Source organism: Neltuma alba, unplaced genomic scaffold, assembly GCF_004799145.2.
Source record: "Neltuma alba isolate B1F8T4 unplaced genomic scaffold, ASM479914v2 tig00003186_pilon, whole genome shotgun sequence".
Taxonomy (NCBI): Eukaryota; Viridiplantae; Streptophyta; class Magnoliopsida; order Fabales; family Fabaceae; genus Neltuma; species Neltuma alba.
Genome location: NW_021633177.1, coordinates 877,753 through 992,934, shown reverse-complemented (window position 1 = coordinate 992,934; position 115,182 = coordinate 877,753). Strand labels below are relative to the sequence as shown.

General features: G+C 35.6%; 11 protein-coding genes, 1 non-coding gene and 1 pseudogene across 18 annotated transcripts; 10 read left to right on the top strand and 3 right to left on the bottom strand.

Moving 5' to 3' along the window:
- The first annotated feature begins 4,792 nt into the window (after positions 1 to 4,792).
- On the top strand, positions 4,793 to 6,394 carry LOC114740598 (mitogen-activated protein kinase kinase kinase 18-like). Its single transcript, XM_028928768.1, has one exon. It carries the CDS (start codon positions 4,844 to 4,846, stop codon positions 6,392 to 6,394), a length of 1,551 nt encoding a protein of 516 aa, XP_028784601.1. The 5' UTR covers positions 4,793 to 4,843.
- Positions 6,395 to 11,579: 5,185 nt separating this feature from the next.
- Positions 11,580 to 23,493, top strand: LOC114740656 (clathrin heavy chain 1). The gene is made up of 30 exons (XM_028928846.1): positions 11,580 to 11,770; positions 12,046 to 12,250; positions 12,568 to 12,656; positions 12,763 to 12,841; positions 12,999 to 13,126; positions 13,804 to 13,902; positions 14,009 to 14,117; positions 14,633 to 14,712; positions 14,787 to 15,014; positions 15,102 to 15,167; positions 15,745 to 15,861; positions 16,000 to 16,197; positions 16,926 to 17,042; positions 17,187 to 17,246; positions 17,530 to 17,616; positions 18,099 to 18,182; positions 18,268 to 18,402; positions 18,486 to 18,548; positions 18,622 to 18,726; positions 18,823 to 18,935; positions 19,030 to 19,282; positions 19,407 to 19,543; positions 19,625 to 19,903; positions 19,993 to 20,995; positions 21,136 to 21,621; positions 21,776 to 21,946; positions 22,057 to 22,242; positions 22,481 to 22,603; positions 22,715 to 22,825; positions 22,918 to 23,493. The coding sequence occupies exons 1-30, from the start codon at positions 11,729 to 11,731 to the stop codon at positions 23,065 to 23,067; spliced, it is 5,103 nt and encodes a 1,700-aa protein (XP_028784679.1). The 5' UTR covers positions 11,580 to 11,728; the 3' UTR covers positions 23,068 to 23,493.
- Positions 23,494 to 28,268: 4,775 nt separating this feature from the next.
- LOC114740573 (potassium transporter 1) lies at positions 28,269 to 32,916 on the top strand. 4 transcript variants are annotated; one of them, XM_028928738.1, is made up of 10 exons: positions 28,269 to 28,409; positions 29,071 to 29,314; positions 29,902 to 30,147; positions 30,474 to 30,524; positions 30,605 to 30,865; positions 31,006 to 31,058; positions 31,149 to 31,263; positions 31,364 to 31,425; positions 31,525 to 31,618; positions 31,700 to 32,916. In XM_028928738.1, the coding sequence occupies exons 1-10, from the start codon at positions 28,365 to 28,367 to the stop codon at positions 32,662 to 32,664; spliced, it is 2,136 nt and encodes a 711-aa protein (XP_028784571.1). In that variant the 5' UTR covers positions 28,269 to 28,364; the 3' UTR covers positions 32,665 to 32,916. The 4 variants fall into 4 exon arrangements, with proteins under 4 accessions (XP_028784571.1, XP_028784570.1, XP_028784569.1 ...); XM_028928737.1 differs by having other exon boundaries at positions 31,364 to 31,449; XM_028928736.1 differs by having other exon boundaries at positions 31,364 to 31,618.
- Positions 32,917 to 33,602: 686 nt separating this feature from the next.
- On the top strand, positions 33,603 to 37,083 carry LOC114740697 (pyruvate decarboxylase 1-like). The gene is made up of 6 exons (XM_028928907.1): positions 33,603 to 34,223; positions 34,988 to 35,151; positions 35,260 to 35,910; positions 35,999 to 36,116; positions 36,347 to 36,535; positions 36,637 to 37,083. Exons 1-6 carry the CDS (start codon positions 33,708 to 33,710, stop codon positions 36,805 to 36,807), a joined length of 1,809 nt encoding a protein of 602 aa, XP_028784740.1. The 5' UTR covers positions 33,603 to 33,707; the 3' UTR covers positions 36,808 to 37,083.
- Positions 37,084 to 40,094: 3,011 nt separating this feature from the next.
- LOC114740671 (protein CHUP1, chloroplastic) lies at positions 40,095 to 43,357 on the top strand. The gene is made up of 5 exons (XM_028928873.1): positions 40,095 to 40,746; positions 40,909 to 41,225; positions 41,329 to 41,440; positions 42,721 to 42,852; positions 43,067 to 43,357. The coding sequence occupies exons 1-5, from the start codon at positions 40,159 to 40,161 to the stop codon at positions 43,151 to 43,153; spliced, it is 1,236 nt and encodes a 411-aa protein (XP_028784706.1). The 5' UTR covers positions 40,095 to 40,158; the 3' UTR covers positions 43,154 to 43,357.
- A 2,873-nt stretch (positions 43,358 to 46,230) lies between these two features.
- LOC114740696 (6-phosphofructo-2-kinase/fructose-2,6-bisphosphatase) lies at positions 46,231 to 54,973 on the top strand. The gene is made up of 23 exons (XM_028928906.1): positions 46,231 to 46,449; positions 46,585 to 46,648; positions 47,050 to 47,354; positions 47,870 to 48,064; positions 48,584 to 48,793; positions 48,922 to 49,017; positions 49,241 to 49,339; positions 49,447 to 49,476; positions 49,930 to 49,983; positions 50,800 to 50,853; positions 50,936 to 51,013; positions 51,096 to 51,187; positions 51,264 to 51,321; positions 51,400 to 51,474; positions 51,729 to 51,776; positions 52,712 to 52,809; positions 53,123 to 53,198; positions 53,430 to 53,492; positions 53,594 to 53,685; positions 53,875 to 53,943; positions 54,034 to 54,097; positions 54,197 to 54,262; positions 54,711 to 54,973. Exons 1-23 carry the CDS (start codon positions 46,258 to 46,260, stop codon positions 54,786 to 54,788), a joined length of 2,256 nt encoding a protein of 751 aa, XP_028784739.1. The 5' UTR covers positions 46,231 to 46,257; the 3' UTR covers positions 54,789 to 54,973.
- A 2,021-nt stretch (positions 54,974 to 56,994) lies between these two features.
- On the top strand, positions 56,995 to 58,208 carry LOC114740712 (RING-H2 finger protein ATL63). The gene has a single exon (XM_028928923.1). It carries the CDS (start codon positions 57,187 to 57,189, stop codon positions 57,994 to 57,996), a length of 810 nt encoding a protein of 269 aa, XP_028784756.1. The 5' UTR covers positions 56,995 to 57,186; the 3' UTR covers positions 57,997 to 58,208.
- Positions 58,209 to 62,537: 4,329 nt separating this feature from the next.
- On the bottom strand, positions 62,538 to 65,647 carry LOC114740596 (probable N-acetyltransferase HLS1). The gene is made up of 3 exons (XM_028928767.1): positions 65,562 to 65,647; positions 63,640 to 63,877; positions 62,538 to 63,524 (listed from the first exon to the last, which is right to left on the bottom strand). Exons 1-3 carry the CDS (start codon positions 65,645 to 65,647, stop codon positions 62,538 to 62,540), a joined length of 1,311 nt encoding a protein of 436 aa, XP_028784600.1.
- A 3,354-nt stretch (positions 65,648 to 69,001) lies between these two features.
- TRNAE-CUC (transfer RNA glutamic acid (anticodon CUC)) lies at positions 69,002 to 69,074 on the top strand. The gene has a single exon. It is a non-coding gene; the product is annotated as a tRNA-Glu (tRNA).
- A 403-nt stretch (positions 69,075 to 69,477) lies between these two features.
- Positions 69,478 to 72,916, bottom strand: LOC114740647 (ataxin-7-like protein 3). Of its 4 annotated transcripts, XM_028928838.1 has the most exons (5): positions 72,767 to 72,916; positions 71,773 to 71,859; positions 70,256 to 70,567; positions 69,994 to 70,054; positions 69,478 to 69,912 (listed from the first exon to the last, which is right to left on the bottom strand). In XM_028928838.1, exons 2-5 carry the CDS (start codon positions 71,809 to 71,811, stop codon positions 69,878 to 69,880), a joined length of 447 nt encoding a protein of 148 aa, XP_028784671.1. In that variant the 5' UTR covers positions 71,812 to 71,859; positions 72,767 to 72,916; the 3' UTR covers positions 69,478 to 69,877. The 4 variants fall into 4 exon arrangements, with proteins under 4 accessions (XP_028784671.1, XP_028784667.1, XP_028784668.1 ...); XM_028928834.1 differs by having other exon boundaries at positions 69,478 to 70,054; positions 72,767 to 72,910; XM_028928835.1 differs by lacking the exon at positions 72,767 to 72,916 and adding an exon at positions 72,553 to 72,717 and having other exon boundaries at positions 69,478 to 70,054.
- Positions 72,917 to 77,833: 4,917 nt separating this feature from the next.
- Positions 77,834 to 80,557, bottom strand: LOC114740646 (probable phytol kinase 3, chloroplastic). Its single transcript, XM_028928833.1, has 6 exons — positions 80,176 to 80,557; positions 79,325 to 79,392; positions 79,112 to 79,243; positions 78,649 to 78,764; positions 78,321 to 78,435; positions 77,834 to 78,226 (listed from the first exon to the last, which is right to left on the bottom strand). Exons 1-6 carry the CDS (start codon positions 80,491 to 80,493, stop codon positions 78,049 to 78,051), a joined length of 927 nt encoding a protein of 308 aa, XP_028784666.1. The 5' UTR covers positions 80,494 to 80,557; the 3' UTR covers positions 77,834 to 78,048.
- Positions 80,558 to 93,107: 12,550 nt separating this feature from the next.
- LOC114740595 (auxin-induced protein 6B-like) lies at positions 93,108 to 93,735 on the top strand. The gene has a single exon (XM_028928766.1). It carries the CDS (start codon positions 93,289 to 93,291, stop codon positions 93,733 to 93,735), a length of 447 nt encoding a protein of 148 aa, XP_028784599.1. The 5' UTR covers positions 93,108 to 93,288.
- A 13,837-nt stretch (positions 93,736 to 107,572) lies between these two features.
- On the top strand, positions 107,573 to 113,472 carry LOC114740640 (filament-like plant protein 4; annotated as a pseudogene).
- The last annotated feature ends 1,710 nt before the right edge of the window (positions 113,473 to 115,182 follow it).

Here is a 115,182-nt window from a genome sequence, read left to right as displayed (position 1 = left end):
TCGATTCCTTTCTTCAATTTGTTTTTTCAATTCTTTGGCCAATGAGTTTGCAGGTATGTGATTTCCAGATGCTCCTCGCGTGATTCATGCTTCTTGGCATCTTTGTGCCATATTTTGAATATCTCCATTTGTCCAGTTTTTTATGTACATTATTATAATATCCACGTGCGAGTTGTTCACTTGTTCTTCTGATTTTACCTTTGTGCATATTGATTGATATTCGAATATATATATATATATATATATATATTATATTCGTAGCACAATTGTGTTGTGAACGCTGGCGAGTGCCATTAAAAAATTTAAGACATCAAGATCCATCAATCTAGATATTGGCTTCATTTTTCACTCAAGTCTTCTTTGTTTATTTTTTAATTCCTTTCTTCTTAGCTAAACAAATTAAGTTTCATTAAAATAGGAAGACTAAGCTCTTTGTTGACGGTCATCTACTGCCAGTGATTATATTAATTAATTTGACACATGATCAATGAGCCAACTCATGATCCTCGTGTCTAACTTAACCCATTTTCCGTCTCAATGTATAATAGCAGCATATATATCTTATGCATCATATGTATGATTTTTGTTGTGCAGATTACAAAACATGACATGTGATTAATATTTGTCGAATTAGGATTTTAATACAACCAAATATATATATATGTGTGTGTTCTCGCGTACAGGATTTAGATTTAGAATGAGTTGTAGAATCATGCAACTTTTTATCAATGTTACATTTTATATTGACAGTATATATATTGATGCTTACGTATATCATCAAGGATTCTTTTTTGAAAAAACAGCCAACCCTTTATAATTATAAATTATCACCAAGTTAGGCACCCTTCGGGACATAATTGAGTGGATGATTATTATAAACTAAATGTAATCATTAAGAACATGTTTGAAAGCACACTCAGAATGCATTTGGTGAAGTGGTACATGTGTTTTCAGACATGTCCCGAGTTTGTAACGATGAACTTATGAGTACTGAGTAGAATTTAAGAAATCAAACTTTCTGTGCAACCTTGCCCTTTCATTTCATTTCATTTATTTTTTCCTTTTAATTTTATCCAAGTGTATATGTGGTGTCATAATTGGAGATGATCCGACTTTGATTGAATTAGGGTGCTATTAATTATGTAGCCAGGGGCATTTACGGCATGGAGTGATCAGCTACTGAAATCATAGATATTTCAAAATTGAAACCTTTAAATTATTTAGAATCCGATATTAAAATTTTTTTTTAACAAACTATTTTTTCTTTCAAAATTACATTGGACTCCGACTAAAATAGTCATGTTAAGGCCTGAATGAAAAATTAATTCCTTCAAAAACGTGTTTTACATTTACACAAACTCAAACCAAAGGATAAGAGGGATAACTGAAAAAACAAAAACAGAGAGAAAAAGAGAGGGCGCACAAGAAAGTAAGAAGATGATTATAAGGGATGGGTAACATGTGCTTATTGCTGTGATAAGATGTTTAAAATTTGATTTGAATTTAAAATTCTTAATACATAATTTTTTAATGATAATTTTTTTTAAAAAAAAGAATGTCAGTTATAAAATTATGCAATGAGGGCGAGGAATGCATGAAAGGAAACAAAGGGGAGGATGTTGGGCAAAAATGGTGGAATGCTGTGGTCGCATTCGCCTGGCTTTTGCTTCTTTCCCTCTTTTGTCTCCTTCTTCCGCCACAATCCTCCGCAACATTCACGCCACTTACCTGCTTTCCCGCCCTTTCTTTTTCACTACCACATGTATCTCTGTTATTTACATCTTCTTTATTTTTATTTTTTAAAAAATTTGTATAGTTAATAAGAATTACTATTATTAATAGTTCTTATAGTATGGTTAATTTTATTTTAATCTCTACAGTTTCAAATCATGATTTTTTTACATTCCTATAATTTCATAAAAACGTGGTATTAGTTGAAATCATAAGAATTGAAATGAATATTTCAGATATTTATCACTGAAACAACTCAGATTTTACATCTTTCTTTTTTTTTTCTCTCTCCTTTTTAAATCCACTCATTTGTTTTATTATTCATTATCATAATTCCTCTTTTTTTTCCAGATAATTCACCAGTCTTCTCATTTCTTTTAAATATTCATCTTCACTTGTATGCTTGCTTTTCTCAATTCCCTGATCCTTCCTTTTGTAATCTCACTGCTCATTTGGCTAAGCACTGATTCTACTGTTGCAGAACTAATCCTAATGATGATGTAATCACGGTTAGTTGTAATCATTCGGCAATTGAACATCTCCCACATAGGAAAATATATATATTTTATACGTGTCGGTCACCACGTTAAAAATCACTCATGGCAGACTCAATATTAAAAATATGACACAACTTTTCATATATATTAATATTTCTTATTATTTTTTTCCTCATGAGAAGTATCAAACATGACCTTAGTCTCAAAAATATGCGCCATGTCATTTGTGTGTTTATTTATTTATTTTGCGTTCACACAAAACTCTTCCTTAACTCGGAGTACAAAGAAAACTGGGGAAAGTTAAAAAATACTCCTCCAGTCCTTAATATAAGACCCTTTTAACTAATTTGATTAGATTAGGGAAGTTAGGTAAGTTAGTTAACTATAAGAAACGTGACACATTTTTTCCAAAATACCATAATCATTTTTCTCAATACCCTTCTCCCTTTTCTACTTGATTATGGTTGAGGGAGTATGCATAGGGGTAATTTAGAGAAAATTGGTAAATATAAAAAATGAGTCTTATATTTAGGATCAAAATCAACTCAACAATTGAGTCCTATATTAAGGACGGGAGGAGTATTCCAAATCATGGTGCCAGGTATAGAGTATTAGATGTGCATGAACCTTGTAGAAAACATTTCCATGTGAACACAAAATAAAGGACGCGTCAAACATTAAATAAAGATACATGGAATGGGGTAAAAGTCAGAGAGCACAACGTGGGCTTTCACCTTCATATCCACGATTGGACATCCAAGCAAGAACCAGAGCCAGCCATGGCTCCACCAATGAGTAATTAGCACCTTTCATATTGTAAGTTTTGAAACAAACACGGTACAAACACATCATTAGAGAAGGGACAACCAACGTGTTCTGGAAATGTTGTTCGTGTTGCTTCGTGGGGAAGAACAATCCAAAACCCAAGTTGTTTCCCCTAAGAAACCCACTCCTCGTTTGGTTACGCGTGGCCCTCAGAATCCGCCACCTGTCTGTTTCTCGGCAAAGTGCGGGAAACTTAATTTGCTGCGTCTCTTCCCAGTTCCTTGCCTTTTTGAATTCGTAAGTAAATTCGGATCCCCTGTTTTTTTCCCATGCTCAAGTAGTGGCCAATCCCCCCCTTCATTTCCCTTTCCCTACCCGTAATGCTCTCTCCACACAAATCTAGTTTTTTATTCCCGACCCAATTCTCCTCACAAACCAACACGTGTCTCCGCCACAACACTTCTCCGTCCCACTAAGCCTCGGTTTCCCTACACGTCACTAATTAAATTTAATTAATCAATTTTAGGAGCAAATGTTTGTATTTATCCGTCCCCAGTTACATAATCTAATTCTCCCACATGATTTGTACCCGACAAAATTTAAGAAAACGTCAGATACTGTGGTTATCGCCTTTTCGGTGAATTGTGCCATGGATTACAACTTGGGTTCGGTGATTAATTAGTGACATATGAGTAATTAATTTTAGGGTGGGAATTAGGCAAATCCAAACTGGGGTAAGTCTTATCCGGATTAGAAGCCAAATATGCAAGATGCTTAATGAGGAAGTGAAGAAGCGCGTGTGAAATTGTACCAATAATATCACCGCCCTAACACAATTGCAAAAGGAAGATCCCACAAGGCTGTCCTTCGTCGTCTTAAAAGATACGACCCGATCGTGTGTCCAAATTTTCCCGAGACTTACCAAAAAGAACTCGATTTTTTTTAAAAAATATTTTTTCGATTTTATATTCTTTTATAATAATATTATACTCCTCCGGTCCTTATTATAAGACCAATTTGACTTTTTATTTAGTCCTAATTATAAGACCCAATCCATTTTGTCTCTTATATTTATACATTTTCCAAGATAATCCTTTTAATAATGATAGTTTTAGCCAATATACTTATTAGTAGGATTTTAGGAATGACAATACTTATTTATATAAATAACTAACTTACTTTCCTTAATCTCCTCAAATAAATCAATTGGGTCTTATAATTAGGACCGGAGGAGTAGTATCTTATGGAGGCTGGTGGTGCACGTCAATAGACTTCCACTCGAACTAAACTCCGTGACGCTAAAGCCACACACTGGCATCGTGGCATCCAGACAACTTCGCATCTTCTTTATTAGCCTTTATTTCTACCCCTTCCTCCCTCCTACGTGGACCAACAGTTTCCAGCCACGTTGCCACTCCCAATTTACTACCATCTCTTGGCCAGCAATTACACCCAACCCTCTCCAACCAAAGAGACCAGCGTTACGCCCTGGCGCCACATGTTAAAATTAAATTATCATTCTCTACAACACGACAAGAAAATACCAAAACTCTTGGTTGTACGGTTGTGATTCCACCCTATTTTAAATCTTATGGATAAGGATTAACATTAAAAACAAAAGAGAGAAAGAAAACCCACTGCCCATCGTCCTCCGTTTACGTCAGGAAACATTACCCCTCGGGACACTTCCTAGCCTCATGTCTCCCTGCCTCAACTCCCTCACCCCTTTTCTTTTCCTTTTATTATTATCGTTATTATCCGTATTTCAAATTCCACGCTGGATTCGGAAAGAATTTAAAAAAAAGCACAAGTCTAACACCGAGTGTACGACCCAACACGCTCTTGTGTTTATGTGTATATATACACCTTGTTTGCCAGTTGGTCCCTCAAGAAAACATAGCACACACCAATTTGAGTACGCGAAGTTGAGCTCAGTTTCTGCGATGACTTCTTGGGTGAGAGGGAATTGTATCGGTAAGGGAGCGTTTGGCACCGTCAGTGTTGGGATTGACAGATGGGACGGTCGGGTCTTTGCGGTGAAATCGGTCGATCTCAACATGGCTCTTTCGGCTCAGGCGAAGGCTTTGGAGAATGAGATTCGGATTCTCCGGCGGGTTTCGCCGTCGCCTTACGTGGTGGAGTTTCTCGGGGATGACTTCACGACATCGTGTCGGAATTTGCACATGGAGTATATGCCGGGTGGCACCCTCGCTGACCTGGCGTCTCGGAATGCTGACGTGGATGAGGAGTTGGTGAGGTACTATACATGGTGCCTGGTGAACGCGCTGAGGAACGTCCACTCCAAGGGCGTCGTGCACTGCGACGTCAAGGGGAGGAACGTTCTGTTGGGGCCTAAAGGCTGCGTCGCGAAGCTCGCCGATTTCGGTTCAGCGGTCGAGTTTTCAGGTGAAGTGTGCTCGTCTGCGGTTCTACCACGGGGAAGCCCGCTTTGGATGGCTCCGGAGGTGATCCGACGGGAGTATCAGGGGCCAGAATCCGACGTGTGGTCCTTGGGATGCACGGTGATCGAAATGGTCAACGGGAAGCCGGGGTGGGAAGATCACGGCGGCGACACCCTTAGTCGAATCGGATACTCCGATGACTTGCCCGAATTGCCGGGTCAATTGTCAGAGCTCGGGCGGGATTTCCTCAAGAAGTGCCTGAGGAGGGAACCTAAACAGCGGTGGAGCTGCGATCAGCTGCTGCAGCACCCATTTTTGTCATCTGCGTCCCCCAATAAGCCAGTCGAGTCGTCTCCTCGGTGCATTCTTGACTGGAACAACTTAGAATTCACCGAAGAAGATGAAGAAGAGGAAATAATATTCGATCACAATGCTGAAGCTTCAGCTAAGGAAAGAATCCGCAAATTAGCCACAACAGTGAGGGCAGATTGGGAAACAGAAGATTGGGTGGCGGTGAGAGGATCGACATCAGACGCAGAATATACAGCAGTGGAAACAGGGGATGGCGGAAGTGGGGGTGGGGACGAGGAAGGGACAAATTCGGAATATCGGCATGGGACTGGGGCAGAAGAGGAAATGAAGGTAGGGACAAGTCGGGAATATTTGGATGATGTGGGAAGGGCAAATCCGGGAAAATGGGAATCGGACGGCAAGTGGTGGTTGTTGGGGTGGCGGTGTGATCACAGGGAAGGGAAAGAAAGAAGCAATTTAGCTGGTCGGAGCTGTCCTCATGAATATATATCAGAAAATGTAGATCTACATTTAGTGCTGACGGATAAAAGTAATGATAAGCATTGTTCACAGCTTGCGTTGTGTACTACTCAAATCGTGTTACTTCAATTCCTTACCCTTAATAAATTCAACTCTGTTATTTTCTCCACATATTTATCTTCTACCCGTTTTTTTTTTCTTGAACACGTGCCAAGAAAATGCGGGTAATTATGTTTCGTCAGGGGGGGGGGGAGGTTGTTGCGGCCCATATATAAAGCTAAAGCTAAAATTGAAGCAAAAATGATAACAATGCCAAAAGAAAGGGCGGATAACTGGGAAGTCCATATGACATCATACAACCATTTAACCAATTATAAATTAACTTCTCTGATTTCAATTCTTTTTGTCAAGAGGATCAAATACTGATGGATAACTTTTAGATGGGATTGAACTCGCAGTCTATTACCTGTACGAAAATTTTTACACTACTAAGTTATTAATCTTTACTGTGGAATAAAAGTTTGACCTGAGTTTGATGTGTGTGCCAGCGATCCAGTACTTTTAAGAGGAACAAGACACGTTATCCCCCCCCCCCAAAAAAAAAGAAAAAGAAGAACAAGAATAAGATTAATATCAAAAGAGATAAGAGGAGTAGACCATTGAGAAGAGGCGGATTTGGGAGGAGCAACCGGCCATCACAGAAACAAAAAGGCCAAAAACACGTGAAGGGGCAAACGTCCCATCCGGATCCGGTGCAACAGTCGGGTGTTGTTGGTGTGCGGTATTAGCTAAGCAAACTGAAGGGTGATGGCGTGTTCACTGATGCTGTCTCTGCTTGGAATAATTTTTGTGGTGTTTCTGTAGTAGTAGGTAAAGATAAAGAATCAAATGATTAGGCGTTGACAAACAGTGATAATAATAATATTCTTATTAATAGATATGAGATTAAACAAGTTTAATAATAATACTATTATTATTATGTTTAAGAAAAAGATATGTGACAAGTCGTGTAACATAACATATGAAGATGTGGGGATTGTGCATGGAACGCGGCACTTGGCACTGGAAAAGGAACAACATAACGGATGAATCGTGTAGGACAAGAGGCGTGCCTCCTGCTTTCTGTTCTTCTTTTGTGTCACTGCAGATCCAATGACCGTTTATAAGTGAGTTCTGGTTTTCAAGAGTTCAGCGAGGCCAGTGCATTGTTATGAACTTAAGTTTTTGCAGAAGTCTTTATGAATTATGGATTCTCGATCAGCTCTACAACTCTACAATAATACTCTTCTGATATTATTATAAGACTTAAATAACTAATTTGAATAGATTAAAAATATTAATTAAACCAGTATGATATGTCTTTTTTAAAAACACTATAATTAGTTTTTTTAATTTTCTCTCTCCTTTTCCTATTTAATTATTATTGAGAAAATTAATTACTATCGATAAGGTTAATTTAAAATGAAATTAATGAATATGTGAAATATTAAATATGTCTCATATATAAGACTAGTATTAATTCTCAATGTTTATTTCTATAGTATGAACAAAATTCTTATTAATTACTCCTCCGGTCTTAAATATAAAATCCTTGTACAGTAAATATAAGACTCTTATACATACTGTACAATAGTCTTATATTTAGAACCGGAAGAGTACTTAGATTGATATTTGTTGGCTGGAATTTTTTGTATCAGACAATTATGTGGTTATAATGGCTTATGTATTGCTCCGATTATTTTCATGGCGTATGACTTGTTTGGAATATTGAAGTTTTCAAAAGTTGTAAGTAACAGTTTTATCTCAACTTATATAAAAATATTTATATCAAACAACTCCAAATAATTATATGAAATAATAATTTTATAGGGCCATTAAAAATATGGAAGGGCAGAATATTGGACAGGTGTGTGGTTGGCACAATTGGGGGGAGAAAATTCCCTTTAATCGCGAAGATAAATGTGTTGTTTTCAAGCAAGTTAGAAATATGTAATTGGTCGGTTAATCGGGTTGTTTCTAGAACATCATAGCTGATGATGCCGGTATAGTTTTACTTTTTATTAAGTGCTGAATATCTGGAGGCCCGCGCAGGTTCTCTAGAAACAAAAGGAACTCACTTGAAGCTACCCGATTAAGACTCGAACCGGTCGTTCTTTTAACAAATCAACGAATTTTCGGACCGTATCCATGAGGGGGGCGGACGGGAAATAGGAATACTCATTCAAATATGGCCACGTGACTAATTATCTCGTAAATTCCATTCATACATAAAAGAGTAACATCGGTATTTTACTAGCTTTTACGACCTCTGGTGCTAATTATTATATCTTATTTATAATTTATAAATAAGATCTTATAATTAGCATCAGAAATAAATAATATAAGATCTAGTATGGACTAAATCTTATATTTAGAATAAAAATAATATTTACTAAATTAAATTAAAAAGAAAATTAGGGATGAATTTTTCGTTATAAATTTAATTAGCAAATGTTTCTTAAGATGACTGATTACATAAAGGAAGATTGGTTACACACAAAAGAAAATAAGTTGCACAAAAGAAAGATGATTGGCATAAAACCATTTGGATACAGGAGATTGATTTGTATATAAGAGAGATGACTTGCACATGAGAGAATTTTATTTGTATAGAGGGAAGTTAAGCTGCACATCACATAATGAAAGATTATTACACATAAGAAAAGAGAAATTGCACACAAAAAAAAAAGTTAAACTGCACATAATAAAAATTAAGTTACACAAAGTCTTTAAGCCTTATTTATTAATTAAATGTTTAACGAGAAATTTATTCTAATTTTTTTTTAAATTAAATTATATAGCAAGACAAGAGAAGGATCTGGCATGCATGGCAATACAATGATATCGTGATCATTATTTACCTCGAACCGAGGGCTTGGCTACTTGCCCCGGAATAATCGTACAGGACACATGACAAAGCTTATTTGATATCTACGGTTTTTTTTTTTTCCCCTTTCCAAAATGATGTTTCTTTTTACCTTTTATTTTCTCGATCCACTTTCAGTCACATGATCAAACGCGTACAAAGTAGAATTACGAGTAACTACATATGGTATCATGCTATGGCAAAAAAAAAAAAAAAAATCAGCACAATGCACGTAATTTGATGCGTGAGTCAAAATGTTGATGACTCCTCAGTGCAAATTTTACATTGTGCAGGCAATTTTTTATTTTTATTTTTTATGTTGTGTAATGTCTCCTGATATGGGTGAAGATTTTATAAAAAGAAAATTATAATGAAGTCTAAAAAAAGGAAAAAAATAAAATAAAATAGGTCTCAAATATTGTAATTCTCTACTATGAAACTTGTCAATATCATTATAGGCTACTTAGGTTATTATAAGAATTTTTGAGTAATTATTTTTTAATTGGGATTTAATTGTGATTCTCGCTTTTATAAATTAGCTGGCCCCCGGTCAAAGGAAAAAAACTTTTAGTTTTTAATATAAGACTTAGTTAACTAATTTAAAAAAATTAGTTAAGTTAATTACTTATAATAGATAAGTATTGTATTCAATAAAATACCATTTTCTAATCATATATATTAGCTAGAATTGCCATTTGAGAGAACCTTTAACATATACAACCACTATAAGAACTACTATGGAAGAAAAAAAAAGAAAGACAAAGTGGATTGAAGTTTTATATTTATAATAAAATTGAATATCAAACAAGCTGTTATATCAAGAATAGAAGGTACTACCTCCGGTCCTAATTATAAGAGCCAATTGACTAATTTGAAAAGATTAAGGAAGTAAGTTGAGTTAGTTATTTGTCCTAAATAGGTGTTGTCTTTCCTAAAATATCCTTGCTAATCAAGTGTATTGACTAAAACTATCATTATTAGAAGGGTTACTTTAAAAAAAATATATAAATATGAGAGATAAAGTGGATTGAGATCTTATATTTAGAACCAAAATAAAAACTAAATGGGGTCTTATATTAAAGACCGGAGGTAGTAATACCTTAGGTGGCATATGGAATTACCGTCATACCTTTGGACAGGTTATTGGTTACAGGTACAGACCCTGGGTAGCCCAATCAGCCTGATTGGCTTTCTTTTAACGTGAAGGCCCAGCCCAGTAGTTTAAAAACTTTGGGCTTATTTTATCCTGTAATCCAATACAATTATGCTTTAAAAAAAAGGAAAAAAGACAAAAAAAAGGATAGTTAAATAATAAAATCCCAAATGGTCACTTAAATAAGCAAAATTCCAATTTGGGAGTAGGTGACAAAATTGAAATTTGTAAATTTGTTAAAATGATCACATCGTCCTTTATTTGGAAAAAAAAAAAAACCAAACACCCTCATCGACTGGCTAGTAGAGTCAGATAGACCGCTAGTCACCAGAGTTTTGAAAACCAGTCACTGGAGTTTTGATGATAAGAAACTTTTTTTTTTTGAGATTTTTTCAAATCCAGTAATACGATTGATGAGTTCTTAATGTTATTAACATTTTTTTTATAGCAATTAACAACAGGTTTTTCAGAAATTCAAAAAGTAACATTTTTCCAACTTTAGTAATTTGGTTAACAAGTTATATAACGACATTAACAACTCTCATAATGTTAAAAAAGTTATTACTATCACTATATGACTTGTTATTAGAGTCGTTAATAGTACTATGAGAATTGTTAATGTTATTACATGACTTGTTAATCGTGTTACTCAAATTGTAAAAATATTATTTTTTGAATTTTCTAAAAAACTTGTTATTAATTGCTATATCGAATTTGTTAATAGTATTACGAAATTTGTTAAATGCGTTACTAAAATTATAAAAATGTCACATTTTGAATTTTCTGAATTTGTTGTTAACTACTATACCGAACTTGTTAATAGTATTAAAGAATATGTTATTTGTATTACTAAATTTGAAAAAAAATCTATAAAAAAAAAAAAAGATGTCAGCTGCCAGAGCTTCAACAACCAGTTGTCGGTCACCCACTAGAGCTCTGATAATGACGGCCTACCTGAACTTTGACAACATTTATCAACACTGGAGTTCCAGTGATCGGCTGGCGGGGGAGTGTGTATGACTTTTTTTTTTCAAAATAAAGAACAATAATCATTTTAATAAATTTACAAATCTAAATTTGGCCACTTATATCTAAGCTGAAATTTTACTGATTAAAATAACTATTTGAGAATTTTGAAATTATTTTTTTATCATTTTTCTTAAAAAATAATGTCCCCAGAAAAATATAATAGAAAGGGATTCTGACTGGTGTCAAAAAAAAAAAAAACAGAGAGAAACGAATTCTGACAACGAGCATATTTTATTGCGGGAAAAAACCCAAAAAAACTAAAACGCTCCAAGGGGTATTCCGCTTTCCCATGCTGCCACGAGTTTCTGTTGTCGACTTGTCGTCCTTTCACTCCCCTTCCTTCTCCCTCTCCCTTTCTCCGTTCTGGACTTCGCTGCTTCAGATCTCGCAGCGTAAACGAAGGTCTTCGTTCCTTTACGATATTTCCCTCTCATTCTATTCCCTCTACCTGGAGCTCTGATTTGATCCTAACACCATGGCAGCAAATGCTCCCATCGCCATGAAAGAGGCCTTAACGGTTTGTTTTCTTTTCCATCTCTGCTCCTATTGGCAATGCCATTGCCACAATTGGATTATTTTTTCATCGAACTTTTATGTGATTTTGTTTCTCCCTCAATATGCTTTTTCCCTGTCTTCAGATCCTAATGCCACTTATCATTTCTGGTTTTTGTTTAGAAATTGCCGATTGTAGCGTTTCATTCTTTTCAGTCTTGTCTTTGTTTATTGGTTATACGACGAGGGGTTGTTCAGTATGCTGTTATTTGATTTATGTTGTGCTCTTTTAATTTGCAGTTGCCAAGCATTGGAATAAATTCGCAATTCATTACGTTTAATCACGTGACAATGGAATCGGATAAATACATATGTGTGAGGGAAACATCACCTCAGAACAGTATTGTTATAATCGATATGAATATGCCCATGCAGCCTTTGCGACGGCCCATTACTGCTGATTCTGCTTTGATGAACCCTAATACTAGGATTCTTGCCCTCAAAGGTAAGTGTAGAGGTCTTGGTTTGTGTTATCACTTCCTAATTTTATCCTATCTATTGTTTGTTCTCATCGTTCACGCCAGAGGAAAAGGGTAGCAACAGCCCAATCCACTAGTCATGCATCTCTTGATAGTGACATGGTCAACATTGTTTTTTCATGTCATTTTTGATAGCGACAGCCCAATTTACAAGTCGTTCATCTCTTGATAGTGACGGCGTCAACATTGTGGTTCATTTCATGTTGAAATAATCTCGTCTTTAACTTTAGCATGTATACACATAGCTTTCATTTACCTCTTGAGCGCGACATTTTATCTGCAGCTCTAGTTCCGGGGACCACTCAGGATCATTTGCAAGTGTTTAACATAGAAATGAAGGCAAAGATAAAATCACATCAGATGACTGAGCAGGTGCGTTTTTGCATATGATTCTTATGTGCCCTTGCAAGAATGCTTTTTGGGATTATGTGTGGGTCAATAGTTGTGATTGTTAATTATCACGCACTATTCTCTTCAGGTTGTCTTTTGGAAGTGGATATCCCCAAAGGTGCTAGGTTTAGTTACTCATACCTCTGTTTATCATTGGTCTATTGAAGGTAATATGCTTTAATTTCTCATGAGTAAACCGTTTGTTCTATTGCCTCTTGTTTATTGTAACTTTGGCTGATGTTGATGGTTTCACTTATATTCATGCTTTGTGTTGCGTTTTCCTTTTGAATTCTGAACACGAGTTTTACCATTATTCATATCTAGGTGATAGTCAGCCAATGAAGATGTTTGACCGAACAGCTACACTGGCCAATAATCAAATTATCAATTATCGTGCTGATCCTAGTCAAAAGTGGCTAGTTTTGATTGGAATTGCTCCAGGATCACCTGAGGTATTTTATTTCTTTCCTTTAGCTTCTAAGGTATGGGCAATTTTTAGCATATTAGTGACATTTTTTAATCTACATGAAATGATAAATAAAAAGAAACATAAGGAGCAGCTTATACTTCAGGAAATAAATTTTTAATTCACCCAAAGATATATCCCATTTTGATGCTTCTGTTACTATTTTATCATCTTATGAATCAACTTGAACATTAATGTCAGGATGCACATATATACACATATTGGCTTGTACATTTTTAAGATATTCACTCTTCAAACTTGTTTTCGACATAAAATAAATTTACAAGATCTTTCTTTATTGAGAAACGATAGCTTCTTAGGCCTCCTGCTTGTATTTACCTGAGCCTTTCCTATTTGTATTTCTGAACTCAACTCTTTATCTAGTTTGTACTTCAATTTTTTTTTTTAAGATGGTTTTTCATTGTTTCTATTTTTTTGGTACTTCTGGACTGCAGCTATTGGTTTTAGAGGGATTCTTTACTATTTGTACAAAGGGTTACCGTTATTTTCCTATTTATGTGTTATGGCTGAAAATGGTTCTCTTTTATTAATTGCTATTAGCTACAAGCTCCTGAAATTTTGTTACCTTATGAGAGCCTGAGGGTCAAACTTTATGTACTTATTAATTGTTTTAATAATGATATTTCATTTTGTGGGCTGTAGAGACCACAGCTAGTAAAAGGAAACATGCAACTGTTCTCTGTGGAACAGCAACGTAGTCAGGCCCTTGAAGCACATGCTGCATCTTTTGCCACGTTTAGGGTAATGCTTCCTTCTTTCTGATTCATTTATATGGATTTTGAATGTTGTGCTTAATAGTTTTGCCGTCAATTTAGTCCTATGATATATTACTTGATGCAACATCCAGGTGCCAGGGAATGATAAGGACTCAACTCTTATTACTTTCGCATCAAAGACTATCAATGCAGGACAGGTCACATCAAAGATGCATGTTATCGAACTTGGTGCTCAGCCAGGTGTGTGTGGTATTGGTATAGACTTGTTATACTAGCCATAGATACATGCCCATTATATTTGCATTAACCACAAAATAAGATGTAGTAACCTATCATGTATTTTAAGGATATAACCTTCTATGTGTACTGGCTTTTTAAATTGTCAATGTTATTAATAAAATGAAAGATTGCACCATGGTGGGGGTGTGGGGCATTGGCATATAAAGTGGTGGAAATTTAGAAACATCTTCAACATCATCAAGTTAAAATGCAAAATAGAGAGACAGATGTTATTGTTGGAAAACAGGGATCTGAATGATGTCTTTATCAGTAATGTCATTATTTATATTTTCTACAGGCATGCTAGGCTTTTGTCTTTTATATTTATGATTGATTGATTGTTGGTTTGCGCCTTTTGATGCTATAAGCATATGAATCTACTTAGAACTCCTCTGAACTATTCTAAGTTAATGCTTTTCTGAAGAACTTGTGCTTTTGCTGATGCCCTTTTGGTATTTTGTGGCAATTGTAATCAGGCAAACCATCCTTCACTAAGAAACAAGCGGATCTGTTCTTCCCTCCAGACTTTGCTGATGACTTTCCTGTGTCAATGCAGGTTGTAACCCTCAATTGATATTTTGAATTCCGATGGGCACTATGTTAAGCATTTGATTCATTTTTATTGCACAGATTTCAAATAAATATGGATTGATATATGCCATCACAAAGCTTGGACTTCTATTTGTCTATGATTTGGAGACCGCTACGGCAGTTTATAGAAACCGGATCAGTCCTGATCCTATATTTTTGACTACAGAAGCATCATTATCAGGGGGCTTTTATGCCATCAATAGACGTGGTCAGGTGTTGCTTGCCACTGTAAATGAAGCAACCATTATACCGTTTGTTAGTGGCCAGGTATTTTATGAGCCATGTTTTGATTTTAGCAAGGGAGGAATTAATTTTTGGAACCTGTTACTGAATGTCTATGCGAAACTTTTGCAGTTGAACAATTTGGAACTTGCTGTTAATCTTGCAAAAAGAGGAAACCTTCCTGGTGCAGAAGACCTGGTAACTTTGTAGTTTTATTTGGTTAATGTTGTTCCGTTATACACTCACTTATCTCTAATTTGACTAACTCTACAGTTTTATATGTGACGAGTATTTTGGTCATTTAATTTTTATTTTATTTGTTTGCATCCTATGTGTCTTATTAGATTGCAATGGTCCAAGACGCAATTTCAGGGTGTTAGAAAAAAAATTAATCAGTAATATCAACCATAAAATTGCAAGAGATTTATTAACATTTGTATGATACGTTTGGTCGGGGAGATGGTTTTACTTTGACAAAAAGACCATAATTTACACCATGCAGATTGCGGGCTTAATGTTACTTTTGGGAAAACCTTGGTTAAAGCGTATGTAAAGTAGCGTAATATTGGTGAACATCGTATTAGAACCTGATTTTTATGCTTTTCTATTTTAAAGTTTGAACCAGCAGAAAATTCTCATTGTTTATATCTCGTGCAATTTACCTTGGCTACCCATTCTTCCCCAGTCCATTTCATCCGCAGGAATTATGCCCTTTTCATTTATTTCAGGAACATATCCTTCACTGGGTGATGATGAAGCTTTTGTCTTTTCTCAGGTTGTTCAGCGCTTTCAGGAATTATTTGCTCAAACCAAGTATAAGGAAGCTGCAGAGCTTGCTGCAGAATCTCCACAAGGAATACTTCGTACTCCTGAAACTGTTGCTAAATTTCAGGTAAGCTTTTGATTTACACTTGGTGACCAAGCAGTACATCTACGTATAGATCAGAGTGTCCTTCTTCAAATTGTGATAGGGTGCTTAATTTGCTGTTCCATTGATTCCTTGATTGCTTAAGTTGATAACTTGTTGCAGAGTGTGCCCGTGCAAGCTGGCCAAACACCACCATTATTACAGTACTTTGGAACTCTTTTAACGAGGGGAACGCTCAATGTTTTTGAATCCTTGGAGCTGTCAAGGCTTGTGGTAAACCAGAACAAAAAAAATCTTCTGGAAAATTGGTTAGCAGAGGACAAACTTGAATGCAGCGAGGAACTTGGTGACCTTGTGAAGGTCTGTAGAAATTTGAATTAGTTCTCTCCTTATCATATGTACTCGCTAATTTGATTCTGTTGATGGTTTGAGAAGGAAAATGCAGCCCCTATGGGTACCATATTCTGATGGTGAATTTACTTTGAAGGATTTTAATGTCTGCATTACTTTATCAGGAGAACCCCGGTTTGAGTTCTGTTTTGTTCATTTTATTTTGTAAAAAATATTAAATTACGCATGCCCTGCATATATTTTGACTTTGCTTAATTGCAATCTTCTGTTTCATTTTTTAGTAATGCCTCGTGCTATCTACTTTAATTTATAATAACTCCTGTGAAATAAAAAGCAGTGATTATTTTATTTTTAGATTTACATTTCTGTATATCAATATCAAAGAGAGAATTTGCTTGCACTCTGAGGCAGGCCTAGTTGGAGAGTCAAGGCCCAATAAGGGCAACATTATTTTTAACATGGACAATTCTGAAATCAGATAACTGGCTGTGTGCCTTTTAGAGGCTTCTGAAACTGGGTTCAAAAACTAGTTTATTCTTCATCTGTCCTTTTGTTTTGTATATTTGGAAGTCAAAATTTGTTTTCTTCCCATGTATGCGAGTACAGATGTATTTATGTACTTATTATTTCACTACTATTATTAATTCCCTTTGGGGCAACACTTCGTTCATTATTTTATTGTTTGCACTTCTTTTCACTTGTATTCCTGATCTTGTGAGACATGCATTATGATGCAGACTGTGGACAATGATCTTGCATTGAAAATATATATTAAAGCCAGAGCCACACCAAAAGTTGTTGCTGCTTTTGCTGAGAGGAAAGAATTTGACAAGATTCTGATATATTCAAAGCAGGTGATAGAATATTTTGTAACGTAGGTTTTACATTAATTATAAATATAATGGCGCTGCTTATAATTTTATCTGGAGTTTTACATAGCTTAGTAATATGTTTTGTTACAAGCGACTGATGCATTCTTCTCTTTTGATTTGCTGAAGGTTGGATATACACCTGATTACTTGTTCCTTCTTCAAACAATTTTACGGGCAGATCCCCAGGTAAGCAGTTTCTTTAAATGCAAATATTTGAAGCTATTATGTAGCATGTTCTGTGAGATATGTTACTTTTGTGGTGCACTTAATTTCTGTTACAGTGAAACCTGCTTAATACCAATCATGAAGGACAGTTAATGCTACAAATTGAAATTGGACGTTCTTGTTTATGATGTTTGCCTTTCCGTATTTTTTTTTTAATTTTGCTTGCCTCCTCTAAAAAGCTTTTGCCTTTTAGAAATTGTTGAATTTTTTCATGTAGAATGATTCAAATCTTGCTTGCTGGCAGGGTGCTGTTAATTTCGCTTTGATGATGTCTCAAATGGACGGAGGTTGTCCAGTTGACTACAACACAATAACAGATCTCTTTCTTCAGGTTCACTTAGAATTCACCTTTATTGTTTTAATGGGGTTGCTATTATACAATTCGTATTTTTTTTTTTTAAATGTCAATGTCGTATACAACATTTTCTTGGTCCCTTTTCTGAAATCATGTTCTTTTTATTTATCTATTTATTTTTCAAAAGAGCTGCTGGTACTTGAGCCATTTTTGCATTGAAAATCATACACAAGGAATTTAGGAAAAGATGATCTGTTGACAATTAAATAACTGTATTTCCCATTTAATTAAAATTCAATAAATTTGAAAGACTTATAAAATACTTTAACACATGGTTAGATATTGATTTTTGATTATTTTCTTGGCTGGGCTTAGATATTTTCTATCTACTCTAAATTTGAGAACTATGTCTATTGGTAAAGGCAAGAATCAATGAAGCTTTTTTGTTTCCATTGTACCTTTGTTCGAGAAACTTTGACCCAACTTCATCAATGATATGTTCTTCTATTTCTTTTCAGAGAAATTTAATTCGTGAGGCAACTGCATTTCTGTTGGATGTGCTGAAGCCTAATCTACCTGAACATGGTCATCTTCAAACAAAGGTCCTTAAATTTTAGACATCCGTTTCTCTTTCCTGAAATCTATGATGCTATATGGTTTCTTTATCATTTTGTCCATTCTGTTTAGGTGCTGGAAATTAATCTTGTGACATTTCCAAATGTTGCTGATGCCATCTTGGCCAATGGCATGTTCAGTCATTATGATCGCCCACGTATCGCACAGTTATGTGAAAAGGCGGGCCTTTTTATACGTGCTCTTCAGGTTATTGTCTTCTTTGCTTCTGGCTCTTACAGTGATTTGTTTGTCTGCATCATTCTCGAAAACTTATAGTATGTCTTGTGCAGCATTATACGGAGTTACCTGACATCAAACGTGTAATTGTCAATACTCATGCCATTGAGCCACAGGTCTGGATTCTAATTGCTGAAATGGCTCAGGTTGTCCTATTTTTTCCCCTTCTAACCATGCAGTACTTTTCAGGCTCTAGTTGAGTTCTTTGGGACCCTTTCTAGAGAATGGGCGCTTGAGTGCATGAAAGATCTGCTGCTGGTGAATCTGAGGGCTAATCTTCAAATAATTGTGCAGGTACTGTCTTAGGGCATCACATAATATTACGACATGGCTTTTTTAATAGATGAAATTATTGTAGGCTGACTTGTTATGCGAATGTGCAATTTGCAGACTGCTAAGGAATATTCTGAGCAGCTGGGAATGGATGCATGTATTAGACTCTTTGAGCAATTCAAGTCTTACGAAGGACTCTACTTTTTCTTGGGTTCATATTTGAGCTCCAGGTAAACAAACATGACTTCGGTTCACTGGCTTTGTATTTCCTTTATACCCCCCTTTTTGGTGTAAAATTTGGTTTGTAATTCTGACATTGTGCAGTGAAGATCCCGATATTCACTTCAAGTACATTGAAGCAGCTGCAAAAACTGGACAACTTAAGGAGGTAGAGCGTGTTACTCGAGAATCAAACTTTTATGATCCTGAGAAGACCATGAACTTCTTAATGGAAGCCAAGCTTCCAGATGCACGACCGTTGATTAATGTGTGTGATCGTTTTGGCTTTGTTCCGAGTCTCACCCACTATCTCTATACCAACAACATGCTTCGCTATATTGAAGGCTATGTGCAAAAGGTAGTTGTGATGGTTGCATATATATTTTTTTGTGGTGTTTCTGGAATTGATGTTGTTTTAAATGCTTTTTTTCTAAGAATGGTAAGGGATTGTGAAACTCAAGTATTATGCTTCTCACTTATAGGTCAATCCTGGAAATGCTCCTCTAGTTGTTGGACAGTTGTTAGATGATGAATGCCCTGAAGATTTTATTAAAGGTCTTATACTCTCAGTACGCTCACTTTTGCCAGTTGAGCCTTTAGTTGAAGAATGTGAGAAGAGGTTTGTTAATTTTCTATCTACCACATGCCTTTCCATTTTTATTGCCTCATTTGCTTTTCTCATTTCACTTTATATGCATAGGAATCGTCTCCGCTTACTTACTCAGTTCTTGGAGCATCTCGTGAGCGAGGGAAGCCAGGATGTACATGTGCATAATGCTCTTGGTAAAATAATTATTGACAGCAACAACAATCCAGAGCATTTTCTCACTACCAACCCATATTATGATTCTCGTGTTGTTGGTAAATATTGTGAGAAGCGGGATCCCACCCTTGCTGTTGTTGCTTACCGAAGAGGGCAATGTGATGATGAGCTTGTCAATGTTACAAACAAGAATTCCTTGTTTAAACTCCAAGCCAGGTGTTTATGTTGTCTATAATTAAATTGTTGTTGTATTTTGTAATTTTAATCTGGGATACTCATGTTATATCCTTGTGATCTTGGATTAGATATGTTGTGGAAAGAATGGATGCTGACCTCTGGGAGAAAGTTTTGAATCCTGAGAATGAGTATAGGAGGCAGTTGATTGATCAAGTGGTCTCCACTGCTTTGCCTGAAAGCAAGAGTCCTGATCAAGTTTCAGCTGCAGTTAAAGCTTTTATGACTGCAGATCTTCCCCATGAGTTGATTGAGCTTCTTGAGAAGATTGTGCTGCAAAATTCTGCCTTTAGTGGAAACTTTAACCTGCAAAATCTGCTCATCCTTACTGCCATCAAGGCAGATCCATCAAGAGTTATGGATTACATTAACAGGCTGGACAACTTTGATGGACCTGCAGTAGGAGAATTGGCAGTTGAAGCACAACTATACGAAGAGGCATTTGCCATCTTCAAGAAATTTAATTTGAATGTTCAGGCTGTTAATGTTCTGCTAGATAATCTTCGAACAATTGATCGAGCTGTAGAGTTTGCTTTCCGGGTTGAAGAAGATGCTGTATGGAGCCAGGTTGCCAAGGCACAACTAAGAGAAGGTTTTGTGAGTGATGCAATTGAGTCGTTTATCCGTGCAGATGATGTCACTTGCTTCTTGGAGGTTATAAAGGCTGCTGAAGATGCAAATGTGTACCATGACCTGGTAAGGTACCTTCTTATGGTTAGGCAGAAGACAAAAGAGCCCAAAGTGGATGGTGAGCTCATTTATGCATATGCAAAAACTGATCGGCTTGGAGAAATCGAGGAGTTTATATTGATGCCAAATGTTGCTAATCTTCCAAATGTTGGAGACCGCTTGTACGATGAGGCCCTGTATGAGGCAGCAAAGATCATTTTTGCATTTATTTCTAATTGGGCTAAGCTGGCTGTCACATTGGTGAAGCTTCAACAATTCCAGGGTGCTGTGGATGCAGCCAGGAAAGCAAACAGTTCAAAGACATGGAAGGAAGTTTGCTTTGCTTGTGTTGATGCTGAAGAATTCCGCTTGGCTCAGATTTGTGGTCTCAATATCATCATTCAGGTGGCACTCTTTTTTTAACTTGTCATTGAATTTATTCTCTTGGAAATTTATTTTTCCTCTCCCTCACCTTAAGGCCAAAAGATTTTTATCTGATCGTTTGCTATTCATTTCTGTGCATTTTATTCTTTTATGTTATGAAGGTCGATGATTTGGAAGAGGTTAGTGAGTATTATCAGAACAGAGGATGCTTTAATGAACTCATATCACTAATGGAAAGTGGTCTAGGATTGGAACGTGCACATATGGGCATCTTTACTGAGTTGGGAGTTCTATATGCAAGATATCGTCATGAGAAGCTTATGGAGCACATCAAGTTGTTCTCTACTCGCCTTAATATTCCCAAGCTTATTCGGGCCTGTGATGAACAGCAGCACTGGAAGGAACTTACATATCTGTATATCCAATATGATGAGTTTGATAATGCTGCAACCACTGTGATGAATCACTCTCCAGAAGCATGGGATCATATGCAATTTAAAGATGTCATAGTTAAAGTTGCAAGTGTGGAGCTCTACTACAAGGCCGTTCACTTTTACTTGCAAGAACATCCTGATCTCCTGAACGATGTTCTTAATGTGCTTGCCCTTCGTGTTGACCATACTCGTGTAGTGGATATAATGCGGAAGGTGTGCATATCTCTTGGTGCTATTTCTATCACCTATCTCTACTGTTTCAATCATATTTCTGATGGTCAGGTCAAAAAGAAAAAAAATCGTATTTCTGATGGTAATGTTATTGAATTTATGTGGTACTAATTTGTTGGTTGCTTTGCTGGTTTAGGCTGGCCACCTCCGATTAGTGAAGCCATACATGGTTGCAGTTCAAAGCAACAATGTGGCTGCTGTTAACGAAGCTTTGAATGAAATTTATGTTGAGGAGGAGGACTATGACAGACTTCGGGAATCAATAGATTTGCATGACAACTTTGATCAGATAGGTCTTGCACAGAAGGTATGGTCATCTCTTTTTCTTTTCTGATGACCCTTAGCAAAAATTGAGATCTGAACTATTTGGGGAACTTAGAAGTTCAAAGATTATTCACTTTAATTTATTGTTATCAGATTGAGAAGCATGAGCTTCTTGAGATGAGGCGTGTTGCAGCTTATATTTATAAGAAGGCGGGAAGATGGAAGCAGTCCATTGCTTTGTCAAAGAAAGACAATCATTACAAGGACTGTATGGAAACATGCTCTCAGTCTGGTGACCGTGAACTTTCAGAGGAGCTGCTAGTCTACTTTATTGAGCAGGTCTGTATTTTCTTATTCTTGTAACATCAAACTGTGGATTTCATATATTTTGACACTCACCAGGTTAAGCCCTTTTGATGATGTGGGGTTTGAGCAATGCTTCACTTTGAAAATGATTTTGATTATTATTTTTTTTCTTTCTACAAACTACTTTCTTCTTAACAGCTTGGACCTTTCTTTTACCGTAGGTTATGAAAAAGGAAATGATATTTATACACTTCTTTTGGTATATGTGCAGGGGAAGAAAGAGTGCTTTGCTTCTTGCCTCTTTGTTTGTTACGATGTAATACGGCCAGATGTTGCACTTGAGCTGGCATGGATGAATAATATGATCGATTTTGCTTTCCCATATCTCTTGCAGGTTCCCCCCCTTTTCGTCACATGCATTATTGGACAATAAATTCCATTCTTTTGTGGGAATTTATTCCTTTTTTTCATTTACAATATATTTTTGTTATTTTAATTTTTGAAGTTTATTCGAGAGTATGCAAGTAAGGTAGATGAGCTTATCAAGCACAAAATTGAGGCACAAAATGAGGAGAAGGCTAAGGAGAAGGAGGAGAAAGAAACAATTGCTCAGCAGGTTCTCTTGCCTGCGAATTTCCTTTCATAAGAAATCCTTTGTTTCTATCTTTTTTACCTCTTAAACTAACTAATGTTCTCAATGATCTCCAGAATATGTATGCTCAGTTGCTGCCACTTGCTTTGCCTGCACCACCAATGCCAGGAATGGGTGGAGGCTTTACTCCCCCACCCCCACCTGCTATGGGTGGAATGGGGATGCCACCAATGCCTCCTTTTGGCATGCCACCAATGGGCTACTGATGATACTGATGATCTCTCGATCAGAGGCAGGACTGAAATTTTGTCACAAATTACACTGAAGAAGCTAGGTTGTTTGAAATCTCTCATGCATTGAAGCAGAGTTCCTTATGATCGTGATAAATGAATTTTGATGGGGGCACCAAGCATCTTCCTCGGCGATACAAGCTTTGAATGTTGGTGGCTTTCTGCTTCGAAAAATTTTGGGTTTTTATTTCTTAATTCTTTTGTTTTGATCATCTTCCCTTTTGTCAAAGGTTATTCAGTTTGGTTATTTTTTGGTTCTGCAGCCTTGGCCTGGACCTGGCTATGGCATGTATAGTTGATGTCCTTTAATTATTGATTTCCTAGTTATCAAGTCACTGCAACTACGATTCATTAACATTCTACAAAATTTGTAGTTTGGTATATAAAACTTCATCTTATATTCAAAATAGTTATGCTGCCGCTGGCCAGTTAGTTTCTCTCCACTTTCATTCTTATATTTCTTATTGGTACTAAATTGTTCCTATTCTGAATTGTCTATTTTACTTTATCAAGATTACCGGCTGTCATCTTGATTTCTTCATGAGTCACTTGTTTCTGAACCTGTGCAGTAATATGAGAGAATTCGAATTTGAACACACGCAAGTGCATACATTTGAATGTGGATTTGAGCTATATAGTCGAGGTTGTAATTATTCATATAACATGAATACAAGAGTTACTCATATTTTGATTTTGCCTCAGGACAATAGTTGACGCACGAAAACATGTACTCAAGGCCTGGTAATGCACTAACGTGAGACTAAAGGGCATAGTATAAAACTAAGGTTTCTAGATGAGCTTGATGTGCTTGGATAAGATTCCTTCCATTTATACAATCTCATTTACGGTGTCTAAAAGCAGGAAAAAAGTTGATGCAAGGGTTGGCAATTATTGAAGGAGACCAACTAGTATTTTATCCGTTAGGATGGGAGATTGAATTATTGAATGGCGACAGTAGTGATACAAGTGAAGGTTGGAGTAGTCAACATTGTGAGCCGCTTTCAACCACTATTTTAAATGTCATGGTCATCTCAAGCTGTATACATGCATGGTCCCCCTTATTGGGACTCCCTTAAATCTCTCGAGATATATGGAAAAGGAGATGCCAATTAAGTACTAGTTGACGAAATCCATGTCTGCGTTGTATGGTAAAAGGATCTGCTCCCAAGAATGCATGTACGTTTGTTGTGGCACAAAAGTTTACTGTGCCGATGTCAGAATGCAAAAACCTTGCCTTAAGTGAAGGCTTCTCAATGTCATAATTATTATCATTCACTATTCACTATTTGATTTATCATTGGTTTGTTGTTGTTCTCGTTGAACTGTTATTATTAACGCACATCAAGAAAACTTTATGACTATTATCTCTGTTTTAACAGTTCTTTTGTTTCAGCTGTTGGTTTTATTTCATGGACTGCCATAGAACTTCTACTTTCATCAGATAAGAAGCAAGAAGCAACATGTTGTAAACTAACAGAGTGCATCATGGGCTATTAGACTAATCAGACAGCAGAAAGTGAAAGGGCATCAACATGGCTATATACAAATTTGCTTCCTCACTTGATACTCGTGCAGTAATATCAGAGGATTTGAATATTTGTAGATATACACGCATAGGAAAAAAAACTTTTTAGATCTTTTTTTGACCTCACCTCAAATGTAGATTTGATCTATGTACTTGAGGTTGTATTTATTCATATAACATGGACACAAGAGTTATTCGTGAGAGCAGAGCAAATATCTAATAATTTCGTCTCCCCATGAAAGCAACTAGAGAGGATAAGGTTCTGTGAACTTCATAGCTGCGATCTTCCACACGAGAGGGTATAATTCAGTGTGAGAAGGCAATTGAATGAAAGTGGGGACGAGTCGTCAATATCTGACATAGAAAGCAGACCAAACAGAACCCGGATCTTACGCTTAAATTATTTTCCAAATCTTCTGCTTTGAAGGTTGGACTTCTCTTTTATCTCTCTCTCCAGTCTCTACATCCAATGTACAAGCCATTATAGTTCATGTACGATTGGACCCCATTATTAGCGTTAATAGAAACAAAGAATGATTTGGTTGTTGTCAAAGTTCAGATAACCTTAAGAATATAGATAATTTGGTTCAGAAGCTCTGCCCATAACACTTGTGTGATGCTCAAGTCCAATGATTGTAGGGGCAGAGCCAAAGCGGGATTTCCTTGTCGAGAAGAGATTGATTTGATTTGATGATTAGATACGTTTTATATTCAAGAAACACTTACAATGATCTTTCATGTATTTCAAACGATGCTGACTTGCTACTGTCAATGGTTCATGAAAGCTCGCTTACCATAATGTTTGATATCATCAAGAGAGGCTTAAAACTCTCCTTCAGTTTTCTCTTGATCTATTGAGAGTCCATGGATGTTCCCAGACAAGAAAATGACGGTCTTTGGATTACTAACCACAAAAAGTGGTGTAATATTAACAAATAATAAAAAAAAAAGCTTAACAAGTACTGTGGAATTGAAGGGAAAAAGAGTAAATCTCTGCTTTATTAGTATTATAAGCATCTTTCAGATATAGGTTCTCGTGTGGTCAAGATATAGTACTGCAAGTACAGGATGGATATCATAGAAGTTTTGAAGAAATGGAAATTAATAGAGAGAAAAAGAACTGTTATGTTTAGTGTCTTTAATTGTTAGGTAGGTTGTTAACATCAGATCTAAAGCAGAGCATCCACAAGCTGTTTGGAGAAGGCTGCTTTCCAAGCTTAACCAACAATGCAGGACGTGGGGTTGATAGCTTTTTATGTACTAATGATTGTTAGCATTTTCTTAGATAAAAAATCTATGAATCTGTTCATTATTGAGAAGTACTACCTCCGGTCCTTAATATAGGAGTTTATTTGACTTTACTTTGATTATAAATATGAGATTTTGATCCACTTTGTCTCTTATATTTATCTATTTTTTTCAAAGGTAATCCTTGTAATAATAGTAGTTCTAGCTAATATACTTGATTAGCAATGATATTTTAAAAAAGATAATACTTATTTATTATAAATAACTAATTTGATTAGTTTTTTTAATTTACTTAGTCAACTAGCTTTTATATTAAGTACTAAAGGTAGTACTCCTCCGGTCCTTAATATAGGATCCAATTCTTGAATTGGTTTTGGTCCTAAATATAAGACCCATTTCTCATATTTTTCAATTTTTTCTAAATTACCCCTATGGATACTCCCTCAACTATAATCAAGTAGAAGAAGGAGAGAGGGTATTAAGAAAGATGATTATGGTGTTTTAGGAAAAATGTGTCACTTTTCTTATAATTAACTAATTTACTTAACTTCCTTAATCTAATGAAATTAGTTAAATGGGTCTTATATTAAGGATCGGAGGAGTATAACGTAAAAGTTGCTGAGAAGAACCACTGGTTTTGGATTGGCCGCGGCACATTCCTCTGTCCTGCTTTCACTTTTTTTTTTTTTAATGGAGAATGAGGACAAGATTTCCTTACAGTAGCAAAATACGTTGCTTTGAAGGAAAAACATTACATTTCATACTTTTACAAATTCTCCAACTTCAAAGGTTAATCTTGCATATATGGGGGAAAAAGTACTCCTGCATATATGAAAAATCGTCTATTTTGGCTTTATCCTCTTTCTTATTTCTTGCTCAATTATTTTATTTCCTTTTTTTTTGGCCTTCTCTTCTAATTAGCAGGGCATCTCAATCATATAGGTTATGGGTGTCAGTAGCTGACCTTTCTTTATTTTTTTTTTATAAAAAAGATAACATAATTCAACTTCTACAAAATCAATTATTCTTGATCTTGTTATATTTGTGGGACGATCGAAGATTGAATAGTTAGCTTATGGGATAAGTTATAATTTTATTTTTAATTTGTTAGTCTCCGTATAGATAGAATGTGACTGGAGCAATAAGTCATTTTGAAATTCAACAGTCATTTTTTTAGAATTTTTCCATAAGTTAATTGACTTGAAACTACATTAACCTAAATACCAGCATATTAGTGTTGAAAGAGAACTCTTGTTATGCTTTGAGGTGAAATTTTTAGAAGAGAGAGACAGAGAGATACACATGGTGCCCAAAAATTACAATCGCCTTTGACAATATCTCAGTTTAATTTCAAATTTAAAAAAAAATAGAATTCTAAATTGGATACTGGATTTATATTCAGTCTTTTCTTTTCTTTTCTTTATACAAAAAAGTTGATATGTTGAAGCAAATTTGGAGGCCTTAACTACACGACCAGCTTCTCGAGTCGTGTTTGAAGTCATACCCATAAGGATACTAGAGGCTATAACTTAATGGTCCAGAAAGCTAGGACTTAGAGCATGTTAGCTTGTCAAGCGTTATCAATGATGCTAAAATTCGGCAACTCGCTTTCTAAAGTAAATTCCTTCTTTTTTTTTTCTTTTTTTCTTTTTTTTTTTTGCCGTCAAACAACTAAACGAAACAGAACAAAAACAAATTTCCTATGAATTGGGATTAGTTACCTACAATTATAGTCTATACACCATTAGTATACAGTTTGATTAATCCAGTTCAACATGATGCCAGATTCACGCTCATGAATTTAACTCAGTTTTTGTTTTTCTTCCCTTATACCGTAGGTGTATTAGTATTAGATGAATGGACAGCACGAATATATTATGCAACATGGTTTAATATTAATGTTATAGTTGAAACTTTCAGTAAGAACCTTATTAATCTAAAGGGAAAAACTTTTCTTAAAGGAAAAAACAGTCACGCAGATTTTTTATTTTGTTTTTCAAAAAAATACTGTCAGTCCTCTCAATATGAAATTCCCTGGACTGCACGATGAGCTGAGAATGTTGGCTGAATCCGTATTCGTGAAAGCATAGCGATGAAGACATATTATATTCGAGAAGTATCACTGGCGATAAAGTTATTAATACTTTAAAACTGACGAAGCTTATATTAAAGAAAAATATAATCTTGGTTTAATCTTGGCTTGGTTTATGAAATTCTTTTACAGAAAGAAAAAAACTTTTATGGAATGCTTTTGACTCTGGTTGATTGAGTAGTAGAAGCAATTTGGTTAACCAACGAGGGAGGCAGGGAGCTGAAGAGAATTGAATGCATTTTGTAACTTGTATTTACACACACCACTTGCCTTTCTACTACTTCTGCTCTTCTTCTACGTTCTCTTCTTTCTCCCTCTATAAAGTCTCTGTCTTTTCTTTTTTCTCTATAGCTACGCTAAACCATTTATCTCATCCTTCTTCCTACATTCTCTCTTTCTTTTTCAGCCATGAACCCGTCTGATCAGTTTGTGGAACATGGAATATCTCAGCAGGTACTCTTTCTGTTTCTTTCACTCTGAACTAAGGAATTATCACCCCTCAAGATCATTTTCTTACGAACAAATTTCTGCCTTGTCATTATTCTGCGAATGCCTTCTTGTTTCCCGATATTTTTAGAGACGTGTAATGCCGTTCATTTCTGGGACTTCTTGGTCTGATTGTTAAAAGTTAAATGTGGTGGGACTGATTATTACTCAGAGATCAATGTATTTGTAATGTATATCCGAATGACATTGCTGGGTTGGGTTTTGGTAGGGATCATATGCAATCTTTAGAATGGCCTACATGTAATTAAATCACTTGTGTTTGCGTCTGTATTGGATGGTGAATTCTACTCTCTGTACACCATATATGGATCATACTAGTATTGGCTCCGAACTTCGATACTATCACTAGATGTTGGTGCTGATCAGTGTTGAGGTGATGAACTACTGTGAAATTTGTGCCTTCAATTAACATAGTCATTGTTGTCCCGGGGAAAAAAAAGACAATGGATTAAAAAGCAACACTGGATTAGGGTCTTGGCGCTTAGAAGTAGAAGCAGTTGGAATGCCAACTGCTGAATGTTAATGCAGAGCGCCACCCCCCCCCCCCAAAAAAAAAAAAAAAGCTATCCTTAAATATATGTGCTTACATTAGTTTTTCCTGCATCAGAATTTAAAGAAGACATCTTGTGCGACCGTGCTCACTCTGGCTTATCAAAGTCTTGGAGTCGTTTACGGAGACCTCAGCACTTCCCCTCTTTATGTTTACAAGACAACCTTCTCAGGGAAATTGAGCCTCAAAGAAGATGATGAGGAAATTTTTGGGGTGCTTTCATTTATTTTCTGGACTTTCACTATTATTGCGCTCTTTAAATATGTATTCATCGTGATGTCTGCTGATGACAACGGTGAAGGTAGAATCTTGTAGCATTATTCTATATTTCCTCTGTCAGACTCTTTATGCTTCTGTTTGATACTTCTTTTCGTTCTTTTGAAGCCAAGCCAATTATAGTTGCTTAGGAAGATAGAACATTTTATAATCTCGTTCTTGCCCAGGCAATAATCACTCAGCTGGTTTCTGGATATACCCAAGGGATGCATGTCATGAATAATCAAAGAATGATAAAAGCACAGTCTTTGTTTTCCCCCTCACATTGTAATAGTGAATAATATTTTCCGTTTTTCTCCACTTATTTCTTGAAAATCATACACATAATAAAAGTCTATAGTCATGAATAGTGTGGTTCAACTTAGACGTCGTGTAGAACAAAGGCTCTATAGTTTAATTGTATTCATGGATAATGTGTTATTTGATAGGGTCAGGATTGAGTACACGTAACTTCCATCCTTTGTTCTGACACAAGAAATTTTCTGTTAGTTAATTCTGCTTAAACAGTCAGCAGGAACTGTCATTTATTCCCCTAAGAATTATTAGTTTCTGAAAGTGTCATGTCTGAACAAAATCAATCTTACCAGCATCAAATGTTCATGAATTGTGCAGGAGGTACCTTTGCCTTATACTCTCTTCTTTGCCGGCATGCAAGGCTAAACATGTTACTTAATCAACAGCCCACCGATGAGAGGTTGCATGCTTATGCCACAGAAGACTCTGCGGACACCTGGCAGTCTTCTCTTCTGAAGTTGTTCTTTGAAAAGCACCCAAGGTTCCAGAAAGGACTGCTGATATTTGTTCTGCTAGGAACCTGTATGGCAATTGGAGATGGTGTTATTACTCCTGCAATATCAGGTAGTTGATCCGGAGCAGCCCCTGAACTTCTATAATGATGTTTACTTCATGACTCCTGTAAGCTATCACTTTACCTTTCATCTATCTCGCATTACTTGCGCAAGAAGATCATCTGATAACACATTGTGCAATAATCATTAACCTTTCTTCTGGCAGCTGGTTATTAATTTTTGGATATATCGCATATTTGTTGAGTGAGTGAACGTAATGTTGCGATGTTCTTGGATCTATCTTTCTTACTTTCCTGCGTTTTGTTCACATTCTATGAGATTTTGTATCGGCTCCAGTGTTTAGTGGTAGCATTGACTTTTAGATGTGTCTTTCAGTTCTTTCTGCAGTTTCAGGAGTTCAAGTTAAAATCAGTCATCTACATGAAAGTAAGACTAAAGTCCAGCAAGCTTCCTTCATATATGTAGCCACTCACTATCTATTAAACACCATATGGCTGTTCTTGCAGATTATATAGTTATAATCTCATGTGTCATTTTAGTGGGCCTTTTCTCCATTCAACATCATGGAACACACAGAGTTGCTTTCTTGTTTGCCCCAGTTGTTGCAGCATGGCTTTTGTGTATCAGTGGTATTGGTATATACAATATACTCCATTGGAACCCACAAATATATCGCGCACTCTCTCCTGTTTACCTGTCGAGGTTCATCAGGACCACAGGCATTGAAGGATGGCTCTCACTGGGGGGAGTGGTTCTTTCAATCACAGGTACCATAAACACTCCTCACACAGTTAGGTTAATTCTAATATCAGCCAAATAAGAGCTCTAGAAGCTGTTTTGATATTTTCCTATGCAATACAAAACTTTTGACACAGCTTTGATATCTTCCTCTGTGATACTGTCTCAGGTGTGGAGACAATGTTTGCTGACATGGGTCATTTTTCTGCACCCTCAATAAAGGTAAACTGAGAATCTTGTTATCTAACATGATGCGGGTGCCTTACCTTACTGGAGAGAAATTCTGATCTTAAAATTGCGCTTTAATCTCAGATAGCTTTCACTTGTATTGTATATCCCTGCCTGATTCTGGCATATATGGGTGAGGCTGCATTCCTCTCCAAGCACCACGAAGACATTCAGAGAAGTTTTTACAAAGCTATACCAGGCAAGAAATATTTTAAGCGAACCAAAAATGCCAAACATAATTGCCGGCCATCTTATGTGATTGTGTCTTCCTTTTTTTCTTTTTTTGTTTTTTCCTGCAGAAGCTGTGTTCTGGCCAGTGTTCATTGTGGCCACTTTTGCTGCTATTGTAGGAAGTCAAGCAGTAATTTCTGCTACTTTTTCCATCGTAAGCCAGTGTTGTGCATTGAATTGTTTTCCCCGGGTGAAGATTATTCATACTTCCAGTCGAATTTATGGGCAGATATACATTCCTGAAATCAACTGGATCTTGATGTGCCTTTGTCTGGCTGTCACTATTGGTCTGAGGGATACAAACATGATTGGTCATGCATACGGTAATATTCTTTTCCATTATGGTGAAGATATGTGAAATTATTGGTGAGCAAATTAAACTACATATTTTGCTTTATCTGCAGGACTTGCGGTGACCACTGTTATGTTTGTGACGACTTGCTTGATGATATTAGTTATTTTGACTGTGTGGAAGCAAGGAATTATAAAAGCCATCATATTTTTGCTCTTGTTTGGATCAATTGAACTACTTTACATATCTGCTTCCATTTGCAAGATCCCTGAAGGAGGGTGGATCCCTCTTGTGCTAGCTTTAATCTTCATGGGCATAATGTATACTTGGAACTACGGAACAATGAAGAAACACCAATTTGATGTGGAAAACAAGGTTTCAATGAGCAGGATACTCTCTTTAGGACCTTCCCTAGGAATCGCCCGTGTGCCTGGGGTGGGATTCATCTACACTAATCTGGCTTCCGGCATCCCTGCCATTTTTGGCCATTTTGTTACAAATTTGCCTGCATTCCATCAGGTGCTTGTCTTTGTCTGCATCAAATCTGTTCAGATCCCTCATGTTTGTGAGAATGAACGCTTGCTCATTAGCCGGGTTGGCCCGAAGGAATATGGTATGTTCCGTTGTGTTGTCAGGTATGGTTACAAGGATCTACAGCAAGAGAACTATAATTTTGAGAATAAGTTGCTTTCTGGGATAGTCCAATTTGTGGAAACTGAGGAATGTGTGCCCGAATCAACACATGAATTGTCCACATATCTTGAAAACTCATATGGTGAAGAGAACATGATTTCATCTTCAAGTCAGTTGCGAGTGGTGAAGAATGACAATGATGACCATCTTGAAGAATCTCTCTTAAAAGAAGAGTCTCTGCAGATTCTGAAGGCCAAGGAGTCTGGAGTGGCCTACATACTTGGACACTCCCATGCCAAGGCAAAGAAATCATCTTCCATCTTGAAAAAACTAGCCATAGATGTTGTTTTTGCATTTTTAAGCAAGAATTGCAGAGAGCCTGACGTTATCCTGAATGTGCCAAATACTTCTTTGCTAGAGGTTGGCATGATTTACTACGTATAACCTTTTGTGCAGAGACTTGTTGTCCACAGTAGACAAGGATCAGCGTTTCTGAAGGGTGATTTATAAGTGACTAAGACTTCTACGAGCCGAAGATTTAGAGAGATTAGATGTCAAAATTTCATCATTTGTGTATTATTGTGTAATCTGAAAATTTGTTTCTTACGAGAAAACAGATTACACTGACAAATTTTTAGCACAAAAAATGTGCATATTCCATTTTTCCATCTTGACGACCTGTTGTCTTTCACATTATCCTGTGCTTGCAGGGGGTGAAATTGTAATGGGGCATTGGCCCTTGGATGAAATTGTTATGGGCTGGGCATTTATTAATTGAAGTCAATCTCAACAATTCCTCCGTTATATAAAATAACTAAAGGGAAAGAACTAAATGATAAATATGTGATAATGTGAAATATATACCAAAAGTCAATGAAAATTTTTTTGGGTATTTTCTCTCGTAGAAAAGCATAGGACCCCAATCCTTCGAGCACATGTCCAGGAGCCTCATATTAAAAAAAAATGCGGGGCATTTTGATAATAATAATTTTTTAAAGAATTTCAGTATTGGAAAAATAAATATTAAATTTAAAAATTCGATTCGTGATAGAGATTTAATTTGATAGGGAAAATAATATTAATTTTTTTTTCATATCCTTAGCTGCCCTCCTCCCTTTTATTCGCTGGACACCTTGTCGTTGCCGCCATGGCTGAGTCAGTTATTTTCTAACGGCTCAGGAAAAAGAGAAAAGAAAAGAAAGGAAATACGAAAACTTGCATGGATTGGAAAGTTTCCTCCTTTGTAGCGTAGCAATCTCTCGCCTTGAAAGTTGAAATAGGACTGTGGTTCACTGCCATGTACATTGATGGTGTTACTGGCAGTTGGGAACGAGTCTCTTTCCTTGTTTCACGCACATCTCCGCTCTTCCCTCACTCTCGCCTCATGTCTACGACCTCATCTCTTCCTTTCCCTCATGCTTCTTCAATCACCGTCGTCATCTTCATTCTCTGCAACATTATTCATCTTCTTCATCACATAGTTCACCATGATCGGTTCTCTAGACGCCACCAAACCCAATAACAACAATGTGGGTTCCGTTCCCAACAACGGCTCTGCTCCCATCCAAGACGCTCCCTCTCCTCCTGTTTCAGCCTCCTGCGATGCCACTCTCGGCCGCTTCATCGCTCGCCGCCTCGTCCAAATCGGCGTTAAAGATGTGTTCTCCGTGCCCGGCGACTTCAATCTCACGCTTCTCGATCACCTGATTGCTGAGCCAGAGCTCACGAACATTGGGTGCTGCAACGAGCTCAATGCTGGGTATGCCGCCGATGGGTATGCCAGGTCTTGTGGAGTTGGAGCTTGTGTTGTGACCTTCACTGTGGGTGGGCTTAGCGTATTGAATGCCATTGCCGGGGCTTACAGTGAGAACCTTCCGGTCATATGCATTGTTGGGGGTCCGAATACCAACGATTATGGAGTTAATAGAATTCTCCATCATACCATTGGGTTGCCTGATTTCAGCCAAGAGCTCAGATGTTTCCAAACTGTGACGTGCTTTCAGGTAACTTCGTTTATTTTCAGACTAAGAAAAGGTAAATTGCTAATTTATCTTGGCTATTTCATTAGTTGTTTGCGAGGCTGAGACAAACAATGCATGCCGTATAACAAAAAATTAAGATTGGATCGTAATTTGAAGACCCGCGTCCTAATGATAGCACATTAGCAATCATCTCATCACAAAAGCTTCATGCGGCCCGGATCCGTTTCAGCTGTGAGAGTCAATAGGGTTGTTTTCCAATAAAATACTAACATGATTGTGAACAAATATCCTTAACTGATTGAAACAATTTTGGAGGCAAAATGTTACTCCTCTTGTCTTAATATAAGACCTATTTAACTAATTTGATTAGATTAAAGAAGTTAGTTAATTATAAGAAAAGTGACACATTTTTCCTAAAACACTATAATCATCTTTCTTAATACCTTCTCTCCCTTTTCTACTTGATTATGGTTGAGGAATTATCCATGAGAATAATTTAGAGAAAATTGATAAATATAAGAAATTGGTCTTATATTTAGGATCAAAACCAACTCAAGAATTGGATCCTATATTAAGAACCGGAGGAGTATAATTTTCTTGATATGGAAGCTTTTTCTTGTGATATATAGGAGAGTGATCTATCTTGATCTTCTAGACGAAATTCCTTTTCCGCCTATACTGCTTAATGACTATATTTTTACCATAGATGGAGATGATATTTTCAGATTGGCGAATTTCCAATAAATGAAACACGTAAAACTTGCATTGATGTCATGTATTCGCAGGCTGTGGTAAACAATTTGGAAGACGCTCATGAACAAATTGACAGAGCAATTTCTACCGCATTAAGAGAAAGCAAGCCTGTCTACATTAGCATTAGCTGTAACTTGCCTGCAATTCCACATCCAACTTTTAGCAGAGATCCTATTCCTTTTGCTCTGTCTCCCAGGTAATTTCTTTGCTCAGAAGCTTTTTCCCTCCAGGAATTTATTCTGTGGAAATGGGAGAAAGAAAAAAATGCAAAAGGCACTCAGGTTTTATTCATATGCAAATACAGATTGAGCAACAAGATGGGGCTTGACGCAGCTGTTGATGCTGCTGCATCTTTCCTGAACAAAATGGTGAAGCCAGTCATTGTGGGAGGGCCAAAACTCCGCGTGGCGAAAGCGTGTGAGGCCTTTGTTGAATTGGCGGATGCTTGTGGCTATCCGATTGCGTCGATGCCATCAGCGAAAGGACTGGTTCCAGAGACCCATCCTCACTTCATAGGGACTTACTGGGGAGCCGTGAGCACTGCGTTTTGTGCTGAGATTGTTGAATCAGCTGATGCATACTTATTTGTTGGACCAATCTTCAATGATTACAGCTCTGTAGGATACTCTCTACTCCTTAAGAAGGAGAAGGCAGTCATTGTGCAACCAGATCGTGTTGTAGTCTCTAATGGCCCCGCTTTTGGTTGTGTACTAATGAAGGACTTTCTTCAGGCATTAGCGAAAAAGTTGAACAAGAACGAAACTGCATATGAAAACTACACCAGAATCTATGTCCCAGACGGTAAACCTCCCAAGTGTGAACCTACTGAGCCTCTGCGGGTTAATGTTCTTTTCCAGCACATCCAGAAGATGCTTTCTTCTGACACTGCTGTGATTGCTGAGACGGGAGATTCCTGGTTTAATTGCCAGAAGCTGAAATTACCAAAAGGATGTGGGTAAGTAAACCTTCAGTCTACATGCATGCATGGGGCTTTATTGAATTATTTGAGTGTAACAAAAAAAGAAAATAAGTTGGTATTGCAGGTATGAATTTCAAATGCAGTACGGCTCAATTGGGTGGTCTGTTGGGGCAACACTTGGATATGCACAGGCTGTACCTGACAAACGTGTCATTGCTTGCATTGGTGATGGAAGTTTTCAGGTCAGTCATCCCACTTGTAAGGTTGAAAATTAAATTAGGGATTGGAAGCAACTCTACGATATTCATGACCTTTCCAATATTCAATAATCTCCATGTAGTCCAAGTTGGAGGTTATAGATGAATAAGTCGGAGCTTTAATTTTGTTGTATAGCCTTCATTGGTTGTCACTGTCAAAGGCCATTTTTCTTTTTGATCGTTTCCAAAGCTCTTACAAGGATTTTGACCGGCAGGTGACTGCACAAGATGTGTCAACAATGATGCGGAATAATCAGAAGTCCATCATCTTTCTAATAAACAACGGTGGATACACTATAGAAGTTGAAATCCATGATGGTCCTTATAATGTGATCAAGAACTGGAATTACACAGGGTTAGTGGATGCAATCCACAATGGTGAAGGAAATTGCTGGACACAAAAGGTTAATTTGCGACAAGAGTTCACTGTTTTTAAAATTGAATGGTAAATTTGGTGTCACATTTAAGAAAAGTGAATTAATATTTGTATGGTGTTCTGTAACAGGCCCGCAATGAACAGGAGCTGATCGCAGCAATTGAAACAGCGATGGGTGAGAAGAAAGATTGCTTGTGCTTCATTGAAGTGATTGTTCACAAGGATGATACCAGCAAAGAACTTCTTGAGTGGGGCTCAAGGGTGTGTGCTGCCAATAGCCGCCCTCCAAATCCTCAATAAGAGAAACCATCTAGCCAGAATCAACCAGCAAATAGCATGCTTCTGGCTTTGCAGTTCCACCTAAGATTTTTTTTTTTTTTTTGATAAACGAAGAAGTTTTTATTATGACATAGTCCACCAAAAAAGATGAGTATTATTTCAGTCTTGTGTTTTCCAAAACTGGAGTTAGTTGAGTATTTCTACAATTTTGTTGCACGGCATAAATTATGGAGTTTTAATTCTCCTAGATATTTCTAAAATTTAAAGATGCAGGCTGTTTGTCTTGGGCCCTTTTCTGTTCAAGAAATTTTTATACCCCGAGCCTATTAAGATCCTTGCGAGAAAAAAAAAATATCTAGGGACCCCCAACCCACCCAATTGATCAATAATTCAATATGGTAAGTGCCCCAAAATGGACGTCACATCTCACATGCAGAAGTCACATGCCGGGCTCAGGTTGAAAGCTCACGTGCGTGATAGGTGCCGGGGCTGGCTCACTATATCTTGTGATAAAATTTAATATTAATTGAAATTGAAAAAATGTTAAATACGTCAATGATAGAACCAAACTTCGATGTTGGCCATGTTTGGATAGTAAACTAAACTATGGTTTGAGAAAAAAATCATCCAAACAGGCACACATTATCCGAAACTATAGTTTGGGTTAAAATCATAGTTTTGGAACCCAAAACCATGGTTTTGGAAAAAGTGAATCCATTCTGCTTCTGGCTCAAATTGGAGAATGTGACTATGCCTAATAAAGTAGATCTCAACAATAATATAAATTTAACACTCCTTAATTTTTTTATAAATATATTTAATCTTATATTTTATAAATATATATACACATATTAATTATTTATTTATTAATTACATTATCTTATGTATTATTAATTATGTTGGTAAAAAATATATTATTAATAATTTTATTCCTTCAACTTAAAATATATTATAATATATGTTTTATGTAATTATCATATTAACTTATGCTTTTTTTTTAGTAATTTGTATATATAAAAAGTGTTTCTAATAATAATTATCCAAATACTATCACTTTATCAGAATTACTTTTTCACAAAATCTCTTCTTCCAAGAATTTATTCTCTAAAAACTATTCTCTAAACTATAATTTGGTTTCATTCAAATATCCTGTTACTAAAGATCACGTCATTCAAAACAGAAAGTCGAACATTAGTGTTGCAAGTATCTGACCGGCGATTCATTATCCCTCTTCAAAACAACCACACTGCTCCAACTGCACAATAAATGCACTTTAACTGTACATTGATAATCCCGAATTTTCCATGAGGTGTAGACAACTTCCCTGTTTCTTAGGGCAGTAGTACTATATATTTTACAAAAAAAAAAAAAAGAATTCCTAATTACGTTGACGGTGATATTTATTTCAAATCAGGGCTTTTTTTCCTCCAATCCTTCTTTTCTGATTTGGCTGCATTGAAAAAGAAAAAGAGAAAAAGATAGAATAGACTTGCAACCGACTCCCTTCAGGACAACCAAAAAAACTAATCATCGCTGCCTTGCACATTACATTTTGAATGGATGCGCATAGCCATATGACCCTTTAAAGCACAATCCCGATAGGGATAGGAGGAGTACAAATCCAACAGTTGAAATGAATGTCACTGTATGCAAAGACTGATGGATCCGAGCCCACTACGACTTATGCAGCGAAAGTAAGAAGAAAGAATTGGGTCGAGCAGGCTGCTTGCGTCCTTATAAACGGGTAGCATTTAAGCTTATGGTGCTCGATGTCGATGCCTTAACCTGCATTGCTATAATGCTTTATGTTGCTGATGCTTTGTCTCTTCCTGCGGGTTCTCTTTTGTTATTTTGTGTCCCTTTTGATTTCTTTCTCACAGTAACATGAAGGGAATAGCTTTGCCAAAAGTAGCACGAGAAGCCATTATCAAACCAAGAGTTGCATCTAAAACAGAGGTGGATTTAGTAAAGAAATAAAAAAAGAAAAAGAAAAAGAAAAAGTTGATAGCTTCAGTGATTAATGAGTCCTTTCTAGACTAGGAAATATTGACAGGATACTAAATACAATAATGTCAAACATTTATGATATAATAAAATTTAAGATAATAATTTGAAAACGTATTTCAGGTTTAATATATGATTCGAGTGCCTTGAATGTTGTTAAATGAGTTGAGAAGCTTAGGCTCAACTACCACTCAACCAATCTCCGCATCTGTATTCTTGTTCACTCTCTCAATTCCCGTATTTTCAGTCATTGCACGCTCACACTGAGTTCTTGCTGAGTAACTAATAGGGGTTTGAAGCCTCTGCAAAAGAGTAGGAAGGAAAAAAGGGGTGAAAAGGAACGAAAGTAAGAAACGTCATGCATTATGAAAAAAAAAAAAAAAAAGAAGGAATTTTCACAGTGATGTCATGTGGTGCGCTGTTATAATCAGCACCTTTCACTTTTTTTCCGAGTAAATATTTATCCCTCCTCAGTCCTGAGCCTCTCTACTATAACATTTCCTACCTTCCTTTGTCCTTTCCTTCTCTTTGCTTCACAAGCAAAAAGGAAAAAGAATGCCACCCTAAGAAGAAGGTCGGTGATTTTACAAAAGTTGAAAGGCGACCATCACAATGAAAGCTAGAATGACCCAGGTTCCCAACTCTCCCCATTTCAAAGGTTGCACTTGGACAATACAGATTTGCAAAGAATAGGGTTCCTTGCAAGGAGGTTAGAATTTTGCTATCAGTTCGGTACTGACTTCTGCTTTTGCCACGATTCAAACATGTAAGTTAAAAATGTGACTCCAAAGTCCAAACCCGGGGATTTAACTCACTGCTGACTAATGATGTGAGTTATTAAACGTATTGTCGTCACAAATTAAAATTATAATTCTATTGATGTTTTAGAATATAGCCACAAGTACGACAGATGACCTTGATAGATGTTCTTGGCAGTCTAATCTTGTCCAGTAATACTCAAAATGAAAGAAATTGTAGAAGATAGAGAAATAAATATGAAGCAATGTAGATTTGACGAATGAATTTAAGGTTGTACCTAACTGGACACTCTAAGGACAGCTATCACATTGTAGTGACTGACCGGAAGTCCAAGTAATCTCTCATCTAGAAAACAAAAAAGATTCACTACAAAGGCATCATAATGAGACCTTATATCAAAGTGAAAAAAAATAAAATGGAAGTTGTGAAGTGTCCAAAGTACCCTTACCAATGCCAACGAACTCGCCATGTCTAAAAGGAGAAAAGATCACCAGGGACAGTGCTGCAGGGATCACCTTTGAACGTACCAACCTTCCTTCAAAAGAAAGACGAGATATAAAAGATCATTTCCATAACCATATTCAGTCAAAAAAAAATTCTAAGAAAAAAATGACTAAGGCAGAGACCGATTCCCAGATGAAGAAGAACCTTGAACCTCAAATGGCGAGGAATGAGATACTGGAGAAGGAAAACCAAGAGCTCAGACAAGAAGTGAATCGTTTGAAGGCACAGATAGCTTCTTTCAAAGCACACAACATTGAGAGAAAGAGCATACTCTGGAAGAAGATACAGAACTCCATGGATGGCAATAATAATTCGGATGTGAGTCTTGACGATGAGATTTTGCCTACGAAGCAGCCAGATTTGTCGGAATCAGCACCCAAAAAGGAATTAAGAGCAGTAAAAGTGCCCGTTCCTCCTCCAAAGCCAGCCTGTACCACTCTCGCTTCCGGCAAGGATGAGAAGGTGATGAACGGGTCAGCGATAACAGCACCGCCGCCCCCTCCGGCACCACCAAAATCATTGCTCGGCTTGAAAGCGGTGCGTCGCGTGCCGGAAGTGATAGAATTGTATCGTTCGCTCACAAGAAAGGACGCAAACATGGAGAACAGAGGAAATCCCAATGGCGTCATGGCGGTTGCATTTACCAGAAACATGATAGAGGAAATTGAAAACCGCTCAACGTTTCTCTCCGCCGTAAGTTGCATTTACACTAGCAGCGTCTGGATGATAGAGTGTTAGCATCTCATTCTGTGCGCGCGCGAGCGCATGTATTTGATTTCTCACTTTTTTTTATCATATATCTGCATCAATAAACAAGTGGAGCTTTTCATTGATGCAAATCACAATCATGGACAGATAAAATCAGATGTTCAAAAACAAGGAGAATTCGTCCATTTCTTAATAAAAGAAGTAGAATCAACGTCATTCGCGGACATTAGCGAGGTAGAGAGATTTGTGAAGTGGCTGGACGGAGAACTATCATCGTTAGTGGACGAACGATCGGTATTGAAGCATTTTCCGCAGTGGCCAGAGAAGAAAGCAGACGCACTTCGTGAAGCTGCGTGTAGCTACCGAGATCTGAAGAACCTGGAATACGAGGTATCATCGTTCGAAGACAATCCAAAAGAGGCGGCGGGGCAGGCGTTGAAGAGGATGCAATCACTGCAAGACAGGCGAGCAAGTACAAAATTAATTAGAATGTCGAGCTAAAAGTTGGTGAGTGTATGAAATGCGGGAGATTAATCGACAGATTTACTTGTGATTTTGAATGTGCAGATTGGAGAGAAGCGTGAGCAATACGGAGAGGACGGGGGAGACTGCTTGCAAACGGTACAGAAATTTTCATATTCCTTGGGAATGGATGCTGGACACAGGCCTTATCGGTCAGGTACGCGCGACTCTGCTTCATAGTTTCATGATCTGCATTCTGCAAATAGCTACCAGAAGCAGAACAGAGCCAAATCACACCAGAAATACATGGATTTTGATGATTGATACGAGATATTTTTTATTCTCTCCCATAATTAATATAAGAGCTAGTTGATTAATTTGAGTAGGTTAAAAAAATTAGTTAAATTAGTTATTGTAATAAATAGATGTTATCTGACCTAAAATACCCTTGCTAATCAAGTATTACTTGATTAGACATTTAACATGTGTAACTACTATAAGGATTACTTTAGAAAAAATAGATAAATATGAAAGATAAAGTGGATTGGAATATTATATTTATGAACAAATTAAAAATCAAATTAGTTCTTATATTAAAAAACGGAAGTAGTATTATGCAATTGAATAGTATATTATTATATAAATAGTACAATATATTCAAGAAATTCAAAATTTTTCAGATGATCAGATCATAAGTGCATGATACCATGTCTTGTAGACTTGTTATTAAAGTTCAACCAGCACTACATTGAAAACTTTTAAGTTAATGAGCTATGATTATGGTATATGATTAGATAATTTGATGGTAAAAATATATGAGAAGATAAATAAACTTCTGCCTTTTTTGTCTACTTATTCATTACATATCTAATTTGGTTTTTGGAGCAAATTATAAACAAGCAGTAAACCAAGTGATGCATTAAATGATTCTAAGTTATAAAGTACGTATATTTGGTATGCGTATCAAAAAGTACGTATAATTAAGAATATTTTATTACGGAAAGATTGATTTTGAAGTATTGAAAACTCTTTTGTTGTTGAGTTACCCAAATCAGCATAAATTCTAAGAGCCTCCGACGGTAAAGGAAGTAGATGTTCCAAAATGTATCTACCGCAACTTTCTCTGTCCCGAAAGATAACGTTGTCCAACATGTTTATGATAAGTGAGGAATACACTTGAAATAAATATCACTGGAAAAACTTGAATTTGAATTTGCATGTAATACAAAATGTCGATATCAGAATTGATAAGTGGTAAACTTTGATTAAAAGGCAGACTTGCAATAGATAAAACATCTACAGTTGACAAAGTGATAGAGTTCATGTAGCACAATGTTGACAGAAGAATCATCATTTCAATGGCATACATGTACCTTCCTTTCTTTCTTTCCTTCCTTTCTCTCTTTCTTTTTTGATAGCAATGACATACATTTTTTTGCATGCGTTTGAATGGAAAAATGGAAATAATTGAATCTGGGTGATGCATATATATTGCAGATGAAGTTAAGCTCATTGAGGGTGGCGAAGGAGTATATGAAGCGGGTGACAAAGGAATTGGTGGGTAACGAAGCCTCCCAGGAAGACAACCTGCTGCTTCAAGGAGTCAGGTTTGCTTTCAGAGTCCACCAGGTAGGTCCCACTCACCACGCTTAATATTTCATATTTTTAGTATAATGGTGATGATTAAAGCAAGTAAAATTGATTGAGGAAAAAAAAACAAATTTCCACGTATTATAATTATACTGGGGGTTTTTTAATATGTCTAGAGGAATGGGAAAAAGGCTTAGCAGTAGTTAATGGAGTTTGTGGCTTTATGGAGCTAACGAGTGGGAAGGGGATTCAGTTTGCAGGTGGGTTTGATGCAGAGGCAACACAAGTATTTCGGGAACTGAAGAAGATAGCAACCGCTAATAATACTAAATTATTATAGCAAATGTCTCGTCCAATGCCTTACTCCACACTTGTTCATCTGTATCTTAAATTCTCATCTCTCAAGTACTGCTTGATGCTCACATCACACATCAGCAGTAAAACTTGCAGAGAGATATGAGTCTGCTTCACTGTTTTATTTATGTAACTCCACTGTGTTTTGCCCCCACCCTGCTTAGAGACATGCTAGCTTTCCCATTTGAAATTTTCAAATCTTTTTTTTTTTTCATTAAAGAGTTACTATGAAAGAAAATAACGATAAAAAAATCACAATCACAATCACAAATAAGAAGTAGTCATTTTTTTACGCTGAAACTTGTTATTATATGTTACTATGTTATTATTAAGTTTTTTAAGTAATTACGTTCCAATTTTATGGTTATTCTCCCAAAATTAAGAAGTTAGAATCTTCGGATCTGGTCCTAAGCCCTTTAGGGATGGGTTTTGAAATCTGGTTTATTTAAGAGCAACAGTGCTCTCGGATTGAATCCCTAATGGGCTTAGCCCATAAGAACGAAACAGGCCTATTTGTTCCCGTAGCCCTATGTTCTAAACCGAGCAAAGTGAAAAATGTACGTTTGTAGGCGAAAAATAAAAAAACGTAAGTAGATTCGGTTAACAATAAATAATAATGATGCCAATAAAAATTAGCTACTCATGAGTTACAAGGTGATTAGTTCTAACCCGTAAGGTTATTAGTTCATATTCAAATTTTATTATCAGTTTGAGGATATTGTTAGTAAATAATTTGTTATTTGAGATCCAATTCATCTAAATTTTTTTATACAAAAATATAATGACGATGATAAACAGAAATTGAGACCGATGAATAATTACAAGGTTTATTCTTAAATGTTTGTGTGTTTATTTGTGATCAATATAATATAATTTACTGATTCATTTAATTATTCCCTCACTCATTAATTTTTTTTGCCAGGCCTCTATTTTATGTTTTAGATCCAGTATAAGAGAATGGTGAAAATAGAAAAGTAGAATTACAACATTATACTCCGTGCAGTAACATTAAGGAGTTTAGCCGGAGGATGATGATCATTAACTTATTTCAATTTAAATACAATGAATATGTTTAAAGATTTCTCATCTTCCTTCCGATTGTGCATGGGGAGATGAGTACGATGTAATGTGATTTAATTAATTCCTAATTTTAAAATTTGTGTTGATTCTTTTTCTTTTTCTTTTTCGCCGACTAAATTTTGTGCTGATTCACTCACTCAATAAATTGATGTGCATGTATCCATGTGTGAAAGAATAAGATGCATGTTCATTGATTTATGAAATAAATACAAGCATATATATGTTTCTATGAATACAGAGTGGGGTACATGTATTCAAGTAATTCATCATGTGAATAAAAGATAAATGTAAATTTTTATGCCCAATAAACAACTAATTAAATATACTCTCTCGTGGACAATGCACAAATGATATAAAGAGAGTGCCTACTAATTACGTATAAATAAATGACTATTTGAAATATGAAAAACACAGTAATGATGTACTCTTCCGATCCTTAATATAAGACTTATTTAACTAATTTGATTAGATTAAAAAAGTTAGGTAAATTAGTTAATTATAAAAAATGTAATATGTTTTTCCTAAAATATCATAATAATCTTTCTTAATACTCCATCTCCCTCTTCTACTTGATTATGGTTGAGGGAGTATCTATAGGGATAATTTAGAGAAAATTAATAAATATGAGAAATGTGTCTTATATTTAGGACCAAAATTAACTCAACAACTGGGTCCTATATTAAGAACCGGATGAGTACTAATTAGGCAATTGAATTTATTAGTCTTAACCAAAACAACGAAAGGAGAAACCAATCAGGAGGCATGTGCACAACTAGCAATAATGCTTCTACTCAGAAATGAATCAAAATTTTATAGCACTGCCAAGTTTTCCACATAGATATCTAAGAATTCAAACATCATGCGATTATCATAAAAAAAAAAAAAACATTCGATGAACTTAGTTAAAGAATAATGAATCTGATTTCAACATTCTTTTAATTAAGATTGAAAGTTCATGTATCATGGAAGGAAGAAATTCTACTTAAAAAACTATTATATATACTACCTCTGGTTCTTAATATAAAAACTAGATAACTAATTTGGAGAGATTAAAAAAAATTATCAAGTTAGTTATTTATAACAAATATGTATTGATTTTCTTAAATTACCCCTATTCCATGTACATTAAAACTATACTTGAGTAAAAATATCTTACAATTAATAAAAATATTTTTGAGAACATATTATAAATTTAAAAGAAGAAATAAATCAGAGTATTATATTTAAAAGAGCAATTACTTCTTCCGTCCCTTATTATAATATTTAATTTTTTGAATGGGTTTGTCTTTTTTTATAAGATCCTCTTTAAATTTGTCTGAACATTTGATATAGTATTACCTATTTTACCCTTAATTTAATATATTTAATATGTTTTCTTTTTTATTTATCTTACTATTACTATCTCATATTTATCTATTTATATATAGGGGTATATTTAAAAAAACTGCATTTGTTATACAGTATATTAATTATTTTAACTAATTTTAACTATTTTTTTAAACTGTATAATTTAGTTAAAAAAACCTTATAATAAGAGATGGAGTAATATTTGTTAAATTTACATTGAACCATGCTAGAATGAGAAGGGCGAATAACTGCTTCTTGAAATCATAAAACCTGGAGGGTATAGATAACCGCCAATTCCCCGGATTCTCAACACGTGTCTTTCCGAGGAGGCAGATCCATGGGTATTAACATAAGCGAGCAAGCACCAGAACTTAATTCGCTAGCTCCGTCTCTCTCCCTCACGGTCGCCCGCCCCTTACCGTTCTCTATTTTTAGTTGCTGATGGCGAATGCCGATAATGCCAAATAGACTCACACCAGATAAAGTTATATATATATCCTGTTATCTCCCACCCTCGATTCTGGGTCTCACTCCTTTTTGTCTCACTCTTTCTCTATCCATATTCTCGAAGAATAACACCTAGATTATTCGATTGCTGGGATAGCTTCTTCTCTACTTTTATCTTTTGCTGCAAGCTTCTGAGGCAGAGAGTGTGGGTGGAGAATGGGGACGGGTACGTCGAAGGGTACGGATGGTGGGTCCCATGGAAGCGAAGAAGACCGGGATAGCCTTGAGCAAGCGGGTAAACAGCTCTATGTTTCACTTAAGATGGAGAATCGCAAGCTTACAGGCGATCTTGTTCCGCATATCTATGGCTCTGTCCAACTTGTGGGCTCCTGGGATCCTTCAAAAGCTGTAACTTTGCTTAAACCAGATTTTTGAATATGTTCTGCTGAATGCTGAGTGTTAATTTTACTGCTACTGATTGTTGGTATGATTCCGGGACAATCCTATTTCTAATTGTTTTGGTCTATTTGGCGCCAATATCAGCTCTCTATGGAGCGGGAATCTGCATCAATGTGGGAGTTGAGCTTTGTTGTTCCTCCAAATCATGGTATGGCTATTGGTTATTTAATCTCTCTCCCACTCTCCTTCCTGCCTGCTCTGCCTTTAAGTAGTAGCCATATGCCTTTCGCTTTGTACATTTTAAAAGTTAATTATTCTAATTGTCTTTTTGGCTTCCTGTTGGTTTCTTCTTTTCAAAATTGGATTCGGACTGTTCACAACATAAGCAAACTCCATAAACAATGCATATTTTCTAAAGCTTTCAGGGGTTAAGGAAATATAGGAACTAATTGAAAGTTCTCTAAGTAGAGATTCAGGTAGTATGGTAGCCTCATTTGTTATATAGTTATAATTGATGTATGTTTTCTCTATTGTCAAGTTCATCCATGCTTCATCGGTGATTGTTCCTTTTTGAAACTAACGTCTTAATATTGTTGGGATGGATTTCAGAAAGTTTAGATTTCAAATTCCTTTTGAAGCCTAAGCACAGCAACACGCCTTGTTTTGTTGAGGAGGGTGCAAATCGCCTGCTAATTAGGGGAGCACTGACGGAGGATGCCCGACAGCCCAGGCTTGCTTTATTCAGGCTTGATAATGATGAAACTCTAGAGTATCAAGTATTTGTCAAAGCAGACTGGGTATCTCCCTTTGATCTTGCAGCTAGTTGGAGGGCTTATCAGGAGAACTTCCGTCCTTCTGCTGCGAGGGGCATTCCTGATGTCAGCATAAATTCAGTGCCACCATTAGGCAGTGAGGTAAAACTCAGTAACTTTGGCACTCTTTTGTGAAGTCACTACGTTTTCTTTGTTAAAAAAATTTAATTTTGTGGCAAAAATTTCCTTTTTGTCCAACTTCGTATTTGCTTCATGTCAGTGAATTGTGATACTGTTTGACTTGGATCTGGACACGAGTCATGGTACTTCACAGCTTTACTTTTACTTTTCTGCTTCTGAGTTAAACTACCATGTGTGAACATGCAGAATGTCCTGCGCCTAATTGTACAGACTAAAATGGACTAATTTCTACTAATTGCAATACATGCCACTTCATATGTGCAATTTAAAGAAAATTTTACTACTTAGGTTCCTCAATTGTCTTTTAGTTCCAGAAAATTGTGGGCCTTGTGCAAAGCGCAGATAATCATCCATCAAGTTTTATTTTCAAATATGTTTTAGCAGTCACTTTTTCAAAGCTACGGTTAATTTGTCCAGATTCTAGAAAAAAGATTGCCTTTACTAAGGAATTTTTCTCTTCTTATTTTTTCCCTCAGAGTTGCTCTTCTGCGGGTTTGGAACTTGACCTTGAAAAATACGTTGTCCCAGCTCCCTCAACTTCTGCAAGTTCAGCTTTTGTATATGGAGCTAACATGGCTGAGAATCCCAGGTCATTAAGTGGCTGGTCTGGAAGCAGTACATATTCCATCAGTGACGGTGGTGTTACTATCGAGCGACCTGCAACTGTAAAGGTTTACCTTCAATGTCACTTTGAAAATTTATAATTTTCCTTCGTACAAGGTGAAGAAGTTCTTCACAATGTATTGGGTCAAGGATAATTAATTAATATGAAATCTTATCAGTCTAAAGATCAGATTTTGTCTCTATCGCAATGTCTGCTCTGTGCTAATTTGCATGTTGCCAGAGTTTTTTCACAGGCCTTTATATCTGTTGTAATATGTCTCTGTTAGTGTATTTATGTTAAAGAGTAAATAGAAAGTAGATTCTAGTCTTGAACATATCATATTAGACAATTCTTTTGTACCCTTAAAGTTGACTAGCTTGTGGATGCCGGGCACCATAATGGATTTACTTGACTGTTCTCCTTTTTCCTTTTTCTCTGATAATTAAAAGAAGCTTCAATAACCAACAAATACCAGTATGCAAAGTATATTAAAAAAAAAAAAAAACCCGCTGAGTGTGCTCCTGGGTTATATTGACTCTTGATGCTGCTATGTATTATACCTGATAGGTTATGTTGTTCCAACTAGGAGATGGAGGTTGTTATCCCAGAGCCATCTAAGGCGTATCAAGGTTCTGGAATGGTTGAATCTAAGTTGGTGGGAACATTTTCACCCATGCAAAAGCAAGAGGGTCAAAGGGGACTTCTTGTTGATAGGGGTGTCGGATCTCCTAGACTTGTAAAATCAGCTACTTCTAGTATTTTCACCACCGAGCTTAATTTGGATACTGAAACTAAGGTTTGTATTACCGACTTCTATTTCTTATTTTGTTTTTCAAATTTAATGTCAGTGCAACAACTTGTGTCTATTGTGGTTGGATAGTTTACAAATATTTGATTTTGCCCTCTTGATTGTTTTATACATAGAATTCAATCCCAGCAGCTGCTGGAGCTGTTGCAGCGGCAGCTGTGGCCGATCAAATGCTGGGTCCCAAGGAGGACAGACATTTGGCAATTATTTTGGTAATGTTCAAGCATGAGTGATTATTATGACCCCCAAATTGTGTGCTTTTAGTAACACTTACTCATTGCTTTTGTTTTTCTCCACGAAGTAGGAGTTTGTTTTGGATTCAAAATACTTGGCAAAATTGTTACTTTCTGTTTTCCAATTTTAAATACATTTCATCCCTTTGAGTAACAGATATTTGCGAAATTGAATAATTCTGATTTGATTTTGTTACTTTAGGTGGGTTTGCCTGCTCGAGGTAAAACTTTTACTGCTGCTAAACTCACAAGATATCTCCGTTGGTTAGGTCATGATACCAAACATTTCAATGTTGGGAAGGTTATTTGTATTCTTAACTAGACTTTTATTTGTGATCTATAGTCTTGAAACTATTGGAATTATGTCAAGAATGAAAGTTAATTCACTTTAACTTTTGATTGCTGCAGTATCGACGTCTTAAGCATGGAGCAAATCAGGTAAACATAATTAGATATTGAGTTTGATTTAATCTTGTCTTCTGAAGAATTTTTTAATATCTAGTTGTAATGAACACTTATTATCTAAATCCTATCTGTTATTATAACATGTTCTCTCTCTTTTGTTTTGTGTGTGTGTGTTTTGGGGGAGGGGAGCATAAAGTCTATATATCATGGTAATCATCATGGCACGTTTGATCATGCAAAAAAATTATCCTTGTTACACTATTGAGCCTACACATCATACTGCACATCATGTTGTTCTTTATTTTCCACATTAGTTGGTTGTTATATCCTCCTCTCTTTTTATCAAATAAAATTTCTTCTATCTAAACAAAGATTGGGGTATGATTTCTTTTCTGACGCATAATTTTTTTCCCTTTAAATCATGAAATTTTAATAGTTAGTTGTTTTCTGTTGGCTGATTGCCATTTGATGTCTTACTCTGTGCAGTCTGCTGATTTCTTTCGACCTGACAATCCTGAAGGCCTAGAGGCACGCAATGAGGTAACTTGGGGTCAATTATGCATGCATTAGGTAGACTGAATATAGTGAAAATCAGAATCTGCAATATAGATACTAGTCATAAGTGTTATTCTTGGTTGGATTATGAGTTATGCTTGTGCTTATAAGGTTTGCTAAATATTATCTAGATATCTTATTGACGTTATTTATTTCTTAAAATGTTATTTAATGAAATTTCTTTTAATGTCGTATAGCCTGCAATACAGTATGTTAAAATTAATTCATGATTAAATGAACTGGGCATATGAATGAGATGAATATAGACAGGAATGGTTCATTTAAGAATTTCATATCCCTCGAAGACGAACTTCCTAATCATAACCGGGCATTACTAGAGGTTTAATTAGTTTCATTGTATTGTTTGATAGAGCAGCAACGTCCTACAATCCATGTAGCTAATCTCACCCAGTGGGATAATGCTTTTTATTATTAATGTTGTATTGTTTGAATAATTTGAGAAATTCATAAGCCCTTGATTCCATACTTCTAGGAAAATGGAATAGCAGGCTGTAGACCTAGGAGTAACACTTTGGTGGTTTGACTTATCGTCAAGGGGTAATGATATAATCCGAAATGACTTTGCAATGTTGGCTATAGAATGGCAATGCTATTCTGACCAGCAAAAACAGAACTAAATATCCAGCAGGAGAATCCGTATTGCTGGCATTAACATTTCGTGACATTTACCAATTAATGTAGCGCTACCTCTGATATATGGTTTATCATGAATAATTATAGCATGTTAATGCTATTTCAACCGTTTTGTCTGCATAGTTCTAATTTATTACATGCCACTAGGTAGCAGCGCTGGCATTCGAAGATATGGTATCTTGGATGCATGAAGGTGGACAGGTAAGTTTAGTCTTGTGAGATATTTCTGCTAATTTTATGTCTCCATTTGCTGTTCTATTGCATCAGTTTAATTCAATTTTAGGTTGGGATATTTGACGCTACAAACAGTACTAAGAAACGAAGAAATATGCTGATGAAATTGGCTGAAGGAAGATGCAAGGTAATAGTCGTGAAGGGCATTGTTATGTATAAAACATGAAACGGAGATTTTAAATCTTCTTATTCATGTGTTTTGGTTGCAGATTATCTTTCTGGAAACAATATGCAATGATGTTAACATAATTGAAAGGAATATACTTCTGAAAATTCAGCAAAGTCCTGACTACGCAGAAGAGTAATGTTTCCCTGAGAACCAGTGATGTATTATCTTGATAGCAATTCTTCTGAATACACGCAGTTTCCTTTTGCAGACCGGATTTTGAGGCAGGGTTGCGAGACTTCAAAAATCGCCTTGCCAATTATGAGAAGGCTAGTCTTTGAATTGCACTTCTAGGGATTGTTGTTGACAAACTTTGGCCTTAAATAATGTTGATTTCATATTATCAGGTTTATGAGCCTGTAGAAGAAGGATCTTACATAAAAATGATTGATATGGTCAGCGGGCAGGGTGGGCAAATACAAGTAAGTTTTCCTCTTCCATTTGTAGGCGAGTATTACTTCTATTTGGTTGACGATTATCAGGGTCACTAAAGTTTATGACAGACCCTGCTACTTAAACCATATATAGTGCATTAATCATCAAAAACCAAAAAAGAAAAGATATAATACATTGAAGTAGCAACAAACTGGATGTGAACTATGGTAGCTACTGAAGCTGAAAAGGCATGGTTTTAAATCTGCTTTACTTAACTATGGTGTTTAATCTTTTGGTTTAGGTGAACAATATCAGTGGATACCTTCCTGGCCGTATAGTTTTCTTCTTGGTAGGTTTTCAAAAGACTGGTAAATAAGGGCATGTTTTATATTTACTGTACAACAACAACAACAATAACAAGCCTTATCCCACTAAATGGGAAGGTAAGGGTGACCATTGGGCCACCAATGATTTATTTACTGTAGTACTTTATAAAATAGATTTATCTCCTGATCAGTCCTGAATTAAATAACCCCAATGCTTTGCATAATCACACACTTCTAAAACTGAAGTTAATTAATATAATGTGATCCAGGATTGACAACATTAGTGGGAATGAAACTCTCTCCAATATCACGATCTTGGTTGGTACTGGCTGCAAAAGTTCTTTACGACAAGTAATTGTCCTGTGATGGTTCGAAACAAATAATTGAGCTTTTGTAATGGCCCTGGAAGAGCATTTGTGCTGGAAGTTCTGCTACATACTTTAGCTTTATGAGGAAGATGGAAGTATGAACTTAATCATGTGAGAATGCAGCTAAAAAGGAGGGGGGATTGTATTGAACTTGCCTCACAAGCACTTAAACTGACACTTCCAATAATTGAACTTCATTTTTAAATTTCGAATCTACTCAATCTGAAAGAATGGGATTGATGTACGCTAAATCTGAGAGACATGAATTATTTATCAATCATTATTAGATTATGATTCTTAATGGGCTTAATCAGATTGCATATGTTTTAATATACTTCCTATATAGGGCTTCCCAATCCCACTTATACAGGTTTGCCCAATCCCAAATACAAAACAATTTATTATACTAAATACTCTTTTAATGGGTTTTTTTCAATCCCAATCCCAATTCCAATCCTTACTTTTCATTCTCAATGCTTCATATCAAACAGGACCTAACTTCTTATCACTTGTAAGTTTCTTTAGAATAACTTACATTCTCTTCTCCTTCATATTCATATTCTTGTTGCCTATCAAACTCAATATTGCAGGTAAATACACATCTTACACCACGCCCAATATTACTTACTAGGCACGGAGAAAGTCAGGATAATGTGAGAGGCAGGATTGGGGGAGATTCTGCATTAAGGTACATAACACATTCCCCAAATGAGATAAATCCTGCTCTTGCATTTATTTTCTTGGATTTTTAGATGCAAGATCACATGTTCCTTTTAAGTGCTAACTGTTTTATATTGTTGAGGCAGTTTTGTTTATCTTATTATTAAATTGGTTTATTTTTTCAAAACTTCTGCATAATTGAGTTGTGCCTCTTTGCATATCAACTCTGAGATTATCTTCTTGTGAGCCTTGTATATTTATACTGTCATATCTATAGCCTTAGCAAGCATCGATGTCAATTTATGTTTAACTAACAACAAATATGCACTTCTTTTCAACAGTGAAGCTGGAGAAGTTTACTCAAAGAAGCTTGCCAACTTTGTAGAAAAACGACTCAAATCAGAGCGAGCTGCATCTGTAAGCTTCTCCAGTCATATATTTTTATTTCTGCTCAATGCTAGTTAGAAGCTTGTTTTTGCTGCTGAAGCTGCATAGCTTATATGTTGTTCGGCAATCTTCTCATGCAGATAATAACTCTTATGAATCACTTAAATGAATTCTGATCTTATTCTGAGATCAGCTGAGCTTATGTGTAAACATATGCTTGAAATAATGAATGACTTGTGATGTTTGCAACTGATATTCTAGATATGGACTAGTACGCTGCAGCGATCCATTCTAACAGCAAGTCCAATTGGTGGACATCCCAAGGTTAGTTTCGTCCTTAAGTTCATGGTTGCATGCAATCATATCCTTTGTTGGATTAGGTGGACTAAGCAACGGTGTTTGACCATTTCCCCACTCTATGTTAGATTCAATGGAGGGCTCTTGACGAGATAAATGTTGGGGTCTGTGATGGAATGACATATGAAGAAATCAAGAAGAACATGCCAGATGAGTATGAGTACGTTACAGACTTGCAATCATTCTCTTCTTTCTTTTCCTCTCACTCATGGATATGCTCTTCCTTTTAAATTGAATGAAACTGGTACGAGATAAAGAGGGAGTTCATGGTGGGGCTTGTGAGGGAGCATAATAGAATTGTCCAAATGTCCCATAATTGTATGCTTAAACTCTGATTTTCTTGTTGCAGATCTCGCAACAAGGACAAGCTTAGGTATCGATATCCTCGTGGTGAATCTTATTTGGATGTCATCCAAAGGTCAATCCCTAGCATCTTTGATATTATTTTTGCGCCTAACTACAACTTGTTTGGTTTATAGAAGTTGGAATAATTTTAATGATACTGCAGGTTAGAACCTGTACTTATTGAACTTGAGCGACAAAGAGCACCTGTTGTCGTGATATCTCACCAGGTTGTATTCGTAGCACTAAAACTGTGCTTCTCCTACAATATAGTCCCTATAGTAGACTGGTTATAATCCTTGAACTCTTCAATGTTTTTCCCATTGCAGGCAGTTCTGAGGGCGTTATATGCTTATTTTGCTGACAGGCCTTTGAAAGAAATTCCGCATATGGAGGTAATTATCAGATTCATAGTGAATAAATACTGTCACTGCTTTTGTTCTCAATAGATGAATGCACAGTAAAGAGGATCCTTCTGCCCTCTCCATATTGTGTGCTTTTATTTTACAATTAGTTATGCTTTAGGTTGGTCTGCTAGACATATAGGAAAGGAGGTGATAGATAGGTCAAGCTGAAATGGTGGTAACTATTTAAGAACACATTTGGTTTTACATTGAAAATCCATTAAAACCATGGTGTTAATGGTGAAATCAAACAGAAATGTGTTATATTACAATAATATCTTATTATATTAAAGCGGACTGAAAATTCCTTCACTGCCGTACTGGAATATTTTTTGTGTGTGAGATTCATAGTGTCAATTGGATGATGAACATTGTCATCACTTCCGATGAATCATCCAACTGTTACTTAGCTCTGACAGAGGAATTTGCTCATAATCAGGTGCCCCTTCATACGATCATAGAGATCCAAATGGGCGTTACGGGAGTACAGGAGAAAAGATACAAGCTAATGGACTGAAATGGACATATCACATTCGGTTCTCTTGCTATTGCTCGGACCTTGTGAACCAATTCTCCATTCTTTCCAATTCCAAATTATTTGAAAATATGTAATATTTCCCATGAATTCATCACCATATTGAAAATAACAACTTGTTAATTCTCTCTTCGTTAATAAACTAAAGTCTTCCCTGGCTTTCCATATCTATCCTTAGCATCAACATGTTGTGATAACAGGTAGAGGGATTGCAACCTGATTGCTTAAAACTGGAGCAATCTCATAATCAGATTCCCTTTCTTTTTCTTTTTTTCAGTTGTTTAAGACCTGGTAATCGGTGTCCGAGCATTGAAGGAATTAAAAAATGTTGTGATGAAAAAATAAAACGTATTGATTGTCGATCTTATTAGCATAAGTTTTACGTAACTTTGTCTACACGCATTACCCTACACTGTTCATAGCATTGTTGCATTAAATAAACTTTTGTTTTTGTCGGCGAACCCAAAAAAAAAAAAAAGGAACTTAAAGCATAAGCCAATGTTTGTTAGTGCATTCACCAGTATTTTCAATTCCTGCTTTCCAAACCACTTTTAAGGTCATTTTTATTCAGAAACATACAACCTCTCCTGGGTTTTTGAACTTGCACACCCAACACCAATCACGCTGAACTGGAAATTTAATGAACTATTTATTCTATGGAAACCTAAAAATTCATAACAAGATCACTAAACATGGGACAAATAGTTAATGGGGAAGCTACATATAGAGAGTATGAATGGCTAACAATGGATTCGATTCACTCAACTGTGAAAGGATGGGGCTGTAGAGTCAACAAACAGAATTATGAGCTTTGGCTTCTCTTCATATTGGGACCCCCCCCCCCTCAATCTCGTCTTCTTCCAACAGCTATGGTTTCCCCCACCTTTTATCCCTTCAGTGACACCGCATAACATCTCTACGCCTATATTTAGTTCTTCACATGAAAAAACAAAAAAAAACAAAAACAAAATCTATGTATATAATTTTTTCAGTTTTTTCTTTCATTTAATGTCATTAATTGAAATCTTAATTGTTTCTGTTTAATGGCAAGTGATAGTTATGTCTTAAAATTTAGAACACGAGATATGCTTAGAGAGTACTAAATAAAAGTCCAAATCAGAATAAGTAAATAGAAAAGGAAAGGAAGTACTAGAATAAGTTCTTTATGTTAGATATAGTCTTTAAAAAAAAAAAGTAGCAAGTCGTAGGATGTGTTAAATTTAATACTACCTCCGGTTCTTAATATAAGACTTTATTTGACTTTTATTTTAGTCTTAAATATAAGACCCCAATCCATTTTATCTCTCATATTTATACATTTTTTTTTTCAAAGTAGCCCTTTTAACAATAATAGTTATAGTCAATACACTTGATTAGCAAGAATATTTTAGGAAAAACAACACTTATTTAAGACAAATAACTAACTCAACTTACTTCTTTAATCTCCTCAAATTAGTTAACTGGCTCTTATAATTACGACCGGAGGTAGTAGCTTATTATAAATGTTGTATGACAGGTAATATGTACTAATAATAATAATTTGGGATTCTAATAGTGATTTTTCCAAGTAAAGTGGGAAGAATTTCTTCGAGAATCTTGTTGCATGCATGAACGACGTTTCCAAGAAGAAAAACAATTAAGGTGATCACCGATCTAAGCCGTACTTGATCCAAAGATTAATTAAAGGAATTGAGGTCACAGTCGTGGTTAGTTGACAGCCAATTCATGAATAGTACTATTACTAGTAAAATGTTAAGATTAGTTGTATATATATAATAATTTATTTTATACTGATATAATTAATATTAATTATAAGCTTCAGAAAATGTGATATTTTTTAAATTTTAAATTTAAACTCCTCCATGCAAATTGCAAGACTTCTGCATGAATAAATTATAATTAATTGAATTATTATATGTGATTAATTTATAATTAAGGAATATCTGGCGACCTTTTCGGGCCAGGATATCTGGTGACTTTTGTAGTCTAGCATTTGCTGATTTGCATGATTTATGAGTCATGGAAATTGAAAAATGTCATAGTGCCTAGGGATCCTCCCCCTGCCATCAGATTTATTAAAGCTCCCCAATATTTTATAGACATATATTTTATTTATATATATATATTATTAAAGGATCAAAATTAATATATACATATACCCGCATATACAAAAATGAAAGAAGGCCAACCACCCTACTCTGCTGCCGTCGCCTTCACGAGTCCTTCAATTCTGGGCTTCGCTTTTTCCTTCTTCTTCCTTCCCATGCATCCCTCCTTGGTTTCTGCGTTCTTCCTTTGACTTCACTTCCTCCTCAAAGCTTCCATCTTCCTCCCTCTCCTCCATTCTTCTTCCTCTTCTTCTTCTTCTTCTTCTTCTTCAATGTCCGCCACCCCTGCTGACTTGCACACCAACCCTCTCGCTCAAATGCTTCCGAGCGTCTTCTCCGACAACAGCAACATCATGCTTGCCGCCATCATTTCCCTCCTTCTCGTCATCCTCTTCGTCCTCCTCCTACATCTCTACGCCAAATGGTTCCTGGCCCATGCTCACGCCCAAGCTCAAGCTCGTCGCCGCCGCCGCCGCAGGCGTCGCACGGCATCCGTCACAGTCTCCGACGTCATCGGTCCCGCCCGGTTTCACCACTTCCACAGCTTCAATCTACAAGACTCCCCCATTTCCAACTCCCCCACTAAAGGGCTGGATTCGGCATCCATTGCTGCGATTCCTGTATTCGTATACGAAGCAGATACAATGGACGAAGAAGGTGATGAGCGAGAGTTGGAATGTGTGATTTGCTTGAGCGTTTTTGAGGATGGAGAAAGTGGCCGGAGCTTACCCAAGTGTGGCCATGCTTTTCATGTCGAGTGTATCGATATGTGGTTGAGCTCGCATTCGAATTGCCCAATTTGCAGGGCTCCGATCCCGGAACATGATTCTCAATTGGGTTCTGTTCATGAGGATGACTCCTCTGCTATGCTTGAGATTGTGATCGATTCTCCGGGTTCTGAGATCAGCGAGAACGACCGTGGAACTGAGAGTATTAGTACTAATAATGATAATGAGAATGGAGGGGTAAGTGACTCAGCTATTTCTATATCAGAAACTTCATCCTCATTGTTGGGTTGTTCTTTGAAGAGGATGTTCAGTAAAGTTTTTCCTTCTTCCAATGTCAGTGAGCTAAGCACATGAGAACCTAGCCACTTCTGTACAGGCTACTTCGGTTGTGTTATGCATTTCTTAGTATGATATTGATCTTTTTTTTTTAAAAAAAAGGGTAATTTTCTGATGTTCTAGTTTTTTATCAGTTAGATGAGAAATCATATACCCTCAGACCCGCAAAATGGAAGAAAGATTATACATCTCTTTCAAAATCTAAATGATACAAGCAATGGTCAATTCTATCTGCTGTCTCTTACTCTGGCCCCTTTCCATATTGGTTGTGAGTTGGCTGGTCCTGGCCTTTTCTTAAATCTTACTGCGTAGCATTAAATCTATACCACCTGGTTCCAGTTCTGCTTCATCAATCTCTTTTAACATCAAAATTTACTGGCTCACCACGCATGATTTTCAAGTTTACTGTGTGTGACTGAGCCTACTTTTTGAAAGTATATATGATAATAATAGCTGCCTGAAACCCAAGAGAAGACAAAACGAACTAGTCGTTTAGATATATACTGGTGTGGTTACTATTCTTCATGACACATGACGCTTTTAACAGCAATTGATTGTTCTGGAGTCCAAAATTTAGCTTGAGTTGCTCCTTTCATGATTAAAGAAAACAAAAAAAAGTAGTCCAAAAGGAACACCCTTTAGGTAAAGAAATTCTTATCTGACCTAAAACTATGTCAATGGAACCTGATTGATCGCAAGTAAGCATTCCAAACAGTGGATCCACTTTAAAGCATGCCCTTCTTGGCGTGTCTGAATTGGTTATTAGTATTAACATATCTTTGGTCAGTGAGGAACTATTTATAAACAGGGACAAAACAAAACTGATGTAACGTCCAAAGCCAGATTAGGTGGCCTACCCTGAGAAAACAATCAAGTTCAGAGTAATCCATTGATTGGGTGGGAAAAAGAGATCTTGAACAAGTTGATAATATTAGATCCTAGAATAATTTGATGATAGTTTAGATGAAGAAAGGTCAAGCTTGTGGATTGGCGGTCAAAGGAGGTGGTGGGAAAGAAAGAGGCCAGGGATATAAAAATTGACGTGTGATTGAGGCTATTAAATGCAGAGATAGGGTTTCTCACTCTAGAATATTGAATGCTGCTCTGAGACTTGAGGACAAGAATCATGACTCCATATATTGCAAATCCTGATTTGTTTAATTGGGGAGGTTGGTTTCTTTTAACTTACTCTTGCTTGCTTGCTTGCTTCCCTTTTCCCTCTTTCTCATGCTCCTTTCTTTTTTGTTCTTTCCCTTCCTCTTCCCGTGACTGCTTTGTCACCTTGCGAGGAAATTGTGAATCCCTCGCCTCTTCCCTACTTTCTAAGGACTCTTCCTTCAGTTAACACCCCCCCCCCCAAAAAAAAAAAGAGAAAGTCAAATCTCCCCTGCTTTTCCCATTTTTAAGGACACCTGCCTACCGCGGATCCCTTCTCCTATTATATTAGCCTCTCAAAGCGTTTAATCCAGCCCAAAATATGTTGATTTTCCGATGCGATCACAATTTTAACTTATAAATTATGAATGATCAATCAGGTTTTCTTTTTTTGGTATAAAAATTTCAAGCAGAGATCCGATTCAACCCAAGCCAAGAGTCAGGTGCTTGAATGATGAATCAGGTTTTAATTTGTGATTTTAGTTAACCAAAGTGAGGGTCCGTTTTTTATTCCAAGAAAAAATGTCAGGGTACGTACGTGGATGCTGGGTTCCTTCGTAGTGGGCCGAAATAATAAATACAGGAAAATGCGGTTTATTTCGGTTCTAACAAAGGGCCCATTTATGTTACCCGGTGGAAATCCACCTTTTACGCAAATTCATGACCAAAGGAGTCTGCTCTTTATCCCCTATACTCCGAGGGAGAATAGCACAAAAAAACAAACCAGTATTGGTCCCCTCCTATTATGAAGAAATTTTTGTTATTCTTAAATATTTGATATTTATTATTATATCAATTAATACAAATTTAATCATAGTCAGACTCAAATAAGAAATATCTCTGAACCGACAAACATCACAGTCCTCCGTTGACCCATTGTCATCACGTAATTCAATTCACTACAGAGACAAAACTGTGGCGTGGGGATCACTTTTGATCTCCGCCCAATCCCTTCAAATATTAGATTCACGTGTCTCTAATAATCGAATCCCATACAATAACTTGCTTATTCCTTTGTATTCACGCGCTTAATTCCAAACAAAATCCTCGTCGTTCAGAAGGGTCATGCCAGGGGAAGAACAGCAGAACCAAGAAGCTTTCCATGAAGCAGATACCTGAATTGAAGTGTCCAATTCTGGTGAGAACCTGCAGATTTTCATTTGGCGGTAAAACCTTCCCTCCTGCTTCTATAACATAACAGAAGACAAGCATTTACAGTTATTATAGGAGTAATTATCGGGTAGGATAAATTAATAAATGATTTCACGTACTCGTTTTGATTTATTAAGGAGGATCGTGAACTCAAATTTATGAATCCTATGCACACTAAAGTTTGGATCTGACCTTACTATGCAATGGAAAAGGTGATATTGTGTGTGTGTGTGTTTTTTTTTTCTAATTCAGTGTGTTTGAAAATTATGTAAAAATATATATTTGTGCTTTATGAAATAGAATTCCTTCAACACTTAAAATAATCTAGTTCAAACATCCAGTGGTGTATTTTGAGTTTATCCCACTTCAATTGAAATACTTAGTAGAATTCAGAATAATTTGAATAGAATTCTTAAGATCTGAACTCAAAATTTTTTATTAAACTAGTAAAACTACTGTTACTTCAAACACTAGAAGGTAAAGTGTTATTATGTGTTCGATAGAACTATATGATAGATGAATAAATAAAAAAATCATGATGTGTGATTTTGGGATGTTTGGCATTTAAAAAAGTGCTTTTAAAAAGCACTTTTTATAAATTAAAGTAAATTTTTTTATATATTTACTTCGTACATTATAAAATTACTTTTAAAACTATAATTTAATTTTATCTAACACTTTTTTAGTCAGAGAAATGTTGGGTAAAAGTTGAACATAGATAGATGTGTGAAAGGGAGGAAGGTGTTCCAGGTAAAAAGAAAAAAAGGAAGGAAGGTGGGGAGCACAGGCCCCTGTGATCAGTCAAAATCGTCAGACCAACGGAGATTCGACCAAAGGTGGCTCCTAAATGCTAATTATGGAAATCTCATCAGATCGCGTCATCACTAGTCACAATCGACACAAGACGGAGACCCCCCCAAAAAAAAAATAACAAACCATAAATTATGGATAATATAATTTTTTTTCCACGCTAAACATAGATATTTTTCTACTAAATATACTTCTAACATTATCGGTTACTAAATATAAACACATTTTTAAATAGTGACTAGTTTTTTCTATTAAATCTAACTCTGCGTGGCAAATATAACTATTTTTTTGTGTGACAAGAAATATAACTCATTTTTTCTTAGTAATACTTATGACAGGTTAAGGTGCGCCCAGCACCTCAAACTATTTACCCAGATGCGTCCAGTGGTCTAAAGTAATTTTGGGTGCATCTAGTGTCCTAAACTAATTAAAATGGTGCGTTCATCTCCCAGGCTAACAGAAATGTTATGTTTAACCGTTATTTTCCTGACTTAGTTCAAAGTTAACCCCAGATATTCTAAATGGTAGACATATGGACATTTGATGTATATCATTCTTACTCAAAATTGAATTTATTTCCTTCCTCTTCTTCTAAATAAATTGACTTTTGAGTAAGAATAATACACATCGGGTGTCCATGTGTCTACTATATAGAATGTCTGGGGTCAACTTTAAGCTTAGTCGAGAAAGTAACGGTTAAACATAACATTTCTGTTAGCCTGAGATATGGACGCACCATTTTAATTAGTTTAGGACACTAGATGCACCCAAAATTACTTTAAGCCACTGGAAGCATCTGAGTAAATAGCTTGGGATGCTGGGCGCACCTTAACCCTACTTATGACCCACGTCCGGTTAAACGGATATATATGCCATATATTATGTGGTTAATATCATGATTTAAATTAAACTAAACAATACATATTCTATTAATTTATTTTTATTTTGAAGAATGTCCTAATATATTTTATGGTGGAATCATCCCCTAATATAAGGACCTAGAATAGTATTTTCTTATAAAAAATAATAATGTCTTAATTGTTTAGATTAAATTTATATGCTATTTGTTTGGGGGGGGGGATACAGTACGGGCACATTTTCTAAATCATATGTCAAATAGGCATTTATGCACCACAAGTTATCCTTTTTTGTTAACAAAAATTCACCTTTCAAAATATATGACCCATCATATTTCCGATCTTTAAATTGGCAGGTTAAAAACTTTACTTTGAGAGTAGATAGAGAATATCATAAACGAGACTGCATATAACTCATTGAGATAAACACAGGTAAGATCTGGTTGATATGCATATGTTTCTCAGACATTGTGCAGTTATTGGGTAGTATTCTTCCGATCTTAAATATAAGACCTCTTTTATAATGTAAATTACACTACAAAAAGAATCTTGTATTTAGGATCGGAGGAATATTATTTTTTAGGTTTAAACCTCCCTTGGATCAACAAAGAGAGCGCTTGTTGGTGGGATTTTGGCCGATTCAAGAGACTTGTTTGCTCCATCGTTTTTCAAGGCCTTTATGCACCACAAGTCCTCCTGGCAAGACAGCAATTTCCAATGTGGGATATGATGCTCGATCTTATCTCTTCCACCAACTTCAGTCACAACAATCTTGATTTTCTCGCAATCCTCAGCCTCTGCAGCCATGTTGTGCACAAACTTGCACAGCCCTCTCACAAGCTTCCCAGACAGTGGCCCATCATGACACAACCCATACATAAAGTAAAACCCAAATGGGTTCGAGAAATCAGGCAAAGTAGGGCGCTTCAGGCATGGAAACACCTTATCAATCAAACCCTGACTCTTTCTGCATAACAAGCAAGAAAAAGTTGCTTTCTGTAACTTCAGATTAAAGATTTTCCCACTATTCCACAGACTAAGCATAGCCCAGTTACTAGGAACTCGACCGTCGTTTCCAAAATCATCCCATGAACTATCTCCTTTAAAATAAGCAACCCAGGTCCCCAGACTTAGCTTGTTCCTCAGTATGCAGTCTATGTCATCAGGAAAGAACTCAGAAGGTCCCATGAACTTTCTATAAAGTGATTCAGCTTGATCAACCTTGAGCCTGACAATCTCAATGTTGGATGAGATCCTCAAGGGATGACGGTTCACTGGGTTTACAAGAATAGACGGAGTTCTAAACTTGGTGTAACCAAACTTGCCCATGAAGAAGCTGATAGAAGCATGGTTGTCTTTCATTGTGGCCATATATGCAAAGTCCACGTCGTTGGAACAGAACCATTCTTCTAACCTTCGTAGTAGGCTCGATCCCACCCCTTTTCGCCGATGACTTGGAGCCACCCTAAGCCCCAGCACATAGCCCACCTTGGCCAACTCATGAGTTGGAAGTGTAACCACTTTTACAGAGCCTTGAATGACCCCAATTAACTCCTTGTCCATCTCTGCGACCTGCCATCAAATAGGTGGTAATTAAGCATAATATGATATATTGATCAAAGAATGAAGACGAGAGGAAAACGATAGAAATTAAGACATTAATTGATGATAATGTAAATAGTTATACCAGCACGTTGTGCATGGGACTGTTTCGAATCCTGCAGATGGGGTCATCCATAGTGTCCGTGAAGAGGAACACACTTTCCGCTGGGCCTACCGCGCATCTTCTCTCGATATCTTCCACTTCAGCTTTGTCAGATTGCCCATCGTAGTTTCGAATTATGAACTCCATCAAGAGAAGAGAGAAGTGAAGGAAAATGGAAGAAGGTAACGTATAATAATTGGGATATATAGATAGAAGAAAGCTTGAGGCCAGAGGCACAGAAAATGCAGAGAGAAAGATAGTTAAACCACCATTGAGGAGTAACAGAAGAAGGGATTCGCAAAGAGTTCATGATGACGATGATCGTTTTATATGCAGCGGATCGGGAAAGAGGAGGTGGAACTGGGGAAGGGGCCGGGGAGAAAGGCGGGGGTGAGAGAGAGAGGAAGACGTTGGGAATGTTGTGTGAGAATGAGAATGAATCGTCCATATCCGAGACTTATCACTTTGGACGTAAACTTTAAATTAATTATAATAAAATTTATCCTAAATTAAAACTATAAAATTATTATTTATTATTTATAAGGCCATGAGCCGCAGCCATTTGGGCTTAACTTAAATAATACTCGTATTAAGAATAGAGTAAGGTTTGGGTCGTAATCAAATATTTAAACTCTCCTAACATAATCAAAATATAGCTATTAGTATAAGAACCTTGGTAGTCAATACTAATTTATAAGTATTTTTTAAAAGATTTAGTTTATTTTAAGAACATAAGCTAATTTTGAGTAATTTATTTAGTTTACATGAATAAGTTAAAGGTGAGTTATAAATAAGAAGAGTACAATCGACTTTAATTAGCTTTTTTAGGTGCTCGCAAAACTAATAATAATAATAATAATAATAATAATAACAACAACAATAATACTCTTCTGATCCTTAATATAAGACATGTTTAACCAATTTGATTAGATTAAGAAAGTTAGATAAATTAGTAATTATAATAAATATGACATGTTTTTCCTAAACCATCATAATCATCTTCCTTAATATCATCTCTCTCTCTTCTACTTGATTATGATTGAGGGAGTATCCACATGAGTAATTTAGAAAAAATTGATAAATATGATAAATAAGTCTTATATTTATGACTAAAATCAACTTAATAAGTAGATCCTATATTAAAAACCAGAAAAGTAATAATTAACCCTCGCAGGATTGAGGGATGATGTCCCGGTCAGAACTTATTAGTGATGATATCCCCGTTCGGAATTTATTGATGACATCAGTACTCCAAAGTCTGTTGAGGTGCACAATAGTTTTTTAATTATGATGTTTTTATTGGAAGATTCGAAAGTGAAAGCTTAATTAATCCCTTTAGCCAATTGAACTTTTTCTATAATTGATTAATGACCAGGTTCATTGACTCTTATGCCTAAGTGCATGGCTACTCATATGGACGAAGAGTCAGTACAAAAATACCTCATTCGTAGAATGAATCTAATTATTATTTAAAAAAAAAAAAAGGTCCCTGTGTTTGATCCCATCACACATAACCGTACTAAAGAAAGTTAAGAAGTTAGCTTCATAAACTTCATCATAATTATCCTGTAAATTAATTAAGTTTTATGGATTGAACAGATAAAACTTAGAGTGAATTCTTGTCATTATTGTATCAATAAATGGGACATACAACCAAATACAAATAACTTAAATAATAAAAATGAGATAAAATGTGGATAGAAATTTAATGTTTAATGCTGTAATTATCTATAATTAGTTTAGGTAATAATGATAGAATGATGACAGATGATTCAATAAATAATGAGCAAATATTGACAAATAATAATCCGTATAAAATTAGTTTTAGTCACTGTACAAGTAATGTTACCCTTGATTAAAAGTCGAGCCTTTTCATTGACATCGTAAAAATATGAGCTGCCCACCTGGAAGATTCTGGGTTTTGACAGGGGCGAATATTCTTAATCAGTGGGTATCCGGGTCTCATAAGAATATTCCTGAGAGACTTCATGTGTATTCTCTCTTTAAAAAAATGTGTGTGTTTGATGTGAAGTTCCTTGTTCTCCAAGATCTTGTCTTGACAGATCATTCTGTTTTGATTTCATAATCTTGTCATCAGTTTATGAGAGACCTTAAAATTAAACCTTCTTCATTTTGTGATTTACACCTTACCATAGTATTTATTTAAAATAAATATCTCTTGGGAAATCCAATTTTCTATATTCTTTCTGTTCTTAGTATAAGACATATTTAACTAATTTGATTAGATTAGAAAAATTAAATAAGTTAATTAATTATAAAAAATATGACATGTTTTTTCTAAAACACCATAATCATCTTTCTTAATATCCCCCTCCCTCTTCTACTTGATTATAGTTGAGGGAATATCTATAGGGGTAATTTCAAAAAAATTGATAAATATAGAAATAGATCTTATATTTATTATCAAAATTAACTCAACAATTAGGTCTTATATATATTTTTTATTAAATTATCTCTCTCTTCCTGTCACTGGTGGCTCATTGCTTCTCATCCGCGAGAGATTTGTGATTTGATATTACTAATAAAACCATATACTACGTAAGTCACAAAACTTTTTCTTCTTAACAAGACTCGTGAATTATTTTTCCAGATGAAAAAAAAAGAAAGAAAAGAAAAGGTTCAGGCACCAGTGCAGCAAAAACTTTTTACCTGAATTTTTGTTCAAAAATAAAATCTTATTGGACCAGTTCATCATTCGAAACTGTATCACATTTTGGGCTCTGATGAAATATGATGAATTGATATGGTATTTTGTAAATACATAATTATCTTGAACATATTGATTATTACCTCCAATCTTAATTATAAATTTTTTTTAATTTACAAATGAAATATTACAATTAGGATCCAAAGTAGTATATGCTTTAAACTTTTTCAGGAAAAAAAAAAACCATCCGCAAAACACTTATGGAATGGTACGTTGCGAATTGAGTCAAACTGGGGAGGAAAAAAAACGATGGCACGTGAGAAAGACGGAAATGAAGAACAAAACAAGAGTGGGAAGATCAGAACGTCCACTGGCACACAAGAAGTAATCATGAACCCCCACGCGTACAATTGAATTGTGGACTCTCATTCGCTTGTGCCTTTGCCTTTAATTTTCTTTGCCACCATTATGTTGTCCTCCATCATCATTCATATCACTGTCCTCACTTTATTTATTTTTTTTTTCCTAGTCATACTTGTCCCTTTTCATTAGTGGCATGCCATCGTTTGCAATTCACCACAATATATATACGCACACACGATAATATATCATGCCACCTTTTAAAAAGGCTAAGAGAGAGAGCACATTGCCCCACAATTATAATTTCTCTGCACTTTTTTTTATACTGACTTATATATATTTGCTTTTTTTCCCCAAAATAGACATGCCTTCTTCTACATTACTTCCCTGACCGATATTTTTATGAAGCATAACCCATAAAGACATATCTATCACAAAATTTTATCAGTGACAAGGGCTTCATAAATTTTTATACCAAAAAAGTACTGATATTAGTATTATAATATAAATTTTTTACTAAATTTTTTTTTATTTTGGCAATTCTTTCTATATAATGTTTATTCAATTTAACTCATTTCATTTGTGTCCCACAGTCTCGACATGTAGAGCGGAAAAACAGGCCGAGCCCATCTAAGCCTTGAAATTATGAGGGCCGGGCTTGATATTTTTCTCTTAAAATAGAAATAAGCCCTGGAGGGCCGAGGGCTTAAAAGGGCCGGCCCTTTTAAGCCTTCTTATAATTTTTTTATTTTTAAAATTTTTTATATAATATTAATGTTATTAATTTTTTACATTGTTAATAATATTTCAAATATTTAGTTATTATTATCATTTTAAAATTAAATTTAGTTTTAGACAATAATTTATCCAATTAAAATTTTTTAAAAATGGGTTAATTTGGAATTTAATAATGATTTGATTTATATTATATGCGTTGATATTTTTAAACTATATATATATATTTGATAATATAATATTTTTATACTTATATAACTTGTGATTCTATAATTTGAATTAGAAATTCATGAGTTTCAACAACAATGTTTCTCACATTAAAGTAAAATAATAGTTATATTGTAAAATTTAAAAATAAAATTCTTATAAAGAAAAAAACTTGATATTTTTGTTACGAAAGAAAAGCATACTTATGAAGAAAAGTAATTAATTATAGTAATGATGAAGTTTTAAAAGATTAATGATAGTGTTTATTTATTGTACAATTGCATTATAGATAAAACTTTTAGATGTTGTTATCTTATTAATGAATGTGTTAATGTTCTTAGATGTTGATGAATATTTATATATGATGATATTTTATATTTGTAACTTAATTTTATTCATATTTATATCTTTTATTAATAATTTTATTGGTTTATTTTTATATTTTTAAAAAAATATGATAAATATAAAAATAGTATTTTTTTCTTAAACGGGCCAAAAACCTGCAGGCTGGCCCTACTCTATAGCAAGGGCCGGGCCTATAAATTAGAGTATTTTTAAAATTTCAGCTCTAAAAGGGCCGGTCTTGATTCTCAACTCTAGACATAATGTGCCATTATTACCAGTTGGTGATCTTGCCTTTTCTTTCGGCGGGTCGGGAAGTGGGTCCCACTCAACATGGTGATGATGCGCTTAGATTTGCAGATATTTGGGAGTCAACAGAGAAATCAGGCCACGTTGTTTGAAATGGGACTGGAACGTAAATGAAAAAGACACGTGGGTCATATAAAAGTCTACTTGTCCAAAAATAGAGAAAGGACCATCTATTATTTGGTCATGGGGCTTCCCTTTCGTTTTGGGGAAAAGCAGCTTCTAAATCAAAGTTCATCATAACAACCAGTAAATTATTAACAGGTATGAACATAATTTACATTCTATTATTTTTTTTCTCCGAGAATTTTGCTACAATATGCTTTACATAATACGAGTCCCATAAAAGTATACTTTAAATGCATAAATCAATGCTCTGGCAAGAAACGAATTGTAAAATTTATAATAATTATATGATTCAAAATTATTTTTAAAAAATTGTAAACGCAAGGGAGGAAAATTAATAAGGAGAATGGTATTATCATGGTGATTGGTGATGATGAAAGCGCCGCAGAGAGAGAGAGAGGAGCCAGATAGATCATTGTGATCTGGGCATGTGACTGTTTCTCTCCATTGCAAATAATGGAACCATGGTGGAAGATAAAGCAAGATATAAGAGCAATTGAACCTAAAGCCGTTGTATTCCAATATTTCGGCGGTTCTGTGTTCTCCCTTACGTATCTTCAATATATTATATTGTTTTGTTAGCATCCCACCCTCAACAATTCCGTTGTAGTCTAGTCGGTTAGGATATTCGGCTCTCACCCGAAAGACCCGGGTTCGATTCCCGGCAACGGAAGCTCTTTTGCTATCGTTTTGAACTTCGACCCCCCTAACAATTAGGAAAGACGAAGTGTGCAGCAGGATCGAGTTCGCCCTCGAAAGTCGAAGGAGACGACAACAAAATGGCGCACTCCTCAACATCTTGAGCTGTAGTATTTTACTCCTCTGCTATACTTTTAATGGCTTCCCTCAGCCTCGCGGGCCTTCAAAATAATTCTAATTCTAATTTCAACTGTAGAATTTGAGGTCTAATAATCTTTTTACTGTCCTTCTGGTGCTCTTTTTGGGCGAGAAACTATTAAGTGGCAAAATTACAAAGTGGGGCGTCTCCATCAATGCTGGAGGACTTCCGAATGTGCAAATAATAACTCGTGTTTGCGCATTTAATCAGCCCACAGAATCGAACTCAAAAGCGAAGCTTTGAAATGGAAAATATGATTTCACTCTAGATTAAAGTGGTATCAAGCCCCAGTGAATTTCTATCAAGGGGAATCAATCTCATTTTAGGTTTAGTAAATGTATAACTTAATGTTTTTTTTTTGTGGGGGGGGGGGGGACAAAATCCATAGCTGTCAAACTTCATTCTTTTATCTGTTGCAAACGCGAATTATCAGTCTCTGTAAAGTTGGACATTGCCATGGACATGTACGATCCTCATTCTCAAACTCCAGAATGTCAGCATAAACCATGACATGACTATACCTCCCAATAAAACAGGTTCAGGCTTGGGCAAAGCCTCGACAGACCATGTTGTGCATGGATTGCAACCATCCTTGGCGTTAATCTGCCAACTATTGTACCGCACTGTTTTTCTATGCATCATGGTTCAAACGTCCCATTTGAGTGCTCCTCACCTGCAACACCAGAGTTTCCATTCGCTAGCCGATTCGCACCAGAGGAACTTGAGTAAGGGGAATATGTTGGAGCTTGATTGCCTCGCGAATGCCGGCTCTGTGCTGTGCTACTTCTTGTTACTTTTGGACGAGCTTTCCTGCCCTGAGGTAAAGATGAAAAATAGAGATCAATGATGGGAGAAAAGAAACATACAAAGAACACCAAAATGCTGAAACAGATAACAAGTGTGGGAAAACAAGGCTCAATCATATACAATGAAATGCAATCCCTAGGGATTATGATACGAAACTCATAATTCAATAATGAATGAATGCCGTATACAATTGTGTGGAAGCAAGATACCTTTCCCATGCATTTCTCCAAATGAGGAGCAAACCTCCCAGCAGCGATAGACCGACCACAATTCATGCACTCAAATACTTCACTGGCAACTGAAGGATGGGTTTGTCCAAATATGTCAACCACATACTTTCCATTTATTTCGTTATTGTTACTAGAATCAGCAACCCGGGCTCTGGCTTGTGCTGACAACTTCATTTCTTCTTCCTCCTCTTCTAGATTATGATCAAGACCCAGCCTTGCTATTCTGTGATACTCAGATGCCACATCAACAATGATGGAATCTAGGATATCCCAGAAAAAATGGGATGCGAGCTGCAGGGAATTTCAACACATGCAAGTAAGTATACAAGGTACAAGCTTAAAATGAATTTGACCATCTATAAAGTTTCTATCCACGCATACAAAACTGGTTACTCCAGGTTTTTGCGTATTGGTGTTATTATGCATTACAACAACAAAGCTAGAGTATTATCCAAAGTCATTATTCATTCGTTTAAGCTGGAGGAGGGAAAAAAGCAGGAGTAATGGGCGTGGGAGTATTATTTCTTCCGTCTAACTGCTGCCGCCTGCAAGCTCAAGGCCTAGGGCTGCAAGCATCACATAACCCCATTTCACCAGAGAAATACCAAAGATACAATACCATTATACAAGAATGTTTCGTATATAGCCATTGGATGCTCGATTTTTTCCCCCATTAATTGGATGCTCAGGTTTGAATTCCATACATATAAGAAATTTGATGTTCCACCTCATCAAGGGCTTCTACGCATGGGAAATATAGAATATCGTTGAAGACTACCACCACCACCATCAGACAAGCCCAGGATAAGCTACGAAAGTTCAAACAGTGCCAGAAATGATTTCAAGTACGATGGAACGATTATAAATATAATAAGTATGATGATCAGCATTTTATCTTCCTCATTGGAGCCTTCATTCTAGAAGGGAAATTTAACAGATATATTTCAAAATGACAGCATAATTAAGCAGATTGTGTTACAATAGCGCAACTTCACCACCTCGTAACAGCTAAAGCCATATCCCACAGTCCAAATGGAGAAACAGTCCGGTGAGTTGAGTTCCTCTATTTCTCCATTAGATCATTGCTAACCTCTGCAACCCATGGCCTGGTGTTTGAAACTATTATCTCTCTCTCCATAACAGAGCTTAAGGGAAAGGAGCCATTATTCATGTATTTTGTGTGTCACCAATTCAGCAGTTAAGTTAAAGCCAAAAAAAAAAAGTGAAAATCAATCATAAATTCATAAATGTATCACTAGTAGCGACCAATGAATCCCATTAATAATTTCAGCCAAAAGTGAATTCTCATAATCTCATTGTCATGCATCAGCAAAATCCCGAACAAGCTACTGAGAGTTTCGGTGAAATGATTTGCAACAAAATTCAGCCAGCATGTGAAATATGTTAGGAAGTAGAAGCTTGCGTTGGAATCTCATTTTCTAAACTACTGCCCGGAACGCAGAAACATGTTGTCGATTCAAAATTGAGGTGCAGACCTGTGAATGTGATGTGTTTTCTTCATTAGGAAGTGACATGAGTCTGTGACCAAAGATACTTCTTGGCCCCCAAAAGACGGCCACGACCTGTGAAAGTCAGTAAATAAACACGAGAATATTATTCAATCGCAAATGACATTTTAATAAAGAAAAGAGGATAATAATGTATCGCTAACAAAATACAACACATAGAAAGTAACACAAACATCTGCATGAACTACTTCCACTGATATTGTAACATGCATCTCAAAACTGACAACAAAGAAAAGCTGGACCATAAAATAAAAATTTATGTATATCAACAAGAAAGAAAGGTATATAGTTGCCCGTTTTTGTCAAGTTTGTCTCCTTTATCAGCCAACTTCTTTATCTTTTCTCTTGTCTAAACACAGAAAGTTAGGATGACCATCTAACAAATTCCAGTTTCATATGAATTTCTATTCAGTAGCTCAACGCAACTAATACCCGGTACTGATAATACCTACTTTTAACCTGCCCGACCAAACTACAATATGGGTTGCATTCGAGTTATACATGAGGCACCTTTTCGATATCCAGTTTAACATTATAAAGAACAGGAAAAAAAAATATTTTGATCAGCCTGCAGCAGGTTTATTTGGGCAGAAATGCCATAATTCTTCAATGGGGCGCACAGAACTGGAAAAAGCTATTCATTTTCGTTTCAAAATAAACAAGGGCCATCACCGCAGAGTTATAAATTTAAGCTGCAATAAAACATTTCCAGAATACCGATGACTCATTAACAGAGAAAATCACAACCAGTTTGCGAGCTAGAGCCGGCTAGAAGCTACAAATTTTCAAGATACGGGTATTTCAGGAGAGAGACAGGATTCAAACGAAGATTAATTGTGTAATGAAGGAGTCGAAGACTGAAAGGAGAATAAAAAATTGAAGGGGGCAAAAAAGAAGGAAAGATCGGAACAAGGAGAAAAAGAATCCGCTGTCTGTTTAGAGATCAGGCAAAATTTTACACCTTTCGGAATGGGCTTCACTACAAAAAGCCAGAGGATAGGAAGAAGAGGCAATGATCGTTCTATGATTCAAAATCCCACTTCTGCTCGAGACTGCAATACCACAAGCCGAATTCGTTTATTGATCCCGGGGAAAACAATGAAACGGATCAACGACAATGCCGATTTCATCAAACTCCGTCAAAACGACGGCGTAGTGGGAAATATCCAAGGTTATGTTTGTAGGGTAAACACTTCCATGGTTACATAAAACGATGATACGTGGGCCCCCCTTTTTTTTTTTCACCCCTCTCATTTTTTTTTTTTTGATCTGATTCACCCCTCTCATTGAAAGTTTGGTACGCCAGTATGAAAAATGGAGTTAACGTAACAAATAATGATTAGCGTTTTAAGGTTGGCAAAAAAAAAAAAGACTAGCGGTTTAAGACACATATTGAATATGAGTACTTCTCATTAAAGTATCCAAGTTGAATATTACTTGTGATTAGTGTTTTAAGGTACTAAATATAGATACTTTTTTTAATAAGAATTTGAATATTAACTTATTATGTTACGAGGGATTAATCATATTTGTTAAACATAACCCTTATTGATTCTTTTCGCTTTGACATTGTCATTTTATTTTTGTTTCTTGTCGGGGAAGGATTTTTTTTTTTTGTGTGTATGCGCATCCAGTATTCTGACCAACTCCTTTAAGAATTACAAACCATACTAATCCGTGAATCAAAACTATGAATTTTTAGTTGAGTTAGAACGACTCCTAATCTGACTGCTTAGGAAGCACGTTTCTTCACCTTAGGGGCTCTTAAAATCTATTTCAGTCACATCAACACATGGCTTATTATTCTAAAGGTGCAAATGCCAGCTAAGCCCACGCATATACGCATATAAAAGCCGAGCAAGCCCACGCACGTTGTTGCGGTCAAGAATTTTGCAGCCCAAACTGCTAAAGATGGGCTAACTGGCTGAATCAGCTGACCCCTAATTATTTTCTTAAAGTAAATTGTAAAATGTGTATCCGTAGTCACGATTCAAAAAAATAAATAAATAAATAAATCTTAAGATATTAGTTCATTGAAAAAAATATGTAGGGAGTAATCTGTGCGTTTCATTTTGAGTTTAATGTCCATAAATAAAAAAATTTATTAAAAAAATTCCCTATAACAAAATTCATTGCCTAAAAATACATAAAATTTATACATATACCCAGGTGTATTTTTATTTAGAAACCACACCATTCACGTAAATATCTTTAATATTTGCATGGGATTAGATGAGCTGGGCCTTTCATGCGATAGTTCGATCCACCCAAAATGCCCTTACCAAGAACCCACTCACAAAATTTTCACAACTCAGTCACTATTTTTTAACGCCGAAAAATGTTAACCTTGAACAAAGCTTGATTCATAGATCATTATATGTGATTTATAAATAATGTATCTTAATAGCACTGGGTCTTTAAATCATGAAAAATAACTTTGGTTCAGGTTAATTAACTCATTAAATCAGTGAGTTAATCAAACGAAATTAAACAATTAAATCTTTATATATATATATATATAAGGTAAAACCCATGGATGGAAATTCGGCGGTTGACAAGTAATTGTCAAGAGACAAGAGACGGAGCCCCCGATGTTCCACTGATGCCCTCTACATAATTGCCTAAACAACTCATTGTCCCATGGGAGAAAAATATTGACCTGCCATTTTTGTCCTTCAACCGCTTGACGTTGGCGGGATACTACATTCCTTTGTGTGATAAACATCTGGTATTAAATACTCCCTCCGTTTCTTATTATAAGAGACAAATAACCGAAGTACGTTGATCAAAAAAACAGTTAAAATTAGTTTAAAACAATTAATGTGTAAAAAGTATAATTTTTTTTCTAAAAATGCCCTCATTAATAAGGAGAGAGAGTATGAGAGAGAACAATTAAATTATTAAAAGAAAGAGAAGTGAGAGGGAGAGAGTGTGAATTGGAGACAATAAATATGGGTAAAATAGTAAATCAACACAAAAAAGTAGAGACAACTTGTAAGTGTCTCTTATATATAGGAACATGTCATAAGCATCAAATGTCTCTTATAATAAGGAACGGAGGGAGTAATAACATCATTTAATTTCAATTGAAGCAATATTATAAGGCTGGGATATTTTTATATTATGGTTTTCTTTTTCACTCACAGAAATTAATATCCAAAATAATAAAAGTGCACCTAACATTCTATTTTTTTAATGATACATCTACTATCATGATCTTATTTTTTGTAATGTATCCAGCATCCAGATCCTATTTTTTAGTTACATTTGATACCCTAATTTTTAAGATACTAAATATACTAAAAATAAAATTCAGGTGCAGAATACAGTAAAAAAAAAGGATTAAGTGTTAAATACACTATAAAAAAGATATATGCATGTGAGGGGAAAAAAAAGGAGGGGTTGTTGGATGCACCTTTATCGTATCATTTAAGAGATATTCGAGTCCCTTTCATTTAATTTTGCTGTTGTTAAGAGTTCCGATCATTGTTTATTGAATGTAAACATGTAAATCTATTTTTATTTAAGATGTTATATATATACACAAAATTAATAACTTGATTCTTGGAAGATAAGCTAAGTAAATTGCATTAAATTTTTTTATGTATCTTAATTGCATTTATATCCTTTAGATAAAAGCCAAATTATAATTAAAAGTGATTTTACAGTATACGAAGTAAATATATAATAAGAGTAAAATTATTTTTATTGTAAATTAAACACCCTTTAATTGTTCAACACTTGACATGCATATAATGGAAACTACTTTTTAAATTTATTCTCCATATATGCAATGCAACACTCGTAAGAGCAATAAAAAAAAAATGTTGGAAGACTGGAACACGACAAAATGAGACAAAGCAGAGAAAACAAAATAAGATGCCCCGCCTCGTCCATATTCCAATGGCGACCGCACACCGATAACAACATGTTGATATAGATCGGATATTCCCTCTCAGCTTTAACAAATAATAAACATCTTTGATACAGATTAAAAAAAATAGATAAAACATAAAAACTTAAATTGGTGGAAAATACAAGATTTCAACCTGTCTTGTTATATTTCAGGTGAAAATAAAAAGCCTATCCTATTATATCAACAGTGTACGTGGGAAAGCAACACCCACAAAGTCATCATACTAGCTTCCTATAACATGTTGAGGTGATAAAAAGATATAATGCTCTTCAAATTTTATCGGATATCAAGATTTAAAAAAAATTAGTCTTTTGATCCTATTGTCTTGATTTAATCGTAACCCATTCCCGCTTGTTAAATTTTGAATCAATAGACCCAAGTTCTTATAATTTTGACTCAATTTAAATTTGATTCCTAAATTTTAATTCACTGTGACTTAGTCTTATAGTTTCAAGCATCTAAGACTTTGGCTGTTAAATTTCATGAAAAATAAAAATTTTATTTTCTAAAATATAGAAAACTCTAAATGATTAATAAATTGAGTTGTATTAAGTTAAAATTTAGTTATTAAATTACAATAAAATTAATTTTCCCTTCCTTTTTAAATGAAGCTAAGGCAAGAATGGATAAAAAGACAAATGACCTTTTACTTGCCAACTAAGCGAAAGTAAAGGGATGAAGGAAAAGAGACCGACGTCCTGGGGCATCAAGAAAAGTCAAAGTTTCAAACTTGAAGAAGTGAACATGCATATAAGGATATGAAGGCAGCCCAGAATTAATGGCGCCACCGTTTCTGGTCCAGGCTCTGCCATGTCGGCTCCCTCCCTCAGTCCTCAGCATCAAGAGGGCGAGATTCAGTTCTCTCGCGACAACCACTTCGCTCTTCACGGCTTAATCACTCTGCTCACTGTCGTCCTCGTCTTCTTTCTCTTCATTGTCTTCATCATCATCATCCCTTGCTTGAAGCGTTCTCGTTCTGCTTCTTCCTCTGCTGCTGCCACTTCTGAACCAGAAGCACACGAAGAAGATGAAGATTCCAGAACTCCTTCAACACACAGAGTTGAAGAGAATCTCACTCAGACACAAACGAGTTTCATATCTAACAGTAGTAGCGAAGTTATTAGTGTGAAGTTTCCATTGTAAGAAAGTATTCTTTCTGTGTTTCTCGGGGCAGATTGTTGGCCGAGACTTGAGATTCATGGTGGACAATTTGGCAGTTGGAGATGAGAATAGATGTGATGGGCTTTAATTTCCGCGTCCTCTGCATCTAACCCATATCGGTAATTTGTGGTTATCATTGTTGTGTCCCGCGGGTCCCTTCTCATAAAGCTCCAAAAAGCAACAAGTGCAGCTAGTTCATTAAATCGCACAAAGGATCACATCATTGTATATTTACCTCTTAGCCATTGGATTGCTAGGTACTCTTTGATAAATTTTATGTACGCTTTTGCACTTTCTTTTGTGGGATTTTATATATAAATTTCAAATCCAAATATTTATACAAAATTTACAGGCAACACTATTATGTTCATGTGCAAAGTGATGTGGCAATTCCAATTGATATCTGAGAGATTGTACAGCATTTAATTGGCCCCTCAACACCTTAATTTTAGCAGGGACCTGTCCTGTTGAACAATCACTACAGGAAAGGAGATATTGCAAAGTAGTAATCTTTAATTTAGAGAGCAAAGTTGAAAAAGCAGAAGAACTGGAAATGATGACCTCAAGAATGCATCACAGCGTCCTTAAATAATACTCGTAGAAAATCTCTCCAAAAAAAAACTCATCGTCGCGGCGGGCTGTTTTTGTCTCCGAATACTGGTGGGAAATAAGATGAGGGCATGATCCAAAGCAGCAATAGGTAGAAGTCATTCTGGAATCTGGAAAATTCATTAGCCACTCATAATTAATTAGGGCTCCATCTATCCCTTCCCTAACTTCATCAATTCCTTTGCAAGTATTAGTCCATGGGAACCACTGTCCTTCATCTGGAACTTCCATTAATCACGCTAGCATTATTCGTAATGCATTCCAATAAAACCCACCGTTGGTGAAGCTTTGGAAAACCATAAACGCAAGAAACATAACAAGAACAACCGTCAAGAGATTCAATTTACCATAGAACAGTGGACTGCAAAGGCCCTGTCGAGATGATATTATTGATGGTGAAATCACATACAAGCACCAATCTGATTTAAGTTACAACATCTAGCCAAGACAAGCTACTAAATAATGCAGAGACTGCCATATGACATCTAACTAGAGCTAGATATGGAGAGGACTAATGCCTAAGATTATCTAACTTCATCACTACAATATGCAAGAAATCAGAAGATCATACTTCCCACCAATATGGAAGTGAGAGGAACTGTGAGGTTGTCATCAATCTCTGAGCTAATAGGAAGGGACTCAACCACTGTAGTCGCGATAGACACAATCAAAAAACCTAGAATCATTCTCCAGCTCTGCTCAATATATCCGAATGAGGAAAAATAGTACATATACCTGTCAAAACTTCAATTATTAATATGAAGACAGACCAAGCAGGTTTTCAGTTGAGAGGAAAGTAAAGAGAGCAACATATGTCTGCAAAAGTTACCCAATAGATGCTAAGAATCCAGAAGATGCCATTGCAATTGAACCGGCCAACGACTTGTTTCCGTTGTAGGGTATCTTCTTACTGCCAAACCGCCTCCCAACAATGTCAGCCATACCTGAACAACATGTTAAGAATTATGCCAGGCATCGCCATTTTATAGAATTGAAGGAGTCCAGAGAAAAGAAAAGAAAAGAAAAGAAAAGAATGTCCGGTCTGCTCCACCCTTTTTCTTTTCTTTCTCTTTCCTTATTCAAGTTTCCAGCGCAGCTAAAACATTGCAAGATACAATCATGAGGACAGAAAATATAATTGGCTCTAGCAAAAGTACCATCTCCTGCACACAGATTGCATATTAGAGCAACGGATAAAGGGGAAGTTCTCCAGTACATCGCACAGGCAAAAGTAATAGTTGAGACATAATACAACGGTCCCTTCAGAAGCTCCCTGGTGCAGAGGAAAAACGGAGAAATGAATAGATCAAGGCGTATCAACAAATATTATTTTCATTCTCCACAGAGACAGACTTTAAGAGAACTCACAAGCCAAAAGCGTAACGCAGCTGCTAATCAAAATCATAACCTACTAATTCTTTTTTATTTAAAGCGAGCAATAATATAAGAATCCGCCTAAAAGGTCGTCATATCCATTCCTGACAGGCCTAAATTGACCAGCTTGATCACTTGACAGCAAGAGATTCTGCTGGATTGATTTGACAGTAAAATGGCTAATTATTACAAGTTTTAAAGATTTATATATAGTCTCACTGGCATTAATGTATACAACACTGAAACCTGTAATCTCCAAATCGGCTCATTGATTTTACAGTGGCTTCATCTTTCTGTATACCAAGTCCAATAAGAAGCATCCGAATTATATTGACTCCTGGAACGAAAGCAGCAAAAAGTGGTGCCTGACTCCCCGAACTGTAACAATAGAAGCAAGGACATTTGACAAGGAAAAGTGGGGCTTTGAAATTTTAATATACTCAGTATCTATAAATTTACCTGAATAGTGGCCAGCAGAGCATGAATGCCAGTCCAATGCTTATATGTACAAGTTTCCTATTCAATTTCTGAACACAAAGGAAATAACCGATGAGAAGTCTGCAATATAGAACAAGATAGGTATTAAGAAATAGAGGAAATTAGCACTGATTGGATAACAACCATCAAAGTCAAACATTATATGAAAAACCATGCACCTGACTTTATCCTTGATAGATAGCATTTTGCACAACGCCACAATGAAAAAGAAATGCACTAGTTATTACTTCAGAAATGGAGAATACATTACAAATGGAGTCAAAACTAAAAATTTCTCGTTACAAATTAGCGCCATCGATGCTTCTCTTCCAGTGACAAGAAAATGACAACCTAATTATGAATCAGAAAATCTCCAAGACTCCAACTAAGTATAAACTGTAATAATAAATTACTGCTCAAGTTAAAATTTGACGCTGCTAGGAACATGTTCAGTCCTGTGTCACATTATGCATCACCATGACCATGACAGAAGCCTCTCGCCATCCCTGATATCTTCTTCAAGGAATGAAATTCGCGGTAATTCAAAGGATCTCAGTCCTACACGTCACTTCGATTCTCGTTCATAGATATAACAAAATGTAAAGCAAAGACTATTAGGAGAGTGAGGAATAAGAAGACCCGAGAATATCCTTGGTCCATCTTCAACCAGAATTATAACCGTGAAACGTAGAGGTCAAAGCATTCTCAGCAAAATACCCCCCATGAAAAGTCAACTACTTAAAGGGAACATAGAGAACTATACAGTCAACTAAGTACCTAAACAGACGATTAATTGCGAATTCTAAGCTGAAAGATGAGGGTAGAAATCAGACCTGGTCGAAGATCCCACGCTTTGCGGTCTCTTGCCATAACCTAAGCAAGGAAAGAGCGACGCCGAAGGAAATAGCCGTGGCGTAGACGTCAGAGACGGCGGGATTGTCGTGAAGCATAGAGCCCGGCGACAGGGGAGTCAAAATCCGACGAGAAAGCCTGGTGGGTGCTTCGGGTAAGGGAATGCTGAAACGGAAAGAATGGGAAGAACAGTTGGGTTTGACTTTGGAGAGCAATCCAGAGAAGGGTCTGAGGGGTTTGAGTCGTTTGACGAACTGGAGGTTCGGCGAGGTACCAACTATAGCGTTGCAGCAGAACATGGTAGGTGCTGACGCTCTTCAATGAGCTTTCAATTTCGAAAAGCTCGTGACCCACGAGCTTAGGCTCTGGACTTCCAATGAAATTACCAGTTTTGAAACTACAGCACATGGGGCACCCGATGATATTTTAGTTTTTTTTTTTTTGCCAATAATTTTATTTGGTCTCCCTCTGACACTGGTCCAAGTTTAATCAATAAAAAAATATATTCATTGACCATGTTAATCCCTAAAATTTTACTTTATAAATATTTTATTTAAATCTGGTATTTATTATCTCAAATTGAATTTTAATTTTAAGTTTAATTTCATGATTCGCAGATGAATATTTTCAGTATAATGTCTCATGGATAAAATTAATAAATTATTATCAATAACATATTTAAAAAGTTCGTTATAAATGAAATAAAAAAACATATTATAAACTAAGAATTATGATTGACAATGTATTATGTGATATCAGTATGAGTGGCGTGAAGTTAAGCTTTGAAGTTCTGATTTTTAACTTCAGTAAATGATATTAATAATATATTTGAACAGTTCATGACATGTGAAATTTTAGAAACAAGGAATAGCATTGATGATGGAGAAATTCTTACACGCGTTCGGAGCACCACTTTATCTGTGCTCTGATCAATTAGAATACAATAGGTCACAACATTTTAAAGAAATTCTTGTATGTAAAATTATATTACTTTCAGTTCTAATTATAAAATTTTATTTGTAAATTATAAATGATGTCTTATAATTAGGACCAGAAGTAGTATTAATTAAGAATAGCATTGATAAGGGAGAAATTTATGCATAGCACCACATCATTTCATGCCTGCATGTAAAATTTTAACAACTCAAACATTTTTACACTATGACAGGCTTCTGTTTTTGGGCCAGAATATATAGGTTTCCTTATCCTCTCTTTCTCCTTCCCTCTCCCAGTTATCTTTATTTTAATTTCCCGGACTTAAATAATTTTTATTGGGGGAGAGACACCGAGGGTAACCGCAAAATAAAAAAAAAATCTGTAGCCTCTATACCAAAAAAAAATCTATAACTAACGTTGGTTAGATCTAACGGAAGGGATTAATTTCCTACGATGTAGTGAACTAAGATTCAAATTCACGTTGAGAGAAGTGCTCATATTTAGTACCTGACAATGTGTGACCATTATTTCATAATGATTATAATGACTTAAGGTTGTGTAATTATAAGGAAGACAAATTCAAAAGACATCTATTATGATAGAAAAGTTTGAAACCTGACTGATAAAAGTTGACCATGGTAGAAAAGATAAAACTAGAGTGATAAAAGTCTATCATGGTTAAAAAATGTATACTTATTAACAAGCAAAAATAAAACTATTTTAAGACTAAGGTTAAAGAAATGTCCTGGAGATATGGCAAAATTAAATATAAATGGGGAAACATGTACCACACATGAAGAATACAACAGAGCCTTCAAACTCACTCCTCAAGTGCCTTCCCTCATTTTGAACCTTTTCTCGAAAATGTTAAATTAAAAGGGTGAACACTAACGTCTCAGTAACCTAGAGTTTAATCATGCACATACAAACCTTTACACACAAGTAATGAATATCAGTGATATTAACAACTAATGAAGCAACTTAAATAATCATTTGCAAATGATATAATTAATTTCATGACAATCACAAGTACATCATGTTCACGTGTAATGGATGCTTCTTCTTTTATTGCTCCGTCTAACCTTATTTTGCTAACTGGAACCATAGGATTATTCACAGTTTGGCCCACATACTGGACCAACCAGAGCTACTCCAGTACTTGGGATGTACCCGGTCAAAGGTATAAAACCCAAGCCTAAATGATGGCACCCCTCCTTAAACAGCAAAACCAGGAGGTGTTACTATCCCACATTCCCCCTCTACAAACCTGGACAAGGAAGTATTAAGAAACGGGGCCCTAAAAAGGCCAACCACTTTGCACCAAGTAGAGGCAAACCACGTGGTCACATTTTATCATATATCAATATCATAAACTCCCAAATCGAGCCCCCTATGCATGTCATGAATATGTAACAGATCTAGCATATGCAAGCATGTTTAAAAGGAAATAAATCACTAAACATCTTCACAAAATAACCAAAACATACTCATACTTAAAGGAGAATTCAAATAACATAGAAGATACTACAATTATATCCCTTCATCTTTTCAGTCTTATTTATTTATTTGTATCAAATAAGCCGATAGAGCTATATATATCTATTACAGTCAATATAAATTTAATCATAGATAAAGATTGCACATAGATAAAAAAAAAAACCCAAGTTACCTGGTTTCCTTTAGCTCTTTAGCGGTCAAACAATTGATTTCACACAATGAGGCTCTCAATAAGAATCTACAAGTCACGTATTTACAAAGAAATTAATTTAAAACTCAAAACTACTAGCTATTAATCTTAAGATAATTTTAAGATTATCCTAAAGCTATCCTAATATTTTGAAGTTACTTTAGAAGGTCCAGGATATGTTATATTATCATAATGTAAATTCTATAAATCTTCTTTGCTTAAATCTATGTATTACATACATATTGTTAGAAGTTGGCCATATGCATAAAGATGGAAGCACTTAGAATAAATTTTTGGGTTTCTTTTTTTTATTTCAATTTATAAACAAAGCAATCTTTGATTCGTGTGTGTATATCATTTGAAATCAAAATAAGCATATGATCAATTTATTATAACTATTTTTTAAAATTAATTATATGAGGTATAAATCGTTCTTCCTACCTAAATCATGCCATGTATATATTTATATACGTATGTTATTAAGGAGATCAGTTTATAAGCTTTACAAATAAATAAAGGAGCACATTTGAAAAGCCTAATGGTAACCTTGTAGAAGAAATCATTAATTGGGGCTTGAAGTTAAATAAAGATAATTACTTTACAAGATGTGATGAAAGGAGTTTGTTCCGTGAAAATGTAAAGAGAAAGATCAACATTCACAGGCCATGTTTTGTTTTGACATGATGGAGAGAAAATGATCATTTGAATATGCGTACGCGCACACAAACATATGCATATACACGCATGTCTAGCTTTCAGTTACAATAACACATATAAATTGTGCGGCTAAACTTTTAAAATATGAAAGTTAGTGTACTTGGATCAAGTAAACTTTATCATAAGATTTACATGAGTCTGAAGAAGGGAAGGATAGTAGTGGTGGGATTAATTATACAGGATGGAATGAGAAAAGAAGGAAGAAGAGTTTATTAGCTGTAGAGGAATATGGGTCGCAATCAATATTTGATTGAGGGGCAAAAGAAATATGAGCCATCAATACAATTGATGATCATACAAGCAAACAAGAAACAAAAATAAGGGGTGGAGACGGCATGTAGGAGAGGAGGTGAAAAGGAGGATAGGATCTAGGTTTAAGTGTTTCACTATCATATTATTAGGATATAATTTTATCTTAATTACATATTTTGTTTGTTTCATAAATTAAACAAAATTTAAATGATTTCCTTTTAAGAGTTATCCAAACTAAAATTTAAAATATGATTAGATAATTACCAAGTGGCTCCATAATTATCTAGCCCCGATCTTTGATAATTTTTAATATTTTTAATTATTATTTATCTCTAATAACAATAGATACTTAACTCATTTCTAGTAAATATAACGAAGCTAGGGTAGTACCAATAATATAATACCACACGCACACGGAGTATTTAATTTAGAAAGATATGTTACTTTATATTTATTTACATTTTTGTAATATATTAATGTATAAAAATTAATTTTACAACATATAATTTTTCTCATCAATTTCGATATATCCTTCTTGTTGTCTATTTTATAATTCAATCTTTAAGTCATAAAAAATTGGGACGTTATAATTTTCTCCTCTCTGAAGGAATTTTGTCCCCAAAATTCAACATCTTAATCAATACCCAATAAGTGTTCTTCTTTCATCAATACTTAGTTCTTTATTAAAAATACCTTAAATAAGATTGTTTTTAATAAAAAGATGTCTACGCTTACCAACAACAAATCTGTAGCCCAAACGTAAATGCTAAATGGCCACGGGCCTCAGAAGCCTGGAACGAAACCCCATATCAACAAAACACTGGGCTTTTATTTGCTCAATAATTGGGCCCGAGAATGTCTCTAATTTATAGAGGAGCACACCCAACCGTCACAGCTGAATGATTCCCGCCTAATCTGCCCCATAAAATTAAGGTAATCGCTGCCCTGTGCGTGTTTTTTTCTATAATATTTAAATATTTTATCTGATTTTTGGGGCATCCAGTTTTTTTTCCTCCACTGAATAATCACAAGAAAAAGCTCTGAATGACATGCGTTTCTCTGCAATATAATCCGCTTCAGGCCCATTTACAAGCGAGGATGGATGCTTCAAACGCCAATTGGGCCCTCCGAGGACCCTCACGTTTGTAACCTTCCGAACTAGTTGTTAAAAATTAATTATTAGTGAAAAATCGGCAACTATCCATTGAAGCAGAATCTGAAGCTATGTCCTGGTCCAAAGACCCAACTCGTCTAAAAAATTTTGTTAAAAAAAAAAAATCATAATCTGCCAATAAAAGTTGGTCCAGTTAATAAGAAGTTGACTCATAACTCATAAGATTATGAGTTCAAATCCGCTGTTGATATGATGATCTTATCAGTAAGCAATTTGTAAGCATTTTTATAAGCGTTTTTTGAGTCCAAAAACATATTCTAGTTGTGGCAGCCTAACTCACAGGAACTTTGTTCTGCAAGTACTTTACGAAAACAGGCTTTTAAAGTAGTAAGAATAATTTTTAACCTGCGTTTTTTCAAACTGATTTTTTCGCGGCTTTTAAGTTTTATGGATGAGTTTCATTTTCAAATAGTAATTTGTTCTGCCCAGAAATCAATTTAGTGAAAATTAGTTTACCAGAAGGACTTTTTGAGGTACCAAAATAGTATCAAGCAACCAAGAAAAATGGGAGGTGACAAGAAGATTTCTTGTCACGTTATATTACATAATTGAATAAAAGAAACTTGAAAATCAATCCTCAACATTAACCTTTTCTTTCTTTCTGTCACGGAGGAAAAGTTAAAAATAGAATCATGCTTGACTAATGCATGAAAATAACAGGGTGCTGTATTTTCCGCAAGAAATTATGAGAAAAGACGGGAGCATGATCTGCCAAATTATTCCCACGATAGTGTCATCCAGTGCACCCACCATGTGCGAGACATATAAATATATATATATATATATATATATATATGTAGCTCCTTTGTATTTAACACCCACAGAGATTCTGGTAAAAAAAAAAAACGCCCACAGAGATGAATGAATTGTACTGTGCCGCATAGTCCGGCGTCGTAACGTGATTTCTAGTTTCTGTGCCTATTCTACGTACGAACTGAAGCCGTCCAATCACTATTTTTTAATTAATTTATATCCCTTCGATCCATCTCTGCCCTTCATCCCCCTGATCATAGTTATCTATAAGCGTGTGCGTGAGAGAGAGGGAGAGAGATAATTTCTGGGTCCCCTTTTTTTAATTTTAGTTTCGGTCCTAAGTGATTATAATAATAATTTAATGTATGTTCCAATTGGCGAGAACAATAGAATTATTCATGCACTTGTCGATTGCCAATTCGGCCTAACGTTTCAAAGCTTAAAGTTTATATTGTTACGAGTTCATGATGGTACTATATAAATAGTGGGTCTCATAGACATAAGAGTTAAATCGGGATTCTAAATATAAAATTTTAGTCTATTTTATTTTTTAAATTTATAATGTGTTTTAAAAAATAGGAAGCATTACAATGAGGTTCTATATAAGAAAAAAATTACAAAACAAGTCTCAAAAATTATTATTCTCCATTCTAGAACTTGTTATTACAAGCTGCTCAAGTTGTTATTCGACCTTTTAGTAGTTATGGGACTTGGTTGTAATTCTCCCTAAAAAATATCTCTATTGATTGGTAAGTATTTCTACCTAAATTTAGTTCCAATATATATAATTAAATAAGCGTAATTTAGAAAAGTCAATACTCATTTGTTATAAATAATTAACTTAACTAATTCTTTTAATCTCTTTAAATTAGTTATTTAAATCTTATATCAAGGACTAGAAGTAGTATCATATTCAGTTGATCTGCTCATCATCAGAATAAGAAATTTATGTGTGATCTGACAAAGGGAAGGAAACTTCAGAATAAGAAAGATACTACCTCTAATCATAAATATGAGAGCTACTTTCGGGATTCTAAATATAAAATTTCAGTCTATTTTATTTTTAAAATTTATAATGTGTTTTAAAAAATATCTCTATTGATTAGTAGGTATTTCTATCTAAATTAAATTCTAATATATATGATTAAATAAGGACAAAGAATATTTAGGTCTTATATCAAGGACTAGAAGCAGTATCAGTTGATCTGCTTATCATCACCGTCCATAAAAAGCTCAAGGTAAAGAATATAATTTAGCTAGCTAGCTTTGTGTAGTGGTGGCAAAACTTGTCGGATTTACAGCCACACAGCAGCGATCTGAATACATTAATTGGCGGGTCATTAGATGCCTTCAATTAATATATATTGGTGAGTATGTAATCTGCTAGATTGGATTATGGGTAGGAGAAATAATCCTTTTTGGTGAGTTGGTGAAAATTATTATTGTTATTGTTGTTATTAGTGTGGTTGGAACCGCTAACAAACACGCCGTATGTATGGTCAAGAACACATTGGGATCACATATTCTTATAATATAGTAATATTTTAAGGAATAAATTAGAAGATCGAGGATGTGAGTTTGAAATTTTTAATTAGCTATACATGTTTCCAATAGGTTTCCTTTTTTCAAGGATTAATTTGTTTCTAACCTCGCGGGCTAAAGCTGTTTTGACAATGACGCCCCCTTGATCAACTCGTTCATCAGCCTTTCAACCAAGTTAATGAAGTAATCAAACTTTGACACTTAACCTCCATCTACTGGCTCTAATTATCAAAACTGCACTATTTAAATGTTTGACTCGTTTCATGAGTCCGAGTGACACAAAGCCCAGATTCTAGTTTATTATCGTATCAGTTGGAAAGATCTGTTTTTTTAAGAAACCCTTTCGTAAAGGAACTAGACATGTGGAAGCTCTAATAATTTACCGAGTAGATTAATTACTCTGTACGTTAGTACTGCACGAATCCGTGGGCCTCAGATCCTGGTATAAGTATTGGGAAAATTACAATCGTATATGTATATATGTGCTCCATGCTTCAATTATTATGAGAAGTCAAGAACTGTCGCAACAATATAGGTAACATATAAAACTGTTCGCTATCAAACAAAGCCACCAATATGGCGTATTCGCATATATTACTTTTAAAACTTCATTATTACTCAGAACTACCTGTAAGCATTTTGAATCAGTGAAGAAGATGGACGATATCTACATATGAATGTGTGTGTATCTATATATTTGCTTGTTTTTGTGTTCGCGAATATATATAATTTGCAGTATCTGTGGGCTGGGGGAGGATGGGAGTGACAGTGATAATGTTGATTTTCTGGCGCAAGATAATATATATTTGGAGCAACGAGCTCATAACATGGAGCTTATCCGTCAGGGTATTATTATATATACGCAAAAACCAGTAAGTGCATGAACGTATAAATGAACCAACAAAAAACCCTAGGGAGATTCCAAATATATTTGAGCAGGCTCAAGTGGCCTCACATCTGTAAAGTGATTATATATATACACATATATATGACGAGGGTCTATCTGTGGTGTGTATGACCCTACGAGATCTTATTTTAGTACATGAGACCTCATTTGAGTAGGCTCGAGTGGCCTCCTCTGCAAAACTTTGGGCGCTCGTAGATATGGAATGTATCTTTCTCAGTATATATGAATATGAAAATGATGTGGAAATATGGGCCAAAAAAATAATATAGAAATACATGGAACGTGGCTCTGCGTATTGTTACAAGTTATTATCAAAGTTAAGTATGGACTGTGACAATTGACAGCTATGAAAACATTGGAAGTCTTTCTTTTGTTTGATTTGCGTTACCCTACTACGTTTTTTCTTATATCTATATATTTTAAGTAGGTTTAGCCATTAAATTAGGGTTTTATGTGTCGTCCACGATCTAAGTGTTTTCTTCGTATAGCAAATTGATAAACGTCTTTTTGCTGCCCACGATAGGAGAAAAAAGGGAATAAGAAGGAAATATGGAGGGTCTAGCTCGGCTAGCAAAGTCTTTTTCTGCACGCACCACCGAAAGTCTGATCTGATTCCCATAACACAAAACTGAGCACGCAAAGTTGCAGAATGAATAAATGAAATTAAATTGGAGTGGCTGTAAGATGAAGTCGTAACTTGTAAGTGTCTTTGCCCTATATATCTAGCATTTGGCAGCTACGTACTTAGGGCGCACACACCCACATCTAAGAGGGCTATATGCTCAGGTGGGGTTGGGCTTCAACCTTCATTTCAGTTATTCTAAAAGGCCGCGACATCGCGACAAAAACCAACTGCAAGATCAGTTTATGCTAGCCTATTAATAACTCTATGCTCAGTTTTTAGAACACGCGTCATCCTTTCACTCTTTCAAACGTTATTCATTAAACTAATTAGTGTCGCTTTTCCTTTGATAATTTGGTTTCTTTAATGATCCTGCTTTGTCTTGTAATCATAGTGCATGGAAATAATATATGTGAGGATATAAATAAGAGAGAACAGCTTTTGAAATTACAGATTGGCCGTACTGAAAAGGTGTTAGAGCTTGGGGTCCAATATTACAACGAAGCGCAGCCGAACCTGGACGGCCAAACACTCTGTAAAAGTACCCGCCAATCAACCATAGCCGTTTTCTCGTCCTCACTTCACCACCTTTTTCCCCCCTCTCTTCTTCTTTTTCCATACGCTCAAATTAATGTGGGGACCATTTCACAGAGACTATATTACAGATAAGTTTAGCAGAGGGAAGAAAATATTACTTTATTATTGTGTTAATTATATTATATATATATTCTGGGAAACTGTTTCCGAGAATTCATCAGACGGTTGTTTGGTTAGCAGAAGAAAATTCAGAGAGGGTGGGGCTGTGGGCTCAAATAATGAACCTGTGGCATCTAGAGGAGGATGCATCATGCATGTACTTAGAAGAACATGCAGAAAGTGGACCCCAAATCAGAATTGGCCTGGATACACATTTGACTCTATTATTGTAATGTTGTATACACACACATACACAACACTTTGAAGACTAAATGAGTTATCAGACTAGGTGCTCTCTGAGTGCCGTGTGTCGCAATGCCATTTGATGGGCTTCTCGTTAAATGTTAAATGAAGAAAAATGAAGGAAGTAATCAAGATGAAGATGAAGATTGGACAAAGATGCTCCCATATAGAAAAGCAGGAAGGGGATTAAGAGGGCGCTTTTGGCAGTTTGCTTTTTGAGAATACTAATATAAAAGGGAAAAAAGGGAAAGATGGGACACAGCCGCACATGGGGTTTATGGTGGGATTTGGATTTTGAAGATTGAGAAATGGTTTGGTTTCTGAAACACATCAATATATTAACATTTTGTTTTGGCTGTTTCTTAGTCTTACCTTTATATATTTGAAGATTCCTTTTCGCAAAGCATTTATATATTAAAAAACATAGGTGGCCAGCCTAGCCTTGAGAGCTTCATATATACATGGCATGTCTGTTTCTAGCTAGTTCCTCGTTTTTGTGCTCAGAACTAAGAAATTTTACGGTTTCAGCGGAGTGGTACTGGTCAAGCCAATCATATATGGTAACTGAACTGTTTAAGCTTAAGACATTGTCCATTCGTTGCTCTACCGTTTTAATTAATTAATTAATTAATTGCGGTTTCATATGAGTTTACTTCATAAAACAACAAACAATCACCTTACGCTACTTGCCTGATTAATTAAAACTTATCTCTTCAATTAATCGGCAACGTTGTACTGGTCAGCGTCTTTTTTCTTTTCTTTTTTTTTGGCTCCTACACCTAGCTGCATCGGGCCATTATATTTTATAGCAAAATTATACTCCTCCGAGTTTAGAGTATAAATTATGCCATCAGGTGAGTTTTATATTTAGAGCTGAAAGAGTATATAGTAATATAATGCTTTTCAAGTTTAGTTTATCTTTATAGAAATTAAAGAGCTTGTTTATTTCTTTAGACTCGTGACGTAATTATGTTAGGAAAAATGATAAAAAAAACTAGAAATTTGTAAATACTAAATAAAAAAATGTTAACAAATTTTTTTTGTCATTTACAAATTCAGTGTTATCAAATCTAAATAAAGTGTTGTTATCAATAGTAATTTTTTTTTAACCATTCTCCCGTTACGTTACGCTACTGTAACATTTGACGGATGTCTCTAAGAGACGTGTAATAGTGCTGGGAGATTATGGGGTCAATCCCGCGTGATCCAAGCGCACTTCCCCGGGGGATCATTACATATTGTACGGAGATTACAGGGAGATTGCTCGAAAATGACAAAGAAGTCACGGAAATATTATATAAAAATTACCTGCACAGTCTTTGAAAAGTTTTACAGTATTTTACTTTTTAATTGATCTTAAATTTAAATATAAATCTGAATTTCAAATTATAAGGCCAAAATATAGATTAGTTCTTTAACATTAGTTCTTTAACTTTATATAAGGTTCAATTTGATCTTTTAACTTTAAAAAGCTTACATTTGGTCCTTTAATCCTAAAATCATTAAGCTTCAATGATTTTTTTTTGGTAATAATCATGAATATTTTGAAAATTAAACTTAATATGTTAGTATTTAAGAATATTTTATTAACATTTAAGATCTTAATTTCATTATTTTTTAACAAATTTTTAGGATTAAAGGACTAAAAATATATTTTTTAAAGTTAAGAGACCAAATTGAAATTTTGTACACAATTACAGGATCAAATGTATCTTTTAGTCAAATTATAAATATAAATGATGATTTTTTTATAGAAAATTTAAAAAATTCTCCTTTACAGATTTTTTCGCCCCAAAAAAATGCCTGAGGACTTGGGTCTTTATGCGGATGCAATTTGTTTATAGCGTGTGCAACTATTTACCAGTTCTATATACAACTTTTTTTTTTTGGTAGAAAGTTCTATATACAACTTTAGTTATTATGCGTAAATGTATTACAGTTTATTGGAAAAAATATATTACACTTCATTGACAAAAAAATTATTACATTTTGTCTATAGTTAAATGAAAAAGGTTGCATCCGCTGAAGGTAGATTGCACCTGCGTATTTAATTTTGTAATGGGAATTTTTTCCAACAATTTTTTCAAATCATAATTATTACTCCTCCGGTCCTTAATATAAGATCCATTTAACTAATTTGATTGGATTAAGGAAGTTAGATAAGTTAGTTAATTATAAGAAATGTGGCACATTTTTCCTAAAATACTATAATTATCTTTCTTAATACCTCATTCCTCTTCTACTTGATTATAGTTGATGGAGTATCCATAGGGGTAATTTAGAGAAAATTGATAAATATGATAAATGGGTTTTATATTTAGAATAAAAACCAATTCAATAATTAGGTCCTATATTAAGGACCGGAGGAGTATATCAGTATGGGATGCACTTTTTAAAAGGGCATTTAATTGAGGAAATATTTGAAAAAAAGTTAATTATTATATACATTTAAGTTTTTTCTTGGTTTGCCAGTTAAAATAAACTGAACTTATATTTAGACACGGAAAAAAATATAATAACTATAATTATGCTTGTTTTGCTTACATGCGGATATCTGGAACAAGGATTATTTGTAGACTCATCCAGATCCAATGCCGTGTCAAAAAATTTCGCTCTAACACGAGCAACCGAAAAATCAGCCAGCACTCATGCCGTGTCGCTCTGATTGAACATGTTTATTATTTTCTTAATCCCGTGCGCATGAAAAATCAAGACTGATGGGGCGCTGAGTGACATCAAACAGCTCTTTTTTAAGTGTTTCTAATTATAAAAGTTGTGAGTTATGTTGAAATTTAATACATAACAGTGTTTCAAATCAAACTACTTCTATTAAGAGAATACATATTCCTGATACAAAATATGATAAAAGGGAGCTCTTGAAGCAATGAAGTGGATGACGTACTGGGTCAGAATATATACAGCCAAGTCTTTTTAAACGGGGGTGTTTGCAATGCCTGAAAAGTATTTTTAACAAGTACCTTTGTTTTTTTAAATTGAAACAAATTATTTTATATATTTATTTCGTGTATTATAAAATTATTTTTAAAATTATAGTTGAGTTTCTATTCAAACATTTTCTGAATTGGGATAACCCATAGGGGTTGAGTTCAACGAAACTAGTCTTTTATAAAATAATGAACTAAATTTTAAATTTTTTATGAGAGTTAATAATTTCTCAAATAAGATTGTTTTTAATAAAAAGATACCTATGTCTAAAAAAATTAGATGGGATGATGAAATCATTAATTAGGAAAATTATTAACATAACCAGAATTGGATTACGCGATCCCGCCAATGTTCTTTCTCCTTGTTGTTCTATCATCGTTTGTGAACTTGAATAGTACGTCAACTCTGGCCAAAAAAGGAATAGTACGTCAAGAAATCACTGGCACATGGCGCTCAGGGGCATTAGTTCGTAATTATCTGCGAAATCAAGGGCAGCTTCCCAAACTAGAGCATTATAAAATCCTAAACTCCAACAGGGAAGTAGAATGCAACGGCGAGTGCCACGCAAACAGGACCGCAAACAGAACCAGTGTGCGTCGTTTACCGGTCGCGATCTTCAATGGAAGCCGGGAAATGCAGCAAAATCCGGTGCATTGTCAGGCTGCGCCAGATGCTACGACGGTGGCGCAATAAGGCACGCATGTCCTCGGCGAACGGCGTTCCGTTGGATGTCCCGCCTGGCCACGTGGCGGTCCGGGTCGGCAGAGACTGTGTTAGGAGGCATGTGATGAAGGCCAGCTACCTGAACCACCCCTTCTTCAATAAGCTACTGAGTCAAGTGGAGGAGGAGTACGGATTCTCCAACACCGGACCGCTCTCCATTCCATGCGACGAAGAAACCTTCCAAGAAGTTCTCCGGTTTGTTTCCAGGGCTGACTCTGGCAAATCGGCCCGGTTCCGTAACCTCGACGAGTTTCACAGGTATTGCCATGAGGGTTTGAGGAACAACCTCGAAGTCTGGCAAGAATATCGACCGCTGCTTCATGGGTTCACTTCTGCTCAATGATTCGAAAAGGGAAGGGTTCGATTCTGAGATCCATGGACTTCTTTCGCGAGGCGAATTTCGTGATCTGGAATTAGATCCAGTGAGTAGCAGGAGCTGAGCAAGCTTGTCAGGGCAAAGCAAAGCCGGTGCCGGCGGGTGGAACTGTGGGCTTTATGAGGGCCATCGGAGTTTCCGATGGCAAGCTCGTTCGAAATTTTTTCGGAACGGAACAACTGACAATGTTTGGAGATCCTCATACCCATTGTCTTTGATCGGAATTCTTGTGGAGCCTCCCGCTCGCCAAGGAACTCGAGTGCTCGATTCACAATAGCTAATCACTGTAATGAGCCCCAGAACGGCGAGGAGATAAAGATTAAAGAGGCACGAGTTATCTTTACAACAGCTAATTCTCTGGGGCGAACATCAATGACGCTATTTTTGTAAATATCATTTTTTTTGGAGGAAATTTTATTGATGATGAGAATCAGTTAAACTGTAGATAAATTTGAATTTTCAAGTCTTTAAACCATGGGCAATGGCTTCATTTCAGTGGCTGTGTTCTTTTTACTATCTTTTCAGCCGTTCCAATAGTTAAAAGGCGGCGCCTTTCTTGAAAGCAAAACAGGGGAAGGCCTCCCATAGCTTTGTTACAGAGTGGTCTCTGTTTCCCCTGATTCCAGACTTCCAGATAGTTGATATGTGACAAATGACAATCTTCCAGCACACAAAGTAAAATGAAATTAAACTTTATTACTACGTCAATGGAGTCATTGCCAATTTGCAATTCGTTGCTGGATAATAGTTGCAACTAGAAAGTTATAGGCCAAGTGGTTCTGCCACCCTGAAAGATGTTAAAATATTTCTTGAAACAGAAATAACTGGGTTTGTCGATGGACTGATGGAGTCAAGAGTCACACGCAAGTTCGTGTGGTCCAGATGCAAATAGGTCCATACATGTTCGGCGGTTCGGTTAAAGTTGTGTTGTGATGAGATTGAGAATTTGAGATACTATTCCTTTTGTTTTGTTTTGTTTTGTTTTTTGGCGTCCGTCACAGTTCAGAAATCGTTAAATCAAATTCCAAAGCGGCAAATTCAACTAGCCTTTTTTGTTTTTTCACCAGCGCTAATTAATTTAACTAGGCTAAAGTCTGACAACTCACTTTATTTGTTAACCGAAGCCCAGATTTGAGGAAGGCTAAATTTAGGCCCGCGTTTGTACCTAACATAAAAAAGCCCAGAAAGGATAGCCAGCATATTTGGGCTTCACGGTAGGCTGTCTAAAGTATTACTCTGAGGTTCCAAGTTCAAATATTAATATTAACACCAAATTGAGTCTAGGAAAAAAAAAAAACTCTACAACGTGATAAATTAATATATAAATCCTCATTAAAAAATGTGCTGAGATTTGGTGCATGATAACACCTCAAACAGAATTGTTTCTATAAAAACACATATGTGCGAAAAGAATATGTTAGGACCAGCAAGCAAAAGGATAGTGGTCCTTTATCCACGGAGACTACTAGTATCAAGCGGGTACGGCTAGCGGCTAAAGTCGGAGCTGTTTAATTCATGTGACAAAATAAATTGATCTCCCGGGGGAAAAAAAACAGAGAATGAAATTGATGTTAAAATTGAACAAAAAATTGGGTATTGAGCATTGCCCTTCTTTCTTTCTTTCTTTTTTCAGTTTTTACCTTGAATGCGCTTCCTGTTTGATACAAAACAAAGATGGAAATATAGGGAAGAAGATCAATGAATAGGTCTAGGAATAATTAAAATAAGTGTTTTTTTTATTTTACTAGACAACTTATCCTGTATGTTCATCGTATAACCTAAAATTACAAACAAGCAATTATATAATGCAAAGGAAAGGGGTGAGTGTGGGGCTTCAAGTGTTAAATGAAGCTGTGGGTGGTTAGGGACCAAACGCTGCAGAAAACCCCAATGACGGTATGGAGAACTGGGATTAGTCGTACATTTGCAGCTTTTTTGCTCCAACCATTTCTTTTTTCAAATGGTGGCATCACCATTTTCAAAGGCCATCACCAAACTGTCTCTAATCCAGCCATCAAATGGTCCACAGCGGTGGGGATAAAATTGGAATCAAATTAACTGTTTCTGCCAGCACTGAGAAAGAAAAGTCACACCATAACCAAAATGTGAAACTGAACCAATATGGAAGTTTAAAGTCGTGCATGTGAATGAAGATGGAAACGACTCTGCGTCCAACATTTCTTGCAGGGCCGGCCCACTACTACAGAGAAGTGGGCCTCACTGTACTTATCGCTAGAACACCGAGAAACTAACAATAATGAACCACGCTTTTTCTAGCTTTATTAGTACCCTGTAAAATAACAACTAAGTAAATGCACCCAACAAAAAACAAAAAAGTCACCCACCAGGACCAGCTCTTATGATTTTTAGACTTTTAATGAGCTGGTCTTTGAGAATTAGATCTTTCTTTAAGTATATACTTGTAATATTAATGTTATTATTAAAAGACCAGTCTTACTTAGGGGAAGTATTACCCAGACAAGCAGATGAAGGGAAGGGTCACTAACCCTTTGTTTTGATCGGAAGAAAATTAAGGAGGGAAAAAAATACTAGAAGGGAAAACTCTCTAAAATATTACCTCCAGTTTTAATTATAAGACCTTATTTGTGAGCTATAAACGAGGTTTAATAATTAGGACAAGAGATAACAGTAAACTCCACAAGGTGTCACACACTAATGGATGGATTCCATTGCTTTTATGTCCTGTTATGCTTTTAACACCAAACTGATTTGTCATTGGCTCATGCACAGCTAAAATGTTGATAAGCAAAGGGAAATGGCAATGATTAGTATGTTCTTTTTTATTTTCTCAAACTTCCGAGCTCATAATCAGGGGTTTGGCCTCATTGTTGTTTGTCGTTTTCATGGCTGTAATGTAAGAATATCGGAGGGGGGGAAAAGAAGAACAAGGTAGCAGGCAGTGTCAACGTAAGAAAGTTAAAAGAGAAAATGATGATGATGATGAGGATATTTGTCATAATAAAAGGAGAGATTACATTGAAAACTAATTTAGAAAAAGTGGGGTGTGAAGCACTTTGAAAGCTAAAATGTTCTAAAAAACAGCAAAAGAATGACAAACAAGGACCATGATGGGTGCTGGATATTTGTTGTTGTAAATTACAGTAACCATAATAAATGTGGCCTTCCTTAACCACGTTGCTTTCGAGGATATTTGTCTTGTAGTTTTGTCCCCCCAAAAAAATAACAGTGGAGTGGCTATTTTGGTGCTCTCTTAGCTGTTGATTTCGCCTATAATTGCGACTAATAATATTGCTTCTACATCCTAACTTGGAATGTAACATCGCCATCACAAACACAAAACTGCCATACCCAGCCAACGTTAATTGTTTCCTCCTATCCTTAATACACGATTTACTTAGCTAACTTGATTAGTTTAAGAAAATTAAATAAATTAAAATCCTTATAAATGCCATATACAAAAGATAAAATGGATTTGAATTTTTTTTTTTAAGGCTAACTACAACTCTTAACTAGCACTTACATTAAAGACAAAAAAAGATTAAATATAATTAAGAGGCCAAACATGCACGGAGAAATTACTTATTTTAGGTAAATATTATTCATCACAATATAAATTATTTGAATTTGTCATAACAAAAAATACTTGTAATTCAACATCGAGAGAGAATCTGTAAATACCAAAAGGGGGGGGGGGGGGAAAGACTAGCCTGTGACTACGTAATCTTTGAAGAATCTGTATATCTGTGACCACATGAGCTTGCTCTCAAACCTCTCAATTCACAAACATGAATTAAGATTGAAAAAGAAAATGAGGAGCACACATGAGAAAAGGGAGACAGATATGTATAAACAAAACAAAGTGAGGGGTAGATGACTTGTGAAAGGATCAAAGGCAAGATCGAATCCGATGAAATGGATAAAGAAAGCAATGAAGAAAGAGAAATCACTAACTTTGGCTATCATGATAGAAAGTGTAAATATATATATATATAGATATATATATAGCGAAATGTGGTGTGTGGGGTCCTGGGAGCGTATGATCATTGTTTAAAATGCCATAATAATATACCCCCCCCATTTTCACTTATATAAATAATAATATTTCGTACCAAGCAAGCAAAGGTTGAAATTTCCCCTCACCAAAAAGATTATTAACCACATTATTAATTCATACCCCTTCATTTAAAAAAAAAACAGTTGCTTCCTTTTGCTGCATTCCATTAGATGTATTATCAAAACGCTATTTATAACCTTTAACCTAACTCGAAAAAAACAAATTAAAATCATTTTAAAGTTATAAAATTAAATGAAAATATTCAGAAAAATAATAATAAATGATGAAGTCTTAAGAAAATAAAAATAAAATGTACAGAATATTCCTTAAATAATCTTCTTATTGCTGGTGGTTTCTACATCTTCTTACTGAGCTCTTTTTCTTCCCTTGTTTCCATCAGCCACAAGGATCCAAACACGCGTCTCAATTCGCATCCTTCATCAAATATTAATATCGGTAATAATTAAGTATATAGAGTTAGCATAGGGTTGGAGACACTACATACGGCGAGGTTAGGAGAAAATGAACCCAAATTTTGATCACACTGTCGCACTTATAGGATACAGTCATATTAATTAAATTACATTAAATTAAGTTAAATGCATATAAATTAAGCTGAACAACAGTGCACTGTTGTTATTATTGTGGAGGCACTATCACTACTTTTTACATGTGCGCGCATATAAGTCAGTGGTTGTCGACTTCACACATTCATGGCAATGGCATACGTGCGCCTCCTAATTAAAACACTATGTGTAGTGAAGAATCTGTATATGGGGTACTCTTTGTCCAATTAGTTTCGGATTAATTAATTAATTAATAATATAATTTGGACATACGAAGAAAAAGCATATGGTTGAAACTTATGCATGCGAAGAGCACAAAAATTTAGACCAAATAGTAAAAGAGCACCCACGTACGTTGTCGTTTCATTCGAATCATTCCCGGCTGGCACATTCCATGGTTCTTTTGTCAGTGACTAATTAAGTGCTTTGGCAGCCACCGCGTATGAAGCTTCTTATGCTCTTCCTCTTTTTTCTTTTTCTTTTTTTTTTTCAATCTTATTATTATATATTATCTTCGGTCCTAAATATAAAAACTAGTTAACTAATTTGAAGATATTAAGAAAATAAGTTAAGCTACTTATTTATAATAAATATATGTTATTTTTCTAAAATATTCTTACTAATTAAGTGTATTGGTTAGAATTATTATTTTAGAAGAACTATTTTAAAAAAAAATTCATAAATATGAGAAACAAAGCAGATTAAGGTCTTATATTTAGGATCAAAATAAAATTCAAATGAGGTCTTATATTAAGGACTGGAGGTAGTATAATGTAATAATACTTCAACAACTTAATTTTAATTTTTTATTATATATATGTATTTTCTAGCATTGTTAAAGCCTGCGAAACAGAATGTGGAGGAATTTAGCCACCTGTACTTCTATATACATAGATAGGATTCGCATAAATAGATAATATATATAAAAATCTTTTAAACGATGGGATTACTTTAATAGTAATCCAAATGGGCTAAAAAAAAAAGATTGCATTATTATTTTTGTTTTTTCGGTTTGTATTTTCTTGTGTAGCCCCGTTAATAAATTAAATTATATTATTGCCGAAATGATGACTTTATAGCTCAAAACGACCTACTCAGTGTATGAAAACAAATATTTTTATGGTGTTCAGTGTTTTACTGTTTAAAAACGCATAAGAGTTGAAGAAAATGGAGGATAATTATGGGATGTAAATATGAGAAGACAATCTTTGATTGAGACAAATAGTGGGATTAGTTGAGGGTAATAATAGTTGTAAAGTGGTTGTTAAGCTGTCTATTGAATATGGAGGCACATTATTTGAGGTCCTATCATTTTAAGTTAGTTAGTAATTAGGACAATTCATGAATTGATTATATCTACAGTACACTGAGAAAAAAAAGATGTGCTTAAAGAATCAAAGTGTAAGGATAAATGTGTTGGAAGAAACTATGTCCTCTTTTAGTGCGCTTTTCCTAATGAAAAGAAGAAAGAAGAAAGTTTTGAGAGATATGACAATGCTTAAAGGGTTTCATTTTTCAATCAACACTATGAAAACTGGACCCATTATTAAATGGACGACTCTAAGAACTTTGGTTTTCATTCCATAGCACTGCAAGATAAAATGCTTAAAGAAAATGATTGTCAAGAGTCACATGCACAGGAATGGATGGACAGAGTCAAGAGTGTTTGGGTTAGTTCCGCTCTAATCAACTTATCTTAATCCCAATCATTTTAGAATGGGATAAAAGTGAGACGAAACAAAATTGTTTCGAGACAAAACATGAGATATGGTTGCTCCATCTTGATCCCATGGCAAAATATTATCATTTTAAATTGTTCAAGTTTATTTTATTTAGCATAATAATAATATAAATTCAATTTAATGATTTTATTTTTATAGTAAAAGAGTACAGTAACCCTAAATCCCTAATCTAGTCCAGCTCAGTGCTTCAAACGTTACTTTAATTACGTTATTTACAAGTTGTTATGTATGGATTATATGATATTTTGTTTAGTGGATATTATGAATTTATCCATTTTCCTTGTCTTTCAAGATTATAGATTTTTTAAACCAAATTTTGATTATTGCCAATTTGTTTAGCCTTTTTTATCTTTTATCTTTTTCTTTTTCTTTTTTAACAAATTTCAATCAGAAGACTGAAAAAAAAAAGACGAAAAATCCTATTTTATTCCAGTTATGTCATGTAACACCTCTAGATGGGGTGATTTCTCTATTTTTTTATTATTTATTTGCTCAGAAATAAAAATCTAGCATTTGATTATTTAAAATTAGTCACATACTGCTAATTTAATTTAAGGAGCAATTGTGAAGGCAACGATTCACCTTAATTCCAAAATTGTAATCACACATGTGAAAGTGGTCGATGACATGTCTAGTTAAAAAAACTCCTCTCCATCGTCAAGTTCAGGAACTGTGCCTCTGATGCTAATATTGCAACCAGTACTTTGTTCTTGACCAAAACTCCATACCCAATATTTGACGTAGCATCCCACCTTTTTTTCCTTTTGCCTTTTGTGATGTAGCATCCTACTTAATTCAGAAAATGTTTTGCTCCTTTTCACAGCCAAGTCCAAATTCTCTATAACTCAACACAACGTTTCTCCACAAAGAAAAAAACAAACACATTCCGCAAGAATTTGTTCTTTACCTATATATCCACATACACACAGATGCAGCTTTTTAAAATCGAACAAATTTTGTCCGAACCAAGAAACTGACTATGTATTATTGAATGTAGCTAGGGAGGGGGTGGGGGGGGGGACCGTAATAAACAAGGGTTAGAACAGAAAGAATTTAAAAAATGTGATGGCTCGTAACTGTAATAATAACAAAAATAGTGACGTGCAAGTGGTATATATATTTAGAATAGAAATAAAAATTATGGTTGGTTGGTGACGATAAGGGTGAATGATAATTGTTTAAAGAGGGTAAGACTTGAGGGAGTTTCTGTGGGACAGGTGTCCCCAAGTTTCTGTTTTATTCATTTTGAGAAAACCCCTGCAGAAAAAGACACAGGAGTGGGGTTTGCTGGGTACCAAGGCCTTAAATGAATGAATTTGGATTTATACCTTGTTTGATCTGAATTTTCAACAGAGATGCAATAATTTAATTAGATTGCATAATCATGTGGGGTAAACTCGTATAATAGAGTAATTAAGTGAAGTAGGTGTAATTATTGAAACTTATATTGTGGTATTATGTACGAGGCTTGTCTACTTAGGACTTGTTTATACAATTTTAAAGAATATATTGTCATTTGTGAACAACTTATTACCTCCGATGATAAATATAAGAGCTAGTTGACTAATTTGAAGATATTAAAAAAATAAGTTAAGTTAGTTATTTTTAATAAATAGGTATTGTCTTTCTTAAAATATTCTTACTAATCAAGTATATTGACAGAACTATCATTATTAGAAAGACTATATTAGAAAAAAATATATAATTATAAGAGACAAAATAGATTGAGGTTTTATATTTATGATCAAAATAAAAGTCATACTAAGTCTTATTTTAAGAACTAAAGGTAGTATTATGTTATGATTTTTTTTTTAAAACAAAAAAAGTTCTCTGTAAAACTTTAGAGGTTCAAACGGGCTCTTATCAGGTTACATGCGTAAGAAGTAAGACAAGTTTTCTAGGAATGGGTCAAAGTTCACCTTTTTTACTTTTAAGTTTACTGGAATTCTAAGCATAATCGAGTTAAAAAAGTGTAAATGTATTATGTATCTAAATTAATGAATAAAAAACAATATAATTTCTAAACTTTAAACTCTTGATAAATTATTAGTCATTGAGCTATTTTGAGTTAAAATTTAGAGATTAAATTAACAATCCACAGAAAGTTTGGAGTATCAAAATGATATATTTTTTCTACAAAAAAAATAAAAATAATTTTATATCACAGTCAAAACTGTTTCGCTTTCAGTTTTGAACATTAATTTTGTGCAAGGGAATTATGAACAAAATGAGAAATAAAAATAAGAAAGGACGTGACGCTCCTCTGTGGCTGGCTCTTTCTCTGCCGACGGGGGTCACTTTCGGATGAGGAGAGGCGTGTCTGTGAAGGCCCACCCTCCGTAGAGTGGGCTTACGTGGTCCCCTCTCCCTCTGAAGGGCCCACTGCTCCCATCCTACGTGTGCCTCCGTGGGGACCACTTCCCCCTCCTTTTAACCTCGGATCCTCCTCTCTCCTTTTCTCCTTCCATCCCACTTTTTCTTTTCTTTTTCTAGTTTCACTAATTATATAGCAATACTTTTTTTTTTCCTTTTCCTAATTTCTGCTCCATCCCTTCTTTCTGTTTCTTTTTGATCCTTCCCTTGTTACAAATTCTAAACGCATCGGCTGTACTCTATTTGGTTTTATTTTCTTGGTTTATATGAACACTCTAGTTGGTTTTGGAACATTTTTCATTTACTCAACTCCATGCCTAAACGGAAATTACCATTTATATTTCGTTGTGCACCATAAATTATTGCTGAGCCATTTCCCATCAAAGTTTAAAAAGAATGAGTGATGATTATAGAAAAATGAATTCCCATACGTCTTTGTAAACATTAACATAAATCATATATAACTGCATAATTATGGTAAAAACACAGTAAATATTCCATGCACAAGACACGATTTTTTAGTACTATAATAAGGTGTATATGTGTGAGAATCTAAATGGATTGATTAATATCAGTGTATATAAAATAAAATTAATCAATAATATCTCATATAATTGAGAAGCCTTTTTTCCCTCCTCAAATAATTGAAAAGTCACAAATAGTAGTAAATCACATTTTCAACTTTATGGACAGCAAAACGAAAATGTCGACCTCCTGAAAAATACTTGTGTGATCGTGTTCGTGTGAATATCTGAAGCTGACTCGAGTGATAGGGGTAAAGATAAAATGTGTGTTGATAACAGAAGTTTGAACCTTCCTATTATACCAAAAAAATAATAGAATTTATAAATTAATGTGTGTATTTTTTAAATATAAATAAAAGTTTGAAAATTTGTTGGGGGGGAAAACCAGATTATTTTGCATATTTTAAAGAGAAAATTACAATAGGGTTAAAAAAAAACATATTCATAAACGTGTCCCATAACAATTAAATATATTGTAATGACAAATTTCACAGTAAAAAAATAATAAGTTTCTCTTGCTTACTGGTCGTTGAAACTTTTTAATACTATCTCCGGTCTTAATTATAAAACCCAATTGACTAGTTTGGGGAGATTAATGAACTTAGTTAAGTTAGTTATTTGTAATGAACATAGATTGTTTTTTTTTTCCTGAAATATCCTTACTAATCAAGTTTGTTATCTAGAACTATCATTATTAAAGGACTATCATTATTTAAGATCAAAATAAAATCTTATATTAAGGATCGGAGCTAGTAATTATTTTCTTTCTATGTCTATTTAAAATATGATTATTTTGGCGGGGCAAGAGCTGAGAAGCCAGGCCTCCGGAATATGTTGCGGAATGTGGTTAGATCCTAATCTGGTTATCCACCGAATCAATATGCAGCAGTATTATATTATCTCCATTTTTCGGAGCCACCAGCTGTATTACTCTATGCTCTATTCCCACAAGCTACTGGCTATTATTTTGAATGTCAGTAGTCTTGAGACTTGATAGAATCTCGTATATTTCATTGAATTGGTACTATAAATGATTTGATATGTAATATGTTTACACATTGATGCCTCAGGAGTCAATACGCAATGATACTAGGTTTTGAAAATAGTGTGGATGGATGATGAGGCGCCTCCATCCATTATGAATTTGAGAAGTGGGGGAAAAATGAGTAGCTGGGTAGAGTGTGAAATTGGGGACGATGGCCAGCAAATGTGCGTATTGGGAATTGGGAATGGTTAGCGTGGGAGAAAATAGAAGAACGCAGAACGAAGGGTGGGGTTGACTTTGTTGTCTTCCTGTTTTATGAACACTGAAGAGGACATGCGAGTTGGGCAATTAGTCTCATAACTCATCACACTGCCAACTACTCCTTCGAATTCATATTATAAATTTTAAATAACTAATTCATAAATAATAAATAATTAGTTCATTTTAGTTGAAAACAATAAATATATTAAAAATATACTTTTATTTTTAAATATATTTTTATAATAAATGAGAAAAATATAAAAAATGTAATAATAACAAAGTTAAAAAAATACATTAAATGTTAAGATAAATTCAAATTGAAACTTATAAAACATATTATGCATATTCTCAAATTTAAAGTCTATAAATAAGACCGGAGGAAGTACCATGATACTGATAGGCAAAATCTGAACCATAAAAAATAGGGTTAATATCATATTTAATTCTTGATCTCAATTTGATTATGATTTCTGAAATTTAAAACCACCCATGGTTTTAGTCATTAAAACTTGGTTCCAAGGACCTATTCCATGAACAAAATTTTTTTAAGTGAGGTCAGGTTTTAGAAACCAAAAATATTAATTTCAAATTCATAGACTAAAAATAATATTAATCCTAAAAAAATTACATTTCCAACAATCAGATCTAAAATTTATAATTAATAGTTTTTAAATAAAAACTACTTTTAAAAAAGACAATTGAGATACTATTTTTATTTTAAATTGTATGCATATTAAAATAACTGTCTTATAGTTATATACATAACTGCAAGCAAAAGAAATTAAATTTAAATAGTTAAAATATGATGTTTATCACTTTAATAATCACCACCGAAACCGAAACCGGCCACGCCTAAAGTGGAGGACTAAGGATGATGACTTATATGTTGCTTTGAGCCGCGAACTTCTCATGAAACCACTCTTCCCAATTTCCCATCACTCATCATACTGGCGTTTATATACCATGTGTCCCTCCCCCTATTTATTCCCCTCTTCCTTTTATTTCTTATTCACACACACACACACACATACACACACAATATATCTGGTCTTTAAACATCTGGCTTACTTATTGCCCACATCCACCGATTTTCAATCTCTGTACTTGACACATTCAATTATTTGTTCCCCTTCCATCATTCGTATTCTTCCCATGTCCTCAGATTTTTCTTCCCTTGAAAGTGGCCTTACACCAAATATATGACCCAACCTCCCACCCATGGCGTTGTGAGTAATTGAGCATCGTTATCACATATTTTCTGAATATATATAATCACCTTTTTATTATTTCTCAGCACATACCTTTTTTTTAAAAAAATATTTTTCGGCATCTGGAAACTAAGATAAATAAAAAGATTTCGTACACACTTGGTTTTAATCAGACAAGGGTATGCTAGCTAGCGTGGCACTGAGTAATTTATTGACCATATTCAACTAAGACCCGTAGCAGCCAAGAATATGACTGCATATTATTCCTAAATTAAGGCCAAAGGCAGTGCGCTAAGCATGTTAGTGAGTCACATGCAATGCCTCTCATGCTTCAAATTTCAAAGCTTTAATAATCATTTTATTTAATACCAAACAAAGCTTTCGTATGAAACTGGCGTGTCAATGTGTGTGTATATCATTTTTATTTAATTCGATTATACTAATAGAAAGACAACCTTTAGAACTGGCTTAAGAACACTATAGGTGAGGAAGGAAGAAATGGAAATATTTGAAATTAAAAATATGAGAAGTGAGATTTTCCTTCTTTTTTTTTTTAACTACGTAACATCTGATATGATACAGTGTGCCATTCTCACTTTACTTGGGGGGAGTTTGAGAAACTTTTAAAAGCAATTTAAAAAATATTTTTATTTAAATTAAGACATAAGTCCTATTACATGTTTATCTCAAATATTGTAAAATTACTTTTAAAAAACTAATCCAAACATTCTTTTAAAAGTTTATTAGGAGTGCAACTTAGGGGGTGTTTGAATAGAAACCAAACCATGGTTTCAAAAGTGCTTTTACGAATTACGAAGTAAATAAGTAAAGAAAGTTACCTCGTTTTACGAAAAAATGATTCTGAAACCGTGGTTTTGATTTTACCAAACACCTTTTTAATTTGCATTGAGCGGAACATGATTCTAAGGACGGCAAAATTCTACCGTCAACTATTTAATACTGTTGTATTTCTAGAACCTGACGAATGACGAGACACCTAGTTAACATGGTACATATGAGAAACGAGATTTGATTTCAGAGATAGCTAACAGCTAGCTAGCGGGAGTGCGCTGGTAAATGGCCAACTCATGCACGATGCGGCTGAGCCACACACCCCAATCTCATGAGCTGTAGCGACTACTAGGGCACTCACTCAACTCGGTGGTCCCCGCCTTCCTTTTATTTCGAAGCACCCCTTAAAACATAATAATTACTTCCAAGAAAAATTAAGGATTAAAATTTTCCAAATTGGTTCAGTTTATCATCACCCTTACTTTTAAAAGTTGTGATTGAGACTCCTTAAAATTGTTAATTTTATCACCTCAAGCTGTAAAACCCAGGTCCTTAGAAAATGAAATGACCAACTTGCAATTTGATAAACAAATTTTGACTTCAACAAAATAAAATAAAATAAAGGCAGTGTCATTAAAAAAAGAAGTTAATTATTCAAAAGAATTGTCTTATATTCAGGTCTTTTTAGTCATATTTTTCCTTCATAAATCTATAGTTGTCCGTACAGATTTTCTGTAATGGTGTCTTTATTTATATCTTCATTGGAACATTTTTAATCAAGACAAAATATTCAATTTAATTGACAATTATATGCTGATTATGTTTTGATTAAAAGATCTTGTACTACAATTACATATATATGCAAGAACTCGCCTTTTTGTGGAGATCTCGTACAGCTAAAATGCGTGCCAATCCCCCAAATCCTTCTTTGCTTCGTCTACAAGCCTACACCTTCCTCTTCTTCTATTCCTTTTATCACTCGAAGATGTTTTATATTTTTATAATCTAATTTTAATTTTTTATTTTCAGCTTTTTGCAAGTTCAATACCAAACTGGATTTTATAATTTCTAGGCTCGAGACTCCATTTCAGTAAGATGTGTACTTAGTACTTGTATAATTTAAGAGTTTAAATTTACGAGAATGTTTCTTTCATTTTAAAAAGAAACTAAAGAACAAAAGATGTATAGAGATAATTGTATTTTCATTCATTGTGTTTGAAAAATATAAATTGATAGCTTTTTGGCCTTTTGGAGCTCTTACAACGTCTACCCTTTTTAAGAGGCTCCTGACTTCGGATGCCACTGCTTACCCACTACTCACCTCCTCCTCCACCATCTCCGTCTCCGACTCCGTCTCTGTCTCTCGGAAACCTCACCGCCCAATCCTTCAAAGCACGGCCATTGTCGCTGTAGCTTCTTCTCTCGCATTCTCTCTCACTTTCTCTTCACTCCCGTCTTTTCTCCGGTAAGAAGCTTTTCATTCTCCATATTCTCTCTTTCTGCTCCTTCTCTTTCAGTTCATCGCTCAGTAATGTGTTTTACTTCTCCTTTTTTTAATTGATTTTTTTTCCGATCGTTATCTTTTCACACTTCTTCCTTCCGTTCTCGGTACTGTTGTAGCTTTTTCCGCTGACACTTCGTCTTGTATCTCTTTTTTGTTTTACCTTTTGTTTCCTCTGACTCTTCCTCATTGTTTGTTTCCCTTAAATTTTGTAATTTTGTCGGTGAGTTTCTGTTCCGGCGGCTTTCGATGCTTCCTGCCATTTCTCTCCTCTTTCAATGACGAATAAATCATTGATGCTCCAAATTGCGCATTATTTGCCTACAGTTGATAAAATTTATCATCAGATTTTAGATTTTTCAGTGCCTTCTCTTACCGATGATTTTTCTGTTCATATGTGTACTTGTGTCAGCGCTCTTGCGCCATAAACAGTTTTCCCCATTTACTCCTACTTCTGAAGTCTTTCATTAATTTGGATCTAATTTGAGCGATAAAAACGGTTCATTATGAATATTCATAAGACTCTTTCATATTTATTTCTTCACAACTCATAGTGTACGGTTATAGCATTGGTTCCTGTACTTTTAGGATCAGAGGCCATTCATTAATAGGAGATCTTCTTAGTGATTAGATCTTCAAGATCGTTGTGAAAACATCATCCCTCACTACGTCTTTACTTGATAGCAACTCGCGAAGATAATAATTTGAACGCCAATCGCTCTGAACTATGAGCAATTCGGGAATAGATTTATGGTGCCGTACTGACGGATGAGAATGATGACCATTGCCATTTTTGAAGGTGGTGGTGTTGCGCTGGGGAACGGCAAAACTACCACAGTCGTCTTGCGCTACTTAATTTAGTAGTTATACTTACCCTATAAATATGTTACTTGTCAGAACTAATCCGTTAAGCAGAATGCCATATGCTGTGTTGCGTGACTTACGTTGTTGAAAATCTCGTAGTTATTCTTTTAGCTGAAGATTCGAACTGGGACCTGTGTTACCATTCAATCTAATAATTGTGGGAGGCATTTGTTAGAAAGAATAAACAGAACTTTACACATGATGGCAAGACAGTAGCGTTTTGTGAGATAGTGAAATTATTTGTAAGTTGGTTGCACGATTTATTTCAGTGCTTTTCCTGTCATGATAATTTGGCGGTGCTTGAGAACCCTCTTAACCGTTTGATTAAATATTTCGTCTTACATGGTCCTTGTAGATTCAGATGGACCGTCGCTGGCCCTGGAAGAAAAAATCTTCGGATAAGACGGTGCTTGAGAAGGCAGCTGCTGCCTTGGACTCTGCTGGTGCTGGTGCTGCTGCTCAGGGCAGTCAGGTAGTACTTGAGAAAATTTGTTTACAGAGTATTTCTCACGTAGCTGTGATTGAGTCATTCATAATTTCGTTTTCTACCGATGACTTGGCCTTTCAGCTATCGTTCACATTTTCATACCTCAAGTTTCCTATTCTTTGGTGCTCATATTTTGTAATTTTAACTCGTTTAATTTCAGTACATCATGCAGGATCTTAGACTTCGTGCCTCTGTTTTAACCATAATATGTGCATTCAGGCTGCATCACGTTTATTTGTTTCAATGTTTGTACTTTCACTGTTTAGACTGGGGTTCTTCTGTTGTAATGTCTGTCTCTTCAGTCCTGACGCTTTGAATGATGATTTTGCAGTAGTCTCAACTTTGTTGGTTTTGCTAACTCAATTATACAATGTGATTGATTTACAGTTTTCTTTTCTTTTTCGTTCTTCATTGCCTTCTCTTACAGAATCAGGATAATTACAAGAAGCCAAACTATGTGCAAATTTCTGTGGAGTCATATTCACATCTGACTAGCTTGGAGGACCAAGTGAAGACATTTGAGGAAAAAGTTCAGACACTGGAAGATGAGGTCAAAGAATTGAATGAAAAGCTGTCGGTGGCAAATTCAGAGATAACTACCAAGGAAAGCTTAGTAAAACAACATGCTAAAGTAGCCGAAGAAGCTGTCTCAGGTACACATATACTGCTTGGATGAAGTGATACCTATAAAATATTATGATGCCGGTCGGCCTTCAAAGCAAGAACCTTTTGTTGTTCTTGGATTTAGAGTTCAATTGAAACTTCTATTTTGCAGGCTGGGAAAAGGCAGAAGCAGAAGCTTTGGCATTGAAGAATCATCTAGAATCTGTCACACTTTCAAAGCTCACGGCTGAGGATCGGGCATCACATTTAGATGGTGCTCTTAAAGAGTGCATGCGACAGATAAGAAACCTGAAGGAAGAACATGAGCAGAAAATACAGGAAGTTGCTCTCACTAAAACCAAGCAGTTAGATAAAATTAAGGGTGAGCTTGACGCAAAGATAGTTAACTTAGAACAGGAACTTCTTAGGTCTGCTGCTGAAAATGGGGCTCTTTCAAGGTCTTTACAGGAGCGCTCAAACATGCTAATCAAAATTAGTGAAGAGAAGGCTCAGGCTGAAGCTGATATTGAGCTTTTGAAGGGAAACATAGAATCATGTGAAAGGGAAATCAATTCACTTAAGTATGAACTTCATGTCGTTTCTAAGGAGCTGGAAATTCGTAATGAAGAAAAGAACATGAGTATGAGGTCTGCAGAAGCTGCTAACAGGCAGCATGCAGAGGGTGTTAAAAAAATTGCAAAGTTAGAGGCTGAGTGCCAAAGATTACGAGGTCTGGTGCGGAAAAAGTTACCTGGTCCTGCTGCACTTGCACAAATGAAGCTGGAAGTTGAAAATCTTGGCCGAGACTTTGGAGAAACTCGATCAAGGAGGTCTTCTGTTAAGCCTGCTAGTCCTCATTTGTCCCCATCACCTGATTTCTCCCTAGAGAGTATTCAGAAATTTCAAAAGGAGAATGAATTTCTTACAGATCGTTTATTGGCAATGGAAGAAGAAACAAAGATGCTCAAAGAAGCTTTGGCAAAGCGTAACAGTGAATTGCAGGCCTCAAGGAGCATGTGCGCTAAAACTCTGAGCAAACTCCAAAGTTTGGAAGCACAAATTCAGCCAATTGACCAGCATAAAGGATCTCCAAAGTCCATCATTCAGATAACCCATGAAAGTGTTTGTGGTCAAAATGCAAGCCATGCACCAAGCTTAACCTCCATGTCTGAAGATGGAAATGATGATGTTGGAAAATGTGCTGAGTCTTGGTCTACAGCATCGATCTCGGAGTTATCCCAGTCCCAAAAGGAAAAGAATATTGAGAAATCAAGCATATCTGAGGCCACTAGTAAGTTGGAACTGATGGATGACTTTCTGGAGGTGGAGAAGTTGGCCTGCCTATCAAATGATTCCAATGGCTCTATTTCAATGTCCTCAAGCAATACAACTGAAATTGTGATCAACCACGTATCAGAAGTCAGTACTTGCATAAATGGTTCCTCTGAAAAGCAGAGTGATTTGAATCCGTTACCCAATCTAGTGTCTTCTGGTGAAGTGTTGTCAGCCCCTGATCTCCAATCTGATGTTAATTACTTGTCACAGACAGAGCTTCGATCAAGAATTTGGGGGGTCTTTGAGTCCATGTCTAGCGATTCTGATATAGGAAATATCCTTGAAAACATAAAACATATTTTGGAAGATGCACGTGATGCTTCCAACAACCATTCTGTTGAATGTATACCCCAGGATGTCCATCCTTCTGATGCTACACGTGATAGGGAGGCTAACCCGGAAGATGTTGGCTCACATCTTGAAAAGAAATCCATTTCATCGAAGCAAACAATAGAACATGTGCAGATGACTGCAGACTTGGAAGCTGCCATTTCTCATATTCACCACTTCGTGCTGTTCCTAGGCAGAGAAGCAATGTCAGTTCATGACATTTCTGCTGATGGAGGAGTAAAGCTAAAGATCGAGGAATTTTCTCACACCTTTAATAAAGTCATATGCAAAGAAGCGACTTTGCAGCAGTTGTTTTTGATTTGTCATATGTATTAGCTAAGGCAAGTGAATTCAGATTTAATGTCCTCGGCTATAAGGGTACAGAAGCTGAAACTAACAGTCCTGATTGCATTGACAAGATTGCTTTGCCAGAAAATAAGTTAGATCAAAACAGTCTGTCAGGAGAACGATATCCAAATGGCTGTTCCCATATTCTTAATCCTTGTGCTGATCCTCAGGTACCTGATGATGGAAATTTGATCTCTTCCTATGAAGCCAATGGTACTTCACGCCAATTCTCAGTGGATAAGTTTGAAGAATTGAAATTAGAGAAAGAGAAGACAGCAATGGATCTGGCAAGATGCACCGAAACTCTTGAATCGACGAAGTCTCAATTACAAGAGACTGAGCAACTTTTGGCAGAAGTGAAATCACAATTGGCTTCTTCTCAAAGATCTAACAGCTTGTCTGAGACACAGCTGAAATGCATGGCGGAGTCATACAGGACCCTTGAAACACGTGCACAGGAGTTAGAAACTGAGCTGAATCTTCTGCGAGTTAAGACAGAAACTCTGGAGAATGAACTTCAAGATGAAAAGAGGGGTCGTGAAGATGCTGTGGCTAAGTGTAAGGACCTAGAAGAGCAATTGCAAAGGTTAGATGTCCGTCTGATATCATACTGGTGTGACTGCTGATTGTGGACCATATACATATTCTGCCTAATCCCATGTGCTCGCTGTTGTTCATAGTAGTCGTGCTTATTTTGGTCCTTAGCAGGCCATTTGAGATGGAAAGTTGGATTTTATTTTTTGATTGCTTGACTATGTTGACACACAACTATACAGTTTTTATTATTTTGTCGTAACCTCTTGGGCTAGTTCTGTTTCTCACTCCCGTGTCACTGTGTTAGGTACGAGAGCTCAGCAGCTGATGATGACGTCAAGACTAAGAAGGTAAGGTTTTAACTGAATTTTAACTGTTGACTGCGATGCTAGATTTAGTGTGCTATATTGCATATATGTAAGTTTAAATTAAATGCTTTTTGACCCCAAAAACAAAAAATGAAATACTTCATTAATCTCAGGAGAAAGATTTGGCAGCTGCGGCGGAAAAGCTAGCCGAGTGTCAGGAAACAATATTTCTTCTTGGCAAGCAGCTAAAATCTCTACGCCCTCAAACAGAGCAGGGCGGATCTCCTTACAGCGAGAGAAGTTCAAAGGTTGATGAAGGGCTTATAGAGGAGGAGCCTACTATTAGTAACCCAAATTTGCAGGAGCTAGATGAGATGGACAGTGCCAGTTCGGCATTTGTGCAAAGATTGGGTCCAGAGTCCCCCTCGTATTTCTCCAACGGCCTTTGTCCATCTGACAATGAAGCAAACCTTGCCACCATATCTCCAGCAAAGAATCCAAGACACAGGCCTACTAAATCAGCCTCCTCCTCCGTTTCTTCGGCACCAACGCCGGAGAAACTTGCACATTCGCGAGGATTTAGTAGATTCTTTTCATCAAAAGGGAAAAATGGGCGCTAAGCCCGAACCAAGCTTGTTTGTATTTGACGACACCTCATCTTGAGGTGATTTGCAAACATCAGCGCTTTGCCCCCATTCATGATTTTACATAATGAATCTTGCGTGGTTAAGAGGAGAATCCCATGAATGTCAGGTGATTTTTGTATCCAATGGTTGTATATGATAACTATATGTTTCTTCTATAAACGTTATTTCCCCCTCCCTCGGGTTCTGTGATTTGACAACGATGACATGGTCTCTCAACTACGACAGAATATATTGAATAGACTATATTTTTCATATATTTATACCTTAATACTATTTGGGCACCAGCCAGCAAGTCCACCGCGGGTTTGAGATTTTTAAAGTTGCTAGGGTGCAGGGCTTGGGTGAAATATCAGCATTGATATGTGATCCAGTTTCCTATTGTGAGTCGAGTTAACCACACTGGCCTGCCTCGCCTTTCTTCTTGTGACTCATTTCAGCAGTTAGGGGGCCTTCTAGCTACAAACACATGGTGTTACCGTATATCACGAGATAAACCAATTGACATTGAAATGCTGAGTGTAGAACCTACATTGGAAGTAAATGGACATTCTGTTTTTCTTTCCATATGAATCACCATGAAACATGAAATACGATCCAGCCAACCCACGTGGGAGTAGACCATATTCTCCCTGTGAAGGTCAAACATGGGGCTCCTGCGGGCAAAGCTTCACGTAGTCGTGGAATCACAATTTGCAATCTCATTCAACAATTCACAGCTTTGTGTGCCTCAGAGAGAGAGAGAGAGAGAGATCATGTATGTTTGAGCAAGATCCACCCGGCAGCTATCACCGAGAATCACAGGGCACCCTTCATTTGAGTACGATCCATCGAATAAATATCAGATCAAGTAACAATCTTATATTTAAAAAGTCCACATATATTTAAAAAGTCTAAAGACGTTCATTTATTTTCGCCCCCCTCCCCACCCCTGGTGCACATGTCTGCGAAGGAGCTGGCCACAAATTGAAGTTTGGTGAAAAATCAAGGATCCACGTTATCATGGATACGTAGATATACATTTGACCAACCATGCACGAACGGCAACCGCAACCTAAATTGCTTTCATTATTATCAACAACAACAACAGGGTTTTATAACTATAATAAGAGGGTTTCGGAGGGACCATATACATGTATATAAGATCATTAAGTGACAATCCGAAGGAAGAAGGTTTCTAAGAATTTGTTTATAGTATGAAAGGGGACATATTAGAAGAAGCGTGGGATAAGCGACATGTCCCAAGGTTGGTACTATTACGCATGTGAACAATGGTGAGAGTCAGAGAGAGTGGTCCTTCATTTGTCCTTTTTGTCCCTTCTCCTCCAAGCCAAACCCAGCTCGCACTGTCATAACACAAACCTCAATCAATCTAACAACTACCAATTAATTAAGAACAACGGCCTGCATAACTTCTCTGATCACTATTACGGAAGCATGTCCTTAATCATATCACTATGTACGATACCCAACATTTATGCCTCCTCTCTTCCTTATTATGACGCCATCATTCAGTTTGACAACAATATAATTCATATTCTATAATAATGTCAGTTTAAATTTTACTGTTAGTATGAAAATCTCATTGAAAGATAGTTTGTAAACATTTTACGGGCAAATCTTTGAGTAATAAAATCTATTTTTTCTTATGTGACTATCTTGTATTCAATATTATTATGTCAAATTTTAATGATTATAATAAACTAGCTATTATCTAAGAACTAATAGCATGCCAACTTGTTGTAATTAAACAACGCTAAAAGTTTTTTTAAAAAAATTAAGTACTATATTTTTACGGTATGTTTAAAGTGAAGCTGAAGTTTAAAACTTGAGTTGCAGTTAAATGGGGTGTGGTAGTTTTCAGTTTGCACATGAAGAAGATTCCTTGACGATAAGTGGCGAGTGGCGAGTGGTGAGTGGTGACTGGACGCTGCACGCTCCTTTCCTCTGTTGCGACTTGCGACTGCTTTTGT

What these genes read in the sequence shown, in the direction of transcription:
- LOC114740598 (XM_028928768.1), top strand. Translation starts at nt 4,844, where the DNA reads ATGTGTATATATACACCTTGTTTGCCAGTTGGTCCCTCAAGAAAACAT.
- LOC114740656 (XM_028928846.1), top strand. Translation starts at nt 11,729, where the DNA reads ATGGCAGCAAATGCTCCCATCGCCATGAAAGAGGCCTTAACG. An exon ending in TTATCATTGGTCTATTGAAG is followed by an intron (nt 12,842 to 12,998) that starts GTAATATGCTTT and finishes ATTCATATCTAG; the next exon opens with GTGATAGTCAGCCAATGAAG. An exon ending in TTGCTCCAGGATCACCTGAG is followed by an intron (nt 13,127 to 13,803) that starts GTATTTTATTTC and finishes TGTGGGCTGTAG; the next exon opens with AGACCACAGCTAGTAAAAGG.
- LOC114740573 (XM_028928736.1), top strand. Translation starts at nt 28,365, where the DNA reads ATGAACCCGTCTGATCAGTTTGTGGAACATGGAATATCTCAGCAG. An exon ending in TATTACTCCTGCAATATCAG is followed by an intron (nt 30,148 to 30,473) that starts GTAGTTGATCCG and finishes TGTGTCTTTCAG; the next exon opens with TTCTTTCTGCAGTTTCAGGA. An exon ending in CATGATTGGTCATGCATACG is followed by an intron (nt 31,619 to 31,699) that starts GTAATATTCTTT and finishes CTTTATCTGCAG; the next exon opens with GACTTGCGGTGACCACTGTT.
- LOC114740697 (XM_028928907.1), top strand. Translation starts at nt 33,708, where the DNA reads ATGATCGGTTCTCTAGACGCCACCAAACCCAATAACAACAATGTGGGT. An exon ending in AAACTGTGACGTGCTTTCAG is followed by an intron (nt 34,224 to 34,987) that starts GTAACTTCGTTT and finishes ATGTATTCGCAG; the next exon opens with GCTGTGGTAAACAATTTGGA. An exon ending in AAATTACCAAAAGGATGTGG is followed by an intron (nt 35,911 to 35,998) that starts GTAAGTAAACCT and finishes TTGGTATTGCAG; the next exon opens with GTATGAATTTCAAATGCAGT.
- LOC114740671 (XM_028928873.1), top strand. Translation starts at nt 40,159, where the DNA reads ATGACTAAGGCAGAGACCGATTCCCAGATGAAGAAGAACCTTGAACCT. An exon ending in GCTCAACGTTTCTCTCCGCC is followed by an intron (nt 40,747 to 40,908) that starts GTAAGTTGCATT and finishes AATCATGGACAG; the next exon opens with ATAAAATCAGATGTTCAAAA. An exon ending in TTGCTTTCAGAGTCCACCAG is followed by an intron (nt 42,853 to 43,066) that starts GTAGGTCCCACT and finishes AAGGGGATTCAG; the next exon opens with TTTGCAGGTGGGTTTGATGC.
- LOC114740696 (XM_028928906.1), top strand. Translation starts at nt 46,258, where the DNA reads ATGGGGACGGGTACGTCGAAGGGTACGGATGGTGGGTCCCATGGAAGC. An exon ending in TGCCACCATTAGGCAGTGAG is followed by an intron (nt 47,355 to 47,869) that starts GTAAAACTCAGT and finishes TTTTTCCCTCAG; the next exon opens with AGTTGCTCTTCTGCGGGTTT. An exon ending in AATCAGAGCGAGCTGCATCT is followed by an intron (nt 53,199 to 53,429) that starts GTAAGCTTCTCC and finishes CTGATATTCTAG; the next exon opens with ATATGGACTAGTACGCTGCA.
- LOC114740712 (XM_028928923.1), top strand. Translation starts at nt 57,187, where the DNA reads ATGTCCGCCACCCCTGCTGACTTGCACACCAACCCTCTCGCTCAAATG.
- LOC114740596 (XM_028928767.1), bottom strand. Translation starts at nt 65,647, where the DNA reads ATGAAGTCTCTCAGGAATATTCTTATGAGACCCGGATACCCACTGATT. An exon ending in CAAAACCCAGAATCTTCCAG is followed by an intron (nt 63,878 to 65,561) that starts GTGGGCAGCTCA and finishes TCTGGCCTCAAG; the next exon opens with CTTTCTTCTATCTATATATC. An exon ending in GTCCCATGCACAACGTGCTG is followed by an intron (nt 63,525 to 63,639) that starts GTATAACTATTT and finishes ATTTGATGGCAG; the next exon opens with GTCGCAGAGATGGACAAGGA.
- LOC114740647 (XM_028928834.1), bottom strand. Translation starts at nt 71,811, where the DNA reads ATGTCACTTCCTAATGAAGAAAACACATCACATTCACAG. An exon ending in AAAACACATCACATTCACAG is followed by an intron (nt 70,568 to 71,772) that starts GTCTGCACCTCA and finishes AATTCCCTGCAG; the next exon opens with CTCGCATCCCATTTTTTCTG. An exon ending in TGGAGAAATGCATGGGAAAG is followed by an intron (nt 70,055 to 70,255) that starts GTATCTTGCTTC and finishes TCTTTACCTCAG; the next exon opens with GGCAGGAAAGCTCGTCCAAA.
- LOC114740646 (XM_028928833.1), bottom strand. Translation starts at nt 80,493, where the DNA reads ATGTTCTGCTGCAACGCTATAGTTGGTACCTCGCCGAACCTCCAGTTC. An exon ending in AGCGTGGGATCTTCGACCAG is followed by an intron (nt 79,393 to 80,175) that starts GTCTGATTTCTA and finishes CTTTGTGTTCAG; the next exon opens with AAATTGAATAGGAAACTTGT. An exon ending in AGCCGATTTGGAGATTACAG is followed by an intron (nt 78,765 to 79,111) that starts GTTTCAGTGTTG and finishes CCTCTGCACCAG; the next exon opens with GGAGCTTCTGAAGGGACCGT.
- LOC114740595 (XM_028928766.1), top strand. Translation starts at nt 93,289, where the DNA reads ATGGAAGCCGGGAAATGCAGCAAAATCCGGTGCATTGTCAGGCTGCGC.